This window comes from Mizuhopecten yessoensis, unplaced genomic scaffold (assembly GCF_002113885.1).
Source record: "Mizuhopecten yessoensis strain PY_sf001 unplaced genomic scaffold, ASM211388v2 scaffold8841, whole genome shotgun sequence".
NCBI classification, from domain to species: domain Eukaryota; kingdom Metazoa; phylum Mollusca; class Bivalvia; order Pectinida; family Pectinidae; genus Mizuhopecten; species Mizuhopecten yessoensis.
In genome coordinates, this window is record NW_018407749.1 from 505,607 (window position 1) to 619,761 (window position 114,155).

The 114,155-nt window shown below is 35.3% G+C and overlaps 5 protein-coding genes and 1 pseudogene across 11 annotated transcripts in view; 1 reads left to right on the top strand and 5 right to left on the bottom strand.

Annotated features, from left to right (window-relative positions):
- Nucleotides 1-23,880, bottom strand: part of LOC110456745 (E3 ubiquitin-protein ligase SMURF2-like) — a 47,596-nt gene extending 23,716 nt beyond the window's left edge. The window contains exons 1-5 of the mRNA XM_021507676.1: nt 23,738-23,880; nt 22,492-22,530; nt 10,841-10,949; nt 10,360-10,493; nt 5,461-5,641 (exon numbers count right to left, since the gene is read on the bottom strand). Coding sequence (XP_021363351.1) covers nt 5,461-5,641; nt 10,360-10,493; nt 10,841-10,949; nt 22,492-22,530; nt 23,738-23,795 — 521 coding nt within the window. The 5' untranslated portion in view covers nt 23,796-23,880. The remainder of the gene's footprint in view (nt 1-5,460; nt 5,642-10,359; nt 10,494-10,840; nt 10,950-22,491; nt 22,531-23,737) is intronic.
- Nucleotides 23,881-28,655: 4,775 nt separating this feature from the next.
- LOC110456765 (ATPase family AAA domain-containing protein 5-like) lies at nt 28,656-46,789 on the top strand. Of its 4 annotated transcripts, XM_021507716.1 has the most exons (20): nt 28,656-28,733; nt 29,222-29,335; nt 30,222-30,362; nt 31,763-33,034; nt 33,307-33,650; nt 33,986-34,058; nt 34,736-35,038; nt 35,075-35,093; nt 36,221-36,594; nt 37,134-37,272; nt 37,639-37,842; nt 38,166-38,351; nt 38,892-39,058; nt 39,196-39,319; nt 39,692-40,011; nt 40,446-40,604; nt 40,903-41,466; nt 42,049-42,635; nt 43,753-43,905; nt 44,289-46,789. In XM_021507716.1, the coding sequence occupies exons 2-20, from the start codon at nt 29,285-29,287 to the stop codon at nt 44,365-44,367; spliced, it is 5,259 nt and encodes a 1,752-aa protein (XP_021363391.1). In that variant the 5' UTR covers nt 28,656-28,733; nt 29,222-29,284; the 3' UTR covers nt 44,368-46,789. The 4 variants fall into 4 exon arrangements, with proteins under 4 accessions (XP_021363391.1, XP_021363387.1, XP_021363388.1 ...); XM_021507712.1 differs by having other exon boundaries at nt 34,736-35,093; XM_021507713.1 differs by having other exon boundaries at nt 28,727-28,807; nt 34,736-35,093.
- A 1,452-nt stretch (nt 46,790-48,241) lies between these two features.
- On the bottom strand, nt 48,242-70,043 carry LOC110456747 (protein transport protein Sec24C-like). Of its 2 annotated transcripts, XM_021507677.1 has the most exons (25): nt 69,858-70,043; nt 68,269-68,433; nt 66,654-66,786; nt 65,824-66,139; nt 65,125-65,178; nt 64,229-64,942; nt 63,401-63,509; nt 62,555-62,682; nt 61,796-61,934; nt 61,130-61,245; nt 60,617-60,744; nt 60,016-60,094; nt 59,718-59,830; nt 59,160-59,370; nt 58,424-58,594; nt 57,826-57,840; nt 56,716-56,812; nt 56,079-56,224; nt 55,561-55,699; nt 55,101-55,295; nt 54,756-54,859; nt 54,321-54,408; nt 53,841-53,944; nt 52,663-52,752; nt 48,242-52,216 (listed from the first exon to the last, which is right to left on the bottom strand). In XM_021507677.1, exons 2-25 carry the CDS (start codon nt 68,402-68,404, stop codon nt 52,076-52,078), a joined length of 3,666 nt encoding a protein of 1,221 aa, XP_021363352.1. In that variant the 5' UTR covers nt 68,405-68,433; nt 69,858-70,043; the 3' UTR covers nt 48,242-52,075. The 2 variants fall into 2 exon arrangements, with proteins under 2 accessions (XP_021363352.1, XP_021363353.1); XM_021507678.1 differs by lacking the exon at nt 57,826-57,840.
- A 7,355-nt stretch (nt 70,044-77,398) lies between these two features.
- Nucleotides 77,399-87,009, bottom strand: LOC110456773. Of its 3 annotated transcripts, XM_021507731.1 has the most exons (4): nt 86,628-87,009; nt 86,101-86,323; nt 84,458-84,607; nt 83,037-84,096 (listed from the first exon to the last, which is right to left on the bottom strand). In XM_021507731.1, exons 2-4 carry the CDS (start codon nt 86,291-86,293, stop codon nt 83,756-83,758), a joined length of 684 nt encoding a protein of 227 aa, XP_021363406.1. In that variant the 5' UTR covers nt 86,294-86,323; nt 86,628-87,009; the 3' UTR covers nt 83,037-83,755. The 3 variants fall into 3 exon arrangements, 2 of the variants coding, with proteins under 2 accessions (XP_021363406.1, XP_021363405.1); XM_021507730.1 differs by lacking the exon at nt 86,628-87,009 and having other exon boundaries at nt 86,101-86,418; XR_002463627.1 differs by lacking the exons at nt 83,037-84,096; nt 84,458-84,607; nt 86,628-87,009 and adding an exon at nt 77,399-79,863 and having other exon boundaries at nt 86,101-86,455.
- Nucleotides 87,010-95,967: 8,958 nt separating this feature from the next.
- Nucleotides 95,968-97,395, bottom strand: LOC110456791 (annotated as a pseudogene).
- Nucleotides 97,396-100,450: 3,055 nt separating this feature from the next.
- Nucleotides 100,451-108,001, bottom strand: LOC110456794. Its single transcript, XM_021507755.1, has 3 exons — nt 107,759-108,001; nt 102,121-102,270; nt 100,451-101,676 (listed from the first exon to the last, which is right to left on the bottom strand). Exons 1-3 carry the CDS (start codon nt 107,964-107,966, stop codon nt 101,342-101,344), a joined length of 693 nt encoding a protein of 230 aa, XP_021363430.1. The 5' UTR covers nt 107,967-108,001; the 3' UTR covers nt 100,451-101,341.
- Between the last annotated feature and the right edge of the window lie 6,154 nt (nt 108,002-114,155).

The window sequence follows — 114,155 nt, forward strand, 5'->3', positions numbered from 1 at the left end:
TTCTGCCCGTGAAGCAGACGCTGTTGGACGCTTTGAGGTCGCGATAAAGACGCGATACAGCCGTACTTTACCCGTCGTTACACGCGGTAAGAAATTCACACGCGGTTGGCCGCGCGAAAAAGTTTTGGGCTGCCCAAAAATTTAGACCGCGGGTAATCGGGGGCGGTACACGTGGTACACACGCGGTAAAGACGCGGTACAGACGCGGAACGAACGTGCTAGGACGTGCTACGGCCGCGGTTAAGACGTGGTTACACGCGGTAGGACGCGAAATTTTAGCGGGTAATCGCGGGTGGAGCACGGTCATAGCACGTTTGTTCCGCGTCTGTACCGCGTTGTTATCACGTGCATTAGCGTGTGTACCGCGTGTAAACACGGACAAACGCCTTTCTCCGCGTAAACAGCGCGCCCGTATACCGGCCTAATCACGTTCAATTGCGTCTTGTACACGTCCCAAATACAATTGTCCACGGCCTAATCGCGTCCGTACAACGTCTGATTTTAGGTATATAAAAAGCGCGATTTGCCGAGCATTCGTCAGTTGTGCTCCAGACGTCAAGGGGTGAACATGGATCCCCGTCACCGTAATGACCTCGTCTTGCTGCTCCAGCAGCATCAGAACCAATTGTCATAACATGTATAATATATTTTATTTATATTAAATTTTATTTGATTGTTTGTGTGTTTGTGTTGGGGTGGTGGAAATATAAGAAAACAAAAAATAAAAATTGGATTAAAATTATTATCTTCTGTACTTTGTAAGATAAATGTCTTAATCTAATTTTTATTATACCCGTGGTAGGCTGCGGTACCGCCGCGCTTCACCCGCGATAAGGACGCAGAACAGTCGCCGGCGTCTGTTCCCTGGGCATACCACGGGTAAACCGCGGGTAAGCCAATTTTGAACATTTTCCACCACGGGCAACCGCGGGCAAAAAAAAATCGCGAAATTTTACCCGCGATACAGACGCGAAAGGCTGTGTGACCGGGCCTTTAGGTACAGACAGGCAGACATGGTTCCGATCTTGACAGTAGCTTTATCAGTAATGACTAATAAATACTAAACCTTTGACTAGTCCCCTGGGGTCAAATAAATTTTACTGGTATATCGTGTTTCGTGACAAGAAATGCTTGGTGTCGTATTAAATTCCGATTTATTGTATTGCAACAAAACTGCGAAGCTATCACAGTTTTGAAAAATCGCCCAATTTCCCCATTGATCCTACTGGTCTTATGGTGTGTTTCTTTTTGCTTGGGATTTGAGGATATTTTGATATACATTATTTATGTCAAAGATTTTCATGATGTAAAATTACTTTCATGTCAAGTGTGTTACCGGTAGGTGTGAAAAATTTCTTCAAGAAAATTCTAATTGTGAGAATTGCTGACATGTAGTTTCACTAATATAGCAATTTTGAACAACAAAACTGGTCTACACATTTTTGACACCGGACCTATTTGGACAGCTAATTAATTACTGGCATGTGATACAGACCTCAAACGTCCACCTACTGTTTATACCTTTAACTCCTACTGGGTCGTTAACTTGAAAGTCAATTAATTTCCACTGACCACATCAGCTACAGTATCTGTGTAGTACACAGGTACAACTTATATCTATAACTCTCGAGTGGTTGTTAGTGTGACTCTAATGTGGTCGTTAACATGAAAGACAATTAATTACTACTGTTCACATCGACTGTGAGGTAAACAGGTATACGTCTATATCTGCAGACAATTTTTAAGATGTCCACCTACGGTCAAGGCAAACAGGATCTACCTGCGTGTGAGCGTACACTGGCACAGGTACAAGGTATGCTTAACGACTTGGAGATGGGAACGAGGGCGTGGCTGTGACAGACGTACTTATAAGTGGATATCAGTGTCAACAATTCACTAGGTACAGCTGTAAGGTGTAAACAGAATTCCACCTGCTAGTTTAGTGTTGAAGAGGAAAGGAAAAAAATCTTTTTCTACGGTTGATAAAGAGCAATGAATGTCATTATAATCAAGCTGTGTTTCATTTTTTAATCAAGAAGCAATTAGTTTACTTTTGATAGACACGTCAATAAATGTCCAATATTATATATTAATGTTAATGATAAAAATCTTACAGGAATAAAAAAATCTCTCAATTCTATCCCCGCTAATGTTATGAGCATGAAATGTCAAATAGACTTGGAAGATTAAACGTCCACAATGCAATCACTACACACGATTAATGCATGCACAGGTAATGTGCTCCATGTAGGCGTGAAATTTATGTGCATCTTACAAATTAACTTCTGTAAGATGACAGTTAAGATAGCACAGTTGCCGGAATTATCTGTCGGAATTATCTGTCAACTGTACAAATCGTATTCTGTGTTTAGGTCCGATACATGATACAATGATATCATAGTCCCTGTGAACAACTTTAATTAAAACACATTGCATGTCTCCATTTCCATCCTGTCAGTTTTATCAAAGTAATTTAAGTATTTCCCTCCTACACAGATTTTAAATTCAAAAAGGCAAAATGGCATATTTATTTCCACAAGGACACAGGTTAGGTGTCATGAATATCTGGTGTTTAGGCCGTGATTATAACTCCAACTCCATAAATCTGTGTTTCTTTTCTACCCCACAGCACAGATTAATTTACATACAACACAAAATGTAGTTTTTTAACAAAGAGCATTTTGATCTTGAACTATGTTTCCTAGCTAGCTGCCTCCCACAGAGTTAAAAGGACAGCTTTTCCTTCTTACATAGGACACAAAAACTGTGTTCAATGATGCCTTCCCTTCTTATCCTCCACACAAATCAAAACATCTTTTAAAGACTCTGATCGTCATGCCATATTTAAATTGTTTTTCTTGATGATTTTAAAACTGTGATAGAAACATGTTTTCTTAAACATGTATAAAATAATATTATGATTAACAGAAATTAGTGAACAACTTATTTACACAAGTTAATTTGATTGAATCCTGATCATCAATCCTTAGGAGATTTCAAAAGTGAACTAGTTGCTTTTACTATAAACTATTCCATAAATGACACTTTGTATACAAACAATACTTTCATATATGGGTACTGGTAACTCATCTCATCTATCAAAAAGGTCACTTTCAGGAAATTTATTAATATTAATTAAGTCAAATGATAACACATTAAACCAAATAATTTTTAAAAAGTACAAACTATTATATCCTACTCCTAAATAAGTTATCGCAATCGATTCATCCATCTCGGAAACATCTGGAAATATTTATCATACAGTTACACATCCGAAACATCTAGAAACATTTGGAAGATCGTCTTCATGAAAAAATGCCAAACAGACATTGTGTAGTTTTTCCTACAATATTAGTGCCGTTCCTAGATGACAGACATGTATGTGTGTTTAATGATACTCTTACACACCATGCCCTGTACAATTTCTATATGTATAATGTATTTAACCTACTAAACGCACCAAAGTAATTCTGACAAACGATCACAATATCAGAAACACTGATGATAAACTTAAATGTTTATCAATTACAGGTGACTTGGAAATTGAAAGTTTTTAAATGAAAGTCTTTGGTCATAAAGAGAAGGGAATACATTTTGTTGACTAATTAGGCATTAATACCCTGTTAAGGAAAATATCAGTAATTCTTTTGTATTTTTTTTCAAAGATGAGGGTTGCAATTTTAGAGGTATATGTGCTAATTAAGTGAATTACATTACAGTACTTTTCAGAGTTCTCTCTCTGTCTGTCATGCATGTTGCCGCCCCTCCCCCCTCCTTCCCAGTACACTAAACCACTGCCATTAATAACTGGCCAACATCATTCAACAATATATCCAAAATTGTACCCAGCCTTACACCATTATAGCCATCACTCATAAGAGTTAACTTATATATCATAACATATTCCCTAAACCTTGTTCCATGACCTTCAATAGATCTGATATTTAAATATCCTACTAACCGATATTTCTATCGGGATATGGAGAAGCAGAAATAGTTTTTTTTTATATGATTGATATCAATAATGACCATAAACCCAAGTTATTACTTTTTGACATGTAGTATACAAACATGTATTCTTAGCAAAGCATTTATTACTTTTCGAAATCATCTTACATATTACACACCTGCCAACACTCAACAAAAGATTTCATATTAAAAAAAACACCTGATTGATTCAATGTGGTCCCTGTTTCATTACAAAACTAGAAGTGTGAATGTTGTGAAAATACACTTGTTGAGAATATAAGTGAAAATGGGATTATACCCGTAGTATATTTCATTTGCTTTAAATGTTGTTATTGTTTACTATTGTTTATTTGTATTTTCATAGGAAAAATATTTCCGACAAAATCAACCAAAACATTTCTAATATATGTGTGTGAGAATTTAATTCTAGTCTGTGACATTTTAGCTAACGAACAAATAATAGTATTAAGATTTTGTTTATCAGCTAAACAGCAATCCAGTAAGTTGAAATTTTTAAACCATAAATATATTGCTTTAATTTTAAAAGATATTATAACATCTTTTATTGACATTAAGAAAGGTCTTGGACAATGAAAACTTTGAGGTAAACTATGGCTGAACTGTTAAATGTATTTCTTGGGTATATCTTATCAAATACCTTTTTAAGCTGTCAAAAATAAGTTATTGTCAGTCTATTAAAATACAATCTCATCAATTATAATACATGTAATAATTACATAACAGTTGTGCTCATTACAATAGCTCACATTAATATTACATAAAGAGCAATTAATGAAAGCAGACATATGACTGTGTACCAATATAAAAATAAACACAAGTTTTTTTTAAAATATTTTTTTTAGAAAATGAATTAACATCAGAGCGCGAGGTTAAATTGTGTGTGGTAAGCTAATGGGGAAACATTACATAATTCAGAATAATTTAGTTCTTTTCGCAAAATTACTAACAGGACTTTTTGACAGCAGATCATTTATGTCAACGACTATAATTGTTTAAGCATCCCCAGGTCGTGATATCTGACGTCGCATGAAGACAATGGTAGCTAGTGCTGGTGCAAATTCTGTGTATGCTAGGCATTTTGATTTATGTAATCTCTGTGACCGGGAGACAGGATTATGATGATTTATATGTAAGTGTATATGCACCGGGAGAGAGCTTGATTTATTACAATAAAATTAACACACAAAATTGCTGATCTGCCTGTAACTCTCCCTATCCACAACTTATATGATGCATTAAATTCACAACATTTTGAAATTATCCTAATACATTTGAGCCTCATACATAACAGCTTAGGAGGCTGAAATATAAAATGGCTTGCCTACTGGGATATTATGAACAGTAAAATATGTCCTCCAAAGCACTAACTGTGTATGTCATTGGGACAACCCGATGACCGGTAGCTGGATTAAAGATACTGGTCTGTCAATTCATAAATAATAATATCCATATAATTTTTTTGGTACTCACCCCTCGGGAAGCTCGTTGGGGTCGCTGGGGATGGACGAGGGAATGACAGATGCATCGGTTACGTTGGGGCCTGACCCCGTGAGTGAACTGCCCCTGTCCCGGGAGATGAGACTGATGACGATTTGTCCTCGAACATTGTCATTATCGTCGCTGTTATTCCGCTGTAAGTCGAGTCGTTGGACTGTAACAGAGATTTGTGAGGGTCGTTGCTGAGTACAGCGCAGAGGCATTGAGACACAAACCGACATTGGTGTAACATACAATCCTACAGAGAAGTCATTCCATCACATCACAATCTATACACTGACCAAACTGTTTAATCCCTGATACACAGGCTGTGTATAGTATGAATGTAGAAGGCTATAGTAACTCCACAGCTGTATATTAGCTAACCCAGTGGTGACAGTGTGTATATATATACAGGCAGTAGTAGCCACGCCAGGCCTGGATCAGTCCACACAGTCCTATACACAACAGGTTCAGAGAAAGCTGCTGCAGTGTAGGTACTTTCCTATAGCTAGGACAGCAGGCCTACTACTGTGGTGCAAACAGCTAGACAAATGGTGCCTTGCAGAGACAAAATGTCCCTCCTTCTAGCTAAGTTGAGTCCTACCTGTAAAATCACACACACACCAGGTAAATTCTGTCAAGATCGACCCTAGTACAGGTTAACTATCCCATCTGACACTCGACCCCCTGTCAAAGCGATATCTACCTTTCCCTTTACACCTAACACATGAAATGGGTGCAGACATCATTTAATCATTCGTCCATGAACTATTTTCTTTTTCGCAAGACTTTTTATGTAATAGATCGGATTTTAAATTCACCACTTCCAAAAATATATTTTCTGATATACATTAGAAGAAATATAATGAATGTAAAAATATTCCGATATCTTTTATGTCAGTTTTTGTTGTGTTCTTAATGTCATCAAGGCTCTGGAGAACATTATCAGTTTCATTTTATGACTTTAAATGGTGAAGAAAAAACCCAGAAGTATATAAAGAAGACATTCAGTTTGAATTTCCTGTTTAGACTTATTTACAAAGTATTCAGTTACACACAAAGGCAGTGTATTATACACCCACTTGTTTTTCTATTTTTTTCTTCTTAAAAAAAATACAATTTCTCTATTCATAATAACAGCACAATTGTTTATCTGTCAAATCTTAGCAACAGAAATACACAAAAACATATATATCTATTTTGCAATCTTATTATATTTTTCATATTTTGGCAGGACTGCTGCATTCATGAACTAAAAAATTGTTTTTGTGAACAAAAACATGTCTCCCCTTATTAGCCAATAGACACTGTATAAAAAATTAACAAAGGGTCCTATATCTCTTTATATAGTGGGGCATCCCAAATTTAGAATGCCACACTCCTACTTCCCAACATACATAACTATAGCAAGTTTGGTCAACGTAGGTGAAATAACATGGAAGTTATGCCGTGGACAAACTTCAGTATTAAAAATAAACAAAGGGCCATAACTCTGTATATAGTGGGGTATGGGCCTAATTCTAGTGCACTGCACACCTTCTGTGTGTGATGCATGCATACCTCAAGTTTCATCAAGATATCCTTAACAGTTTAGAAGTTATGGCCCGGACAAGTTGCAATTAGAAGAACCAGAAGAAGAACCAGTACTAATACAATATGTCTCCCTTCATTCGAAGGGGAGACATAATTAATGATATGCAGTCAAATCTATCTGAATGACGTTTCTATTAAACTGATTCTTAATTTGTAAAACCATAATGATATCTTCCCGCAAAATTTCCTTTATAAATCTATTTGCTCCTTTCCTTTTTGCTTCTAACAATTCCAGCTGCAGTAGGCCTCGTAAATGTCAACATGTCACAATGTCAATGTCACGGACTGTAACTACACAAAACTAAATGATATCTGAAACCATTATCACACCACTGGGCTGTAAAGTATAAATATGAGACCGGGTACTACCTTGTCAAACACTATTGTATTACCGTACCCACCCAGAATTAGCATTGGCACAAGCTCCTGAAGGACAAGTTATAACGCTACTGAAAGATCTAAAAATAACTGCAATACAAGCATATTTTAGGTTATTATTTTTCTAATAAGGCCAACTCCTAATTTCTTATTTTCTATGAACTCATCACATTTTGGAGAGCTTTATAAACCTTTAAACTTGAGAGAACAAATGAACTACAACACGCATGTAAACTGATTGAACGTTCGCTCTATGGGTACCCTTCCCTATTTGAACTTTTGTTATCAAAGACTGATATGTTCCGGTCAAGCGATACACTCTGTTTAATGAGACAATAGGACATGATTTCAGTGCGAAACAATCCGCCTTTCAAAGAGGTACTAACATACGAAACTCTGCAATTGTAGGTGTGACTGAGAATACAAGATATATATATATGTCCCCTTGACAAAGTGACACACAGACGGATAGAGTGCAAACCCAGTTCTATCCTGTAGTACTGATGAAAGTCAAGAACGGGGAATCAATTACAGAGCTGTAGAGGACTTGTAGAGCTAATCACAGAAACGAATAAAACTTTTAAAGATTTGTCTGTCTGAGAGAGGTGTCAAATGTCAACCATGTAAGTTCTGGCTTTCTTCAGAAAATTGATAAAGTCAGTCCACACTTCCTTTCAGCAAAACACAAGACTACTTTGTTTACCTTAATAAAACTTATCTTTAGCAAATGTACGTCAGAGAAGTTTATAACATCCTATGACCATTTGTAAATATATCATGAAGATTGTGACATGGCACACTCGCTGCAGCCAGTCAATCGTAAATTGCTTCATTGATCCATGTTTTTTGTTTTGGTGCAAAATGTGAAATTCTTTATCAAGAAATTCAGTTTTTACAAAACATTATAAGAAACATAGCTTTAGACACCATTTAATTTCCCAAACAAACTGAAAACTTTGTCAAATTCTATAGCCAAAATTCATTTAAATAATTAGGCAGTGTTGTAAATTTTCAATTTATTGTTTTGAATAAAATATTGCTAGGGTAGACTTCAGGTGCAGCTTTGGTACTAATGGTAGGATGCAGTGTTTATCTCTTGACTTCACCAAACTGGATAGCTCTATTGAAAACATGTGTCAGGCTTTGTGATAATGGGTTCTACAATTAGGAAGATGACAGCAATTAACCGAAACATTTCGGGGACAGAATTTGTCACTTATTTTATGTTTTTTTCTTTTCTGGAGGTTTAAGTACAGAACAGCAAGCTTAAGTAACCAAATAACTGGTCCCATCTACATACTGTCGGAGCAGGAAGACATTCCTCCATCAAACCTCTCCCCCTTCGGTCCTGCCTGTCAAATGTCATACTGACAACAGGTTCAGAAAGTCACAGATACATACGGGGAAACATCACACATGTATCTGGGCATTCCAAAAATTGTACGAACATGGTGATCAATTATGTTTTTGTGATGTATGTATGTGTACTTGTCACAGACAATGGCTGCTGCTTGGCTTTTAAACGGGGATCGGGTTACCAATGAATGCCATGTTTTCCAATTATACAATACACAGCATTTACAAGTGAAAGCCAAGTTATGTCAGACATGTTTTTTCCTAGAAAAAAGTCAGTAGGAAATTAATGCCCCTGCTGTCATGTAAAATTATTTTCATTGTTTGACAATCAACCATGGCACCCTGAAATAAGAAATTCATCTGACTGTTCATGGCTTTCTTTATAAAGTTTGATTATCTGTTAAGGTAAAGGGTACCACTATTGCAAAGAAGAGCCCTATTCAATTTTTTTTCTGACTTGGGAGTAATCTCACTTGAAGCAAACAAAAGGATTTTTATTAGCTTAGATTAACTTCAGTTGTTAAGTTACGTATTTTTCAATGTTCATTTTTATTATCATACACTTTGAGAGCACTAGAAATGACTATCATTTTGGTACAATTCATTTACAATTCCAGGATGGTAGTGTTGGCTTAGTGTAAAAGTTCCTTTCTAAAGGTGTTTTTTTCCGTTTAATTTTTATTTCTATTTTTTTTAATATTCAAATTTCAATAACTATTTTACTGTGAAATGCATCACAATAGCATTTTTGTGGAATATTTATTTTTGAAAAAAAACCAAACAACCATTAAAAACATACGGGTAGTTTAACTTGTTGGTATGTTTTACTGTAAGAATTTAACTCGTAAGTTATACGAATATGAAGAGTTTGATGTCTAACATTATGACGGATTAACCTCACCAGCCAAGTTTCTCGAGAACATGGAAGCGTCCAGTACCACTGAACCAACATGACGGCTACCATGGCGGAGGTAAACACCCTGACAGCAATGTCCATTATATATATATGGACAATTACATCTACATAACGTTTCAAATGAAGTCGTAAAGTGGGTGATAACTTGCACACAGTCTTTGTTGTTGGAAGGTATACACAGAGATACAGATGTCAAATCGACACCCTAACTTTTCAGTAAGGCTCGCATTATTTCTACACATACACACTAGTAACAATGAAACACAATTTTACGAGTCTTGTCTAACGAATGGGACAGAAAATCTGGCACTGGGTATCAAAATTGGTCAAGATCAGAATATTAAGGAGGGAAAAAGGGAAGAAAAGGATGCTATACACTGTCAATGACAGACAGAATGAATTTGTATCTCAAGACAAAATACCGTAACATCTTGAAGAAATTTCCAAGGAACACATATTAAAATCAAGAAATCTTAAAAATCTGTCCTGTACCATAAATAAAAAGGAATTTTCAAAAATTATGCTTAATTACAAATGGTACAAAAAATTATCAAACCTCACCTCTGAATAAAGATGACCATGCCATGAGAAGGTCTTTTTCACAAAATGTTAATCTAAGTAAATGAAACCCTGATCAGTGAACTTACATCCAGTGTCCTTGAGCTGTTGGATAGCGTTAGACTTGATCCTCACACAACCAAGGAAACCAGCTCCTTGCTTTTTGTGGATCTTCTTGTGGTTCCAAATACTGATGGTCACAGAATCTTTACTCCCAATATATCTGTAATAGGGGTCAAAATTATAAGGTCACCCAATCACCAAGGTCAAAAATTTCATAGGTCAAATAAGGTCCTAGGTCAGCAGATTCAAGTTCAGTATGGGCAGTAAGGCTTGTGTATGTTGCAGGACAATTAAATAAATATCTGCAGGTTTTTCAAAAAAAATCCATGACAATCACATTAACATGAGAAAAATAATGACTTTGGACCTCTGTCTCCATATAACTTGCAGTATCGGTTTCTGGACATTTTGATTGGCAGTGAATACTTTCCTGGACCAGGTTCTTTTTTTTAATTGTCACATCCAATGGTCCAACATGTTTGAACAGGTCAATTAAATTGTACTTACAGGTCATAATGCTGGTTCCACTTTGGGTCGAGTGTGTTTTTACTGGTGTCTGTAGAATGACACTGCCCTGAACCATCTACACTGATCTTAGCAAACGGATCCGGAAGTCCTGCAAAAAAAAAAAAAGTTTTTATACCATTTTCATTAGTCAAGCATTGATACAATTCCGACAATGCTTATAAGCACAACAATGTTTTAGGACACCCTATATCGGGTTGACATGGTATTTTGTAAAACCATGTGTTATAGTAAACATGTTATCACACTCATATTTACCATCACACACTACCTTACAGATTATATATGGTTTGTTCCGAATTGTCTCCCTTAAGAACATTAACTTTAATAAATCAGAATTACCTTAGTTTAATCAATACAGGTATTTTTGTGTACCTTTTACATGTGTTATAATTCATTGACAATATGACCAAGTCCACATCAACATTATTACAATATTTTATATTTTTCTTATCATGGATCTATTTTGAAAGGAGGTACACATCACAGTACTGTAAGGTAGCATACAACCTTGAGTAGTTTTCATGGTATGGTAGCTTACAGCCTTAGAATCCTCCTGCTTTTAGTTATAAGCGCCAAAATACATTCACATGTTTCCATTTTTTTAACATTCCAAATTAATTCTTCTTTTGTGATGTATCTTGCCACATTAGATATTTTCATTTCCAAACCGATTTTTTTATAAACATGATATATCTTACTCTGAACCAAGAAAGGAGTTATAATTATAGCAAATAGGGTACTACATCATATGAAGGTAGATAGAAAAGCATCTTTTCATGTTCATCTTAAGGTGCGACATATGTAGAGGCTAGTCAACAATGAGCGGCAGATGTCAGGACGATAAATAGCCAGATTATAACCAGGGGGACACCATTACATGCTCAGGTATGGTGGACATGAAAAACCAGCCAGCCCACCACGATACAGTCATATACTAGAGCATACAAGTCTGGTCCACTTACAGGGTTAGAAACTATCTGTAAGTCTGTAAGTCCAAGACTTGTCAACTATTAATGACTACATTGTATTAACATTAGTCTTCAGCAAAGTCTTCCAGACAAGTAGTTTCCTTTTCCGTCACAAAAAAAGTCTGAGAATAATGAAAGGTTTTGACAAGAAAAACCAGCCACCAACAACTTCAGTCGACAATTCCTTTCACTAGTTGTTACCCAACTCATTTAATTACTGAAAATACACAAGATTTCTTTTTTCATTTTCTTTAAGTATTGTATGTTTTTTCTCTGTTTTCGTGGACGTGAAAACATCCTCTTTCATGTCTTATAGGACACTATATGGTATAATAGTTATTTCACATTAATATGGTATAATGTTTCTTTCACAAAAATTTCTAAAGAAAGGACTTTCATGAATCCTGTACTTCTGTGGACTGGTAGCTTCAAAATTTAATGCCCATGTTGAGAACAAAGCAGCACAACAACAACATTTTTGATGTAAACAAAATAGCTATAACACCACGTGTTAAAAAGCCATGTTACTCCGGTACAACAACTAAGTCAAAATCGTGCCCAATCTTATTGCTAAATCATAAAACCAATAGAATATGTTCAAAATTCCAAACCAAATACAGTAAACTTTGATGATGACTGGTAAACATTTATCAACACTCCAGCATATGGTTATCATTTTCCATATCAAACATAACACATTCCAAACAGATTAATACATTCATTATAGGGATGTTGAATTTAGAAACTTCATATACTACATCACTAAATATCCTGCCATTAATTGATTTCAATTCCTAAATTTTTTGATGAAAAAAAAAAGAGGATAAATATCTTTAACACACACCCCAGAAGACACATTTGAACTATTCCAATTGAAAGGCTGGAATAGTTCATTATGAAAGTTCAGGGGTAAATGAGTTAAAAAGACTTGGTGGGTGTTTGGGGAGGGGTATATTGCTAGATATATCAATCAAGTGTTGTAAGATATCAATTATAACATCATATATCTTTATATCAGATAAAAATTGTTTCATAATCTCCATTTTTTGGCTAAAACAAAAGACATTAAAAACACTCTTCCCTATTATTATGACCATGACCTATAATTAAACTATATGATTAGTCATCCAATTAACCAGAATATGAGTAATTTTTATAACGAGGCTACTATTCACATCTGCAGGCAATCAGATTATTATGTATGTATCATACACCACGTACAGATGATATGGACAGTTCATTCAGGTTTTCAAACAGAACACCCTGAATCATAAGGAATATGTCTAAATCTATTCCCAGGGGTCAAAACCTATTATTTTAGCCACTAGGAAAGATTTGAAAATGTACCATCATTTCCCCTTAGATCTCCCTTAAAACACTTAATCAGCCTTCCCATTTTTCATTTCCTCTAGGTTTCTGTATAGCTTTTTGAAAATGGGAAAGATGCCTATTGGTAGAACCAGGAAAAAGTCTGGGGTGTGTTTTGTATAAACCACACATTATCTGCTGGTATTATTTTACAGATTTGAAATAAATCTGGACAATAACTGGAAATGCCCATTGCTATTTGTAAAATAGAGATTTCAGCATTTTGACTTCAAACTTATGGGATTTTAAATTATACGGACTGAAGTTGGAATTTTCCTACTACCCTTTGACTGCTCATGGCATGTTCAAGTAAATTTTCCCCATTCATGACCAAGACCATCGGAAAATTCCTGCTTCAACCCTTACACCATCCATCCTTACTACCTGTGGTTATCTCCCCTTCCTGCTCCATTCGTCCTTGACATTGTAGTCTGATACATGTCCTATGCAAGTTGTGTGAAAGTCATTATTTTTGGAGATTTTTTTTTGCAAACTAACGTTACACCTGCATTTGAGGGATGGCCAAATTACATGTAGACAGTGTTACAGTATGTTGTGGTGGTGGTCCCGCTATCATCTACAAGTCCTTACTAATTACATTTACTGAGATACATGCAGTAATTCTCCAGTTATAGCTGTACCGGCGCCTCAGTCATTCAGATATATCAGTCAAAGAAGGAGAGCGAGGACATAGCCACAGGGGTTTACAATTTCATATTTTGAGTTCTATTGTCTACAGACTCATCCCGAAAAAAAAAGATTCTACTAGCTCAGATCATTTTTCACAAGCACGAACATATCTACAAGATCCAGGTGTCAGGTTAGTGGATTTGACAGGCCTGGACAAAACCTTACATGATCCAGCGGGGGCTTGCTCATTTCTGCACAAAAAACATCCCTATTTCCAAATAACCAAACAATACTAGTCCACTCAGTCCAACTACTTGGAATGAGAATCAATGACAGCAGCCATGTATGAAGTATACCATGCCTAAAGTGAACTAGTACTTGATACAATACAGAAACCTTTATAAATCAACCAACCACATCAGTCTACCTCTACTGTTTGTTAAAAGGGAATATATTTACTTTATATATATACTAAAAAAAACATAATGCGCTAAATAATATCAATTACATTTTGTGATAAACAATTCAATTAGTAAATTGAAGTACATGTAATTCTATTTCAACAATCATTCCTTTGTGAAATTGAATAAGAAGTTAGTATGAAGGACCAAGAAACAGGTTATTTACATATAGATTAGTCCTATATTATCGTAATTCATGGCCCCCCAAGCAATATCAAACCTTTTATCTCTACAAGGTTTAGCTATATACATACATTTGTATACCTAAACTGCAAACGGTGCATTTTGGCAATAAAACCTGTGAGCCAAAATTAAAACGGGGTCAGTGTATGCCATAAACTTTCCTAAGTAAACAATGAACACGTAAAACACAGATGGCCTGTGCAATGCCGTGACATAGGAAGGTTCAAATTTCAGCCCATCGACCTACAGCAAATTTAGGCTGTAAATGGGATCACGTAGCAGCCTTCATGTCATGCAATGCACGTGTACTGAACATATTGAAATAGTTGCTTGATACGTGCATAATTTTGAAAACAAATGCTAACTGGATACATATCAAGGATACTGGCATGCACATAAAATGTAGCTGGTGTTAAAAGCAGAGCATTACAGATGGAACAGACAACATTGACAGATGGAACTATAGGGTCCACCTGGGGTCTTTTTATAGTCCCCAAACTTCCTCCTGGTGCTTTAAGAGGGAATGTGCACCCCCTGGGGAGCTGCCACAAAACAATGGCCTATGCTACGTGATACAATGCATGTGTACAATCAGTGCATGGGTGTAAATGATGGAAAGATACCTACAAGGCTGATGTTTAGAATTTGAGGGGGATGGATGGGGAGGGGGAGAAACTGCAGAATGTTTGTAATATTACCAGCAGATGTAACTTGTACACAGGGGAATGGTGTTAAACATATATACCAATTAAGGTACAGAAAATGTATGTTTTACCATATACCAATAAATAAGGCGCCGAAAACATATTACCATGAAAGGAAAAATACTGAACAAAATCTCCATTTAGTCTCCATTTTCTCAAGACATTTTTTTGTTCATCTTAATAAATACAGATATCTTAACATAAATTGTTAATGTTTAGAAAATTGGGGATATTCAGTAATTGCGAACCTTCTTATGGTTAGAAGGTTTGCAATTACTGGCCGATTTCCAGATTTACTTGATATTACTTTTTCCCCTTTACATACATATATATATATATGGATATCTGCTTTAATGTGATCTATCAGTAAACTCAATATTGATGATTTGAAGTTAGGTCACCCTTATCATTCTATTTGAAAGTAAGTTAAACTAATGTAAGCATATTCTGTTATTTAACTATACATATAAGGTTTGAAATATTTTTGTTGTTGACATTGAGTGTCTTTAAATGGTCTACTGTAGCATTCTCCTGAGGATAACAAACTAATTTGTGACAGATAAATTGATATCATTGGTCTTATAATGAAACCTTACATTACTATCAATGCAAACTTTGGTGATGGGTCTTCAACAGGAACTAAAAATCTTACGAAGCCTGTAGGAGTTACCTCCCTGTTATTTCTTTCTTGCCCTAAATATTACATTAATACAGTGTACAGGCAACATGGATCTAGGGATAGAATTCCTCAACCATGACTATCGCCCTGTGGCATGCCAATGCATATTTCATGCTTTTAAATCTGCTGTGTACAGGTAAAAGTACATAAAATGGTATTTTAAGCTTTAAATCCTCATCAATCACGGTTGCTTTGATGATCAATCAAATATAAAATTGACTAAACAAACATCTAGTGATTCTAGATCACAACTAAGATATTTCTGTTTGAACTTTACAGCAAGTTTATCACAAAATGCATATACTTGCAATTGCAACACAATTTGTTTGCTTGTCCTAGGATAGGTTATAACTGTAACAAGTACATTAGGCCCCATAAATCAATAAATAATTTGAAGGCATGGCAAGCACCAAGCCCAGCAGTCTTATATTTATAGCATAAAATTAGTATGAAATCTAGTGCCTGCACTTAACTATCCCACTAAAAACCTTATAACTTGGAGAATTATAAATTTGATTACTTCTTTATTGACAAAGCTATCTACAAATTCAGTAAGTAAATAAAAGTTTAGACTAAAATAACTAGAAATCACAATATTAATGTGAGGAGATAACATGTTAAGGTAGAGTCTACCAGTACCTAGACTTTTCATAAGTGTCTATCCCTGTGTCTTCTAAAGTTATATTTGCATATTATACATTCAAACAAAAACAAATATTACAGGATGTAAGCCTTTTTCAGCAAGTTTGAAAGTAGTGAAATTAAGTGCTGTTGCAGAAAAGTGTTACCTAAACAAATATTATGACCAGCAGTGCATTGGATAAGCTCTCTGCTTTATTATCAAGCACATCCCTGTGTGGCACAGGTGTCTTTTTATGTAAAAGGAAATAAAACAGCATTTCTGATTATGCCTCAAGAAACAACACTTTGTGACGTCATTTTCCATTGTGACGTAACAGTTCCCCAAACAGAAACAGGAATAATGTATTCCCAAGGAAAAGTATGGTTTTCTTAATAGGATCTGAAAGTTGTGGGAGAAAAAGGTTGATTATCATGCTTATCTAACAACTGTTTGTTAATTTTCAATTCGTATAAGACATTCGGTAAATCTTGTGTCTTCATTGTGAAGGATACAACATAAATTCTCTACATCAATAGGACACCAAGGCCAATATCAAATGTACAGTGATATGGATTGAAAATTACAATTTGAAAGAACAACATGATATCAGCAAAACATCATTGAGTCAAAATTGCATTACCTTAAAACATAACTCAACTTTGAGCAAAAGAATATGTCTGATCCGATAGGTTAATGACTTGTTTTTGATTTTGATTATCCTGATTCTAACCCGGTAATGCAAAATCATAAAACTGGCTATTACATAAACGTGCATGCTAAGGGGGATAACTCTCCTTGGCTGAGATTGACTTTCCAAAAATCATCGGAAACATTACGCATGTAAGGCCACAAGTTTGTATTACTGGTCACTGGACCAGCTTGCTCGAACTTTGTTATCATCGGATAAAAATTGTTGTAAAGAAACTCACGAACAAGTGATAAACAAAAGAGAAACTTTCTGTGTGGTAACTTCAATGTACAGGTTTTATGCAGGTTAAATGGACTCATATTACCTGTCTGGGTTTCATGTTTCCCAAACCCTGTTAATAATGTAAATAATTTCCCAGCATATCCCTCTACTGTGGAGTACGTAGCTCTATGTAAGCTTGTGTATTGTGCAGACAACATTCAGACTCCATTGTTCTGATTGTGGCTAAATATCAATATATACGTTCTAGTGTCCTGTTGTTCAAATTCTACTTATTATAGCTTGTTGAAAGTTTTCATTCAGCTTTTTTCTATATTATCCTACAAAGTATGTTTAGTACTTCTGAACAATACATCTGTTCAACCGTTAAACATGCACTGTCCCAACAAATAAAATCCCAATCGGTGAAATGAGGATACACACACACAGGGGAGTAAAGGGAACGGCTAGGTTGTGAATGATTCTTCTAGTTAAAAAGATCATGATAATGGGTAGAAATAGCACAAGTACAGGTAGATGCAATACTAGCTATATATGTACACTGTTCGGTGTTTAGTGACCTGACGTATAATGCACTAACAATGTAGTCACAGGGACGACTTGACACTATATAGGTTGTGTACATATGACCTATTTGGGTGGTCAGGTGGCTAACTTGTTAGTGCGCTAACCTTTTCCTTATGTAGAACCCGCAGACATCTCAACTAATTACTTCCCTATTCATTCAAATACTTCTAGTTTCTCCTTCACTACCTGTTGATTAGCATTGATTGAGGCAAAATTACATGACAAGTTGCCTAGTATGAGTTTATTGAATTTGAGAACTTTTCTATTTTTACGTAGGATCACAACAATTTTGAACAGCTGCTAAATGTTGATGCTAGGAACATTCAAATTGATTTAATGTCTAGAGATGTTGTTATGTTAATAAGTATATATGCTATCAAAGAACAACTTAAAACACACTTCTCATCAAGTTTACAATAGATATTTTACATAGGAAAGCAAAACAGAATTTTTCTTTAATTTCAAAAACTCATGAATAAATCTGTTATCATTATTTACTGACCCTTAATCCCTACTACCCTATCCCTAATATCATACCAATATATAACAGAAGATTATTGAATTCCTTAGCGCCCAGCTAGTCCACCTAAAATTGTGCATGACCTTATGAACCTTCCCCATGAATGATAAACAGTTCTGCAGGGCATAAACTGTAGACACTAAATACACACACGTATGGTCAATATCACAACATCAATCAATGGACAAACGTTATGTCCTGACTTAAAGATTTTTACTATCATGAACGACCCCTAACTTGGGGACTTGCGACCTAGCTAGGTATCAGGTATATACGTACCAAGGTACAGTAGTAAATATAGTCTGCGGGCTTAGTGACTCATCATCTGTCAATTTAACTCTTGTAGTGTGCTAGTGTCAACTGAAGTTACTCCAAACAAAATTTTAATACATTGAACTTGGGAAACAACAATACAGCCAAAACCTGACATAGTGACCACCTGTCTACAGCTATTGCCTGTCTATAAGGAACCGTTTCATATAGCTTACTACATACATACCTAGTAGCTGTCTTTACCTGATCAGTCACCCCTACAGTTTTAAATTGGATTTGCCCAGTCTTTGATTTGGTATTGTTCGAATGTGACTTTAGGGGTGAATGGGTTAGAACTGTATTATATAACATTCACCTGTAAATGTTTCCTGTTTACAGATAAGGACTTCACACAAACAAAAGAATCTAAATAACACAATAAATACATATTTATAAGGATGATTCACTCGGCTCATCATGATGTTCTCAATTATTGTTATTTGATTCAACAACTTTCCATCTGATTATTTTCACTCGTTGTCACGTAAGAAAGATAAAAATAACTGAAAACTTCATTATTAAGGTCATAATAACGTCAATTGATAGTTGTTAGGGTTTACCAGGTCAGGTGTAATAGTATGTAATATGACTTGATATAAGCCTAGGTGCAATAGGAATTTATAAGGAAATGTTTGTTTTGCTCGTCAAATGGTATTCCGATCATCAATTAGAATATAAATTTTGTCAGTTTCCATACCAAAACTGACAATCAAGCTCAAAATGTCATGCTTGATTAATTAGAAAATTCAAATATTTTATCCCTTTTTATGCACTGATGATATTTTTACTGTACATGTATTCACCAGTTGATAAGAAAGTGATGCTGACACATATAACAGATTTTCATATGACCAGATATAATATTTAAATGATTAATTTGCCAGATTTTTATGTTTCTATATATGTTTCTATACACTTCATCATGTAAAATTGTTAAAGTAATGAAAACAGTTACTATATACATATTATTTATCAAATTTTACCAAACAAAACAAACAAGTAGTTAAATATCAGAACTTGTCAGTTTGATAAAACCTTTCACTGCAGTGAAGATATACAATGCTACATCTTCACATGTGATGACATATTAAGTCCTATGATTTTATATCGACCAATCAGGATAGTTTTTATTTACTCCGACTGCATTCCAGCTGCAGATTCTCTGTTCCAGCTACAGATGAAGCAATCGTAGAGTAAGTGGTTGTTCATGATTCATCATTGGTACACAAACTGAGTTAATCACATAACTACATAATTGGAAACTTTTTGGTATGTAAATCTTCCGAGATAGTAGGACCTAACAGTAGAATTACTGGTACATTGAGCAGCTCATTCAAAATGATGCACAGCCATATTGTCAATAGAACTACATACTTTATAGAATTATATAAACCTATAGCTCCCACTCCGAAGTTGAATTCCCCATCACTCTAAAAAGAATGCAATATATCAGCAGAAAATGTTCAATGGAAACTATGTTTTGTTTAACCCTTTCACCACTGTAGATCATAATGGTCTCATCCAGATCAATGCATGGTAGAGTCTACTAAATTTACACAGGGATGAAAGGGTTAATTACTTGTAGTCTAAACTGATAACAGAGCCAGGCAGGTGGCAGAAGTTGTTTAACTGATGACACTTTTACTTTAAGTCAAATTTGGTAATTAACAAAACAATAAGGAACAATCTCCAACCATGGATTAGTAATTAGAGAGTAATTCCCCTTAAACTATGGTGTTTCTGCCACTATGGCAGATTATAAGGAAAACATGCAATAACGATCAAAGACGCAAGCGAGCCTAAGCCACCATATGAATAATTACCACATCAATACTATTTTCTATTATAGTGTAGGCAAGTTTTAAATCACATAAATACAGAATGGACATGTGATTTGATGAATTTTGGGAAAACCTTTTGATACATTGATGCAAGAAAATTTTGACACGTGCTGTATGTAAACACCAGCTAGTAATTATTGCTTCCATTCTACATTATCTATTTTTGATGACACTAGACACAAGCTGGTGTACAAAAGCATAATCTTACAATGGGGAGTATGCTATGGAGGAACACAGCAGTCAATATTTTGTCAGTGACATGGGTATAATTTGTTCATTTGATACATTTCACTTCATAACATGTTTTAATTTTTCCCCCAAAAAATCCTTTAAAGACTAGGTTCAAGGTCTGAACATTAGTTGACCTTCAACTCTCACGATGACCTTGACATAAGTAGATTCACATGTAGTTGATTTTTCAGCAAGTAATAAGGTAAGCAAAATACAGAAGTTATACTCTAGACAGAGATGTCCAATGTAAGGCTGATGTAAGGACAAAGAGACGGATATGCTTGCCTTTCTACCCGGAACTAAAATTTCTTTTAAAGGAATAAATTTTTGTATGCTATATGTAGCCATATCTTCAAGGTCGGTAGATATGTTTACTTGTATATACATATATATAATCTACAATTAAAATACATAAATAGAATTCCTTTTTAGAGAAAGACATTATTCATTATTCAATCATATGCATGACTGCATTTCCCCAGGTTAACTGGACACTTTCTTTGTGAGATTAAATTCAAGGAGACCAACTATAGAGTTCTTAGAATAAAAAGATGCATCTTTTACTTTAAACCCACAAGCAAGGTGGAACAACATCAGCATCATACAAAAGTTTCGGCTTTTAAGCCAATGTACAATTATGCATAAAATCCTATTGTACATGTTTAATTGCTTGTTTTAATAAGAGTTAAAGACTCTCAGTCTCTCATGTCCTTATTAGCGATATAAAACTTTTTTTGCACCATTCCTAAATATGCTACAAATCAAAACATTGATTATCTTTTTCTCTTTCATAAAACAGGGTTTCTTATTATAATCCGACTCACAAATATAAAAGAACGGGCTTGTACCCCACTGCTTCATCTTAAAGAATGACTTATGTAGGGCCCTGGCAGAACTAGGGTTATAGTATTTACTCCTTACTGAACACAAAAGAAACCAAATGTGATCCGCTGTACTTGTTGTAACACCTAGTCCATCTGTTATTTCCCTCAATTGTTTCTCATCTTTTTCATTTACTCTTTCTTTATCAGTGATGTCTCCCCAGTCAGTTCTCAGACACCCAGGTTAGTCTGGCAATGTCATGAATAATAAATATAGAAACATTGGGGGAGGGGGTTTGAACCAAGTATGATATATATAATTCCAAGTATAGATATTTCAGGTTAGAATTAGGATGCCACTTTAAAATGCTCCTTCAGTAGCCCTGCCATCTGTCCACAATGTATATGTAACTGTTGTGAAGATGTACAAACAAAACTGTATCAATTAAGAAAAGTTTGTTAGTTTCTGTTTTACGTCCTATTAACAGCTATGGTCATTTAAGTATGTGCCAGGTTTCGGTGGTGGAGTTCCCGGAGAAAAACCACTGACATACGGACATGCCAGTACCTGGCAACTGCCCCAAGTAGGCCTCGAAAACGCGACCCCATGGTGGAGGGCTAGTGGTAGCAGAGTGTCAGACGCATTAACCACTTGGCCACCATATGAAGAAAAGAGTTCACCAGTAAAACACAAAGTCTTATGAGGACCAGTTTAAAAAAACCTATAGAAAACCCCCCACCACCAATCACTGATATTGAAATACACAACTTTAAAGATTGAATGATTGTACTTACGAAAGAAATCCTTCTTGGCTAAGTTTTTGGCACATAGTACTGAAAATAGAAAAGTGGCATATTATTTTCAAATAAGAAAGATACATTAATTAATAAAATGTTCAGAAATAACCAATAATAATTCTACATTCATATACAGTTATACATAACATTAATATAAGCCGTCAAACCCAAATCAACATTCAGTCTATACTGTTTGAGTTAAACGTTAAATAATGGACAGGAAAAGTTTATTTCAAATGAATTTCCATGAACATGAAATCCATTCACCACTTAATTTCAACTAACAATATACAGAGGCAAGAATGGGAATCACTACATGGGAGCTTTAATAACATGGATCGGGGTTGTTTCGTCATAAATCTAGTTTGTCTAGGTTGTTTCATCCTAATATAATTTTTCATTTTGATGTTATAATTATCGCTTTAAATGTTTTTAATTATTAAAAAAGCTTACTATATACATTCTCATGTTTCAACACAGAATTAGATCACTAATTCTGTTGTTTTCACGAGAATATGTCTTGTCGCAAGAATTCCATGCTACATTGTGCAGATCTTGTCGACCACATACAAATCTCACAAGTCTTATAACAAAAAACCTAAGTGACTTTCAGGGATATCCTAGAAAAACTTCAAATTACACTATATTAGCTATAGACATAGTTTCAATATTCATGGACAGTATTTTTCAGTTCAACTTTACGCTTAGGATCGACTATGAATGGGTCACATTTCATTCAGTTAACCATAATAACAACACATCACCATAGCCTTGTTGACATTGGTTAAAAGAAAGTAAGAGATAAAGAAGGGGGATTGTGTTGTAAATATTGCGTTATATTTAAGACAAAAAGAAATTTCAAAAGTACACTCAACTTTCATCCCTTCCAACTGATGTCAAAATAGCCAGACTGTGCATCATCAGATGAGACAGAAATTTACAATGGGTATCAATTTCCCCAATATCAGTCAGTTACTGTCGACATCACTTCCCTCAACATAATACAATTTGACAATTGATCGAAGGGTTGCGTGTCAATCTAAAATATCGGGATGGACTACCATTTCAAATAACATGATGTGATTAGGAGAACAATTCTACATATTTCAATTTTCAATACTATTGACGGGTTGGGACAAGGCAGCCATATTTATTTTGGGTTCAGTACTTTACAATGGACCAGCGTTATGAACTGTGCTTTTCTCTTACAAATGGGTCCGTTTTACGGCTTTGTTATCAATACCTGTTAAGCGAATTTTCATTGTAGAATGTCCATGCCGCCTTGGTCCGTTGCTAGCCATTGCTCCGTGTCATACTCATGATATAAACCGTATCATCCATTCATTTGTTGTCTTTGAGGAGAAAGCACTGGTTCGACTCTCGTATGCAAATGAGACAAGAACAGATCAACTTCCGGTATTGGGAGGTCATTTTGATTTCATTTTTAGTCCGTCAATTCTATTTCATTACACTTTATCTATCGATAATATTCATTCAAATAGTCTTAAAATAAGACAGTTAAATGTTAAGTATATTCAAAATTAAACACCAAGTCAGGATTGATACTTTTGGTCATATTACTTATTTGCAAAACGGTCCCGAAGACCGGAAGTGACGTTGACACGCCCTCTTGCTTTTGATACAGAGAGAGAATTAGAAAGATTTTCAATGTTTTAAAACGTACAAAAAAATGGAATTATTTATGTATTATATTTCAATTTGTTAGAATTATTTAGCATGATCTTTCAGATTTATAAACTTTAGCTTAGCTAGTTGATCTTCCCGGTAATATGTTCCCATTTTATTGATTTTTTTATGGATTAATATGCTCAATAGGCCTATTACTAATCTACTGATTGGATGATATTTTCTTGATTATTAAAACTGTAAATAATATCAGTGTATTTTGTCATTTACAATGAACAATATTGTTTTTTTGAAAAATAATAATCCTCGTCTTTTCTGGACATGTTTAGAAATAAGTGAAAAATATATATAATTTCTATACCATATTAATTAATTCATTTGATAAAGCTTAATTGATACAATATGATCCGTTTAAACGTTTCGTATTGACTTGCCTCTGCTTAATTTGTGTTTTAGTAAAAACAAGTTCATTTTCCTTGATACTAAATTGTCTTTTATTTTCACGTTTTGAATACTATAAACGAAATCGTCACATTTCAATAACTAAATTGCTATTGGTGTATGTGAGAATGAATGTGTGTGTAATATTCAATGATCTTTCTATCGTCCTGTAACTACTTTGTGTATTTGTAATATCATACGCATTCACTTTTGTAACGTAATAGATATCAATGTGTGGGACTTTATATAGTCATTCTTATTTTGGTTAAATATTTCTATTCAATTTGTATCGTAAAATCTTCTGAAAAATATACAAACAGGATTTTCACGTGGCTTTGCTTGACTGGTCACGTCGCTTTCATGTGTATATGTACATATCACTGGACATTTTATGTGGTTTGTGATTTTGAAGAAATAAGAAAGGAAATAGTTATCAAATATTAAACGAAGCGAATCTAGTCTTTGTAGTTATGCTATCAACATGTATTATCATACTGCAGAACACATATTATACAGTTTCCTTATGATGATTCATTCATAAGAAAAAATAATCGTTTTAAACATATTATTACATTTATATGATCGCAAACGTATCCCTGTGCTAAATGTTGGTGTGTGGTATGCATTCAGTATTGTACCCATTGAATGCGGATATGTAACAACTAAATAACATTTATCATGATTAATGCAGCGTAGTGCATACATCGAGATGTGATCTAGTAGTAATTCATTGCCGTGGATTGACAGGCAATTTTGCAGAAACGAATACATGAGTAATAGCTAGGTTGTCTGTTTTTTCTGATATGTGTAAGCCTATGTGTAGAACTTCACGAAAATGCACGAAAGTCGATAACCGTCATAAAAATGTCAGTTGGTTCCGGCTGATTTTCAGCACTATTTCATTTTAAAAAAATGAAATCGTCGTAAAGAATATGAAATTTCTTGACAAATCTTGTATTGAATATTTAGTCAAACCATTAACAATTATGCGTCTCATTTGATTAACGAACGAAAAATATCAACGTTATGATTGTTAATGTTACCGCTAAACGAAATCGTTTTCCGCTGGGTAGCTTAAAAAATCACATTGTTCGTATACAGTATGTCCATTTAAATGAATTACAACAAGAAATGCATGTCAGAAATCCCTAAAATTTCGAAAATCACCGCTCTACATATATACATTAACTAAGGAACGATGTTGCATACATTTCTTCTTCGTGTGCATCAAGGGCTCAAGCAGGCACACAATTTTAAATAGGAAGGCTATGTTTTCTTCTCTGGAAAATAAAGTATTAAACAAAATTTTGACCATGACAAAGGAAATGTATTGTAATAGGGCCACATGCCAGATCGACCGGAAGTGGGCGTAGTATTAGTAGAAGCAGAAGTAATATGTCAACAGTAATATTGTCTGCTTCCGGTAGTAAGGAATTAGGATTTAAACACAAACCGGAAGCCGTGATGATTGTCAAGATGAAGTCAAATACACAATCCCGTAATGAGAGGCTATTTAAGATCAGGATTAGGTAATAATACGATGTCAATGATAAGTAGCTATACAACTTTACACCCACCTAACTCTTTACACGAACAGCATTTTCACAGCGACTGTTATAAGTACTGCATAACGTTATAACGGGACCGAAACCCATTGTGTCATGACGGAATTATATATTAATCAGTAGATTTACATTTAAAATGACGTCTCCAAGCAATATTTTCATACGCATCACTTTAAGAGTTTGCCCTCTGCTGGAATACATATAGTTAAGATTTGAAATGAGTGGTATTTTCACTTAAAATCTCATAAAATCGGCAAAATTAATTTTTAGTTTCCCTTATTTTTTTTTTAAATACTCTGATGCTTTTTCATTATCGCGTCTGCAATTTGTATAGGAGTTTAGATTCTGTTTAGCAACATTTCACATCTTCACATCAGATTTTTTTTTCATTATATCAAAGAATTGTTCAAGGAACGTTTCCATAAGTACCAAAAGTGAAATCAGAAAATATGAATAAAATACATGAGTCCATCTTTCAGTTCAGCTCAGCTGTCGTAATGCTAAACATATTTAGTCTAACAACTTTTATAACCATAATTTGGATAAAAGTTGTAAAGGAATACAGACTTTACATGTCGTTGTTCGGGCTAATAAACGGGACTCTTTAGTTAACGGTAGATTCGTCCTTACAATATAACTCCTATCGGGAACTGCGCCACTTGCCTTATGGAAAGTGCCGACGGTTCCCAAGCGCTTATAACCTATCAGGTGGGGCTTTGAGGGGTAACGAAACGCAGTTAAAAATACAGAAAATCAACCCATCTTTGGGTTTAAATTCTATGTGGAGCCATGTCCTTTCTTGACAGGTGAAAACTCAGTGTTTATGATCTATCTTAAGTGTCATAGTACTTTGTAAAAAAATGTTTTAAATTCTAACAGCAAACAAACACATTATTTCAAGTGAAGAATCAATTAACTGTTTTATTTTAAAATATATTTCTTTCTCTACACAAGCAGTAGAATCTAAATTGTGACGTAAAAGAATCTGGAGTGAGCATCAGAAAAAGCAACTTTCAAGCAGTGATAATGTTTTGTGTGCGAGAAGGGACTATTACAAGCCACGGGGATTGGTTGGACAGACTGTAGACTTACACTCAGTTCACCCTTCCGTTGATCATTCCGTCCGTCCGAAAAGTTTGTCCAACGCATATCTTCTATACCATTTCACATTGAGTAACAGGACTTGGTCTGCAAAAACCTCTTGGGATGATGTAGTGCAAAGAGCAGAAGTAGGTCACTGTGAGACTGACCTATGATTTGACCTTTGGCCTTAACCTTTGAAAAGTTTGCCTGGGGCATATCTTCTGTATTTCAATTGGAGTAGGTTCAATTATTATCATTATAAGGCAGTTGTAACTAACAATTAAAAAATAGGACAAATTCAATGAACAATGAAGTTTAACTTTATATTATACAATTGTTTAATTTTGGAGTCCAGTGTAGAGGAGCTCTCTCGGCTCCTATATATTGAAAACTAACTTTAACTTAACTTAATATAACAGGATTACTTATGCGAGTTCACCTTTTGGAAGGTGGAATGAAGAGTACGAAAACTGAAATTTTAACCTTTAAAACGAGCTTGTCCGGGTCATATTTTCTATACTTCTTCACCATGATTTATCAATTATTATTTCACCTAGAGTAACCAGATTTGGAATGCAGCAGAGTACGATAAGTAGGTCACTTTGACCTATGCCTTGATCTTGACCTTAACCTTTAGAACAAGTTTGTTCGGGGCATGCGCCATCCGCTGCTCCCCATGACTACCCCAAAATCCTTTCTTCCCGACGTTTAAAAGTGTATTTTATTATTTTATGAAATTATGTTTTTGGACGAAGGCAAAGATAAGAAATGTGGTTCATAAAAATGGTCATTGTGGCGTGTATTTAGAGCGTATCTAAAATCTAAAAAAAACCACCTGAATGTTTTTAAAGGGGTTTCCGAGCCTCTTAAAGCTGTAATTGATGTGTGTGTGATCCCCCTCCTAGTCCACAAAAGGCCTTCAAGATGAATTTTATTTTAGTTGTCAACTGTTTCCTTTCAAAAAGTGATACAGCTGAGTATGATAATATCGGTATCGATAGACATAGTTAGTGATATTTTTTTATGATTTTATTATTTAGAATATTTAATAAGCAATTAGACAAAAAATATTCAAAGTTGAAAGATATTTAGATTTTTGGTTAAAATTTAAAAATAACCTATTGATGGCCTTTACAATGGCATTCCCTCATTCTGTTTAACAGACAGCAACCTATTATAGAGCTTGGCCAATAATAATTTTAGCAGGTCCCTGTGATTGACATACAAAATGTGGCATAACAGGTCCTACTGTTGCAGATGATTGCTTTCAGTCCATTCCGTCTCTGATTGTTGCCATGTAATACGTTTACTATTATATAATAATACCTTAATTTTGATTTTATCATATTTTTGCTCCCGGCAATAAGTTTCCAGGGACAAGCACCTTTAAATAAATCAGCGTCATTGAAAAGCTCAAAGGTAAAGAGAACGTCAAATTTATCCAAGCTTTCGTGTCACCGCGATCGATATACACTTTCGCGCCAACATGGACGATTCTGAAAGGTACACAAACATAGACCAAAGCTGGAAATTATTTGTAAACAATGTTGTTCTCTAAGTGGTTGTAGATAAGCAAGGTATATATCTTGCTTAATGATCTGCTGTCTTCATGTATGCAGTCCAGCTAGATTTCACAGTTGCATACGTGTCGATCAGATAATATCTGGACCAAAGCCAGCAGAGCGAAGGCCGAACAATAATGACCAACTAATGTTGTGAACACGGCTTCTCAGCGGTTCTCATTTATTTGTTATTTTGTTATGTATGTAAAACTGTTGTGTTGGGCTAATCAAAACATAATGTTAACGTCAGAAGCACATTACGACCAAAAGTCAATTCAATCGTACATCGAGAAGTAGATGTGATTCAAGATAATACAAATGTAATATTAGAATGATAGTAAATGTTATGCAAATTATCTGTGACTCTGTTGAGGTTTAATGGGTGTTACCTTGTATTTGTCTATTAATTAATAAGTTATTTTCTTGCAGGTGTATTTGATTGAGAGGGCTCACTCTCATTCCTTGGCAACCCCCTATATCAATTATCAATCCATGTTAGGAATTGCAATGGATGAAGACGTAACAGATAAGGGAAATGAGCAGGTAAATAAAGGAATGATAACTACAAATGATTAAAGATTATATAGTTTGCATGCAGGGAGTACTAGTCCAGTCATTCTGTACCACTGGCAATCTGTACCAGTCCACCTGTACCAAGATTAGGTTATCCGTACAAATAATTCCAGTTCTATACCAAGGATTTAAGTTGTTCTGTACCAGGGGCAAAGTACCAGGTTGGTACTACTGTCTTGCTGTGCATTTCTCTTTCCTACAGAGATAGTGTCTGATCATGACGATGTAAGCACTTGCTACTATATGTGTTTGAGTACTTGAACAAGTTGTTCAATATCTTAAGAGGTAAATGAATCCCAAGACTTAATTTTTCATTGTGTAACAGGACTCAGGAAAAAAAATGCAACGGCCAGACTGGGATTCAAACCCTGGACCTTGTGAACTCTAGATAAACACTCTACCAATTGAGCTATCTGGTTGCCAACAATCGGCCCAGTTGTGTTCGGCTACAAAATCAATAGTACCAACAAATAAAATTGATATCTAATAGAGCTAGATTGGCTCGGTGCACAAGACGGGTGATTAGATATATCAATTGTTATACTCCACAGAGACCAAAATAGCTTGAATGTGGAGATATTTTCAGTTGCAATTAAATTTGTATATCCCAGGTTAGAATATTGGTTTGGTCTGATGGATTTATCCCCAACCCCATACTAGAATGTATTACAAATGTATCCTCAAGATAATTCCTTTTTCATATTCATGAAATATGACACTTTTATAATTCCTTAAAATTTGTAACATGCAACATATAAATTCACAGTGATTCTGTTTCATATAGAAATCATATTATAAATAAAATTCATACAGCATAAGTTCAGTCCACAACTGTTAATTTTTGTTGTTGTTGTAGATATCAAATGATTTGCAGTCTCCCCAGAGATCTATCTTGGATTTCTTCAAATCCCCAGACAAAATCAAACCTGCCAAGAAGCCCACCAGTCTTCTCTCCTTCTTCGGAACAGCACAGCAGAAGGACACAGAAAAACAACAGGTTTTAAATCTGATAAATTTGACTGTCTATTTATTCAAAGTGATTGTTTTGTGAATTGCAATCAAACCTTTTCCTCACAGACTTTGTCATTGACACCGTCACGGAACATACAATGATTAATACTAAGTAATCTGACTTGGTTATCCAAAGCTCTAGTATACGTACAAGTTGAAAAGATACTTGCTTGTCCTTCATTAATGTGATCAGTCAAGAGATTTATATCCCCAGCATGGAGTAGAAAACTATGGAGGGCATAAAACTCTATTTCATTAGAAATAAGGTGAAGCTCTACTACTCTAGTAAATTTTGATATGATAATGTAATAGTTCTGTATTTTAAGCAGTTTTAGAAAGGAATATTCTTCATTTGTGATTTATCAGTCAAATGATATTGTTATAACATAAATTTTACCATTCCAAAGGTCTAGTTAGGTTAGATGAATTCATTCGTCCTTACTGAAATCTGTTAGTCTTGACTAGGTTTACCAGGGCTTTATCCAGGTCCGTTTTACTTCCAGTGTTGGGTAAATTCCCCTCAGAAATCATGGTTAAATTTTCCTCTTTATCAATCATAATTTTCCTTTTTTTGGTTCTTAATTTCCCTTTAAACAAGAAATAATTAAATATAATGGATTGTCGAAGTCTAGTTTCTTCTGGTACCCATTGGTACATCGCTGCATACATCAGTTTTCAGAATCATAAGAATGTTTGTATTTGAAGGGGAATTTTCTTACCGATGGGAGAACCTTCACCCTCTNCCCCTCCCCTCCTTTGCTCTCCCCCTGGATTCGGGCATGCGGCGGGGATTTTCCCCTTAAATGGAAAAAGGGTAGTCAAATCTGTTTCCCTGATAAAGCCATGATAACAGTGAGTCTTGACTAGAGTAACAGTAAGTTTCAAACCATGCAGGGATGTACACCTCCATCAGCCTTATATCCATGGCTGATAGATTTCATACAGGCCTGGCGATAATTTTTAATACTTGCTATGACATAATTTGTCTGTCTTTGGCTAGAATACTGAATGTGACATTGTATACTTCTGCCCTGAATTAACTAACTTGGGGAAAGAAATCCGCAACAAAATGAACAAGATATGTAAGTTTGGGATGACAAAGTTTGAGTATACAATGGATACAATGGATACTTCTAACTTCTCTAGTTTTTTAACATGACTGCTGAAAGACTGGAAAAAAATTCCATCTATGGTTAAGTGTTAGTCTTGTCATTTAATTTACTTAGAAATACCCCTTTCAACATTATTTTGAACACATTTGGGCTGACTATTGCTCAGAAAATTGAATTAGCCTGTAATTCTAAGTCAATTCATAAGGAACAGTTATGACAGAAGGTGTTACCCGGTATACATCACTAATAAATCTTCATTTTCATCACTTTACAGCTTAAATGCTTAAATGGAGTAGAAAAACAAAATGGAGATCTTGCTGATAAAAAGGTTGAAAAGGGACCTGGCAAGAAACGCAAACAAAAAGACAGAGAGACGGAGAAAAATGATGCAGATGATTTTGAGGAAGAACAAATTGGTAAAGGAAAGAAGAGAAAAAAGTTTGATGATAAATTCTCAGAAAAGAAAGAAGAAGGAAAGAACAAAGATGAAAAAGAAAAATCGGCTATTCGTAATTCTAGTTTGGTGAACGGCAGTATTGATAAGGTTACAATTAATGAGTTAGGTTCAAAGCTTGAAAGTAAAAATAAAATGAAGGAACGAAAAAGTAAAGACAAGGGAAAAACAGCAAAATCTGTTTGTGAAGACAATGAGGCTGGTGATCAACACGATAAACCAAATTCTGGAAAACAAAAAGTCAAAAGTACACATAAGTCTGATGAAACAAAAAAGAAATTGTCTGAACAAAAAGACAGAAATATAGATATTGCAGATACTAAGACTTCAAAGGAATCCAAGAAAAAAGAAGAGGATGAAATGAATGAAAGTGAGGTAAAATTGGAATCAAAAGAAACAGTATCTGAAATGTGTTACGAAGATTTTATCAAAAGTTTAGGGAATAGTGTGTCTAAAACTGACAATCACGAAGACGGAGAACCTGATGTCACAGAGAAAATGGCAAATGGCAAAACAGAAGAAGAAATTACAGAAAACACAGAAAGTAAGGAAGACTTGTATATCAAAAGTTATCCAACAATTTCAAGTTTCTTTAACAAAGTCGATAAAGCCCATGCACCAGTTGTTCCCACTGACCCGAAAGTTCTTGGTCAGGTGACTGTCAAGGTAGATATACATTCCGAACCATCTCCGAATAACGGATTATCCAACCATGTACAAATCAAAGCATCACCGCTTTATCTCAAGAAAGATGAAGAAGAGATTGAAATTATTAGCTCAGAGATCGTAACGATAGATTGTACACCCTCAAGTAAGAAATCACTGTTTGGAGTAAAAAAATATCCATCTGATGTGGAGTGTGAGATATTTAAAAACAGAAATGAAAGTCTAGCGGAGACTTTGTCATCCTGTGAGGACAGCTGTATGTCAGAGGACAGTAGTGTGTGTGTTGTGGAAGAGGTGGAGGATGTCAGCATCTTGGAGAAGAAGAAATGTTTCCTTCAGAGCGCCACTGTGCCCGAGGTACCAGCTAAAACCACTCAGAGGACACTCAGCTTCTCCAAGGCTGGACTACAAGTACAGAAACCAGTGGTGAGAATTGTCAACGCTATATTAACTTCTTTGTTAAAAAAACAATTATTTTTCAGTTGCTTTATATTATTTTACTTTATTTTATCAGGTATAAAGATTTTTCCTAAAAGAATTTTTGGATGAACTGGTCCAACAAGATTGAAGTACAATATTTTGTGTCCACATGACCACAGAATAATGATCTAAACAATTTAATGACAAAAATGAAAAACAAATTGGAATTTGGAAAGTGGGGAACTTTAGTGATAATCAACCTTGTTTGTCTTTATCAGAAACCAACACACTCCACAAGAGTAAGGAAAAAGGACTGTCCAACCTTGGATTGTGCTCCTGTGTTCGAAAGTACACCTGAAAAGAAGTGCAAGCCTGGCAGGAAGCCTAAAAAGACGTTTGATCTAGATGATGATAAAGAGAACAAGAGAGGTAAAGAAACACCAAACAAAGCCAGAACTCCTTCCAAGAAATCTACGAAGGACAGAGTAACGAAAACATCAGCAACAGAGAAAGGGAAAGAAGATGTCTGTGATCGCAGGACTTCTCTTCGGTCCCGATATCGAGTTGCAATCATTGGTGCAGATGAAGGGAAAAAAACTCCGATTAGAATGAAGTTTAACAGGTAAGGTCAAGATATGATGTGTTGCATTGGTACTTACTTACTTACTGCCCATTACGCCCAGTGGCGTGTGGGGCAGCAAGGCCTGGGTGCATGTCCAAAAGTTGAGTTGGGAGACCACGACCTGTACATAATGTAGGTCAATTTTATGTATTTTTTCTATAGTAGATAAACAGCAGCGATTAAGGTTTGAATAGTGCTTTGAATGCCAGATATTGGCTAAAAACCATATTAATGTAGTCCAAATAATAATAATTTGGCTATATACATATTTAGTGACTTGTAAATTAAAAACCTGCTGAGGAATTTGACTGATGATTTGTATGTTTAACGCACAGGTACAGTAAGAGTAGCAGCAGTGGGGTAGAAGAAGGCGACAACTTTACTCCCCGCAGTTCCAAACAGACCAAGGTAACACACCCAACAATTTGTAATATATATTCAGATCATATTCATTCGAAGAATAATCCCTAGAAAAAGCGGGAGAAAGGATCATTGTATTGCAGTTCACCTTTTGACACAGCATTAAACTATTTGTTGACCCTAATGACTTCTTATGTGTTGAATTGATGCAGCATATTACAAAGATAGAATCCCTGGTAATTTATTCAGTCCCCCGGCCCCAGGACTATTACTGGAGGGGACTCGTAGGTTTGCACCCATCAGTAACTTCAAATGCAAACAAAATAAGTTTCATTTGAATTGTTTTGCAATTAATATTGTAAGAGTAACATTTGTTAAACCTTTTGAACTTATAATGTGGAGAGATCTTAATTACAGTGTGTATGTTGTTTCCTTGCTATCAATCTCTTTAAATAAATGAAATGTTATCAAACCTTTTTATGATCACTATATGTATAAAAGCTGTAAAAGAATTGGAATATTAGTCCTAATATGACTCGTTGAAGCTACAATATCAGCAGCAGAAATTCTTCTGATTATTCTCTTGTTTTCCATATGGTTATAACCTAAAAAACAAAAAGTGGGAAAATGTCTTGCATTAGGACAGTAATCAGAAATTTGCTTCACCTGCAATTGTTGTAGTCTGTCAGATTAAAATAGTTTTTGGATATATTTTCTTTTCAAAGAAAAATACCAAGCTGTCTAAAGCAAAGGAACTGCTACAAAAGGCAAAGCAGAAAAATACCAAGAGCACTAAGGTTCAGAAATCAATTAAGCGGACTAAGAAAGGTGCAAAGAATGACGAGGAATCATCTGATGATTCCAAACCCGTTGGAAGGAGAAGGAGCTCTAGACTGTCTGACAAAGATTCTTTGGTTATCTTGGACAGCGAAGGTAGTGGGGATGAAGTAGACGGTTGTAATGTTAAAACTCCGAAGGCCAAGAGTAAGACAAAAACGAAAGGAACCAAAGCTACACCAGCAAAAGCTACACCGAACAAAGGGACACCCAGCAAGGGAAGAAAGACACCTTCAAAAAAGTCAGGTCTGTTGATGCATGTCAGGTTCACAAGAATTTCATTTTAATGAAACATAAATTGTTGTTTCAAAAAATTAAAGGCTATACATTGAAGATAATAGGAAGCCATGTTTTGTTTTTAAATAGTCAAATGAAGGAATTTGTTTCAATTTGTATTTTTAGAAATACCAATTTTACTGACAAAATCTGGAACACTCTTTAATATTATTCCCTTGCAACAAAAGTTTGAGGGGATATAGGATTCAGCCTGTTCGTACGTAATGTGCCTATGTTACACTCCTTGTCATCACTCTAGCGACTTCATTTCTCAATGGAATTTCATGAACCTTCTTACAAGTGTTTTGCATGGCAATGCCTTGAACAATTCTGCATTTCTGGTTTCTACGTTGAAGGTCAAGGTCACTTACTATTTTTAGAAGAACTTTGTCATCGCTCTAGCGACTTCATTCCTCAACCAAATTTCATGAAACTTGATACAAGTGTTTGGTATGACAATACCCCTGAATAAGTTTGCATTGCGGGTTACTGTGTTAAAGGTAAAGGTTACTTTCACAATGTGTGAATGCGAGGGCATTTGTATCGCTTGTGATGTGTATGAAGCTTTAGCAAAATGAAAATGTTTCCTTCCTACCATGATGCTATGAGAACTGAAAGCAGCCATTATCTTGTAGAGATATATGATATGTAATAGAAACATGTCATGCAAAAATAAATTGATTACAGTCACAAAGAGATGGCAAGTCAAATCTATACAATTAAGTTTATAATAGTCTTTGTAACATAATTCACTATCAAAATACATTTGATGCTAGTTGCTAATAATTTCACAAATTATTTTAAAAACAAGATAATATTGAGAGAAAATATAATGGTTGTGAAATTGAAATTCTGGAAAAAAATCATTTGGTTGTTAAATAAGATAGGAATTACTCTCAAATTAAGACAAAAACATATGCACATGCAAATCTTTTGGCCTATTTTACAAATGTAATATACAGTGATTTTCATATTTGTGTGAAAATTAATTCAGGAAGTCATATTCTATTGCATACTTACCTTTGATGTTAATCAATCAGTACAAATTGTTCAATATGATCTTCTTTGATAATTTACTTATTAACACAATTTAACAGGTAAGCTTGCCTCTATCTTTATGAGTGGAAAAGAAGTCAAGGAGAGGAAACCAGCAGTAGTGTTAGATCCAGAGGCTGAAAAATTGAAGCGTGCGTTTCTGATGAGTGGTGTACCAGAGGAGCTGCGACGTCAAACAGTCACGACGAATGATGTTATGATTGTTGAGGATTACCCACCCCTTCCCACCATCAACCACACCCAACAGAGGGAGCCACAGGCAACTAACAGACATGGGGTCAAACTTTGGGACCTGGAGAATGTCACCCTTTCCAAACTGGGAGCAGACATCAGGGGTCTTCCTGATGGGCCTGTAGAATGGAGATTGGGTCTCATCAGCACCGATTCAAACATCTCCGACAGTAGTCGTATCAGGGTAGGTCATAGGTTGGGGTAATTTGACAGATATTCTAAATCTGTCAAATCTTAAACCCCTTGTGGAGAAGAATTTGACCATTCACAATATTTGGTCTGTTTAGTCCAAGGACAGTGGTGTTTCATTGGGAATATCATAATAGGATGTGAGATTTTGAACAGTAAATTACATCATAGTTCCAAACAGAAGTTAGAAATAGATGTTCAAAATGGAAGCTTGAAATAGGTTCGAAATGGTAGCTCTTCTTAAAATATGAAATTTCTTAATGTTTTTATACGACCCTGCCTCCCATGTTTTATTTTCTTTCCTAAGTTATATATATTTGAACATATTAAGAGAACTTCAAACTAAAACATACTATCAGAGGCGACCGAATAAATTAGATTGATAGGACAAAATTTGTGATATAATTTGATAATTATGGAACAATAACTTTCCTAGGTACACAGGTGAAACTTTGTTACATAAAATAAGAATTTGCATTTAGTATATTACTTCATAGAATATGTTTTGCTGAACACTTTTTGTTTCATTTTAAGGAATTCCAAAAACATTCAAGGATAGAGGATGAGGATGTTGAGAAGATTTTAGCTGAGGTATCATCCTTTTGTCCTACCTACCCAGTGAGGAAGGTGTTTTCTGTCCTCAAGATGAAGAAGGATGACTTTGAACAGGAAGGTATGCCAGTGCCCCTTTCATTTTTGTCTCGCCGCAAATACTGGATGCAGCCTACCTTTCATGGTCTATTGACTTTGTCGGCATCTCCATCAACATTAAGTTTTTGCATTTAAGTTAGTTTCTTTGAAACTAAAACTGCTAGACCAAACAAACTTGACATGTGCATCGATGGTAAAAAGCGGGACACAGGCTAGACATATATATCTGAATGGCTTGCATGCAGAAATTTTAAAATGAAATTAACAATCAAAAGTGGCAAATCATTATTAAAACATACTGTAATTGCCCTAAGAATTTAATAGGTAACATTTCTACACAAGTTATTGCTTTCTTGGAATGACAAGTTTTCAATTTGAATATTTTTAGCCAAGGAGGCAGAACAATTGGAAAAGAAAATGGAGAATCTGACAGCTGAGGAAAAATCTCACGAGAAGGAAGCACCTCGACGAAGTCTGAGGAAACGGGTGAGCCTTGAACTGCCTCAGGTCGTAGAACTCGGGGGCAGTCCCCCTCTCCAAACAACTGGGGATGGACCATCTGCTGAGGATATTGTCAATAAACAGGAAACAGGTGCGTATACTAATTAATCTGTAAAATGTTTGGTTATACAGTATTAGATATTCATTATGCCTGAAATAAATCATAAGTACACAATGAATATGTAGCACAAACATTAGGTATTGCAATTCTTCTGTAAACAATAAGTAGAATGAGGCTTATTAGGTCCAGTCTTCACTCTGACAGATGAAGAATTGCTTTATCAGGATTATAAACCTTAAAGGTGTAGTAAACTGAATGAAGAAAAAAGTTTTTTTTTATTTATTTATTTGTGAACCCCAGGTTACACTTTTCAGATTTTATGTATGTTTATTTGACAATTTGCTTCTGTATAGTTCCCACAGTCAGTTGGACCGACAAGTACCTTCCTCTACACTCTGCAGAGGTGGTTGGCAACACAGCAAAGGTGAGGAAGTTACAGAGCTGGCTTGTGGAATGGAAGCAAAGGCTGGACAAGGAAGCTCGCAAAGCCAAGAAACTACAGATAAAACAGAACAAAGGCAAACCGAGCAAGGAATCTGGTAAGACTGGGGATACAGTGAATCTCTGGCTGGATTTTACAATTAGAAACTACAGAAATACTACCTGTAATTGGTATTCATAAAAGGTAAAGGTCATGAACGGGTTGTAGTTCTATAGTTGGTTGTAAAAGCCTATCATAGGCTCTTGTTGCCATGTTTTAACCATGTTCCGACTTTTAAATAAAATTTACTTGACTTGGCTTGGATTGAGTGTATCTATCTTGGTGAATAGTGTTCACTATAGGTAGTAAGGGCCAAGTTTTATGTGTTATATAGAATGTGTGTTGTTTTAGGTGATTTGACATCCAGATTTCAATATTTAAACTTTTTTTCATAGTTTCTGTCAGAATAGAAGAGAAAAACAAAAGCAAAGCAAGTTAACAGAATAGGACATACCATATCTGATTACATTTCCACTAAATGAATTTAAAATTATTATTTTTTGAGCTGAATTTGACATTTTTGTTGTTCTTCTTGTAAACCAGTGTACAGTGTTCCTGATTTCATTGTTAATAAAACGTGTTTTTTTATTGAATACAGGTAGCAGGGATGACTGGTGGGGTGATGATAGTGACTTCGCCCTGGATAGTGACGACAGCGACGATGACGAGGAGGACCGTCTATGTAACACTGCCATGTTGTGTGGACCCAGTGGTATTGGTAAAACAGCCTCTGTCTACGGGCTGGCACACGAGCTTGGCTTCAAGGTGAGCACCACAAATTTCATTTTTGATTAGACAAAAAGAAAGAAAACTACTGTTTTCATCGCTGACAAGTCAAGTTAATTCATACTTTGAAAGAAAACAAACTTCTAATAGAAATGTATTATTATATAACTATATAGGTGTTTGAAGTAAATGCTTCCTCAACTCGGAATGGAAAGCGGATCCTTGCACAACTGCAGGAGGCGACACAGTCACACCAGGTGTCTCGGGGGACTGACACACCCACAAAATGTCCACCCTCAAGTGAGTTGGTATTTTATTATCGCACAAAATCTTGCAGCCAGAAGCACGGTTTAAAAATCCTGATTCCTAAGAATTAAGATTCACTCAATTTGAAGATATTTGTATGCACTTCTATTTGTTTGGAGCAAGTTTTTAGGTCAAATTACTGAAGTTTTATTTTTTACATGAAACAATCCTATATTGTTTCCCTTATAAATGGGGCTTTAGCCATACTTATGTTTTTGTGTTTCAAAAATTTTATCAGTAGTTTACTATGATCTTGAAAGACCAGTATTACTAGGCATTTGAATGACTGATAAATACAAATGTTTCAAAAAATATCTTCGACAAAAGAATCAGAATTATGTGTGTGTGTGTTAATTATTTTTTTAGAATCAGCCAGTGCATCACAAGCAAATGCAAAGATACCATCAGCATTCTCAGGTTTCTTCAAACAAACAACTTCCAACTCCTCCAATAAAACTGCATCAACTAGTACGGGAAAAGAAGGAAAAGGGAAGGGAAAAGATGACAAAGATCCGGGTAAGCTGAAAAAACGTAAGAGGAATTTGGAGGTTGCCGAAAATCTAGATGAGAAAACACCTAAGAAGAAAAGTAGGAAAAAGGAGAAGCCTGATATTAGTGTTCCCATAGACCCCAAGGCTGATGGCAGCTTAAACCTGTCCAGTACATCGCTCATTCTGTTTGAGGAGGTATGTGTGAAATAACTAAATTGGATACTGTCATGGTTGTAATGATTGTAAATACCCCCCTGTTGGTAATGTATATTTTAGGAAGTTTAAAGATATAGTCAAGGATTCATTTCTGCAAGAGATGTAATTTTGTTGTAGCAAAATGATGACTCATATTCGTCATAACAGTTTGTCTAGGAAAGAAAATATTGGAAAAAGTTTCAACATTTTCATTTTGTATAAGCCACCTTTGAAATTGTAATTTAAAACTGCATAAGTTACATATTAAGTAGAATGTCAAGTTTTGTACACAGTAGTTATAATTTTAACACAAGATATTATTAATAATGACAAATCCATTTGTAATATTATTATAAGCTTGAGGCTTTGCATGACCTATTTCTCTGTTGTGGATTTTTCATCAATTATTTTTTATTTTATTTTTTTCCCTCCAGGTAGATGTTGTGTTTCCCTCAGACCATGGCTTCTGGTCAGCTGTACAGCAATTCATGGCCACTACCAAGATACCCATCATACTGACCACAAGTGACGCAGGTCTGGTCAATAAGTTTGAGGGACGGTTTGACCACTACCGTTTCAAGACACCACCTTATGTAAGATTGAACTCAAATTCAGGCATTCAAATATGATTGTGTTTGGATCATCAAATAGTTGAAATATTTTCACAAGCATAGGATTCTAAAAATTTGTCGATAAATAAATTCAGTTTAAATATTCACGAAAGACCATTTAAAGATACATTCATGTTTCAAGTAACATGCTGAAAAAGTCAGTGTTTAAAATCTATAATTTATTGCAAAAAGCTTTGCAAAATATTTTTTAATGAGGAATGAAGTGGTTTACTGTTCAACAAAAATAAAACTGAAAGTTTAATATAATTTATGTTTTCAGAGGAATTTGGCTGTGTATCTACAGCTGATGTGTCTTGCAGAGAATGTGAGAACAGATTTCTGGGACATGTACAATGTTGTGTCACTGTGTTGTGGTGACATTCGTCGATGTATCCTCTCCCTTCAGTACTGGGTGATATCAGGTGGAGGTGTACAGGGCATTCGGCGCAGCATACACAGAACTTTGAAAGTACAACCACAGTTACAAACAGATAAATTGCCAGAATACAGTGTCGTAAAACCCACAGACACGAAGAATGACCATAGGGCATCACCACAAAAACAATTGTCAAGTATCATCGATGATGATGACGATGACTTTGTATGTCTGAAGCCTGTCTGTCAGAAACGAAGCAATAGGTTTGTCACTGATGACGAGGAGTCCAATAGCATGCCTCTCGTGCCTCTACGCTTCAATCAGGATCTGGTTAACAGTGGGAATAAAGACACAGACATCGAGAAAGAACGGCTTCCTCTAGTGCATCTGGGGCACACTACGTCGCTACAGGGTCTGGTTTTACAGGGCCACAACAGCGTCATATCTCTCCTGAAACAAATGTTAGAGGTAGGTACAGCGAAACCTTTCTTGACCAATCAGTTACAGTGTTCGATTTAAGTCCTGGGGAGTGTTGGTTTTTGTGGACAAACCTGTTCTACTTTTAAATGTAACACTTCAGGGATAAAGCAAATGTTAATGCAGACCTTAAGCTTGAAATGCTTTGGACAGGCTTGCAAGAAAGCTGTTTTCTGACAAGCCTTCACAAAAATAATAAAGGGAACAGACCTAGTGATCAGATGTTGCATCACTAATGATCTGATATTGCATCAAATTACTAGGTTTGTTTCCATGTCGTAAATAACTTGGGTTCAACCGTTAAAAGATTTTATCTTCATTTGATTTGGTTTATAGCATCCCCGGCAGAAAGTGATTAAATTTTCCAAAACTAAAGGTGGAGAGCCCTCAGTGCAGAGAGAGCTATCTATTTACAGTGATTTATTATTCTGAAATTCTTCAACACTACTCAAAGCTTGCTCATATCAAATATCTTATTAATCTCAGATATTTATTGTGTATGGCATTATTGTTGCAATAAGCCATTTATGGAATACATCAAACTAAATGAACTCATATCCATCTTATTTCCAGATTGGTGATGATAGTTTGGTGCCGTTGGTGAGTCGGGTATGTCGTCAGTACCGCTCACTCAAGTGTGACCTGCTGTACCGCCACCATCTCTCCCTCCTCCCGTTAACCACTGTGGAGTCGCTACCACTGAAGCCCACACTTTCTACGGTCGACGATGTCCAAAAGAAATCTCGTCGCAGGATAAAGACTTTTGATCTCTACGATAGCGAAACTTCTAATGATGGACATGAGGAGCAGCCAATGGAATGTGATGAACCACAAAATGAAACTCTGACCAAAACACTAGACCCTACAGAATCGGCATTAGTGGGGAAATCTCTCAATTCGTTTTATAGTTTTTATGACAATTTATCATTAGTAGACTCTATGGAAGTGTTAGAGAATAGGTTAGCATTACAGGACACGTCTGGGTCAAAAGTTGAGTCGGACTTTCACTCGGATATACAGCTGTACAGTTGTAGGAGGTTATACAGGACACATTTAGCAATGAAAAATGACATTCTGTCGTCGGAACACATCTGTGTGCCCATCACACAGGACACACCCAGGATAGAGGAGCTCCAGGGCAAGGACCCTCTCAGTACTAGGTAAGTAGTGAAATGGTCAGTCAGAAACTTGACATGTATTATAGTTCAGTAGGATTTAACAGTGCTGTTTGTTTCACCTGTTGAGCAAGCGAAAGAGAAATCAACACAATGCATTAAAAAGAGATGTACATAAAAATGAAACAGCAAAATTACTTAATTTAATCTCTAAATTATTCCGCTCTTTAGAAATCAAAAGCATGATAGACTTGATGCTATATGTCTATAATGAGCAAATCAGATGTACAAAGTAACAGTAAACAATGTATACATTTTCACATGAAGTATAATGAGCAAATCAGATGTACAAAGTAACAGTAAACAATGTATAAATTTTCACATGCAGTATAATGAGCAAATCAGATGTACAAAGTAACAGTAAACAATGTATAAATTTTCACATTAAGTATAATGAACAAATCAGATGTAAAAATCACTATAAAACTGATCAGACATGCAAATTGGCGTGGGTGGCGGCATATTACAGAAAGTAAACTTTACATTTTTTATTTCCATTCACCACAAGCTAATATGACAGCTGCACATGTTTGATTACAAGACGTTGATGTATTGGCTGTGTAGTAGGGCTTACAGAAACTGAAGTTTTTTTAGTTTATTAATATAGGCTAGCAATATGAGTTATTAGTTACTCTGCGATAACAAATATGGTCTGTGCCACCATGAAACAAACCTATGGGGCTCAATTTAGATTTAGTCCTTGTCATGTTGTTAAGCTCCATTCGATTATGTAGGAAAAGTTATCTGAAGGTATCAAGGTCACATAAACAGGTAGTTCTGAAATTGCGATGGTCACTTCAGGCAGGTTAGATTTTATTTGTCACTGTATTTTTTGAGATGATTCATTATCTTTTAACAGAATGACGTTTTGACTGTTAAATCATCCATACGTTTCTAATTAGAGTCGGTTTGCTATGTTCTCACAACTCCCATAAAGTAGACAGCGACTCTTTGGCAATTGAAAAGTGCCCCAAAAAATCATATTTGAAAAGATATTTTTAAATAATCAATGTATGTCAACATAAATGTTAAGTCTGTACCAAAGATTTGGAAGGGTAGTCTGGTTTGGAGAAATACACTTTTTATGACTTGTACTTCACAGTCTTGACACCCCCACCTGTAGGGCAAGCAGCAATGTGCGGACTAGTCTACCCCTTGGACTCCCAGTGAACGGACTTCACCAAGAATATCTACCCACGCTCAGAGCCATATGTAAATCTGAACAGTTACGGGAACAGGCCAAAATCAAACGCCGGTACGTATTTTAGCTTTGATGGGTTTAGACTTGAGAGCAAGTACAAAACTTGACTTTGAGCAGGAGTAGTTTCATGAATATGGGGCCTCGACCCAATTTTACCCTATCCTAACGGGCTTATTACGTTCAAATTACAATATTGTATGCAATTAGAAATCAATCTGATTATTTTTGATCTTTACCCTATAGATAGACTAAGACATGGTGTTTTTTTGTTGACAATTTTGTTTTTTTAAATAGCACATATTGTTTATAGTCGAGCTCTTGTGCAAGTTAATAAAGTCATGAGTTTATCTATGAATCTTGAAACTTGATGTTACTAGAAACTTCCATTATATTTTGTGTATTTAATACAGATTGTAATTTGGAACATGTTTTTACAGGTTCCAGCATTATTTGGACGGTATTGGACTAACACTGAAGGACAATACACTGTCTGTTCTGTGTACAACATTCAGGTGACAACAAGCAGACTGAAAAATGGCAACAAATCTCAATTCTACAACTTGTAAGGACTGACAGGATTCATGGGATCACATCACTGTCAATGGTCTGTACGACTGTCAGATGTGGACTGATGTACTGATTCACAGGATCACATCACTGTCAATGGTCTGTACGACTGTCAGATGTGGACTGATGTACTGATTCACAGGATCACATCACTGTCAATGGTCTGTACGACTGTCAGATGTGGACTGATGTACTGATTCACAGGATCACATCACTGTCAATGGTCTGTACGACTGTCAGATGTGGACTGATGTACTGATTCACAGGATCACATCACTGTCAATGGTCTGTACGACTGTCAGATGTGGACTGATGTACTGATTCACAGGATCACATCACTGTCAATGGTCTGTACGACTGTCAGATGTGGACTGATGTACTGATTCACAGGATCACATCACTGTCAATGGTCTGTACGACTGTCAGATGTGGACTGATGTACTGATTCACAGGATCACATCACTGTCAATGGTCTGTACGACTGTCAGATGTGGACTGATGTACTGATTCACAGGATCACATCACTGTCAATGGTCTGTACGACTGTCAGATGTGGACTGATGTACTGATTCACAGGATCACATCACTGTCAATGGTCTGTACGACTGTCAGATGTGGACTGATGTACTGATTCACAGGATCACATCACTGTCAATGGTCTGTACGACCGTCAGATGTGGACTGATGTACTGATTCACAGGATCACATCACTGTCAATGGTCTGTACGACCGTCAGATGTGGACTGATGTACTGATTCACAGGATCACATCACTGTCAATGGTCTGTACGACCGTCAGATGTGGACTGATGTACTGATTCACAGGATCACATCACTGTCAATGGTCTGTACGACCGTCAGATGTGGACTGATGTACTGATTCACAGGATCACATCACTGTCAATGGTCCGTACGACCGTCAGATGTGGACTGATGTACTGATTCACAGGATCAAATCACTGTCAATTCTCTGTAACACAGTCAAATGTGGAACGACACTGATCCACAGGATCAAATCACTGTCAATTCTCTGTACCTCAGTCAAATGTGGAACAACAGACTGATTCACAGGATCAAATCACTGTCAATTCTGTGTACCTCAGTCAAATGTGGAACGACAGACTGATTCACAGGATCAAATCACTGTCAATTCTCTGTACAAAGTTCAGGTGATGGCTAGTAAACTGAATTACAAGATCAAGACTCCTTTCTCTACTAAGTTTAGGTGGCACACTGACTCAAAGGATCAACACAATGTCAGCTCGCTGTACGTCACTCAGATGAGTGGCAGATTTGATCATAGGATCAACACTATCAATTATATTGTATGGTGTTTAGGTGACATCTGAAAAACTGGATCACAGGATCAACATTTCAGTTCTCTGTACCTCGTTCAGGTGACAGACAAAATTACAGGATCAATACTACTGGAGACTGATGCACAAGATCAGCATATCATTTCTCTCTACGGCATTCAGCTGATGAGTAGGAGACTGATTCACGAGATAATCACATCCAGTGACTTATGCCTTGTATCACAGGAAAAACTAATTTTAGTGTTTTTTTGGTATTGAGAAAAGTTTCAATCATATTTATAGTTACCATTATATTTAATTGTAGTGATAAATCTACCTCCATATCACACACATTTATAAATATTAATTGAAGATTAAAATCAAATTATTTTATTTCATATTAAAGCATTTTTTTCTCCAAATCAGATAGAAGAAAGGGAAGTTTTTACTCAGTAAGAAGAGTTAATTGCATGAAGGCCTGAGAACTGCATGTGGCCATATGAATAGACTTAACTAGTTTTAATCTGATCCATGATTGACCAGTCTCATTCCTACTAGCTCTGAATGAAGTATGAATTCTTTGTTCACTTTCATTTTGATCAGAAAGATGAAATTTCACTGTCTAAATAGTGGATCTTGATACATATTGTTGACACCAAATTATCTAAATCGTGACTTTGGGCATTACCTGGTATCTTAATATTTTTATCAATCATAGAAATAATATTTATTTGTTGGATTTGATCCATTGCTAGGTGGAATGAATTTGATAGTTGGTCAACAGGTTTATTTTATGATATTGAAGAAGACTTAAGTGATACCTTTTGTATTTGAATGCATGCATTATTCGTTGATACTGGTACACATTTTTAAAAATCGAATGAAAAATGTAATCGTGTGTGAATTGTCAAGCAAAGAAATTGACAAGTCAAGTTACTTTCAATTTAAGTTCATGTTTTTTATATTTATTTAAGAATAGTATTTAATTTATGTTTGTAATATCAAGTAAAAAGAAGATTTTGAGACTATCTTACAGAAATGTAATAAAATTGTACCAACTTTAATCCAGTGTATAAGTGTTATTTGTGAGTCAAATATTATTAATCTCCTACTGGGGAATTCTTAAATTGATGATTGTATTAAATTCAAACATTTTTCAGCTACAGTATGAATAATATTAAATAAAAATGCTTTTTTACTCATTTCTATCCCATCATTAAATTCATCTTAATGAATTCAGAATTGGCTCTTCATGAGACCATATCTTAGGAAATAAAAGTGATAAACAGTCAATGGAGAAGATTTTAAGAAGAAATAATTTAAATTGCAGTTGAATCTTGTCGCTAATAACATGAAAATATATATACAATATAATTATATATATTCAAAGTGTTGTTACATTAGGTCTAGGGCCCTGTATCACAGTTTGTGCTAGGTGTGCTATAATGGGTATGTAGAAAGGTATCGCAATACATGTACTAGTAGACACTATTATTAAATACAAGAATTCCCACAGAATCATTTCTTGCCTGTGCCAGCTTTGACCATAAGCAACACTTAATTTGAGAATTACAATTTGAGCAAGTACAGAAATTAAACATTAATGATGACCTAATTTTTTTGACGTTTACGTATTTTCAAACAAATTAAAATTGGATTTCAAATTCAACAAACACTATTCTAAACCTTTGAATATATTGAAGTTAACAGGACTGGTTTAAAACAATGGAAAGTTCCAATGATTTTTTTTTCAATAAAATGTTCAGGAAAAAAATTGACGATAAAAATCCAGCATCAAAAGCAAGCAACCAAATTTCTCTTGCACTTCTTAGTTTTGGAGAAAGTGAGTTTACACAAAAACTAACATTGATGAGAAAACTGAGGAAGTCGCTGATTTATACAAACTACTAGGAGCCACACAGCAGTTGATGCTTGAAGTAAGATATACTACACGTACATAAGATGTTTCTAAGATGTAAGTTTAGTGGGCAAGACACCACAGCTTAACACTAAAACTGAACATTGATGAGGAAGCTGAAAGTCACTGGACCAGGAAATGTAGGTTTCATTCAGTATCTGATGCATGGATTGCAATGAAGAAGCCAAGATGGAACTATGGTCCAAGTTTTGATGGTGTAGTACTTGTACTACAGTAGAAACAAAGCTCACCTCCACGACATCCAAGCCCTCACAGTCGAGACAACAAGGTGAATATACCATTTGATATAGTTTTACTTTCTACACAATGTACATATTAAACGTGTCGCAACGTTTCAAGACCCACTGGTCTCTTTGTCAAGCTATGACGGAGTGAGTCAGTCGGTCTTGAAACGTTGCAACATGTTTAATATGTACATTGTGTAGAAAGTAAAACTTTAATATTACACATTTCCAAACTGATGAATCTTGTTGAAGATACTTGAATATACCATCGTTTTTACTGACCAAATATATTACAGATGTTCTCACAAATATTGTCTTATTTACACACTGATTTAATGTAAAACAAATTAAAACAAAACACTGGTGTTCATCAGTTATATTTTAATTTTTTGACAAAAAATCTCGCCTTCTTGCCTTGCCCGCAGAGAATGTCCCACAACGGACCAGAAGGCTTGTACTTTACATTCAATGATACAGCTATCACAGTGTCAACATATAAATAACATGCAACTGAAAATGCTACTTGTAAAATAACTTCATTGCCTCCATCATGATTTTACAAATTGCTGAATACATTTTTAGCAATCAAACATCAATACATTAGAAATCACTACCTCAAAAATACTGTAAAGTGTATGTAGGTATTTTCTTATAGGCTATGAATTTGCAATTTTCAATGCTCATTTAATACTAATATATATATTCTTTTAAGTTGACAGACCTGATCCCTATTCTGGTATTAAATATGCTGACTGTTTCCTGTTTTGTGGTAGAACAGAAGGGATGATTCTTGCCTGTTATTTTATTTTCATTTCCTGGTGAGAAGTCGCATAATAAGTTGGTGGAACAGGTGGAAAGATCACTATTGTGATTGCCTTGTTTTATGGCAAGGAGCCTGATTAATAGGTCAGAAGATCCTAAAGGACTCTCTCTGTTTAAGAGAAAAACTCCCCATCATACTGAACAAAACCTGGGGAAGCACCATATTTAATACAAGATTACAGACAAAATACAATGGTCAGTTGCACTAGAAATTTCAGCAATTCAAGATTCCAAGAAATAATAGCTGAATTGCACATTAAAGAATTACCGGTAGTAACATATTGTGCTATCATGAAATGGCAGAAAGAAGGAGATTACATAAACTTAGAGATACATATTCAAATGTACAAGTATTTGCCATTATTGACCCAGTAACAGAAATAAATTATGCCATGTTTAAAGCTATGTTTAATTTCATTTTTCCTTCTTATCTTTAAAGTTTTCATAGTGATGATGATTTATTGGTGTATCAATTCTTTGTGTGCAAAAAAATTGATATAGATTTCACAACAGTGTTGTACAAGAAGCATTCAAATTAACAATAAATGCCTAAAACAAAAACATGCTCAGGGGAAAAAGGCTTGGTATTAACTAATTTAAACCTCCATATACCTTGTGCAATGCAGGAAGCCATAGTTTAAAACGTTAAGAATAAAATTATGATCTGCCTTTACCTTATGAATAGTAGAAACAAAGTTCTGGTAATACTAACAACGTTAATGCCATCAATGGAGTCTTGTTTCAAATTGGAAAATCAGAGTTCAATCATCTAAAATGGTACTCAGTATTCTGACTAAATATGCAGATGAGAATTTCACAAATTATATAAATGTTAGCATTTTTTCTTTGTCTATATGTAACAATGGTTATTAAATATTTTCTTTTGAGCATGTTTAATTTTTAAGGAGACTTGTTTTATGGAGAGTTACAAGAATCTAGTGTGAATACTTTTCAGAACTACAATATTATTATTGTATTACGAAATATTGGAACATTGATTCATCCACCATTGCTTCAAAATCTTAATGAACTTACATTCATGAACTTAGCATAACATGTCTTGTTGTGCAGTACAACATGATTTTAGTATAACATGTCTTGTTGTGCAGTACAACATGATTTTAGTAGAACATGTCTTGTTGTGCAGTACAACATTGACTGTAAAAATACTTGATTGACTTTCATTTTAAAACAGCACACACTTTCATAATGCCAGATTCCAACAGTAGCTATTTTAATATACAAGACCTGTATTTTGAGTGTGTAATATACACAGTAACTGGCTTACATGTTAACTGACAAAAAAGTCCATCATTCATTCATTTCTCAATATTACATTCATAACTGGTTTCTGCGATACATGCAAACTTTATACAGCTGTAATTAGTATATGTTACAATAGCTTAACAATCTCACACATACATACTCCTATCCTCTTATATCTGATACATGACTGCCTGTTAATGAAAACACATTTGGGGAAGGGAAAGAATTATATTGCAATGAGTTGGGGAAGAAGGGTACAACAATGCTTGGAGGCTAAACATAATATACAGCAGTGACAGTAACCAAGTTAAAACTTGACAAAATGCTTGAACAGCACCATGCTACATTAGCCTGGAGTCTTTGTTTAGGGTATACCCCAGTTAAAAGGGTAGCTATACTTGGGAGCCTGCCTTAATGCAAGGACTCCAGGCGTGGAGACAGCTTTGATGATAACGCCTTTGTGAAAGCGGAACACATAATACAAGCTGGTAGCTATATATATAGTTACAAATACCATGTCTCATCTTGCATTCCCAATGACTCGCTCAGCACTGATAAACAAATAACATATATCCATTTACAGTACTGTCATGTTGTCATATTTTCTATATACTGGATACAGGATTTATTATTTTAGTAGTTTTATTTTCATGGTATGGTAAATCTGTAAATTTAACACAGCACTGAAGGCTTTCAAGCAAAATTTCATACCCAAGATATAGAAAATATCACTGTACCAAATCAAAACTGTCTAAGGTAGTGAAGCTGACCAGAATTATTTCGAAGGAGACTGGGATGTAAGATAACATTAAAAGACTATTAGTAACAACACTGAGTGACAAAATGCTCTAGTGTGTTAAATTAAAACAATTTTGAAATGTTGAAAATGAACACTTTTTTCTGACAACCTACCGTTTCATATTCATTTAGGAAAGACACAAATATTCTGGGATGCAAAAATATAGTTTCCTTTTTATATCATATTTAGAATATTTTAGAATATTTATTTCTAACTCCAGTCTCATGAATATCTTTGACAGTTATTATTCTTTTTCCAGAATGCAAGATTTCATTTCTTAACATTGATTTATATATTTATTATATATTGAAATTATTTGAGGAATCAAGCAACAAAAATATTTCATCACCAGTAAAAGTGGATTTATTTCGACAAAAATGACCATTTAATAGAGAACAGGTAACATACCAAAGACTAGAATTGGTATCCAGATGTCAACCAATATAACAAATTCATAAAGAAACAAACCTATTTGTGCTACTAAATATATAAATAATAACTCGGATACTCTAACTGTACTTTTACAATAACTATTCAATCGAGTGGTGTTACATTCTATGTCCATTGTAGATACATCCATGTATATTATATAGACGTAATCCAGCTTGTTTTAAATCGCTGATTTTTTTGTGAACATGTATTTTCACTTAAATCATATTTTCACATTTTTGCGTGAAACAAATTATGCAAACCCCGGAACAATAGCAGATGTATAAACATTTGCAAGATATCTAAATTACTCATCAACATTCCTCCGTAATTATCACAAAAATACAAATCTCACAAAAACGGATTTAGTGATCTTACAAATATAGCCGACAACTCCACACCCTATTAACTGTAAACCGTACCGCATACCATACCATTAAATGTTAATCACATTGGCTATTGTCAAGGAGATGAGGTATAGCATGTGTACTAAACTCGACCAGGAGCTTCAGAAAAACACGAGCCTTACAAACATCCCCACAGGGCTTTCCTGATAATCTCTTGCTGTATTGTAGCGCAGTTCAGTTTCGAAGTGTCCCATGTTTCATCTACTTCATGCAGAATGTCAGAGGTAATTATTAATGTGTCGTTCAACCTTTGGCTTCTCGTGTGACTCAGAGCTGTATTTTTTACCAGAAGAACTTTTTAGTGTAGTACATGTACTGGTAATCTGGGCACTCTGATCTTGTCAAAGTTCTTTATTCCGACACACCTTCACCTCCAACCTACCAGCGGCACCTAACTGTTCCCCTGAGAGAAACATTTTGGTTTACGCGTTCCACTCTGCTGATTTCAGTCCGATAAGTCCATGTGACATTTCTGTATTAACTTAATAGACCTCGAATTTCTTTGTGTATGTGGCACAGATAGTCTACGTATGAGGCACTGTTGTTGAGTCCTTTGTCCTCCACCAAGAAATGGTTGAACCAAGGTTCAAGCTTGTCCCTTTGTCTCACTATCGTTAACTGAAATTAGGTAAAAAAATATATTAACTACACAGTTAAATCCAGTCTATAACAAATACTTAAATACAAGCTGTCATATAAGAAATAGTCATCTGAAACTTATGTACTGTATACATGGACATTTTCATTGCAGTTTTTCGCCTTTTTGCCCTCCATAATGAAGCCAAATTTATGATTACACCGAACGTTTGTAAACAACATAGTTTACATAATAATTAAACGTGAAGGGGGAATTTAGTCATGGGCAAAATCAGATTTTACCGTCGAAGGGCTAAAATTTGACTTTGTGAAAATTTTCCGGTATAAAGTAATTCTCTTGAACGTTGTTTGGAAGTTATTTCTTCTGAATTAATACAAACAACTTTTATTTCTAAGTTGACACAACCTATTAATGCTTTCAGAATCTTTCTTTGTAACAGGTATGAACACTTATAATTCTGACTTACCTTCATATATCTGTGCCTTTCTTCTCGGACCTGTTGGATTACCTCGTTTACTCGTTGAGACAATGGATTGTCCAGTGCCAGCAGTTTACACTATAGAAAACATAAACCAGCATTATCATTTATATTGCTTTTCAATCTCAATATTTACCAGGAAACCCTTTAATAGCCAATAAATATAAATATCTAGATTTGTAAGTCATGATTGATTGATTTCTATCACTTTCGAATTAAAAGGAAAAGGCCATTAAGATAAGGACATCAATTTATGGGCATCTAATTGAAACACCATTGCTATAAAGATTGTTAGTTCCCTCAAGTATTTATACCATTTAGAGCAAGATTGTAACATCACTTTTTAACAGATTTTGAATGAATGTAGTATATCAATAACCGCAGAAAACACATGCACTGTATTTTACAGCTTCCGACCTCAAAAAAGAGAAACACAATTTTTTTTCTTGAACTTTTTGTCAAATCTGAATCCATCAGCCACAAGTGTCAGATTCCAGAAATGTCTCATTCTTAGTTCTAGGATTTAGATTTAGAAGTAGATATTTTCTCCAACAGTTAATGGTTTGCAGCATAATCAAACCCTAGAATATCCGGGAGGAAATGTGAAATCTAAGAATATTTAAGGACATTCTTTGAGTTAGTTTCACGATACTTTATCCGGGGTTTCATCTGTCAAATTAAAGATGACCAAGTAGAAAAAAATAAAGATCGAGCAGACCTCGTTTTTGTTGCACGTTATTATTGAAATTGGTCCGCATGTCGTTTTTACTCATTAGTCACCCAAGTCCCGAAAACTCTTGAATAAAGGTAAGGGATTGAGATACAGGCAAGCGTTAAAATGATTAGGACTTATTAGTCTTGTGTACAAATGGCGCTCATTTCGGTACAAATAAGGAATGGGGGGTTCGTGATTCTCGTCTGGAACATAGTGGGGGGATTTTCGGAGGCTTGCTCTATGATGGGTCTCTACACAACTATAAAGAGACAAGGTAATGTCCACAATGAACGTTTTACAAACTACACAATAAAAAAAAATCGCCCTCGTCTCATTTTTGCCATGTAAAATGAAAAAAAAAAATACCACCCTGCCGCATCGCATCTATTTTGAAAAAAATTGGCCTGAGAACAAAGTAATTTATTTTATTTGGCCTAAGGATGCTACATACCTTGTCTATGTCCACCTGTGCTGCACTCTGGACACTAAATATATCCTGTATCCAGTGGGGATCAACATTATGACCTATCCACATAAACATGGATATACCGTTCTCTGTAAAATAAAGTCAGGGTTACTGCTTTATAAAATGATCAACATACAAAGTCGCCAATATCAGACTGAATAGAAATCTTGTTTCAAGGATTTTTTATTATTAATATTACTGTGTTATTTATCCAAAATAATTTGATCTTTTAGATACAAAAAACGTGTCTGAACCAATGAGGTTGCAACTGGTATATTTTTATACATTTCCAGGATTTACTTCCCTGAACTTCAAGTACCTATTTTTATTATCGGGTAGACTGGATGAATCGGAAATGTGTCTCATTGATATATATGACAAACATGGTTCAAGCAGACCAAGTGTGACTCTGAACCTTCTGGTAAGCAGCTTGATAATGAATATCCATGCTATTTGTATACAAACCTAAAAGATAAACTCCATTATCCTGTAGCCTTTCAGCTGAACACCGTATGGATCTTGGCATCTTTGCTGCTGATTTCTCCAAATTGTGCTAAGAACATGAACATTAACAATGTCAGTTAATATAACATGAAAGTATAATTGAGGCTCAAGATATCATAGTAATCCCAGGAAAAATGTTATCAAGTTGCTATAAATCAATACTCCCCCTTCTCCCTACTCTTCTCCGAGACATGGTCTCCAAATGTACACATACCCTTTAAAAAACTTGGATAAAATGTTTTTCAATATTGTACAAAAGAGATGCATTTACTATTATTATCTTCTTGCGTCAGATCAAGACTATATCATAAACGATAAAAGTAGAAACATTATTATCTAATGATCGTTTCGCGTATTTGTATATGCATATTTTGCAGGTGATGACAATCCACTCACCAGAGGCATCAGTCGTGGATAAAAGAACACATGTGATGATTTAACGTCCATTGCACTTATAAGATGCATCAGGTAACTTCGGTCGTCTGTCGATATCTCTGACCCTGTAATAAATAAATCAACTACAAATTAATGACGACTCAATATGTGAAATGATAAGATTTTATTTCACCAATATCCTTTTTTGCCTCTTTCACAGTGTCATTTTTAACCAGCCTGCACTCTACATTTCCCTCTTCTTATATTCCAAATTGAACTTTTCCGATGTACTGTAAGCATCTCTCATCATTCCCAATTCTTCCTATCAACTTCTCCACCAATTCTAGTACATTGGCCCACACTTACCACCTTGTAAGCCGTCGCTCTTGATGATACAGTTGGAGTAAAGAGGGAGGAGCTTCATACACTCAGGCAGGATGAGTTGGCCTGCTGACGAGGGACTGGCACAGCTCTTCCTATAACATGCCAGTATCTGGGCAACCTGGTTCATCACATTTTCACGCACCTGGCGCGGGTTTGAATTGAGCGTCTCCCGTACAGCTGTAAACAAAAAGCATAGTTAGATTATCAGATTACCACCAAAATATAACAAATATACCAAACAGTAAAATTTTCATACACTAAATTTATTTGAACCCTTGCATATTTCAAAATATATTTACCAGCTTTTTAATTTGCCCTTTTGTTTGAGATCATGCTTTCTCAAATTCCTGACAAATTTTGTAAATTTTCAATCAGTGATGAATTCATCTCTGTATTTCCAGTTTACAGTACTGGTAAAATAAAGATAATGCAATAGACAAACCTTGTTTTGACATGAAGTTGACAAGTGTGTCAAGTTCACAGCTGCGGAACAGGTCGGCCATCTGCATGCAACAGTTGAAGGAAAGGTTGTGTATCCTCAGGCGCCTCTGCCCGCTGACACTAGTAAAGAGCACTGCTATCTGCACAGACAAAACACAAATTATTTTAGCCTGAACTTTCTCCCAAATGAGAGGCTACTTTGATAACATGACAATAGTATTGGCAGCACAGGATTCAATATCTCAACCATTATGACTGAACTTACAGGTAAAGTAGAAATAAATTATGCAAAGAAAAACGATTTGATTATACAGAACTCGGAACATTGGACCTGCAGGAGACATTGTCTAAAGACAGTGATATAAGCTGTATCTCCCTTCTCCCACTTTTTCATCAGACGAAATTTACATTTATTTACCTGTATGTGTTTTCAAGGAAATAAACACTTTATTCCAAAAAGACACATCAAGAAGCACATGAATATAGAAATAACAAATTGTCTTTTTTATTAATTGTTACCTGTACAAAAGCACCATCTCCTTCATTGAGTTTATCATCATGCTTAACTTCGACCCCTATTGCCTGGCCCTGGCTCATGGCAGCCAACTCCACGTCTGTCGTGTTGGCCATGTAGAAGTTACCATAGAAGTCTACTGGCCGTATGCCTGGAGAGATTGATAACATATGGCCACATACAATATTTTACAGATTTTAATTACTACATTGATTGAAATGTTACAATATCTGACACAAAACAAAAGCCATTGTTTACAAATCACAGAAATTGTTTTACTTTCCTCAAATTTGTCTTAACTTTTCTTGAATTTATTATACAATTAAAATTGAAACAAAATTAATATTGCACACTTTTCTCTTTTATCAATTTACTGGTATAACTTTTCTGTCAACATTTAGACAAAATCATTTATATTTTTGCAGAGTTTGATGTAATACATCTTGGAGCATAATAAGTTTTTTTTTTCCCACTGTAAAATTACTTATACATGTATTCAAGCTCACTCAGGTATCCCAACTGACCTTGCCATACCTATATGCAAGGACATTAGTTCACATTTACTCTCTCACAAAACATTGTAAGAGAAACATTTCAGTCTGTTATAGAAACAGATATGAAGAGATCTGGAAAAACCTTTACCTGTGCTTGTTCTCACACGTAGAATAGCATCAAATGCAGCCTGGCTCTCGACATTCATCTTCAAGTCTTCCATGAATCGAGAGCCGTCCAGGTCAGCCTAGAATAGACAAAACTCTGGGCATGAATAGAAGTCACATAAATATGTACCCTATAAATGCATAAAGTTTATAGAAAATTATTTAAGGATTTGTAAAAGTCTCTTTTAAAGCATTTCTGTTAACATTTTGAGTTCACAGTATACATGTATATTGACATACAAAATAGTCTTCACTTTATCCACTAACTTTAAAAATCAATTTTCTACAATATTTGTCAAGCAAGTGCCAAAAGTGGTCTGAAATTCTTCGTAATTTGTATCACTCCTTTGTAGTCAAAGGTGCTCTCTATTATATATATAGGGTAAACCTGACAGGATTTGGGGTAAATATTAAAACTCCAAAGATATTACTTCATTGGTTTTGGTGCCGGTGATCTGGTTCTTCTAAAACCACTTGACATCACAGACCACCATTTTATAAGATACAACTCCTTCCATTTACTAGTGGCTAGCTTCTACCCATCACCATATTTTCCTGTCAAATGCATATCCCTCATTCCAAAAGTGTCCATGTTACTAGTAAATCCTATCCTATCTTCCTTTCCCAGCATGCTCATCAACTTCCTTTTTTCTCATTAAAAAGCAGTTCAATTATCTGTTCATAAATTCATTTCATCAGTATTTCATGCATTAAAATATTTCAAATCATTGTCTTTTTTACCTGTAAAAGTCCTCATTTGAAACAGGCCAGAACATGATAATATAAGAAGCAGTCAAGCTGGAACTCTAATAGAATCAGCGAAGTTCATGTGATGATGGATGGCATAAAATATTAGAATTCTGGGCAAAAAATACTGTTTGACTAAAATTTAATTCAGTGAATGAAACATAATACCCTTATAAAGGAAAACCAAAATCAGGTTGGTAACATAAATTTGCTGAATTGATCCTATGGAATCCTATGTTTGAGCACTGACAGGAGATTTGGACATGCATGCACACATTTCCACCCAAAGCAATTCTGGATCCAAAGGAGCTTCACCAAGCGTGAGAGGAAAACAGACACCACTTACTTTTTCGTTATCAGACTTCAAAGTGGAAAACAAAAGAGAGTTGTCACATGTTTGCATACCAGAAATTTGTTATTTTCTCTTCTGGGAATTGAAAATTGAAAATGCCAGGCTGTGCCCTGACCTAAACCGTGTACATATCACTTCATACATTGATTTAAATAATTTGTGTTTTCATTAATTGTTGTCTACTCAAAAATGTAAAGAAAAATCTACTTATTTGATGATCATGTTAAAGTTTGAAAATGATAATATAATTATGTATCATAAAGATGCAGAAGTATATCTTTCAGGGAGTTCTGCTATTAAAAGCACTTATGAAGTCGAAAGCAGCATAGCAATACAGCAGATTGCTACCAGGAAGTGCCAAGCCAGCTTACTCTAGAATATTTTCTGTACAACAAATGACTCAAGTAAGGAAATTTGAGATATTTTGAATGAGCTTTTTAAATACCATTTACCATCCAAACCTTCCAACTTGGGTGAGACATTCAGAGGGCTGAAATTTCAGAGTAATTCTGTCTACGATCATCATGAACTCTACATCGATTTAAAATTTGAGGGATATTTTCCATTTTACATGGTTGTTTACACTTCTTACCTGGAAGTAACTGTACTTGTACATACTGCCGCCAGTGAGACGACACACGTCGCTGATAGACGCCACGTCGATGTAAGCATTGGGGAAGAGGAACATGTCCACACTGCAGCCAGCCACTACACACTCCTGGCCCACCTTGGTGTAGAAGTTGTTCTGTGGTGTAAGGATGGTCTGTAACACAAATAGGATATATACAAATCATATTACTATTACCGTAAGTGTTACAACAACAACACAGAATTTATTTAATCACAGAAGCATCATACAAAATTAATTAAGTTATTGGAATCAAGTCTATTCTTCGTTTTATGAATCCAAACCTCCAGGATCCAAAATGTTTTGGTTACTTAGTTTTGACATTCATGCCAAGGACAACTCTAAAACCATTTTCAAAATGCACAAAACATCATAATAAGCATATCCCATCCAAGTTTGTTTTGATCATCAATTTGGATGATGGGTTCAGAATTAATGAGAATAATTTCAGTTAATACCACTCCTTATTTCCCAGACTACATACTGGGACACTTTCAACCAATGTAGTGTTATCTCTGGTAAAATCCACACCCTTCTAATATCAAACAATGTATACTGAAATGTACCATGATAACTGGTACCATGGTGAACTCATCCACATTATGATATGCAAAGTAGATAAGAGTTAATCTGAACATAATTTCTCCATACACAGTAGCAGTCAATGATGAATGCATGGGCAATGAAATAGTAAAAATACCTTTTCCTTGTCTGTGCCGAGCAGTTTCCTGTCATCCCTGTTTTTAAGCTTGCCTGGTGCCTCCGCTATAGGTAGTGATGAGTGAAATATGTAGAGTTTTCCACTGCGGTCGGCAGACTTGAGGGCATCTAAGCCTGCTTGTATGACAGGGCCAAGCACCGTCTCCGTCTCCCTTGACTCCGCAAACATAACTGGGATCTGGGCAAGCAAGCTGTTTAACAGAATGTCATACATATACTGATCAAGAAAGGATGATACATAAATATAAATTTAATATGATGAATAAATATCCTGCTTTAATTTCAAAATTGAATAAATTTCTGAATGACCTGTTCCTTTGTAAGCGAGATATTTTACACAATTTTTGGTAAGAGAGAAGAATCATACCTTAACCGCAGATTTGCGTAATCCCATGAAAATGAATTTCTATTATGAAATAGCTTATATTATTATAATAAGAATAATTATTTTTCTTATTAATTATCTATATTTCGTGAATAAGCAAATATCTAAAAAGGTCTGAATTATTTAGAAAAAAAACTTTTATTGTATCATTACCTGTCAATTACAGCCTCGGATTCGGATAGTTTAACGAGAAAACCATCCAACAATGGCACGAAAACGTCGTCTAAATCTGATACAACCAACATTTGTGGCTGGGCAAGATTTCCCTGCAAAAAAAGAGAGAGTAAAATTGTGTGCTGAATGTGTGCAGTACAATTATTAAAAAATTTATCCAAAAATATTACCCCCATATATTTAGAAGTTCAACAAGGAAAACAAACAATCCTGATGACAGAATAGTAAATATTACATATGTCTCCATGTGTATAAATGTTTACGCAACATTTCTTACCTTGACATTATAAAAGTGAATTTCTTTAGCGTATGTAACAAATCCCACACGTATCTCCGATTCCTCTGCACCAACTTCCCTACGAAACAGAATTAAATCATCAGAATTCCATTCAGGAACTAAAAACAATGTAAGATATTCATTAGAGAAATATTCCAAGATTTCACTAAATCAGAAAAACTGATATATCTGATATCATTTTTAAGGAGATTATTATTTCTGATACATGTTTTGCAACTTATGAAAATTCAATTGTCAAGACACTGAAGACGCGAATATTTTATTTTAAATAAGGTTTCCCTCGAATTTTTAGTATTTCTGCAACTGAGTTTCATAATAATGTCCAATAAAAAACCATAATGAAATTTTTTGAATAATCATTCTAGAATTTATCTTCACTTGTAGTACATTGTATCTGCAGACTGGTCAGAACTTCTTCAATCCTGTAAAAATAACCACAATGCTTTATATCTTTCCAAAAGTGAAATACTAACAAAACCCAACAGAAACCCATCTTTTATGACAAGAGTTTCCTCTCCGAGAATTTAAAATTCCTAATCTATGGATGTGTACATATAGTTTCATTCTTACTTGTACTCACTTTGGTAAATTGACGAGAATTTCCTCCTTGAGGGTTTTACACAGTAGGTGTACTAGACCACTTTTGACACTGTTGTAGGACACATCAATCATGAAGATGAAGGCAGGAGCATTAGGCAGAGTGCTATTCTGTTAAAATAAAACCACAAGAACATCATCAGTTATGTCGCACATCGAAATTATTTCAACAGTAAATTTTTGAAGTTATTCATTTTATTAACAAAGCCAACAGTTTTGACAACTTCTCTTGCAGATATGAAGAATGAACTAAGAGATCTTTTGTTTTCATCCCAATTGCAAAATAGATAACATAAAACAGCTTGTTACATTAAATTTGCCATTTCACTTACAGCAACTGTTCTGTCAGTCCTGTTTCTCTAAAGAGTCTCCGTTCATGCTTTACCTCATCCCAATATAAAGCATTCATGCTTTACCTCATCCCAATAAAAAGCCAAAATCTAACTGGACAAATCATGGCAGTATAATGAGATTTTTTATGGTACACATTTCTTACTTTGCAGTAGTCTTTAGTGGCAACGAATTCATAGGAGCCGAGACAAAGTTCTGGCCTGTCGTATGCATCCACTCTCCTACCCGTGTGGTCAAGATGTTGGAAGTACTCTGCTGGTACTGTTATCAAATGAATACATAAAATAAAATCATAAATCACAAAAACTTTTTCTAGGATTTCTAACAGGGCAAAAAAACCCTACAATGTCTTTTTTGATGATTTTTACAGAAATGTAATCATCATCATATTTCATTTCAATTGGATTTCTCCCGAAGTTTACGACTGGTGTTTATGATTTTTACAAATCTTTGAACAGATTATCTTTCAGAATGTTGATTCTATTCAAGTAAGCATTACCATCAGACCATGTTATATGAAAAATAAACTTGTGGAGTTAAAATCAATATATGTTACACAATAGTGCTCTTCATAGTGATGTCGGTGAGAAATAATTTCATAATTAGAAGATGCATTCAATTTTTGTAAGTTTGCAATATCGAGATCTGACTTTACAAATACATTTAAGTCAAAAGCTATTTTTTCTCTTAGACTCGACATCGACACTACATCAATGTATAGTTTTTATTGTAAAAAAATTGTGATAAAGATTTTCTGTAACCTGAACACTCGGTGAGATTCAGCGAGCAGTGAACTTTAGTGACAACTTACCATCTGTTTGTGCCCCACAGAATACACACTGGAACCTCCGTCCACCATCAATAAACATCATAAACGGATTCATGTAGGCTTTACATCTCTTACACCGCACTGGACCAACTTCTCCCAAATTGACAATCGGGGGTGCGCTCTGGAATGAAAATTTATGGAAAGGAGTGAATTTTGTCATATTTCTGTGGTGTTACCTCATGCATCTATAACATCTAGTCAATAATTGACAAACAGCTGCATTGCTAATGATCAGTCTGGAAAGGAACTCCAGTAATATGTCTGACTAAAATGAATCAAAAACTGATTTTAATGAACTGGTTTGAACTAAAAAAATAGTTTACTGTTGAAATCTAATGTCCTTACCAAAACGAAAGAAATTTAGTTTACTTTCTCAAACTTGCATAATGTTAAAAGATTGTCGTAAGCCCCGAAATTTTCATCTTTTAGCCCTTTAAGACAAATTGCTGAAACCCTACCTATACTTTTACAAGTAGTGCTATTTTTTATAGCAAATATATAGAGGATCTGTCATAAATTTCCCTTCATATTAGATTTATGATACAAGTTTTGGATTTTTTATGTTTGCGAGCCTCTGGGGAGATCTAATATGAAGGGAAACGAATGCCAAATTCTTTTATTACATAATTCAAAGTAAACTGTATAATTGTGATCTGCAACGAATATTTAGCACTTGGCCGCCTCTTAAATGATGAAAATGGCGTCCGCCTCACAATGACGTGACGTCACATTAATTGTTACCTCTCCATCATTGAGTTTAGCAAATGGCGATATGGTGAGGGCTAATGGTATGTGGCTGGTCTTGAGTAGGTCTGCAGTGCATGGTATGGTGTAAGTAGTTGACCTCATAAACCGTGGATTACAGTTTCCTGAAAACCAAAACAAGCATTGCATTGATGTAACAGATATTAAATAAAGAATACCCGGTAATGGTTGTGCTATTTTGTCCCAACGCATGGATTTACGAGTGTGACAAAACTTAAATTAATGTTAGAAATTAGAGGAAAATTCCAGAAAGCCCTACTTCATATTTTGTTTCATAATCCTTTGAATAAAACAGTACAAAATTAGTTCTGTTTTACAGATATCTCAGTACAGAGAGATTGACTGCTTCTTCTATCGCAGGTTGTACAATATAATTCTTCCTAAAGGGACGAAGAGCTGAATATGGACTGACTTTAGTTGTTTGGTGTAAGGACACTTAGTCAAAAATTGGATAAATGATGACCTAATTAACACGTTTGAAATATTCATACTTAGAGAAACAACAATTTAATAAAATTATGAATGGTTATCAGTGACAATAAATTAATCATCAACAATGCTGAGAAGTTAAACCAGGAATACTGCTACATTTACACAATCAGAGACCTAGTTATTCAAAGCCGACAGTTAGACTTGTAAAGCTTTCACGTAGAGGTTCTGGTCGAAGAAATGACGGGAGTAACAAACATTAAGGAGTAATGGGACAATTGATGTGAAGTGGAAAATGTTCACATGTATCAATTTTATATTTGATCAAAACAGTACCATTTTGAAAACACTGCCAAAGGAGAACACTGAATCCAGTGTTTTCTATATACTGACCTTGATCTTGAACGGTAAAGGGTGTGGTCACTAGTGGTGGGGCAGCGCCCCTTTCCAATGTGCTGAATACTCCCCCTTTGTTGGCCTCATCATCCTCAATCACCTGTATCTGTAAAGATATCGAAAATACAAATATGAGATGTAGACTACAGCATATAGTCGAGCACGACATCTGTTCCTTTAAGCTTGGTTGATGACCACCAAAATTCAATAAGGTTTAAAACTTGATGTTATCGTTCTGTGGTGCAAGTGGTCAAGTATGACCTTTGACCCTTTAACCCTGACTAATCACCATTAAAATATAATCAGATTTAGAACTTGATGTTATGAAACTGTTATAGGGTTAATGAGCTATTGTGTACACAAGGCTTTTATTACAGATGAACATACACACTGACAAATGCTTTGGTTTTATTTTGTTTAACGTCCTATTAACAGCTAAGGCCATTTAAGGAAGTACTAACCAATGCAAATATGGACCTCCGTAGTAATCACTTTTATACAACCCCTTACCAGAGAGGGTGTATAATTATGTGGATGTGATCATTTAGTGTATATGAAATTTTATGACACAAGTGGCACATGTTTTTAAATGAAAACTGACAAAGGGCTATTCTAGAAATAGCTATATGAGGGGCTGTGGAGCAGTAAACATTTTTTTTCTCGGACATCAACCACTGATCTACATTGTATTTCAGTGCATCACTGATCCCCAATACATTCACGTCTGGGACCCCTGTATGTAACACCATAACTTTAGAATCCCTACACATAAAGATTTAGTTACACATTTCAACACTTTAAACAATGATGCTCTGGTCCACTTACTGGGCTAGGCATCTGGTCTGGGTCAAGTTTCCTGGGAGCTGGTTGTTGAATTCCACCAGCGGCTGGCATGTGTTGTCCTCCTGCACTTTGGTAGCCTGTCTGTGGGGGAAAGGTTGTCCCTGGCATGGTTCCACCCATATACTGCTGGCCCCTTCCTGGGGGCCCTGGCTGGGCCAGGGAGTGGGGGCCAGGAGATGACGGAGGCATCTGTTGGGATGACATAGGGGGCATGCCACCATACTGACTAGAAGGGGGGCCAGGAGGGGGGAATCCTCCAGGCATGGATGTAGGAGGACCTTGATTGGGGAATCCTCCAGACATAGATGTAGGAGGACCCTGATTGGGGAATCCTCCAGGCATAGATGAAGGAGGACCCTGATTGGGGAATCCTCCAGGCGTAGATGTAGAAGGACCCTGATTGGGGAATCCTCCAGGCATAGATGTAGAAGGACCCTGATTGGGGAATCCTCCAGGCATGGAGGTAGGGGGCCCCTGATTGGGGAATCCTCCCCCTGGCACTGAAGTTGCTGGCCCTGGTGCATGGGGGAAACTAGCCGGTGTAGAAGTCTGTGGTTTTGGTGGGGCTCCTCCACCATACCCAATAGGAGGCCCTGAAGGAGGACCACCCTGTGCATATTGTCCATAATTTGTGGGTGGGGCATTTCCTTGAACATTGCCCACAGTTGATGGAGGACCACCGCGACTGCCGGACATCTGACAAAAAAAAAGAATTACCATCATTTCAAATGAAATTCTTGTAATTATATATGACAATTTCCAATTTATCATTTTTCAAAAATGCATTTGTTAATCCAGATTTTTCTTTTTATTATAAAGAGACTAAATGCTCTCTATTTAAGATCCACAAAGGCTGAAGTTTTATGTTTACAACTTACATCCATAGTTCGAGGCTGGTCCGATACAGTCATACCACCCATCTGATTTGTCATCTAAAACATAATCGAAATACCAAATTGAAAAAACCTAGAATATCATTTAAAAAGCTACTGAACTCGAAGTGCAAACAGCTGAGTACAGCATGATCATTCAACCTGCATTGTGTACATGTTAAATTATTGAACTAATTAAAGCCTTTTTCAAATTATGATACTAAGGATCAATGTTAGAGGTCAAATGAAAAAAAAACCAATCATGTTACAGATTTTGCAAAACAAAGTACAGCGATGGGTAGAAAAAATGTCTCTCAAACTTTTCATATTTATGACCCTATACCACTTTTTCTTTTTCTTTTACAGATCATAGATAAAATGCTGTGTCTGCATATCTAACTACCTTTGGTTAAGTTACTAAAGTGTGAACAAAATCATAATTTGAACTAAAAGCAAATGAAACTATGATATATATCACCAAAGAAAAATAGCATGGAGACCCTTGACAAATTTCAAGGGAAACAAGACAATGTGATTCAGAAAGGTCAGCATTTTCTGCTTCACTGAGGATATCTGCATTGTAAATCTTTGTCAAATCCAAGCAATGAGACTGTCATTCTTTCAGCCTCATTGAATGTAACTATAAACATGGGATTACTTTCACTTGTTCTGAAACATTTCAAGATACAAGTCTTATCTACCAACCTGCTGTGTGGAGCTAGGGGGCAGTCCACCAGGGAATTGTCCTTGTCCTGGGGTAGGGGGTCGGAACTGGCCCCCCTGTTGTGCTCCTTGGCCCATCATGTTTGGAGACCCCATCATGGCATGAGGTGCTGGGGGTCTGCCTCCAGGACCCATCATGTGGGGTGGGGCACCTTGTCCCATCATAGAATTAGGGGGCTGCCCATGACCCATTATGTTAGGGGCTGGCCCTGGACCCATCATGGAGTTAGGGGGCCCTGTAGAGTTAGGGGTGTTCTGTGGTGGTACTGGCTTTGCCACCATTGCTGGTGCTGGTGCTCTGTTAAAACCATTATTTGTTTAGTAAATATGTATGGGATTTTCTATGTATGAATACAGGACGAACCAATTCAGCTTTGGTGAAACAAGTTTAGCCTGTGCTTTTACATTACAACTAATATACCTTTAGAGAATTCAATGATTTGACTGCAACACAATAGGAAGACAGGTTATAAATCTTTACAATGTTTATTTACTATCTACACTTACCTTTCTATGCAATATTGCTGAAAATTAGCTTCAACCCATGTTAAATGAAAGCTGCTGAATATTTAAATTATAAATTTACACACATTTTCACTCTACATAATAAATAACTTCAACAAGGACAAATTTAAAAGGTACTACTTTGTTTTCCAATTAACATTGCTAAGATCAGGACCGATACAAACTTTTTTCCCACATTGGTGACAGTCGTTGTTGTTAAAAGTTCTCCAGGTGCTTTAAGTATCAGAGTATCGAAGTTCTTCTGTTCTAGGTTATAATATAACAATGAAGACAAAAATCATGTTTACCTTGGTGCTCCATATTGAATGTTGTCCCCTTGGGGGCCTCCTCCTGGGAAGCCACCAGGCTGTGGTCCATTTGACATAGGTCTGTATTGGCTTTGTCCTGGACCCATAGGCTTTGGTGGTCCACCAGGGAAACCTACAGCAAATAATTAAGAAAATCAAATTTTTTAATAAGGATGAAATTAACTGATTTTTAATATGGTAAGAGGTTAGGTCTATTTCTAAATGAATACATTATGTTCATTTCATCAATAGGTTGGTACGTGTGGAGGCGTTATCAATAATGTAAAAAAAACCAGTGATCCTTAAACCAAAGCATCAAGTGAGTTAACAATTAATCCAACATATCTTTATTATCAAGCATTGTAACATTTATATAGGTTTGCCCTGCATGGATGGATTGGTCGAGTCGTTAACATGGAATATACAGAGAAAGTGTTTTTCTCCTGACCACACAACTCCAACTCCAACAAGGTGGAATATAAAAACAATTTGAACCTAAAAAAAAAGAAAAAAAGGTGGAATATAAAATGGTCTGGGGTGGATGTTGCGGTGTCTGTGCTGTAGCATTCAAGTGAAGTTGCACTATAAATGATACCGTTGGAAGCACTGTCCCACTACAAACAAAACAATACATCTCCAGCACACATGCAGGCATACACACATAGGGAGATATTAGCCAGGTGGCATTATAGGACTAGTAGTTATATACTGTTTACTTCTATACTGTATGCCGAGAAAATTTTGCTGCAGTTTAATTTTTTCCCTTTCACCCGCCATAATGAAGGCAAATTTATCATTACAGTGAAGGTGAAATGAACACTCAATCAACATTTCTATTACTATATAAACCACTTGTCAGACCTCATATTGAGTACTGCTCCACAATATGGTCACCCCTCCTAAAGAAAGACATACATTCACTGGAAAACATACAGCGAATGGTAACTAAAAGGCTTATTACACTGCAAGACTTACCTTATCCAGATCAACTAAAACGACTAGGACTTCCCACACTTGAATATAGAAGACTACGGTCTGATATGATTCAAGTGTACAAAATTCTGAGTGGTGTGGACGATGCAGACAACTCTAAATTATTTACAGAATCCACCCATCCGGCAACTAGAGGTCACCAGTTAAAGCTCTATAAGAAACAATGCCGCTTAAACACCACCAAGAACATTTTCAGCAATTGTGTTGTGACAAACTGGAACAATTTATCAGCTGAAGTGGTTAATGCCGAAAGTTTGAATAGTTTTAAAAATAGGTTAAACGTGCTCTGGAAAGATCAGGCACACAAATTTTATCCGTCCTTTTAATCTACGATGTGTAAATAATAATTAATACTTTTGTGACAATTAGACTACACTAGACGTCTAGATATATTTAATGTCATACAATGTATGCCATTCTTTGCACACTCCATCATCAACAATCAATTAATGAAATGCAGATAAATAACATCATTACAAGCCATAGGCTTTCCATTGATGTCCTACCTATGAGATAGACAAACATATATTATTCTGGCGAAGGACCAAAGTTTTAATGGGTGAAAATGTCACAGGATATATTATTTGAAATGTTATGTTCCATTTTAACCGGTAATACTAACCGCTGGATTGGCCTTGTTGACCTGTGCCGTTGTACATGGGTTGACCTGCCATTGGCGGCCGTTGTCCACCCACGGGAGGGGCACCATACCCTGTGGGTGGCATCTGGCCTTGGTTTCCGGGGAACTGTGGGTTCATTGTGTCATAACCATGTATATTTCATCTAGCTGCAACATAAACATAATTGAACATACTGAATGAAATTGCACAATATTTAGGTGTTATAGATGCACTTAGCATAAGACTAATAATTAACACATGTAGTGTTTGACTATATAAACACTGCTAGTAGTAGTACATGTAGCTATATTTTGGCACATCAAAAGGTTTTTTTGTATTTATTTTCTAGTTATGTTTGTGAAGAAATCCTTTTCACTCCCCTCCCAAATGTTCTTTTTACACAGATTTAACGGACCAATAGTGGTTGTTTTTAAAATCAACACAAGAACTCTATAGACATATTGGTAGTCAACAAAAATCTAGGTAGGGTTATCTGAAACATATGTCTGGGTAGATCTTTGCTATTCTTTCCAAAAATTGTTTAGTTGAAATAACGTTTGAATGTTATGCATTTAAGTACATTAAAATAAAGATGAATATCAGTTTCAATAATGCATTGATTACAATGGTCACAGCTGACAGTTTGACACGAGTGTGAATAGAGAATGATTAGCATACGATATAACACAGAAAATGGCATAATATGAAGAATACAAAACTATATGTAAAATATGTGTGTATAACAGGTAACTTTTTAGGAGATGAAGATATTGAATGTTGTATTCTCTTTAAGGGAATGACAATGTTGCATGTTATAATTTCTATTCAGGAAAGGTGGTTCATTAACATGACACTAGAAAAAGCATGATGCACTTTTCCAGTAGTTGAATGGAAGACGTGAGTTTGACATGTGGTTTGAAATTTAAATACCTTGGGGATAACTGTCAAACTTATAGTAAGTGTGGTAACCGTAATGTTACTGACAGAGGCAAACAGGTTCCAACTTTAGAATGAAAGTACACACACACGACTATCTGGTCAATTCAACATGTACATGCCATCTGTTCTGCATCCCTTCTGATTCTATCTAGTGAATATATTGATACCCATACAACTACAAGTACAAGTCAAAGACGTTACGAAATCAGAAACTGTAGTACCATAATCATTGGTGAATGGTGATCGGCTAGGCGATGTTTAATAAATTCATCGGACCAGTTTCTTTCTTTACATTCATTTTATACAAGCCAGTTGATATATGTAATACAGTAACACATTTATATTAAATACCATACGGTTGTCAATCTAATGTATTTATTACACCATGTACACAGACTATTTCTGCCTGGCCTGTGCAAAGTCATCAACAGTTACATTCTGCATAATACAGAAAACGAAATTAAGTCATAGCCCTCGAAACTTCAACATTTGCAACTCAGTCGGATCTCGGTATAGCTAGTGCTGAACTGACATCGATGCAACCATGCACAAACAAGAATTCTGACAGCCGTCATTTGATCATACCGACAGCATGTCGAAATATTTACCTACGCCGGGCGATAAGTTCTCCAGTTTACAGAGCCAATCTTACCTGTAAAATGCTTGAATTGGAATCCTCTCTTATTGATAAAGGTCTGAACAGAGGTAATTTTGTGATTAAGCAGAAATGAAGTTGCTGAAAACACGCATAAAATGACACGACTTGATATTACGTTTTGGATGCCACGTACGGTTGGGGAATACTTCCGGTTACTGTCATGCGCAGACATTGCCACGTAACTCTGGGATGAATTATGGGAAGTAAATACCTATGGGCGCTGTGTCTATCGGGAAAAATAATAATTTTGGTCCGTTGTCTTAAAGTAAAGCATAAAACTGAAACTTCAACGTAGAATTAAACGTATTTATTGTTATTTTAAAACGACGCATTTGTATTATCATTTACGAAGTAATACTTCACGGAGGTTGTAATTGTACCTTGATGTTTTTTTCGGCACGTGTACAAAATCCCGAATCTACCATATCCCTGGATAGTTCACTTCCGAGTATAAAAGCAGACGATGTTCAGAAATGACCTAGTTTGTCAGCGATAGGTGTCCACAAAATAAGCTTATCGGTTATTTCTACCTTGCATCACGAATGAAAGCGCACTGGTACTGCAGACACGTGACACACAATTCTTATTCTTATTATTTATACCATTACTTGTTCGTGTTCTTCTATTTAACTCACTCACGGGGGTTCTTAATTATCTTTTCTGGGATATGAATTACTCTGTTCCTAGCTCTCCGGCCTATGCTTGACTGGTTCCCAATTCAGCTGCTGTAGCATATTTGTGACACATCCATGGTATCTGGAGTAGTAATCCCGAACTAGCTAATCTGGCAGCCTATATATATAAAAAAATTACCCCGTAAACTATAAAAAACAACAACAACAGAGGCCTGATAAGTGTTATAAAGGCCCTTGCCTAGACTTCATGTGGACTATGGGTGGCGGTTCGGGCCAAAAGCGATATAAAGTAACGCGTTAAGAAAGTGTAACGCGTTAAAAGTCACTTCTAACGTGTTAAAACTCGCATCTAACACGTTACAGTGGTAAATTCACTGGCAAATCAGAGAAATCGTTTCAGAGTTGATGCTTTTGATATTTAAAATAAATAAAAATGTTATGACTAATTATGTTAAAAAAACCCAGACAATAACCCATTCCCACATCATATTTTTCTTCAAAGTAATGTGGAAATGGGTTATCGTCTGTTTTTTTTTATAAATAAATTTCCAGAGCCTTAAAAGTGGTATCGGAACGCAATTTAGAATTTTGATAATTGATTTTCAGGAAATGCCCTATTTTTTGGGAACTTTCAAAAAGTCATATATTTTTTTAATTTATTTTCCGATTTCCTTAAATGCCTTCGTTAGGTAAATACAAACACCTATGAACCCAATGATACTTCACTACAAAGTTTGGTTAAACTCAGTTTATTGACTGTTGAAAAAGACATTTAAACAAATGTTATTGGGACAGATGACGGACATTGCACCACGGAATAAGATCAAATATCCTATTAACCGTTATTAATGGATAAATTAGTACCAATCTGATCTTATTTTTTCCATAGAATTCTTTGTCTAGAAAGGGACGTAAGTCGGGCTGTTGTGAATTTAATCGCGGAGGATGATGCAGATCATTGTCAATTTTGAAAGACATGTCTTCTGATGTGGAAAAACATAGCTCGGATGATTCAGGCACACATTAAACATTGATTATTTCATACTTAGAAATAATTTTAAAATATAAAGTTACGTTTAATAACTAAAAATAGTTCTATACTACGTGTAAAATACTATTAATTCCTCCCCGAATCAATTCTCATCTCTACTATGTTCTTCCCTGGCCACTTTCTTTGCTATCCCACAGGGTCACGTTACAATCACACATATGCTAAACTGAAAACTGATATGGGTCACAACACACATAAACATACAGTGTGTTGTTACCCATATCAGTATAGCATATGTGTGATTGTAACGTGACCCTGTGGCTATCCCAAGAGCAGGAAACTTGAATGCATACATACACTAGGAATCAAATCGACCGACAGGGACGAATGTCATTTGGCACAGTATTTTAGATGTGCATGTGCAGTGTGTGTGCTGCAACTTGCATATGCATAATATTAGCATTGATATGAACATGAAAAGGCACGAGCAGTCAATTATTCCGAAGCAGCTATAATATCCAACTGGTAATTATGTCCCGTCAACCCGATCAAGTGTAGACACAAGAGGTGTATGGGCCTAAACGGTCCCCTGAGGGAATTGATAATGCCTGATAAAATCCAAGGCGACTATATTGCGCACAAGTGTACAGTATTCAGGACCTCGTGAGGAACATTTAAAACACCCTTTCTTGTCAATGCAGCCGTTTTTGATGAAGACATGCATTTCATGTGCAGTATACTCTACATTTATCAGGATGAATCCTCAGGATCCCATCATTTCCCACCAATGTAGGTTCTTTCTCTTCCTGCCTTTTCTATGTCATCCTCCATGTCTGTACTAGTCCGCAAAATACTAATCATGTGTTGAATAGACTTCAAGTCCAACTTATTAATAACTATAAAAAGAACAACACACTATCAATCATGTTAACGTTGAATAGAACCTTAACAATTTATGACAATGACTAGAAACATATATACAAATGACATTTGAACATTTTTAAAATACCAAAAATATACCCTTCGAACAAAACAGAAAACCACTCTGGAAACGCTGCACTTCATTAATATCACATATGAATATTTATTAAGATATGTGAAGGACAAACCGTGGATTTCATACACGTATTTAACCACTGAATACCACACAAAACTACCTAATTTATTGATAATCACCAGATTTCACACTTACATAATACACAATACATGTTGTTCAACATCCTCGTGAACCTGGCAACTTTAATACTTGCATACACTATCATTCATTATCGCAATGATACACACTTATCTGCTGTTCCTTCCTCTTTCTTATACATTATCATTCTCATTCCTTTAAGGACTCAATCCAAACAATTTTTATGTGATGATTTAATGTTCATACAGGAACTGTTAAATGAAGAAACGAGAAAGCAAACATTACTTTTTGAAGTTCCCAAAAAATAGGGATTTCCTGAAAATCAAGTATAAAAATTTCTAAATTGCGTTCCGACACCACTTTTAAGGCTCTGGATATTTTATTCATATATCAAAACTGTCATATTTTATTTAAATTAAATGAAGATTTGTTTATATTGAAAAAAAAGAACCCAGACAATAACCCATTTCCACATCACCTAGAAGAAAAATATGATGTGGAAATGGGTTATTGTCTGGTTTTTTTTCAATATAAATAGTCATAACTTTTTCATTTATTTTAAAATCAAAAGCATCAACTATGAAACGATTTCTCTGATTGGCCAGTGCATTTACCATTGTAACGCGTTAAAAGTGACTTCTAACGCGTTACTGTATATCGTTTTTGGCCCGAACCACCACCTATAGTGGACTACTCCTATAAGGTTCGTTCTAAAAAACGAAAAAGGATCCAACAGATCTTGCGACTTTGGCTGATGTGTTACTTACTAGCCCGGGTTTCCTCTGGCCCTGACACCAGATAGAGACATTTTGACAGCACACCACACATCTATCTGTCAAAATGTCCAAGTGTGGTGTCGGGGCCAGAGGAAACTCGGACTGGTGACTGCTCCGACCACGTGAGATCATAACTAATATGGATGCCAAGATAATTGCCACCTGATACATTTTTAAGTCGTAGCCATGTAGGTGGTAAGTGGCATTGATATGTGGTAAATGAATGTCAGCTGTTACAAATTGACCAATTCAAGGCACATATATTGTTACGACTGTGAGGATTTCCATTTTTTCTGGAGGCTGTAAAGATGCAAGCTATTCTTTAGGTGGGTTTCCCTGTTGAGGAACGGCAAGGAGGAAGATACAAATCACACTTTGGATTGCTGAGGGAAGAGACAGGCGTGTCGCTATACGTACCTAAAACCGTACAGCTATCTACACAATCTGGAAATTGATGGGCACAGGAGAAATGGTATTCGAAAACGATCTAAAAAAACAAAGCAAGAAGAAAACAAAAATCCATCCAATTGGAACTACAGACTTGAGGACATTTCCATCCAAAAAGCAATTAGCGAATGAGAAGTTGGAGAACGACACTCTAGCATGCGCTTTGACAATTCAACAAGCCGAGGCCAGCAATCAATTAGTTTAGGGCAGGAACCGACGAAAGAAACTGGAGATAAACACTACATGTACACATCACCAGCTCCAGCTCATAATATGTTCGCCCCGAACCTTACTTCCAATTAAGATTTAAGGAGGTGATAATGTATAGCTGGATCAGTTTACAACAACAACAAATAAATAACACATACCATAAGCAGTGCCACCATCAGGCTCCTCAGCATTCCTGTTTACCTGTCTGCTAGTATCAACAACGCTAAAGCCACAGTAGATATAGTCAATGCCAATTATTAGGTGGGTTACGGATGCGGTCAACTGGGTCAGTCATTCAGAATGAGTCAGGCATACCATCAATTTGGACAATTGCATACTTTTCTAGTAAAGACTTCAGAAAGGATTGCTAGGACCATCAAGTGTTTTGCTAATTTGAGATCGCCTTGGTGTGTGAATGTTCAAATCTATGTCCCAAATACTGTTACTTCTTCAGGGCAAAGGTAAAGATCGTGAATCAGTAGGTCCGGACAATACGGCAAAGATTGTAGAACGGCCAGTACAGTATACCAACAACAGGAACAATTTCGAAAGTTATCAAAACTTGCCGGATTACACTGGAAATTCGTATGTAGTTTTGTTTTAAGGTTGATTGCCTTCAAAGGTTTCCATCGACTTTACAGAGGAGGACAATAGATCATCAATAAGAAGTCAATGGCCAGGTCGGTATGTACATTGGGGCATGAGAAAGAGAAAGCATTTGCTTTGTTTAACACTGCATTTTCAACAGCATACATTCTGGGATATGCCGATTATACTATGTTTTTTGAACTGCAAACAGATGTTACTCAAGCGGGTATTCGGGCTATTCGATGTGAACAGTGATTTAATGAAAGAAAACACTAACCGGTTACTTAAAAACGGACTGCCACCGACATCCTGGACGGAATCACTGCTGGAAGTGATAGTTTGGACCACGATGTACAGATATGGACACTTAAGGAACAACATGAGGCTACAAGAAAGATTCTGTCTAATGTAAGAAATGTTCCAACATGACTTGTAAATGCAAAGCCAGATTTCGTTACTTTATAACTAATGCTTAAGTTTATACTTGAGGGTAAGTGTGACCATCAGTGGTGACGGTAGGAACACTTGGTGTTTCATTTGGAGTTGTGCCATACATCGCAAGGAATTCATAATGGAAGCGACAGAACACTATACATATATATGTAAATTGCAAAATTTTCACCGAGAAACCCACATTTTTTATGCTTACCGAAAATCATATATACTTGGCTGTCTTCTGTCAAAGTTTTATACATTGACATGGGTTTTGATAGCATTTTTGCATGTTTTTAATGCATTCGTTCGATGTAAATTTGTCAAAATTGCATTTTGAAGAGAATGGACGGCCACGAAAAATGCATAAATATACCAAATATAATAATTTTTGTTTTATTTCTGCTTTTGATAGTACATCACGTAATGTTTAAAAAAATTTCAACTTGGTTCTAACTCAAATTTTGTAAATATTGTAGAAAACAATTTTTTACTTAATTTTTATATTTTGGGGGAAATTTGCAGAAAAGTGGCTACCTTACAGCTAAAATATTTCAAAAAGTCAGTCGAGAACCCCTTTTTTCTTTTCATATATGGAATCTACGTTAAAAAATGCAAGAAAAGACGTCTGACATGTGTTTTTCCAAAAGGATGGACCCACCTTAACACACGCGTCGATCACTTATGTTAAACGTTGTTTCATCCAAGTATGTAACATTTCCTCCCATTGGAGCCTGCTTTGCTCGGGGGTTTACCCCAGAAAAAACTTAAGCTTCTACTTCAGTAGCTGTCATCTTCCAACATTCACGTGTCTTTATGGAATGCCAAGAGGATGTCAGTTTAACCAGGGCGCGAGCTCTGAGGGATACGTTCCCGTTAGACAAGTCAATAACTACATCTAACCACCTTAGAGATAATAGAATGAGCAAGATAATTAATCGTACTCCAATAGATATAGTGAGAACTTTTAAAAAGTTAACCACTGAGTTAGACTTTGGGTATTGCTAATATTTCCTATGTTTGGCAGACAACTACGTCTACCGATGGATGTTTTATTCGAGATGGAGTCGAGTGGAACTGCTTTAGCTGGAAAGATGACATAGTATTTTTATAGGCTTCAGGAACGTCTCAAGAAATCGAATCACCTAGCAGCATCAACGATACCCGAGGCTCAAAACGACAAAAGGCCGGGCATGACAAATGGATGAAAAGAGACATTTGAGATGTTGGTGATCGGATGTAAATGAAATCAGTGGCATCCAATGGTTGACACAAGACGGTTTGGGGGGGATAACGAATCAACATAATACGGACGTACCCGTGTTTACACGAAAGGAGGAAAATGAAGAAGGCAGAAAACGCATCTTGTACATAAACCACCCAAGTGGTAATATTCACTGGAATGTTCCGTTTTTTCGACTTGCCACATGTCATAACTCGGATAAAACGTTAGTTTTGCTGGTTATTTTTAATAGTTTCATTTCAATTTCTAGAATTATGCCTGTCTCCCTGTAAAGCCTATACAACAAGCCCCACACCGACACCGAAGTCCTAAAATCACACCTCATGCCTATGGACACTAAACGAGGTAAAATCATGTATGTTCAACATAGTTAGGTGCTCTATTTTCGAGTGATTTGTGGTTTCTGCCTTTCTTGTGTGTGTATGTTTGTGTGGTTCGAAAAAACATAGATAGCCACAGTACGGAAGCATTTCATTTTTGATGCAGAAAACCAATAAAGGTAACATTTTACTGCACCTTATGATCGTTTCGTCCATGCAGGACTCGCCAGTAAAGGTCAAAAGATGAATATTACACACGCACACAGGTTTACAATTTAGTAACCCATATTATTACACTGCATCCTACAGCTGTTTCGTTCTTTTAGGACTCATCGGTGATGTAAGGGACCAAAAGGTTGGAAATCGAAATAGGTCTAAAATACTGTTGAACTAAACGGTAGAGCAGGGTGCATAAAACGCTTAATTTACGAATTTCAAATTTTAGAAGATAAACCCGGGTCTTAAGTATTCCGACACATGTAGAAATACAGCAAAAAGGGGAGGGTGCATATAAACCCCTTATAACGTTAGACATTTTCAACCTTTTGTTAAAACAGATAAATTGTCTCCGTAGTTCTTCTCCTTTTTTCCTTCTCCTGACTTGCGACTCGTGCTAACGCTGTGGTATTTTGTTTCTATTTTGTAACTACGTGTTTTGGGAAAATTATATTTGAACACCAAAACTACTCAAACACACTGTAATGGAGGAGATTATGTTGAAAAATAAAACATACTCTCAGTTATATATACACATTTTATTTTGATAGCAATATACAATGTATTCAAAATTAAAAGCAATACATAATGTAAGCAATCATGTTTTCAAAATAACAGGTTGAATGAGAACAATATAGATAAAACTTGCTACTGCAATGCATATAATAATTGCATTTCCTATACCATATATAAGGTGATAGCAAGAGTAGTATATAATAGAATGGCAAGACAAATTAAGCGCATACGAATACAGTTAATCCTACGTTGTCACCACCTGTTTTAAAACATACCATGTGCTAAGAGATTACGTTTAAGGTTATTATTAACTGAACCTGTATTAAGAGACCACTTGTGTTAAGAACTATCCCCCCATCCGTTTTTAACTTCTCGAGAATGCTCCGTTAAGGAAGCTTGCTGGTTCGTATTAAATGAAAACACATGATGAGTCGTCTTTCTGAAGCATTTCATACCTCTTCAAAATTACATTCAGGTTAATAAACTATAATAAATTTGAAGGGTCACCGACTAAAAGTTTTCAATACGGAGACATTTTGTCGTTTGCTATAATTTCAGGATAATACATATTTTTGTTTAAAGAACACGCATTTAAGACGGACACGTACAGTATTATTCGGTAATGAAACTAATTATGGAAGGATTTTTAAATGATTACGGCCCTTGAAATTTCCAAATATTATGCCTTACCTGGGCGGTAGATGTCACTGACACGAGAAAACTTCAGACCAGATAGTCTTTTTGATACAGGTATGTATGCACTGTACAAACTGTATGGATCATTTAACACTGAAAGAAAACAACTGTATGTGTGCATAGTAACAAACTCCGGTAGCATTTACATAAGCATTATATAAGCCCTGCGGACCTCGCTTATCAAACCACAGATATAGAAGAGGTTGAGCAAAGCACTAAACAACATTTCGAACATAGATCATAAACACGTAGACTATTATAAATGCATTTATGGACTTATTAAAACGAACCCAAAATTCATTAACTCTACGTACTGTAGTGCTGAAATGTAATATCCAAATGGACGAAACCTGCTTTTAACCTGTAAACAAATTTCAACTCTTTAAATACAACTCTTTTTGTGGTGATGAGGTATTTGTTTTTCTTTTCACGGACCAATACTCCAGATAATATTTGCTGAAAACTGATATTGGGGATAATCAATCTGTTTGTAGTGTCCTTTTTTCAAGGTACCTTTTCAGAATTGTCTACAAAACAAAGTTTCCATTTTGATAACTATTGCAAAAAGCATATTCAAAATAATGCTATTTATCGCTTCTGATGTTACACATTTTTCAGTATTCAAAAAACTCGTTAAACTTTGTTTGTGATATTTTTTTTTAACGTAATCCATGCTATATAAACACTTTGAATTGTTAAAAATAACACCTTGATACAGGAGAAAACAACAGGCGTCTAATTACTTAAAAACATTCTGGAATGAAAAATTCACGCACAGAAAAAAATCATCGAATAGTCAAATTTCTTGCAAAAGAGCGTTCTGAATGTTCTTATCAGCTTTATGTCAGTTGAATTTTATGAAGCAGCTCAATTCCGTCTGACTGTAAAAAACTAATATCAAATTCAAATGTAAGCAAACGTACACTTTGACAATTCAATGTCGCTATTATGACAGATCGATTTATTTAATATGCATTTTTTCATTTGTTTATCGATATCAGGTTCATCAGATCCATATTTCTGTTGGTTAGAGTGGTTTTACATCCGTTTCACTACCGAGTAGTTTGGTTATCAGGCAGACGAATATCTAGATGTAAGTTTATGCTATTTACAACAGCATATTCGGGAATGAATATTAATACAGTATAGAAAAATGCATTAATACTGTCGGAGTCTTTTAGAGGGGTTTGTAGTACCATAGTGAGTCAAAGGGGTGTGGTTCGTGTTACTGATGGAGTTTTATATTGTAGATGACTGGCCTCGTTTTCACCTTACTCTTTGACGTGGTCCCGTACTACTGGTCGTATCCATTAGCAGGATCGTTCTGGGGAAACCCTGCAGGGCTGGTCATTGGGTATGAAGACCCTGTCTGGTTTAAGGTGGTTGAATGCACGACAACCATCCGCGGGCATGGCGGGGTTACACACGTGGTGATGACAGGAGAAGCCTCCAATTGAGTTGCAACGTAGCCCATGGTGATAGCGAAAATGAGGCTTGATGCACCTGTCAAATTTGACCAATTTCTTTGTCCGCACTGTCGCTATTACTTCTTTGCAACGATATATACAACAGCCCTCAAGGTAATACTGTCACAATTCAAAAATATTATTATTTTTCCTCATGATTTGCAACAGATGCAACTTACTCGCAGCACCGAACACGATAGCCACTTTTGTGGCCATGGAACGTGCCTGTCCATCCGGTAAGGGACGGAAGTAACGCAGGCTGTTTACACCATTTGCCAACAGAAGAATGGCTCCAACAACGTGAAGGCCCACATACGCTATATGGCTTACTGAAAATATATACAGAAATGAATCAAATAAAATCCGAGGGCTCCAAAGTAATACAGTATATACAAAACAACAAAATTACCGAAAATATCCTAACTAGAGGCATAGAGACATTTTGAGAGGTAAGAGGTAACTAGCTACAATTATTGTATGAACACGTAATTAATAGCAGATCATAAACACCCCACAGGTATGCATATCGTTAAGCAGAATGCCGAAAATTGTAAACGTTTGACGCCAAATGTGTGGAATCATTATTGTTTATCTTAACACACAAGCCTTCCTCAGAATAAGCGTCGTGATTGTTAATTGGAAACTTTATGTTGGCTTGGGTGTACTGCAACCAACATGAAAAGCTTCAGGTTTTGCTAGAATACAAATGTAGATCCGGTTGGTTCTTCCTCCGGAGAACTAGAATAGGAACACGGTGTGATGGAATCCGGAATTGTACGTTTGCCGCGAAAATGCGTGCTTTTTAAAACTACAATTACATATAATTTTCATATTTTTGATGTGTACATTCTTTCGAATAGTAGAAATATTCGTTATGTTTATATTCGTGGTTCCATAGCAACCACGAAAAGAACGAAAGATTATTAGACGTTCAGCAAGAAGAAAATATACAGAGGATGACCATCCACAATGTGAGGGGACTGGAGAACAGTCGAACACAGAAAGATCGTAAATGTTAGGGCTATCAACTCAATAATATAGACGAAAAAGGAGTGATGTTAATCAAGCATTCACGATATCAACAGGAACAGCGATGACCAGAAAACTGGTGAAAAATCACATCCCCTTTCCTAAAAATAGCATTCATTTCAATCTGTGTAAAATTATCGTAGAAAGTGCAGTGTACAAAAAACGCTATGTAGTTAAAACAAGTGTCACTATTACCGAAAATAATCAGAAATTCGGCTGACTGTAAAATATCAAACATCAAATCAAATGTAAGCAAACATACACTTTGACAATTCAATAACGCTATTATGTCAGATCGTTTTATTTAATATGCAATCTTTTTAATTTGTTTATCGATATCAATTTCATAAGATCCATATTTCTGTTTGATAAAGTGGTTTTCCGTCCGTTTCACTACCAAGTAGTTTGGCTTTGAGATGTATATTGATGGTATTTATAACAGCACATCCGAAAAGAATAAATCTTCTAACAGCATGGTCCCAATTTTTAAAACTAAGTCATCCAACAGATAGAGACGAACTCCTAAAACAAGAACTATTTGTCAACCATGTGATACTATTTAACAGAAAACCTTTGTTTTATAGTTCCTTTCAAAAAAAGTGGCTGACACACGATAGAAGATGTATGAAACTCTTCGCAAAATAAGTTTAGAAACGACCAAGAAATAGATGGGCGGTCGATTGATAAAAGAAACTACATTTCTGAGTTGGCCAGACGTAGTATGCTATTCCGGAAAAATATAAAAGAATATTGAAAGAAAGTATAAACAATATTGAGTAAGAAATAATAAGTGAACCTGTTGAGTATCCAAAATTAGATTCAGCATCAAATATTGAAGATAAATACAATAAACATATCGATTATAAAACACTAAAATTGAGTTCTATTAGCAAGAAAAAGAATGATAATACGGAACCAAAAGTACATAAGAAATGGGAGAATATATACCAAAACCAATGTCCATGGTGTCAATATTGGTAAAAACTGTTTAAACATAATAAAATCTTAAAAAAAAAGGAATTTCAATGGAAATGTATATACAGAATACGATATACAGAAACGCAAATTAAGACGTTTTGAAGTTCAAATGGAAAATGTCACTTTTGCAAAACCGAAGTTGAAGACATACAGCATTTGTTCTTTAAATGTGAATTCACTACAATTATTATAACTTATGTAGAAAAATTGATGAGGAACATTGGTCATGGATATACTAACATTGTACTTAAAACAGAGGAAACTACTATTCTAGGATATCAAGGAAATAATGAAATTTCAATACTGATAAATACAGTCATAAGTACATTGTATTATGAAATGGATAATAAGGAAGGGAAGGAATTATATAAAGCATAACAGCAAACAAACAAACTTGAACAAACAAAATAACAAATCAAAATCAACTGAAACATGACCTGTGGTTATATTGTTAATCGAAACAAAAGAAAATAGTTCCAGTTGAAACAGTATCATACTTGAATGATATTATTAACAATAGCCTTAATGATGAATTAAATATAGATTGTGTGTTTCAGTGTGGAACCCGGTCAATCATGTCGATAGCTCGGTTCTGTGATAAGATTTGATATGACCAGCTCAAGGATTGACCTCTCGGGATACTTGATCAGGCAAAAGGGAACTGTACTCGTATTTTACTTAACAGAGGAATGAAATACGACGAAAAATAGTCAAATTCATGTCCAACAAAATGTATGTTGATTGTGTCCTATACAATGTCAAACAAGATGTAGTTTATATCTTATATAATGTTAAAAATGTGTTGTTTCTATCTTAAACAATGTAAAACAACGTGAACGTAAAAAAAGAGTTATTAGATAAGATTGTGTGTACTGCTGAAATTTGTGAGATTTTCAGTTATATCAAATAATTGAAAATTAAGTAAAAATTAACTATGAACTATGTTAGATAAAGCGTTGAATTCTATGAGATTGTGGGTAATTTTCAATTGTGTAAGGTTACACGTTATGTTGGTATTATGAAAGACTGTGGGTAGTGTTGCATTATGTAGGATTGTGTGTAATGTTGCATTATGTAGGATTGTGTGTAGTGTTGCATTATGTAGGATTGTGTGTAATGTTGCATTATGTAGGATTGTGTGTAGTGTTGCATTATGTAGGATTGTGTGTAATGTTGCATTATGTAGGATTGTGTGTAGTGTTGCATTATGTAGGATTGTGTGTAATGTTGCATTATGTAGGATTGTGTGTAGTGTTGCATTATGTAGGATTGTGTGTAATGTTGCATTATGTAGGATTGTGTGTAGTGTTGCATTATGTAGGATTGTGTGTAATGTTGCATTATGTAGGATTGTGTGTAGTGTTGCATTATGTAGGATTGTGTGTAATGTTGCATTATGTAGGATTGTGTGTAGTTTTGCATTATGTAGGATTGTGTGTAGTGTTGAATTATGTAGGATTGTGTGTAGTGTTGCATAATGTAGGATTGTGTGTAATGTTGAATTATGTAGGATTGTGTGTAATGTTGAATTATGTAAGATTGTGTGTAATGTTATATAATGTATGACTGTGTGGAATATGAAATCATGTAAGATTGTTTGGAATGCTACGTTGTAGGAGATTGCGTAATCTTTTAATGTTTAATTATGTGAGTTTGTGTTGAATGTGTAATTATGTAAATTTTACAAACAAAAGGAACAAAAAATATTTCAAACAAATCATAAAAGAATATTGAACCGACGTTATGAGTAATATGTTGGTTATGCATAAGATATTCCCATTTTAGAGGATTTTTAGTACCATAGTGAGACTTAGGGGTGTGGTTGGTGTTAATGTTTCTGTTGTTAGAGTGGTTTTACGTCCGTGTCACTTACCGAGTAGTTCGATTATCTGGTAGACGAATATCCAGATTTTGATTGATTGTAATTGTAACAACAGACATGAAAAGAATATTAATATACAAAATCATAAGAATATTAATATACAAAATCATAAGAATATTGAACCGACGTTATGAGTAATACGTTGGTTAAGCATAAGATATTCCCATAAAGCACAATATGATAAACAAAGAAATACAGACGCTATATATATATATAAATGTATTATTACTGTCAGACTCTGTTAGAGTGATTTGTAGTTGCTGTTACTGACAGAGTTTTATATTGTAGATTTCTGGCCTCGTCTCCACCTTACTCTTTGACGTGGTCCCGTACTACTGGTCGTACCCATAAGCAGTATCGTTCTGGGCAAACCCTACAGGGCTGGCCATTGGGTATGAAGACCCTGCCTGGTGTGTGGTGGTTGAATGCACGACAACCGTCTGCGGGCATGGCGGGGTTACAAACGTGGTGATGACAGGCGAAGCCTCCAATTGAGTTGCAACGTAGCCCATGGTGATAGCGAAAATGACGCTTGAAGCACCTGTCCCCGCGGCAAGGTAAAATGAGTAACCAAATTGTAGTTCCTGCGACAAGGGTGTTCCATGTGGTAGCAAGTCCTTAATATTTGCAATATGAAGAGAGAACCAGACAACACCAACCAGGATACAACCGCCTACGAACAAAGATACGAACAGGATGAAATATTATTAGGGCTATTTACATTATTTCCTGGACTTAATAGCAGCCACATGAAAAATAGGGTTTACATGAAACAATTGAAATTTTAATGATACCATGTCTATATGTCGATGCTTCACGTTAACTAGGTCTTTTTTCTATGTTATATGTTGTGATATGTTACTGTTTGTGACATCAGAAAAGGGCGGGTTGCCTTGAAAATTTGACCAATTTCTTTGTCCGCACTGTCGCTATTACTTCTTTGCAACGATATATACAACAGCCCTCAAGGTAATACTGTCACAATTCAAAAATATTATTATTTTTCCTCATAATTTGCAACAGATGCAACTTACTCGCAGCACTCAACACGATAGCCACTTTTGTGGCTATGGAACGTGCCTGTCCATCCGGTAAGGGACGGAAGTAACGCAGGCTGTTTATACCATTTGCCAACAGCAGAATGGCTCCAACAACGTGAAGGCCCACATACGCTATATGGCTTACTGAAAATATATACAGAAAAGAATCAAATAAAATCCATGAAATATACTTACTGAGGTTACATTTTTCTGCGTTAAGCTTGAAAAATACAATTTCACTATCATGCCTATTAATATACATATATAAAAACATTTTAAATAGAACATTTGCTTTACAAATCCATTTTGTAACGTATTTGTCGTTGTTTATTGTTTTCTTACCACATTGGCCGATAAACCAGTTTCTCGATCAGAAGATTTATCGAGTAACCGGTTACCAAAATTTTGAACGGTTCGACACCCCTCATAAAAAGAAGTATAACGTTAAAAAACTAAAATCCGCTCACGGTGTATATTGAAGTGTATTATTTTCGATTAAATTTAGTATTTGTTTCTTTTGCAATAAATTCTCCAAAACGGCTCATGAAAAACGAATTGAAAAATTATACAGAAAAACGCAAAACACTTCAAAACGTGTAGCTAGAAAAACACCTGGGATTGTTCTATCATTCAAAGTCAGTGCCCATGTGTAAGACTGTATCAAGAAGGCTAACAGATTGATAGGGTTAATCAACAGAACTCTGGTTTGCTTTAATATAAAGCTCTACCAGTATTTAGACCCCATCTGGAGTATGCGGTTACTGTATGTAATCTTATTTTTGTGGGGGACGTTCAGCAAGTAGAAAATGTACAGAGGATGACCATACACAATGTAAGGGGGCTGGAGAACAGTCGAACACAGAAAGATCGTAAATGTTAGGGCTATCAACTCAATAATACAGACGAAAAAGGAGTGATGTTAATTGAGCATTCACGATATCAACAGGAACAGAAATGACCAGAAAACTGGTGAAAAATCACATCCCCTTTCCTAAAAATAGCATTTGTAGGAATTATATCAAGTCTTTTAACCCGGTCTTACTCACAAGTCTTCAGTAGATATCATCATTCATTTCAATCTGTGTAAAATTATTGTAGAAAGTGCAGTGTACAAAAAACGCTATGTAGTTAAAACAAGTGTCACTATTAACGAAAATAATCAGTGTAAAAACTTAAAAGACTTAAAATACCCTCAGTGATGTCATTTCTACCCCACATTTCAGAAATATGGTCTCTAATTAACAGTCTTTAAAGTAATACTGAATAAACTGAAATAAAGACCATTGTCTAAGTAAATACTCCAAACACTTCCACTCACTCTTCAAAACGTCTTGAGTAATTGACTCTGCATTATTTGTGCTTGCTCCGGTCATTGTATCCGGATACCAGATGTGAAAAAGACGTTACATTTTGCCCAAACGTTTTTCACTGTTTATGATTTTCAGGTGCATAGTAACTGTTGACGTCACATTGACGTCACACAATACCCTACCGTTATTATGCACCTGAAGATCTAATACAATGAATGCGTCTTCTTTTGTCGATAACCCCTTTTTTAGACTCTTTACTGCCATTTTTCAATTTTTAACATTTCCATTTTTATATAAAGACAATTAAGTACGAAAATTGAAACTTACATGATACACCTTCGCCTCCTTCCTCATAGCTGAAGCACTTGGATCCGATGCATATTTGGAACAGTCCTATGTAACATGATCCTTCTCCCTCTATTTCGATCAGAGCCCAGCCAGGTGTGGCTACAGCCACAACATGGATAACCAAAAGTACTAGAGAGATTACGCCAACACCAACAACTGCACAGGTCGCCATCTTGTTACAATTTCCTACTCCTTCATGTGACTGCAATTAATTTTGTCGTTACGCTCTGAGGCACAGTTTTATGGAGTGCAGATTTTAATCGCGATGCACAGTTTATTGACTACATATGTGTAAACACATTTTTTTATGACCAGAAATGCACAGACATGTAAAGGTGAAGAATTGTTTGCGCCAACAAATTAATTATTGCGATAATAATAATAATAATAATAATAATAATAACATTTATATAGCGCCTATATAATTTGTAAAATTACTCTAAAACGCTTTACAACATATGGATAATAGTAATAGTTATAATTGTGAAACAAAAACAAAGGCTTACAATCAATTTTATACATTTAAGCAAGCAATGTGCACATATACATGCCGTCTTTGAAGAGATCCTAAAATGCAATCTCCACGCAGAGTTACGGTCCTTGCATTCCCTTTAATCTCTGCCAACGTCAAAAAGTAGTCCCGAATCACATGACCAAAACATCAGGTGCTCATCAGGTGATCGTACAAAATGGCAGCATGGCAACGACCGTGAACACAACAAAGAAGTTGGAAAGTATAGACTGTTTTGCGTGTTTTGCAAAAAATATAACAGTATTTAAGTTGAGTTGGAGAAAGTTAGAAAGTGAAGGATTCAAGGCAAAATTACAATGTATATTAGATACTACTGATATCATGAGCAGGTTATACGAAGCCGGCGCTGCTGTGTGCGGGTCACCCTAATGAGTGTCCTCAGAGGTTTTTGCGCGCCCGAGAGTTCGTTATTACACCTTTTTCATTTATTTATTCTGATTCATAAATATTGTTCACTTACCTAGGTGTTTGCAAAATTTCAAGTTGGTCATAACAGTAGAAAGTACCGAAATACGTCAATAAATACTATTTTCAAGAGGGTGGATTGAGTGTCCACGGAGGAATGAGTGTCCAGGGAGGTTTTCGCGCGCCCGAGAATTCGTTAATCAATATTTTTTACTTCTGTCTTCCGATTCATAAATATTTTTCATTAACTTAACTGTGTGCAAAATATCAGGTTGACCATAACAGTAGAATGTACCGAAATACGTCGATAAATACTATTTTCACGAGGGTGGATTGAGTGTCCACGGAGGAATGAGTGTCCAGGGAGGTGTTCGCGCGCCCGGGAATTCGTTAATCGATATTTTTTACTTCTGTCTTCGGATTCATAAATATTTTCCATTTACCTAACTGTGTGCAAAATATCAGGTTGACCATAACAGTAGAATGTACCGAAATACGTCGATAAATACTATTTTCACGAGGGTGGATTGAGTGTCCACGGAGGAATGAGTGTCCAGGGAGGTGTTCGCGCGCCCGGGAATTCGTTAATCGATATTTTTTACTTCTGTCTTCGGATTCATAAATATTTTCCATTTACCTAACTTTGTGCAAAATATCAGGTTGACCATAACAGTAGAATGTACCGAAATACGTCGATAAATACTATTTTCACGAGGGTGGATTGAGTGTCCACGGAGGAATGTGTGTCCAGGGAGGTGTTCGCGCGCCCGGGAATTCGTTAATCGATATTTTTTACTTCTGTCTTCGGATTCATAAATATTTTACATTTACCTAACTGTGTGCAAAATATCAGGTCGATCATAACAGTAGAATGTACCGAAATGTAAGAAATATTCTGATAAAAATATGCGAACTATCTCACAACAGGCATTACTGAAGGGAAGTAACTCGTACGGACCTACCTGTAGAACTCTTAGCCATTCATTATATATGTTACCGGGCTTTGCGATGAGGACGCAGTTCTACATAAGAGCCCATTTTATTTTATTTTATTTCATGATTTTATTTTTAACTAATTGCCATCAATTTCAAACAATTACATTATGTTTTCAATATTTTTGTATGTATTATTTCTCTCTCTAATTTTATGTCCTATTATATATATCAAAATAGTAATTTTTTGTTTAATTAGTTTGTTGTACATAATTAATAATAATAGTTAACATTTACATAAATTTAGTCCCAGTTAATTTTATATAAAATGATAATCATTTGATCAAATTGAATTCTCAATTTGCAAACAATTGAATACGTTATACATATTACTGAACTATTTGTTAATACATTGATTAAGTTATAAGTACATATCATAATATGTAATTAATAATGAAAGATTATATTGAAATCGAAAGATTGAAAACAATAATTATCTGGAATTATCTATTTTATATAACACAGTAGTGATGCACAGAGTAGGAGATTCCAGCTTTTAGGTAACTAACGGTTTATATTTGTGTTTTGTTTTTGAATTTATACGTGTTTATTGTCACAATGATCACAAGCTACATTTTTAGCACCATTGTAGTTTTTTGCACAAATACCGCAGGGATACATATTGGGCATGATAAGGAAAAACGACAGAGAAAATAAATAAGTTAAATATTTCACTAGCTAACAAAGAAACCTTATATCAAATATATTACTTGTTAACAAAGAAACCTTATATCAAATATATAACTAGCTAACAAAAAAATCTACTTATATCGACCGATAAACGACGGAGTTACAAAGAAACCTTATATCAAATATATTTCTTGTCAACAAAGAAAAACTTATATCGACCGATAAACGACGGAGTTAAATATATCACTAGCTAACAAAGAAACCTTATATAAAATACATTACTAGCTAACAAAGAAACCTTACATAAATATTTTACTAGCTAACAATGTAACCTTGTATCAAATATATAAATGAGTTAAATATTGATATATATACACACACACACACACAATTTATAGTTAAGCACTAAAAACGCAGCGACTATTATGATCACATAAAGAATGATATATTTCAATAATCTGTTTACAACGAAGCGACTATTGATAAGAAGTAAATTCTGATTCTGATACTGATATAAGCACTAAAACCCTGAAATACAACAATAGGTTATTTTCTGTACAATCGAAACTGTAATCAAATACTTTCCGAGAGCTNCAAAAAACCCTTATATCGACCGATAAACGACGGAGTTACAAAGAAATCTTATATCAAATATATTTCTTGTTAACAAAGAAAAACTCATATCGACCGATAAACGACGGAGTTAAATATATCACTAGCTGACAAAGAAACCTTATATAAAATACATTACTAGCTAACAAAGAAACCTTACATAAAATATATTACTAGCTAACAATGCAACCTTGTATCAAATATATAAATGAGTTAAATATTGATATATATACACACACACACAATTTATAGTTAAGCACTAAAAACGCAGCGACTATTATGATCACATAAAGAATGATATATTTCAATAATCTGTTTACAACGTAGCGACTATTGATAAGAAGTAAATTCTGATTCTGATACTCATATAAGCACTAAAACCCTGAAATACAACAATAGGTTATTTTCTGTACAATCGAAACTGTAATCAAATACTTACCGAGAGCGTAACAAGACTGATAAACTGCCTTATGCAATAATTGAAAAACTGTGATTTGACAATACTATTATCAAATACTTACTTAGAGCGTAAAACGATAAATAGAGGTTACACAACGAGAGGTTGTTGAATATGGTATTTATTTCACTCGAGTTAGTTAATTTTCAAAAGTTACAAAAGACACGAGCTTTAGCGAGTGTCTTTCTGTAACTTTTGAAAATTAACTAACGAGAGTGAAATAAATACCATACTCAACAACCACGAGTCGTGTGATCTGTTTCTACCACAATCTCATGATCAGTCGGAAATAACATACACACATGTGTTTGTTGACAAGGCTGGCGTAGTGATATGACCCATATGTAAAAAGTCACTCATAAATATTCAAAAATGACTTTTTTTTTACAAATTTAATAATTGTCAAAATTAATGTTTTGGCAACAACGTTATGAAAAAATATAATGGATGAACGACTTTAAATATTGAGAGTAGCAANGTAACTTTTGAAAATTAACTAACGAGAGTGAAATAAATACCATACTCAACAACCACGAGTCGTGTGATCTGTTTCTACCACAATCTCATGATCAGTCGGAAATAACATACACACATGTGTTTGTTGACAAGGCTGGCGTAGTGATATGACCCATATGTAAAAAGTCACTCATAAATATTCAAAAATGACTTTTTTTTACAAATTTAATAATTGTCAAAATTAATGTTTTGGCAACAACGTTATGAAAAAATATAATGGATGAACAACTTTAAATATTGAGAGTAGCAATATTGCATTAATTTATATAAATTAACCACGGACTATATGCGCGTAAGCATATCGTAATAAGTCTGCCTCCCGCCAAGTGATGAAGACGAACTTATCGCTGTCAATGTCTAAGACCATAGGCCTACGTTTCTTCGTGACGGTTCTATTGTTGACGTTTATAGTGAAAGTTCAGCCATATAGTCAGACCGTCCAAATAGCGATAACGTGATGTTGGGAGAACGAAATATTTCCCGACATTGTGAAAGATCTTGTTTTGGTTTCACGACCTGGACACGCGACGGTGTAACGTCGAAACGATATCGAGCGTCTGTAGCAATTTCGCCTGAAACTATAGCGATCAAAACTTTAAGTATCATCTTCTTTTAATATTGCCTTAATAACCCCCTTTTCCGCATAACCACACAAAGTCACCAACATTTGTCGGATGTTGACAGCAGACGACGTAAACAAAACAGCAGGTGGCAAAAAGCGCGTGGAAAGTCGTCCCGGTCAAAGTTCATTTTCTCGACCAATCAAAACTCTTGAAAGTCATATATAACTCATATTTATCTAACAGTCTGCGTGTTTATACAATGATCTGAGAGTGGAATAACACAGCGTATTGTGGTAGAAACTATCTTATACAATAATCGAAAACTGTAATTTGTCTATACTATTATCAAATACTTACTTAGAGCCTAAAACGATTAACGGTCTTATACAATAATTGAAACCTGCTATTTGACTATACTATTATCAAATACTTACTGAGAGCGTAAAACGATAAACTGTCTTATACAGATTGCACGCGCATATAATTCAGTGCCTCGGAAACAGTCGTAAATTATGAATATACAAAACCTATATCAAAGTCTTGCTATAAGCGTCTTGTTACTGTATAATAAGATTGTGATCTATGTTTTTTATTCAACAGAAGTGTATAATCGCATTTCATTTTCACAAATTTTATTATATATATATTAACATATATATATATATGGATAAGATTACAAATAGGCCTATATCAATCTTCTCCATGATGGTGTTAATATGACATATTATATATATGTGTAATTATTCAGCTATGTATAGTATTATATTACAATCATACATTCATACTATTGCCAATTTGTGAAGTATTGATCAATATGTATATTTCTATATGCCTTTATGCAATGTGTATTTGGTTATAAATTGAATTTAATTGAATTGGTACTAAGTTATGGCGAGTGAACTAACGAGTGCCGGCGCAACATTTGTCCCCGCTCGATTGCACTAGATAATTATAGGTAATTATCACATCAGTCGCGCACCTGTCCATTATCAGTGACATAACCAGGTATTTGTCGGTAATCATCTAATAAGTGTCACCCCTCCCCCATATCGCAAGCACCTCAGGTAATTATCGGCTTGATGCTTAATTGCGGGGCGGGGCACTCGTCGACTTGCATAATGACTCTTGAGAAGATATTCCGAAGCATCGTCCGTTTATAAAGTTTATAGATTATCATACGGCTACTGGTTTGTATAAATATTGTGTAATACTCTAAGCAACAAAAGTTACCGACCTATCCGGATCCGCATCCATATTTATATATATACCTATCCGCATCACTAAACGGTATATATATAAATATACGCACCCGTAATTTGATACAGTATTGTATTTCTTAGTCCATGTGACATATGTAAAGTATTTATAGATGTCAATTTTTATCAACATAATCAACAATTATGTATAAGCAAAGTTACACAATCTATAATGGAATGATTCTTCATTATTGGTGTAAATCATACTTGTAACAAGTTGGACATTGGTCTTTGTGCGCCGAGGATATTAATGTTTGTATGAAAGGCTCGAATGTAAAACTCGTCGATGACTATAATGTATATATTTTGAATTACATGCGGGATTCCTTAGTATAATGTACAATTATTATCTATCTATCTATCTATCTATTCTGCAATACCCTCTTTCGAGTATTATGTGCAGCGTGCGCGTCTGTGCATGTTAAAAGGTATTGCGTGGTGACCAAGATAGAAATGATAAAGTGCGGACTGGTGCATGCATAAGGGAGAGAGAGAGAGAGGAAAGAAAGAAAAGTGTGATGAGAGAGTATTGTGTGCTCAGAAATGTCTATAAGTTTAGACCTGCTACTGCCCATACAAGTGCATATTTTATGGAACCTCTACGGATGTTGATAGCTCCTGTTGTACAAAATAGTGGATCTATTATGGACTTATGGACTCCAACTGTGCTGTATTTGGAAAGAGTTCTGATTCGGTGTTGATCATATCAACTCTGGCCACCTTTAGGAACTCTTTCCCATACAGAGCCAGAAATAATGTATTCGGGTAGGTGAACTATGATGACAGGGGAAGGGGGTGAAGGGGACGGGCGAGGCTGAAGTTAAAAACACGCTGACATAGTCTATGGCCTAACAAAGGGAGTATCACTGATTGCCTTCTTGAAGGTGTCAAGTAATGGACTGCTGAAAGCTCCTAACAGGAGGGCGTTCTATTGGACTATGGTTAGGGGGAAAAAAGAGTATTTGTAAAAGTCCTTATTGGTAGGGATTTGCCGAAAGATAGGGGGTGGGCATTTCTTGATAGTCTCGTTGGGTGGACTACATATGGTGGCATTTGGATTGCTACTGTCTGGTAGACTATTTTATAAAATAGGATTTTAGGATCTTCTGTGTGCTAGTGTTTGCTAACCCAGACTCCCTAACATGTCTATTACACTGTCCAGAGGGGAAAATTTGCCAGACACCCACCTAGCAGCTCTGCGCTGGACCATTTCTAGTTGTTTACTTTGATCTTGGGTGTATGGGTCCCAGACACAGGCAGAATATTCTAATTTAGGGCGGACTAGTGCCGTGTACGCTGCAGCCTTTATCTTTTTGTCTTTCACCTTGATGTTTCTTTTTATATATCCTAAAGTTCTGTTGGCTTGGCTACTTACATTTTGGATGTGTTTATTCCAGGTCAGGTTTGATGATATGGTGACACCAAGGTATTTTGCATGTGGAATAGTTTCAAGTACTTGTCCGTGTAGCATATGCTCTGTGGGGATTTGCGTCTTTGACTTGGATATGTGTATTACCTGGCACTTGCTCGGGTTAAATTCCATATTTCACTGTTTCTCCCATAACTGTAATCTGTCAAGGTCTTTTTGGAGTCTGTATGCATCTTGTAGATTACTTACCGCTATGTAGATGGCAGTGTCGTCTGCGAAGAGACGCACTGTTGATGTTATGTTTAGTGGCAAGTCATTAATATAAATTAAAAATAAAATTGGGCCGAGGACCGAGCCTTGGGGTACACCTGATGTTACCGGGACTTTTGATGAAGTAGCTCCCTCCAAGATAACTTGCCGTATTCTGCCTGTAAGAAAGCCTCTGATCCATTTGAGAGTTAGGTGCTGTATCCTGTATTGATGAAGTTTGAATAAATGTTTTTCGTGGTTTACCTTATTAAAAGCTTTACTAAAATCGAGTAAATTTAAATTTGTTTGCTTACCTGTCTGTAGGTTTTTGAAAAGATCCTCCATAAGCATGACTAGTTGGGTTTCACAACTACGTTTTTCTCTAAAACCGTGCTGGAGTTTAAACATAATATTATTATTAACTTATTTCAAGTTTGTACAGGATATTGAATATCTCCCACTCGGTTTTACGTGTTTTATTATATATTTATTGTCCATTTATAATCAATCCTGACAATACGGTCAAGTTATCAAAATTATTATTAACCTTATCATAAAATATGTTTTTTTAGTGCACGCCTGCTAATTATAATGACATATCATATTTACTATCCATTTTCAACTTTAAAGATATATTTAAATAGTATAATGTAATCGCATTATGCCATACATATAATGCCTATGCTCCATTTTATAAGGGTAATTGACCAGAATATTCATATCCATATAATATATATATTAATCAAGGACCTTGGCGTACTGTTTGATCACGAGTTAAAATTCAACGATCACATAGCAATGAAAGTGAAAAAAGCTAATCAAGCATTAGGCATGATTAAAAACACCTTTACTTGTTTGGACAAAGACATATTCCTTCCTCTGTATAAGAGTTTTGTCAGACCCCATCTAGAGTATGCGAGTGTTATAAGGTCACCCTTATACAAAAAGGGCATTTTAGCTATAGAGCATGTACAATGTCGCGCTTCGAAAATGGTAACTGGACTTCGCGATACACTATACGAAAACCGCCTGAAGATCCTGGGTCTACCAACACTATTTTACAGACGCGATCGAGCCGATGTGATCCAATCTATTTAAAGGGACATCACGTGAAAAGGCGTTTTTTTAATGAATGTATGTATTGTATGCACTTCCACTTATGTTACCTCGCTATCCCCATATTCATAGTCCGTTCCAAATGTCCAGTTAGACCACTTGAATTGTTCGGGAAAGCCCTGCTAAAAATAGCGCCGATAACGTCACCAAGTGGTGCGAGCGAGATGAAACGGTTTCCAAAGGGGCCCCCAGAGAGGGGCCGTCAGGCAACTACAACTTCTTACCGCACTATGAAACCAAGTTATATGATTTGTAAGTCCGTATTCAAACTTATTGAACAATAATTATTCATCATCAGAAGTTAATTGCACACTTGCAAATATTCAGAATTTAAATTTATTTAGCTTGAAACATAAATTTGTTGCCAATGAAATCAAACAAGGGATGGGGCACAAGTTTTTATAATTTATCACAGCCTTCTCCCGTCATACATTTACAATTAAATGTAAAAAATGATAATAGGCATAAACATAAAGTAGATATATTTAAATATATATTGAATTTAGTACCGGAATGTGACCTGTACAGGTGGTACGGGGCTAAACACATTCCCTCAACAATGGGACAAACCTTTCTGTAAAAAGAAATATTCACGAGACGAATATCCCTTTTCAAATGTTTACATAAAGTGCATATATGCAATGACAAACTACACGCGAATAAAAAAGGAAACGTTTGTGAATTTATTTATTACATTATACAACTCAATGTCTTTGGCCATTTTTTTTCTAGACCATGCATATAAATCTATGTATACTCTCTTTCCCACNGCTATCCGGAAGAATACATGCACCGTACTAACTGCTAGGGCAGTTATTTTCTGCTTTGAATATTTCCCACTGGCAATACTTNATGGACCTTTTTATGCTGAGACAACTTTTCTTTAATCAGTTCCTTTTGTCAGAAACAGAAGCCGTAGTCATCGGCAGCACGCGCCATTTTTACAACGTAATCAAATATTTTTTCCCATGTTTTCAATACGTAATCCGATTCTATCTGAAGTCGAAAATTTAATATTTCTATAGAAAAGGTTGTTACATGATCATACATTTTAAGTCAACATCATATGAAAACATGAACTGTTGAAAAATTACGATATTAAATTTTTTTTATGTNCCAAATCCGATCGTTATTTTCCATAAGGAGTCTCACTTGATATGTTTATGTAGTACATGTATTTGAAAAAAAGACACAATTTTTTTTACTTCAGCGTGATGCCCCTTTGCACGGCTATGAGGAGGTCAGCTTGGACAATATAAAAATATCAGAGAATTCAATTACTCGTGGACATTCACTCAAACTTGGAAAAGTGATCTCTGGATCAAACGGTAGTCAAAATCGCTTTTCAAATAGGGTAGTAAGTAAGTGGAACTCCTTATCAGAGGCAACAGTTACAGTGAGCTCTATGAACATATTTAGGAGTAACCTGAACACTGTCTGGAAAGAGAGAGACAAGGACAACAGATTCAATGTGTGAATTAAGAGATGTGACTATACAGTGAGACTTTAAAAAAACCCATAACCATCCGCTAGGGCAGCGAAAACATTAAAGAATGGATTAAAAGATTTAAATTGGACCAATACGAGCTTTAAGCTCATTTTCCGGCCATCCGGATCAAGGTTAATCAAGGTAAATCAATATTGATGGTATACAAATTTGTCTTAAAATACTGTATAACTTACTTACCATTTATCAATAATGTGGCATTCATCTACAACGACTGCTACAACTGATGATGTAAATTTCTCATCTGACATTAGATCTTTACCAATAGACGTATTGAAAAGAGCCTCTGGGTGGCACAGAACTATTGAATATTCACCATTCTTTACTTTTTCTATTGGAACATCGCACTGTGCAGCACAGTCAGATTCGGCAACATCTGTTGTGTCATCCACTTTAGCCACAATATTCAACCTACAGGCATTGATTCTCCTAGACCTCAGACTTTGTCCTTCTTCTTTTTGGATAATATTTAATATTCAGCNTATTCAGAGGAGATATAACCAACACCACAGGATATGTCTTCGGCCTCTGACTGGGGGGGGGGTGCTCGCAAAGAAGTTGTGGCAAAAGATGAAAAATGACACTTTTCCCATAGCCGACAGGTAAACTAACAAGTAAATCGCCTCTACTCTCCAACAAATACTCAAAACATTCCTTTTGTTTCTCTTTTTGGACGTAGCTCTTGTCGTAACTTGCCAGAATTTCCTCTATTCTATTCATTTTCAAAGCTAATGTTACGGTCCTTGCATCTCTGAGCTAAATAACCACATTTATATTACTACGCTGAACATTACGCTTAAAAATATAGCGCAGTAATAATTATATTCACGTCTTACTACTTGTTAAAAGTCGTTTCAAAAGTGATATAGCCAAGAAAATATTTTAACATGAAAAAAAAGTCTCTAAAGATAAAATTATCACGATTTGAGACCAAATTAGATTTTACAAGAATCTTGTAAAATCTGAGACGTTGACAGAGGTGTGTGTGATTGAAAAGGAACGACAACTCTGGGTAGAGATTGCCTAAATGCAGACGTGAAGAGGTGAGTTTTGATGTCCCTCTTGAATTTGGCCAGGGTATTTGACTTTCTAATTGCAGATGGTAAGCTATTCCACAACGTGGCCCAAACCCTCCCAAAGCACCGGTTTCCATAGGTCACAGTACGAGATTTTGGGACACACAACAATGATCTGACTCCGACCGCAGTGATCGTGACGACTGATACAGGGTAGCAAGCTCCTGTAGGTTCCATTTAGTGCCTTGTATGTGTACATCAAAATTTTGTTCTGCGACTTGTATCGTACAGGTAACCAGTGCAATGAATATAGCACAGGTATGATGTGCTCTCTCTTTCGAGTAACTTTTAGATTGCGGCAAACAAGAGAGTGCGCGGTCAGATAAATTTGTCATAATTTCACTGTTTTTTTTCTTTCTCGTTAATTTGTGTTTGAAATATAGATATAGCGTACCCGACACAAACGACATTTTGAGAACAATCCCTGATGCCGTGTACTGTTTAAAGTCAGTTTTCTAATTTGATCTCTTTTTAATCGAATTAAGGTTGTTATTGGTCTGCAACCTCTGCAACCGATTTGTTCCAAATTGATATAATTCTTATGCAAAAGAATTTTACCAACAATGAACAACTTTGTTAGTCAAGTATGGATCTAAAAAAATCTTTTTTTTTTTGAAATTCCAAACTTCAGATAATATTTGCTGGAGACTGATATTGGAGATACACTATCTTTCAATTTGTTTTTAAGGTACCTTTTCAGATTTTGTCCACAAAAGAAAGTTTCCATTGCGAAAACTATCGTAAAAGAGCACTTGAAATATCATACTATTTATCATTTCTGATGTAACAAATTATTTAATATTCAATAATCAATACTCGTTGAACTCTAATTTAGGTACTTTAAGCATTTCTGGAATAAAACAAAATACATACAAAAGTAAAAATACATCGAATAATGAAAAGAACGTCTTCCGAAACGTTCTCGTAAGCTTTATTTCATTTATATTTCATGAAGCTGCTCAATTCGGCTGACTGTAAAAAATCAAATATCAAATCAAATGTAAGCAAACGTACACTTTGACAATCAATGTCGCTATTATGTCAGATCGTTTTATTTAATGTGCATTTTTTAAAATTTGTTAATCGATATCAATTTCATATGATACATATTTCTGTTTGATAAAGTGGTTTTACGTCCGTTTCACTACCAAGTAGTTTGGTTTTGAGATGTATATTGATGGTATTTATAACAGCACATCCGAAAAGAATAAATCTTCTAACGGCATGGTCCCAATTTTTAAAACTAAGTTATCCAACAGATAGAGACGAACTCCTAAAACAAGAACTATTTGTCAGCCATCTGATACTATTTAACAGAAAACCTTTGTTTTATTGTTCTTTCACAAATAGCGATTGATAAAAGAAACTTCATTTCTGAGTTGGTCAGACGTAGTCCGCTATTCCGGAAAAGTATTAAAGAATATTGAAAGAAAGTATAAAAAAATATTGAGTAAGAAATAATAAGTGAACCTGTTGAGTATCCAAAAAAAGATTCAGCATCAAATATTGTAGATAAATACAATAAACATATCGATTATAAACGCTAAAACTGAGTTCTATTAGCAATAAAATAAATGGTAATACGAAACTAAAAGTACATAGGAAATGGGAGAATATATACAAAAACCAATTTCCATGGTGTCAAATCTTTAAAAAAAAAAAAAGGAATTTCAATGGAAATGTATACACAGAATATGATATACAGAAACGCAAATTAAGACGTTTGGAAGTTCGAATGGAAAATGTCACTTTTGCAAAACCGAACATTTGTTCTTTAAATGTGAATTCACTAGAAATATTATAACTTCTGTAGCAACATTAATGAGGAACATTGTTCCTGGATATACAAACATTGTACTTAAAAAAGAGGAAACTGCTATACTAGGATATCCAGGAAATAATGAAATTTCAATACTGATAAATACAGTCATAAGTGCATTGTATTATGAAATGAATAATAAGGAAGGAAAGGAGTTATATAAAGCATAACAGCAAACAACCAAACTTAGAACAAACGAAATAACAAATAAAAATCAACTGAAACATGACCTGTGGTTATATTGTTAATCGAAGCAAAAGAAAATAGTTCCAGTTGAAACAGTATCATACTTGTATGATATTATTAACCAATATGTTATAGAGCCTTAATGATGAATTGCATATAGATTGTGTGTTTCAGTGTGGAACCCGGTCAATCATGTCGACAGCTCGGTTATGTGATAAGATTTGATATGACCAGCTCAAGGATTGACCTCTCGGGGTAATTGATCAGGCTAAAGGGAACTGAACTCGTATTTTACTTAACAGAGGAAGGAAATACGACGAAAAATAGTCAAATTCGTGTCCAACAAAATATATGTTGATTATGTCCTATACAATGTCAAACAAGATGTAGTTTATATCTTATATAATGTTAAAAATGTGTTGTTTCTATCTTATACAATGTAAAACAACGTGAACGTAAACAAGAGTAATTAGATAAGATTGTGTGTACTGCTGAAATTTGTGAGATTTTCAGTTATATTAAATAATTGAAAATTAAGTAAAAATAATTTATGTTAGATAAAGCGTTGAATTCTATGAGATTGTGGGTAATTTCAATTGTGTAAGGTTACACGTTATGCTGAATTATGAAAGACTGTGTGTAATGTTGCATTATGTAGGATTGTGTGTAATGTTGCATTATGTAGGATTGTGTGTAATGTTGCATTATGTAGGATTGTGTGTAATGTTGCATTATGTAGGATTGTGTGTAATGTTGCATTATGTAGGATTGTGTGTAATGTTGCATTATGTAGGATTGTGTGTAATGTTGCATTATGTAGGATTGTGTGTAATGTTGCATTATGTAGGATTGTGTGTAATGTTGCATTATGTAGGATTGTGTGTAATGTTGCATTATGTAGGATTGTGTGTAATGTTGCATTATGTAGGATTGTGTTTCATGTTGCATTATGTAGGATTGTGAGTAATGTTGCATTATGTAGGATTGTGTGTAATGTTGCATTATGTAGGATTGTGTGTAATGTTGCATTATGTAGGATTGTGTTTGATGTTGCATTATGTAAGATTGTGTTTAATGTGTAATTATGTAGGATTGTGTTTAGTGTTGCCTTATGTAAGATTGTACGTAATGTTACATTATGTAGGATTGTGTGTAATGTTGCATTATGTCGGATTGTGTGTAGTGTTGCATGCATTATGTAGGATTGTGTTTCATGTTGCATTATGTAGAATTGTGTTTCATGTTGCATTATATAGAATTGTGTGTAATGTTGAATTATGTAAGATTGTGTGTAATGTTATATAATGTATGACTGTGTGAAATATAAAATCATGTAAGATTGTTTGGAATGCTACATTGTAGGAGATTGTGTAATCTTTTAATGTTTAATTATGTGAGATTGTGTTGAATGTGTAATTATGTAAATTTTACAAACAAAAGGAACACAAAATATTTCAAACAAATCATAAAAGAATATTGAACCGACGTTATGAGTAATATGTTGGTTATGCATAAGATATTCCCATTTTAGAGGATTTGTAGTACCATAGTGAGTCTTAGGGGTGTGGTTGGTGTTAATGTTTCTGTTTGTTAGACTGGTTTTACGTCCGTGTCATTTACCGAGTAGTTCGATTATCTGGTAGACGAATATCCAGATATAGATTGATTGTATTTGTAACAGCACACATGAAAAGAATATTAATATACAAAATCATAAGAATATTGAACCGACGTTATGAGTAATACGTTGGTTAAGCATAAGATATTTCCATATAGCACAATACAATACACACAAAAATACAGACGCTATATATATATATAAATGAATTATTACTGTCAGACTCTGTAAGAGTAATTTGTAGTTGCTCTTACTGACAGTTTCATATTGTAGATTTCTGGCCTCGTCTTCACCTACTCTATGACGTGGTCCCGTACTACTGGTCGTATCCATAAGCAGGATCGTTCTGGGCAAACCCTACAGGGCTGGTCATTGGGTATGTAGACCCTGCCTGGTGTGTGGTGGTTGAATGCACGGCAACCGTCTGCGGGCATGGCGGGGTTATAAACGTGGTGATGACAGGAGGGGGCGCCATCTGACTCGCAACGACACACATGGTGATAGCGACAACGAGGCTTGATGCACCTGTCACCACGGCGAGGTAAGATGAGTAGCCAAATTTCAGTTCCTGCGACAAAGACGATTCAATCAAGTCCAAACCAGTTTTGATATCAAGATAGAACCAGACAACACCAGCCAGGATACAACCGCCTACGAACAAAGATACGAACCGTATTAAATATTATTACATCTATTACATTTGATTAAGTATTAAAATTGAAATGAGAAATAATAATTGTTTTGGATTCATATTTGAAGAAAAATTATTTAAAAATGTTACGAAACCGGCTATTTATATTATTTTGGACTAAGTCACTAGAAAAAAGAGTTTACATGAACAACTAAAATGTTTATGTGACAATGTCAGTGTGTCAATGTTTCAAGTTAACTTTTTTTCTGTAGGTTTTACGTTTTGATATGTAATTGTTTGTGTGGCGGGTTGCCTTGAAATTTGACCAATTGTTTCATCCGCGCTGCCACTATTACTTCTTTGCTAATCAAATATATATACAACTGTCCTAAAGGTAATACTTTGATAATTTAAACATATGTTATTAATATTCCTCTTTATTTGCAACAGATGATAAAACTTACTTGCAACACTCAACATGATAGCCGCTTTGGTGGCAATGGAACGTGCTTGTCCATCCGGAAAGGAACGGAAGTGACGCAGGCTGTTTACACCATTTGCGAACAGAATAATGGCTCCAACAATGTGCAGACCGACCAACGCTATGTAGCTGACTGAAAATGTATACAGTAATGCATGAAATAAAACCCGAGGGGACGAAAGTTTTATTCAAAATTGCCAAAAATATCCAAACTAGAGGCAAGGTAGCAGTATACAGTAGAGGGTTGTGGCCATGGGTGATATTTTTGTTAAATGGCTAACCCCTGTATAATGATATGTAAAAAAAATTATAAAAATAAAACTGTACTAAAATTGGTATAAGCATGATGACGTGGGCTATGTGAGCTTCACATTTGTGAAAAAAAGAAGATTTTTTTGGTTCGAGAATAAAATGTTGGCCATAATCCGAAAGGGTGCGTACAAATGAAAAGCTAGCCTTACAGGAGGTAAAATTTTGACAACAGCACACGACAAAAAATTGCAAAAAATCAAGTTTTACAATTTTACTGTGACCCAGATAATTCTGCAACCAAGTAGGAAATCTTTAATTTCAGACAGAAAACAATTTTTGGCCTTTTTTGGTAATTTTTGATGTGGTAACCATGGCTTTCACACAAGTGACATACATAGAAAAAAGAGGTTTATACACTTCTCAGTTCTTTATATGTATTGTAAATGTAATGCAGTTTACAAATATATATACATGTATACATGTGTTGTGTAGGGTAAATCCGCTGTGTTTACATTTCCTCGACATGTGCCTTGTTTATCAGAGTCGGGCCATTTCTACTGTATACTGTTACCATATACACATAGAACTTGATTTTTTCTGACCTTTTTATGCTTGATTCAGCTTCACTTTCATTCATTATTGCTTAAAACTACTCAAAAACGCCAAATAACCCGTAACATAGATAGGTCATCAAACCAGACAGTAACATCATAGTATCACTGTATTGTTTGTTTTTCACATGCACATGATATCAAAGCATCATATTTCACCCAAAAAGAAGTTTTATTCATGAAAACTACATTTTTCAAATTACCTCCCTTTGTTGGTAGTTTGAGAGCAGAATTGGTAAATATTAAAGTGAGAAAGGAAACGGATACATCGTTGTGTTCATTGTCTCATTTTCCAGACATTTAAAAGGTTTTAATTAAATTTTGGGAAAAAAAGTGATGTATAAGGTAAGAGTATACAGTAGAGGGTTGTGGCCATGGGTGATATTTTTGTTAAATGGCTAACCCCTGTATAATGATATGTAAAATAGTTATAAAGATAAAACTGTACTAAAATTGGTATAAGCATGATGAAGTGGGCTATGTGAGCTTCACATTTGTAAAAAAATGATTTATTTGGTTCGAGAATAAAAGTTTGGCCATAATCCGAAAGGGTAGAAATTGGTTTAAATTTCGAAAAGCAAGCATGTATTAAAACGTTTGTAGATCAAATTTTGTCCTACAGAAAAATATTACCGCATATGATTTCTGCCTTACTGTATTCTGACATTTTTTGACCATGAAATATACTTACTGACGTTACATTTCCTGTGTTTAGCTTGAAATTTGCAAGTAAACTATCATGCTTAGTGATTTACACATGTCTGTATGTGGTGTTAATACTTTTTAATAGAATCTTTGCTAAACATATAATTTTTGTAATGTATTTGTCGTTGTTTATTATTTGCTTATCACATTGGCCGATAAACCAGTTTCTCGATCAGAAGATTTATCGAGTATTCGGTTACCAAAATTTGACCGGTTTAAAACCCCTAATAAAAAAATGTATAAGGTAAAGGGTTTTAAAATTTCTAAAATACACAAAAAGTTTGTAATGAAAACACGGTATTATTTTTCGGTATTTTTTTTAATATTTCTTTTCTTGTATTTAATTTTCAAAAATGGCTAATGCAAATCGAAATAAAGTTTAAAACAGAAAAACGCAAAACACTTCATTCAGAAACTCACAATAAACACACAGTATAAAGAAAGATAACCTAAAATAGTTTTAAAACGTGAAGCGGGGAAACACCCGGGATTGTTCTACCATTCAAATTCAGTGCCCATACACAGCTACACAGATACACAGATTTTATTCTGACTGTAGGACTTACAGAAAATCCTCTGCTGTCAGCTCAATACGGTTTGAACAAATCCTGACAAGAGTACGGACATTTGAATAACATAAATCATTAATAGTTGAGTTGAAAAAGTAAATTATACATACATTCCAAATTAGAGTAATTAGTGTTCACAACATTAATTTGATAATTAAATATCAGAAAGTATATTCAGTTAATATATTGAACTACGGGTTTGGTTTGGTTTCAACAGCTATGGTCATTTATGGATAGCCTCCCTTGTGTACAAGATGCATGCGTGTAATGAATGCGTGTGTATTTTGGGAGGCTGCGATATGTTCGTGTTTGTCTCCTTGTGATAGCGCGGAACTGATGCCGACTTTATAGTGCTACTTCACTGAAACCTACTGCCGAAGACATCCAGCAGGACACCCCACCCTGTCACATTATACTGACAACAGGCGAAATTGGTTCTCTTTAATTATAGAGTATCGGTTGGTTTCTCAAGTGATGGTCTAGGCAAGACTCGAAAGATTTGATAGTTCTTGATAACATCATCTCTGGTGACAGGCTGTTCCAGATGTCAACAGTTCTGTGACAAAATGAATTCTTTCTCATGTTTGAGCGCGTTCTATCCTTGAATAGTTTATACTAATGGCCCCTTGTAACAGTATTGTTCTTCTTTTAGGATATGAACTTGGACACTTCGTGATCATATTTCCCTGTCATTATTTTAAAAAGTTCAATCATGTCTCCCCTGACGCGTCTGTAAGTCAATGTTTGGAACTGCAATACCTCAAGTCTCTCTGGGTAGGACAGGTCTGTCATACCCGGTATCAATTTAGTTGCTCCTTTCTGGACGTTTTCAATGGCTTCTATATGTTTTATCAGGTGCAAGCTCCAAATTTGGTTGGCATATTCAAGATGGGGGTCTTACGAGTCCTTTGTATAGAGCCTTGAATGTATTATGGTCCATATATTCCATAGTGCTCCTAATCACACCCATAATCGAATTCGCCTTATTGTTTTTTTTCAGATATATGTACATCAAATGACAGTTTGTTATCAATTGTTACACCTATATCTTTTCGTTTGCGGTAAACGGAAGTTCCTTATCATCGTCTAGGTTGTACGTAAACGTAATACTAACGTTTTTTACTATTCTCGTGGCTTTGCATTTGTCAGGATGTAAGTGGAGTAGCCACTTGATATTCCATGCCTGGGCCTTTAGCAAATCTTCCTGTAGAGCCGCGCAGTCCTGGTTGTTCGATATTGCCCGGTAACATTATTATGTATTTGTATTGCCCGGTAGGTCATTAAAATAAAGCACAAACAGGTTTGGTCCCAGACCAGATCCCTGTGGAATGCCACTACTGACATCATCTTTCCAAACTGACGTAGGTAGCTAATTTGATTAAGAATAAACATGATCATGCCTCTCCCATGGGAGTTCTTGCATTTGTTTAGAGGTAAAAAATCATACCCTTCCAAATTGTATTCACTAAGCATTACATCTCTTTTGTATGATTTCGGTTTAACTTCCTGAACAATAATTATCATACGCGCATTATCTTTAACTCGGAGTCTGAGTTCTTGTAATTTGACATGAGCTAATATATCAGCATTGGTGAACATAATGTACAAGTCCTTAAAGTTTGAAGGTGATTTTCCCCTTTAATTTGTTCTAGGTCCTCCATTGTCTGTTATCTTTTGGTCACCTTTACAATCCTTCGCATTTTTTTTTTACTTTGGTGATACCAAAAGAAACCAGTATAGGCCTTGATTTGTCTTTTCCTGTTTTTCTCAAACCTACCAAGTCTCATTACATTTGTTACATTGTCGCTGTTGAAAACGATATTGCACGTTTTCAGTAAGCTCCTAATTTCCTCCTCGTCTGCCTATTTCCTTTTCTTTGCTTCTTCATGCTCTTGTTCTTTATATCCAAAAACGATTTTATTTTTTTCTCTTCTCTTCCTTTCGTTGCCTATGTGTAAGACTGTATCAAGAAGGCTAGCAGAATGATAGAATTACTCAAACGTACTCTGATTTGCTTTAAAATAAAGCCTTACTAGTATTTAGACCCCATCTGGATTATGTGGTAACTGTATGAAATCCAGTTTTGTGGAGAATGTTCAACAAGTAGAAAATGTACAGAGGATGGTCATAAAGATTGTGAGGGACTAGAGAACAGTCGTACACAGATAAATAGTAAATTTTAAGGCTATCTACTCAACAATACAGTATAATCAAGTATTCACAATATCCACAGGTACGGGGATAACCAGAGAACAAGGGGTCACAGCAAAATAACAGGTGAAAAATCACTCAATGCCTAACAACCTCGATCCTAAAAACATAGCATTTGTTCGACTCAAATGTCTAAGCAGATGTTATTAATCATTTTTACCTGTGTAAAATTGTCATAGAAAGTACTGAAAAACGTTATACAGTTTATACAAGTGTAATTATTACCAAACATAATAGTAAAAAGTTAAATGACTTATCAAATACCTTCAATGATGTCATTTCTACTCCACGTTTCAGAGATATGTTCACTTATTTCGACTATGCAGTCTTTAAAGTAGGGGTTTTAAACCGGTCATATTTTGGTAACCGGTTACTCAAACGATCTTCCGAACGAGTAACCGTTTTAGTAAATTGTCTATCTCAAACGTATTTACACCACAAACATACATGTATATATTAATTAGCATGATAGTTTATTCATGTATTTCAAGCTAAACGCAGGAAATAGTTGCATGTAACCCCAGTAAGTATATTTCATGGACAACAAATGCCGGAATGCTGTAAGACGGGATTCAATTACAGTTATCTGTAACAACAAAATTTGATCGACGAACGTTTTAAGACATGCTTGCTCATTCAAGTGTGTACTCGTCAAATTATATTTACATCTCGTATGTAAAAGCGTTCTATCTTTAAAAGTTGAAATTTCACAGCTTTGTATTCTGGTTTCCTTTTAGGATCTATTAAGAGTACAAAAACAACACTAACATTTTATCCCTGAACACTAATTTTAGTACAAAACTCTCCGATTTTAGGCGCATCTATAGAAAGTTTGTAGGTCTAAGGCAGGGAAACATGGGGCTCCCCAAAGGGTTATTTAAATGTCCAACTATTTGGTTAATGATTTTGGCCGAGAAACCGCGAACACGTCCACTCATTCTTTTCAAATTTGATAAATTTGATTCTGTGTTATTTGTGCCTGCTCTGATCATTGTATCCGGATACCAGGTGTGAAAAAGACGCTACATTTTGCACAGACGTTTTCACTGTATTAGGTTTTCAGGTGCACAGTTAAACTGTAGCGTCACATGGACGTCATACAATACCCTACCGTTATTATGCAACTTAAGATCTAATACAGTGGACACGTTTGTGCAAAATCATGAGTCTTCTTTTGTCAATAACACATTATTTATACTCTTTACTTCCATTTTTAAATTTTAATATTTCTTTTTTTATATGAAGACAATTATCTACGAATATTGAAACTTACATGATACATGAACGTCTCCTTCCTTGTCCGCAAATATGTAATTGACATAGCTTACGCACTTCGATCCAAAGCATACTTGGAACAGTCCGATGTAGGCTGATCCTATTCCGTCTTTTCCGACCACCATCCAGCCAGGTGTGGCTATAGCCACAACATGGATAACGAAAAGTCCCAGAGATATTACGCCAACAACTGCAGTGGTCGCCATCTTGTTACACTATCCTACTTCCTTCTTGCAACTGCAAGTTGTCGTTACGCTCAGATGCACAGTATTATGTAGTGCAGATTTAAAACCCGATGCGAAGTTTTTTGCCTTCATATGTGTAAACACATTTTTAAGACCAGAAATGCGCAGGCATGCAGAGGTGAAGAATTGTTTGCGCCATCAAATTCATTGCGATGTCACTTTCAGCTTCAGTAACACCGATGTCTTCAAATGTTATGTCAATACATGTCTCACCTGGCCGGAAAGATCATGCCATGGACTAATGTTTTGTTGCCTCAACTGGCTTGGCACTATCTTACAATTGACCTTAGTATTGAACCTTCGCTTAAGTAAATAGACAATGGGTTCTGTCCTCCAGCCACAGGACATACGTGTTGTATAAATGAAAGGCGTGCCTTTCTTTTTGATAAATGGATCTCGTCGTAGAAAAGGAAACGATGATTTATTTTTAAAGATTATCCTGAATTAGTGTGAAACAACGTTGTGCGAAGTGATTGTTTTAAATAAAGGGTGTTGTCCTCCTGGGAACGGGGTTCAAAATGGGATATTAAATTAAAAAGACTCCTCCTCAAATATAGTGAAATGCTTTTTGATATCATTTGGCATGGGGAAAATCTGGGCGATTGGATTCAACGTTGTTGACAGGAGTGTGAATCACACTATGGGAAGCAAGAAAAAACAAAGTCTTTCGACATCGTCTGGATGTCTAACAATATTCGCAAATGTTCACAAAATTGTCGCAATTGGTCCACTTAATAACTGTTATTTGTCTGGCTCAATTGAACTCCTTTGCCAATGATTGGATGAGACATTTTCAACTTCTCAATTTCCATAAGGCTGATTTTGGAGAATTTTATTGTAATGTTCATCGCAAGGCCCTGGTCATATGTTATCTTTTTTATAGTCAATTCACTCTCGGATGTCAACCTGCTATATAAATGGATAAGAAATAAATTTTCAACGTCTTAACTTTCACCCGGCAAACCGTACCAAAATTCTATTTTAATAATCCTGTCATGCTCCTGATCAAGCTGTTTCATTTGTTTCATGTTGATTCGTAATCCACACAAGACTACCTGGTTCTCTGAATGACTGATACAAACACTTTTGAGTAGTTATCAGGTCCAACAGTTCAAACGGTTCTTCCATTACTCTTATCGAGTAATGTTGTTTGGGTCTATAAGGAATCTCTAGAAAGTCACCATTGTTTCCAGCTTGCAAGATTCTTTCAACTTTTTATATTTTAGAAAAAGAAAGCAACAGCTGAGCAACACAAGCCCTATTTCCTTTTGTGAAAACTTGACGATTTTCGTCTTATGTATTTTTTTAATTTTTTTTTTTTATAGAAGTATTGTGATATATATATATATATGATGAAACAATATAAAAATAGAATGTTTTATATATTAATATTTGTGCTTTTAGCCATCCATTTAAGCGTTTACAACATTGCTGAAGGCCTATTCCATATCTCCAAACAGGTTCAGTGGAGGAAAGTGCAATGAACCCTTGGAGATAAGGATACGTCAGAAATTGAGATCGAGCCTTGGCTTTTACAGCCCGTGAAAAACCCGTAAAAATAATGTGTTGAATTGAGCGGAATGTGGTGATCAGGTATCTTCCCGAAACTGTATTTTAGATTTAGGCAGACAAGAGAGTGCGCGGTCAGATGAATTTGTCAGTTTCGCTGGGTTTTTTTTCCTTTCTCGATAAAAAATGTTTGAAATATAGATACTGCGTACATGACACAAACGACATTTTGAGAACAATCCCTGATGCCGTGTACTGTTTAAAGTCATTTTTCTGATTTGATCTCTTTTAAGATTTAAGGTTGTTATTGGTCTGCAACCCAAGCACCGATTTGTTCCAAATTGTTATTATTCTGTTGTAAAAGAGTTTTACCAATACTGAGCAATATTGTTAGTCAAGTATGGATCTAAATAAATAAAAAAAATCACAAATAATACTACAGATGGTATTTGCTGGAGCCTGATATTGGCGATACACTATCTGTTTTGTAGCGTCCATTTGGTTTCAAGGTACCTTTTAAGATTTTGTCCACAAAAGATAGTTTCCATTGTGAAAACTATCGTAAAAGAGCAGTTGTAATAGCATGCTATTTGTCGTTTCTGATGTAACAAATTATTTAGTATTCAATTATCAATTCTCGTTGAGCTCCAATTTTGATAATGTTTTTGACGTAATCCATAGTATAAACATGTACACATTAAATTGAACAAACCTCGATACAGGTAAAAAAAACCAACAGGAATCAATGCAACTTGTCTAGGTAAAAAAATATATATACAAAAGTAAGAATACATTGAATAATGAATAAAAAGTCTTGCGAAACGTTTTCATAAGCTTTATTTCATTAATATTTTATGAAGCTGCTCAATTCGGTTGACTGTAAGAAATCAAATATCAAATCAAATACAACCAACGTACACTTTGACAATTCAATGTCGCTATTATGTCAGATCGTTTTATTTAATATGCAATTTTATAAAATTTGTTTATCGATATCAATTTCATAAGATCCATATTTCTGTTTGATAAAGTGTTTTTACGTCCGTTTCACTACCATGTAGTTTGGTTTTGAGGCAGACAAATACACAGATGCAGATTGATGGTATTTCTAACAACACATCCGAAAAGAATAAATCTTCTAACGGCATGGTCCCAATTTTTAAAACTAAGTTATCCAACAGATAGAGACGAACTCCTAAAACAAGAACTATTTGTCAGCCATCTGATACTATTTAACAGAAAACCTTTGTTTTATTGTTCTTTCACAAATAGCGATTGATAAAAGAAACTTCATTTCTGAGTTGGTCAGACGTAGTCCGCTATTCCGGAAAAGTATTAAAGAATATTGAAAGAAAGTATAAAAAAATATTGAGTAAGAAATAATAAGTGAACCTGTTGAGTATCCAAAAATAGATTCAGCATCAAATATTGTAGATAAATACAATAAACATATCGTTTATAAAACGCTAAAATTGAGTTATATTAGCAAGAAAATGAATGGTAATACGGAACTAAAAGTACATAGGAAATGGGAGCACATATGAGCCGCCGGCTGGGATTTGGGTCCTTAACTTCTAGCTAATGAAAAGGGAGAAAAACGGGAATTCCGACAGACGTCAAATTTCTATTCTATTTCTGTTTCGCGCGGAAACGGAAATCTCACTGTACAAAAATGTACAATATAACTTGTATTATTCCCAAAACATATACATATAATGTAACTACTGAAACTAGAAAGCTATCTCTTAATTATTCAAACAATATCATACACTTTAGATATCAATAATTAATCAAATTGACTTAAATATCCAAGCGACAGGGATTTCCGTTTTCTGGTGCGCACACTTCCGGTAGATTGTTTACATTCGCTACGGAAGATGACAGACACAGTGGCTGCGTTTAAACTTGTGACATGTAGCAGTCTATCTTCCACCCAATTTAAAGTATATGAGTTTATGTGATAGTGTGATAGCTGCAGAGCTAGACGATCTGTTCAGTCACTTCTTTCCCGTTTCTTCGGCTAGTAATTGTGCTAAATGTTGGCCAAGTTCTGGCGTGTGGGACAAGGGGTGCAGGCTAACTTGCACGTCTACATTTATACAATGTGACTTGCAGTTTCAAAACACAAATAAGTCAATCGACTAGTCATGTTTTCTGTACTTAAATAATATCAATGTGCATTATCTCGAGAATCTAAGGACGCATTTTTGATGCAGTTCTTCGGATGCATGGGAACACTTAATACTAATATTAATACCCGGCCTCCTCTGCCCCGATTGAAAAAATGTCGTCGTCAGAAGGCTACGTTATCGCAGCTAGGGAACACTCAGAAGAAACAAAAAACATGCTGTAAAATATGAGGTATGTAAACATTAAGAAAAATATGTGTATTTTTTATTGTATAATGAGATAAATGACCAAATGCTTTTAATGAATAGAAAGCGTCTTCAAGTGACAACAAATGTCGCCAGACAAAAACTATAACAAGAGATCCCAAAGGGATCTTGGCGCCCACCTTTGTACCATCTCCATTAGTACTTTGTCAGTTCGATCTTTTTCTCTTCTTTCCTCTTATCTGTTTGATCGAGTCATGTTAACAGTAAATGCACCTTGAGGTAACTTTTGATCTAAACTTAATACTGATGTGTATGAAAGCCAACCTTCAAAGTGAGTTTGTCATTTCACATATTTACTAGTACAGTACTTAATGTGAAAGAAATAGAATCGATCATTGCAATATGAGAAAGATCTGTTTAGTTCTTCTTTTAATCCATTTTGTTTTATGATCAGTCTCAAAATATAACATACACAACGAGGAATCAAGGGAAACCTACATTAAAAATTTGAGAAAGATCCCTCCCGTACTTCCCGAGAAACAGCGATAACAAACTTTCACTATCAAAATCCAAGATGGCTGCCTGTCGGCCATGTTGTTTATCCGATCAGTCTCTAAAATTACCCTGCACAGTTAGGACAAAGGGGAACCTACATCTAAAATTTGAGAAAGATCCCTCTAGTACTTCTTGAGAAATAGCGATAACAAACTTTCAATATCAAAATCAAAGATGGCTGCCTGTCGGCCATATTGTTTATCCGATCAGTCTCAAAAAAATGCCCTGCACAGTTAAAGGACCAAGGGAACCTACATATAAGATTTGAGAAAGATCCCTCTAGTACTTCTTGAGAAATAGCGATAACAAACTTTCAATACCAAAATCCAAGATGGCTGCCTGTCGGCCATGTTGTTTATCCGATCAGTCGCAAAAGTTGCCCTGCACAGTTAAGGACCAAGGGGAACCTACAGATAAAATTTGAGAAAGATCCCTCTAAAACTTCCCGAGAAATAACAATAACAAACTTTCAATATCAAAATCCAAGAGGGCTGCCTGTCGGCCATGTTGTTAATCCGATCAGTCTCAAAGGTTGCCATGCACAGCTAAGGAGCAAGGGGAACCTACATATAAAATTTGAGAAAGATCCCTCCAGTACTTCTTGGATGATTTTATTTCAGTTCCATGGATTATTTTTTTTCAGTTCCATTCTTTGTAGAAGTTACCAGACCGCTACGAACTCTTTGTCCGTAATATATGTTCGTTTGACTATACATATGTAATGTGTTTGAAAACATATAAATACTGCGTTTTTATTTGTAGACTTATAAATAAAAATCAGATAAAAAATAACTTTTAATAAAGCTTAATGCTTAATACCGTCGGTATTTTCATATTTTTAGCGATTCCTGCGGTATTGTTAACATATCATTCGTAGAAGTAAAAACAAAAGTCGGTTTTCTAGCACACATGTGTTGGGAACTTTTAACTTTTAGGGCGTTATCAAATGATGACAATTCCCGCAAGATAACTAAGCTTGAAATTTTGCGCGTGCGCGGCCAGTTCATAGTCACCGGTACCAACGACCATCAAAAGTAATGCGATTGTTGCATGCTGAAAAAGCTCGGGAACTCATTTTTCTACGTACACCATCCACGAACTTAAACTTAATCTAATTACGTGGTACATCATAGTATTGAGACTGATGAATAGTATAAAGTACATAAACCCTGAATTCGATCGGGAACTTCATAAGTTTGAAACTTGAGCATGTGATTCATTGATTTGCAATTGTTGTTTTTCAATCTTTTTTGTAAAACACCCTCGCGCTTGATCGTTGGTAAAATCTTTTCTGACCAGTATGTCTCTATACGTGTTCTATACGACTAATCAATCTTTAGCGAGATAGTAATGGATTTCATATCAAATATCGATTCAGCACACTTTTCTTTTGTTATTTTGTCATAGATTATGCATAAACTGAACTTTTTATGGGCACCATCTTGTTTAATAAAAAGTAATAAAGAGGTCTCATTATTAACGTAATTGATTATACCATCACATGCACAACAGCATGTCAGTTAAACAATGTTTATACAGCAATATGATCCGGGCTGGTCGTATTCAGCTATACGGTCGAAGTCCTACGTACATGTAGACATATGTGACACGCCGAGAGCTTCATACGTGTACTCATAAAACTTAAATACCCCACGATAACTCGGTAATTTAGCCCCCTGAAATCCATCGTTTCTGATTGTACAATGTTGTTTTTCACGTCCAATAAATGTGTTGAGAATGCATTTTTTTT

Excerpts from the sequence above, each read along its gene's own strand:
- LOC110456765 (XM_021507712.1), top strand. The coding sequence starts at position 29,285 with ATGTTAGGAATTGCAATGGATGAAGACGTAACAGATAAGGGAAATGAG. Across the intron at positions 40,012-40,445 it reads CGCTCATTCTGTTTGAGGAG|GTAGATGTTGTGTTTCCCTC; the intron begins GTATGTGTGAAA and ends TTTTCCCTCCAG. Across the intron at positions 43,906-44,288 it reads CAGGCCAAAATCAAACGCCG|GTTCCAGCATTATTTGGACG; the intron begins GTACGTATTTTA and ends ATGTTTTTACAG.
- LOC110456747 (XM_021507677.1), bottom strand. The coding sequence starts at position 68,404 with ATGAACCCACAGTTCCCCGGAAACCAAGGCCAGATGCCACCCACAGGG. Across the intron at positions 66,787-68,268 it reads TCAACAAGGCCAATCCAGCG|GTTTCCCTGGTGGACCACCA; the intron begins GTTAGTATTACC and ends TATTTGCTGTAG. Across the intron at positions 62,683-63,400 it reads CTTTACCGTTCAAGATCAAG|GAAACTGTAATCCACGGTTT; the intron begins GTCAGTATATAG and ends TTTGGTTTTCAG.
- LOC110456773 (XM_021507731.1), bottom strand. The coding sequence starts at position 86,293 with ATGGCGACCTGTGCAGTTGTTGGTGTTGGCGTAATCTCTCTAGTACTT. Across the intron at positions 84,608-86,100 it reads AGGAGGCGAAGGTGTATCAT|TAAGCCATATAGCGTATGTG; the intron begins GTAAGTTTCAAT and ends ATATATTTTCAG. Across the intron at positions 84,097-84,457 it reads TATCGTGTTGAGTGCTGCGA|GCGGTTGTATCCTGGTTGGT; the intron begins GTAAGTTGCATC and ends CTTTGTTCGTAG.
- LOC110456794 (XM_021507755.1), bottom strand. The coding sequence starts at position 107,966 with ATGGCGACCACTGCAGTTGTTGGCGTAATATCTCTGGGACTTTTCGTT. Across the intron at positions 102,271-107,758 it reads AGGAGACGTTCATGTATCAT|TCAGCTACATAGCGTTGGTC; the intron begins GTAAGTTTCAAT and ends ATACATTTTCAG. Across the intron at positions 101,677-102,120 it reads TATCATGTTGAGTGTTGCAA|GCGGTTGTATCCTGGCTGGT; the intron begins GTAAGTTTTATC and ends CTTTGTTCGTAG.